Consider the following 143590-nt stretch of genomic DNA (forward strand, 5'->3'; position numbering starts at 1 on the left):
AGAAGAGAAAGAGAGAGCCTGAGCTCTCCCTGTGGCACGTGGCTCCAGTGGTTCAGATGAATAACTCAAGGCTGCCCTGAACATAATGAGTGGGGGCAGCTTCACTTGCCCTCATTGGGGCATCAGCTGTCATTTCAGTTGGCCAAAGAAAATTCCCAGCAGCCTCTAAGAGGATTCCCCCAGATGCTGGCCTGTCTCTACGAACGGCTCCATTAGAGCTTGCAGTTGCCTGCACAGATCTTTGACCACTCCTGACACCTTCAATATCAGCAGGCGTTGTGTCTGAACAGCCCAGTCCTGCCCTCCATCCCCATTAATCAGCATGGGAACTGAGGCAAGGAGCTCCCATGCAGGTGCCTATTTTGTGCCCACCTGAACACCTGATGCAAGAGGAATCCCACCTCCTGTTGGTTTGTGTTGTGCATGGGAGGGAGCTAAGTCCCCTTCTAGCCCCAGGACTGCAAACCCACAAATGAGATGTGTCTATTGACTCATCTGCATCCCTTCCCTCAGCAGGGGTAACGCAGATCCCTCCTTGTCACTGTCTGCTTGTCCTGTCTCGTGATGGGACAAGGTAAGCTGATTCTCCTGCCCAAATCTTTTCCTGATAGGAGAAATGACAGTGCTGGGAATAATTGTGTCTCCGCAGCTGAGGGAGGGAACATCAGTGATGAGTTCAGCCTGTTTCAGAGCAGGTTCCCCTGGAGCCCCAGGGACACCTGGAGGGAGCCCAGAGGGGCAGAGAAAGTGGTGCCTTGGGCTGGGCCTCTGCTGCTGAGCTGGGCTGGGCTCCTGGGACAGAGGGAGCTGCTGGCAAGTGGGCAGCACTGCAGAGAGACAGCTCTGCCCAGGAGCAGCTCCTCTGCACAGCGCAACAGGGCTGAGGGCACTGCCTGCAGGCAGCGAGGGGAGAGGAGCGAGGCAGAGAGAGGTTAAAGGCATTTGGGAGTGGGAAGATGCTGAGAGCTCACCGGGAGAGAAATCTTCACAGACAGTAAGTCTGTGGCTGTGGAGCATTGCATCTGCAGATCCTGGTGGGATTTCCTAAAGCTGGTGTGTGGCGCAGGCTGCGAGATATGTAAGTACCATTCTCAGAGATACTCTGGTGTAGAGGCGGAGGACGTGCTCCAGAGCAGGGACTCCCTGCTGCACCATCAGAGGGACAGAACAGGATGGCAGTCTTCTCCCAGGGATGGATGCAGGGCTGTGAAGGTGGGTGTGCAGCCAGGGGTGCCCAGGGCTGTCCTTCCGAGCAGGGTCCCTGCACCGCAGGGGGCTGTGTGCTGGGGCAGGGACTCTGCCGCCTGCCAGGGTCAGCACTCAGCCTGTCTGAGGAACTCACCATGGTGCTGTGGGGCAAAACTGTGGGTGGAAGGAGCAGCCCCCAGCAAGGCAAGGTCCTTCTGCTGTTGAGAGAGTGCTGCATGGGTCAGGGCTGCTCACAGCTCCACATCACCCCCAGAATATTTCCAAGGGGATGTCTCAAGGAGAAGATCACGGCAGGGATTAGTAGAACGATAAGGAGATTTCCTGAGTTTGTCTTTTGAGTTTCCTATTCCAGGGGTGTAGGGAAGGGGAGAGAAAAAGATCAATGGAAAAGGAGCTCTGAAGTTCTAATAAGTCACTGAGACTCCTGAGCTGCAACACTGGGTGATCAATAGGTCTGTCAGAAGCCACGTAACATGCCCTCAGCCACTGCTCTGCCTATGGACAGCACCAGCATCACCTCTGCTGGACCCATCAGGGTTCTTCTGACCTGCCCTTTTCCACCTGCAAACAGGAACACACACCCAGCCAGTGCCCTGCAAACAGGCAGGTTTTTGTAAGTCCAAGGTGAGTGCACAGAGGTTGGGATGGGGTCTGTGAGCGCTGACAGGGAAAAGATATGGGACAGGGAAACACCTCCCAGCAGGAAAATCTCCAGGCAGCAGGGATATGATCTGGGAATGAGAGGAAACTAAAAGCAGAAATGTTGTGGGAGGGAGAATTCAGAAACCTCCGTATGATCCCCTCCTATGCAGACCCCTGCCTCTGAGCAAGCCCCCTTGCCTCCTCTCCCACCCACCAAAGCCTCTGCCCTCAGGGCTGGGGGCTCCAAGGCGTGAACCACCTCCTCTGCAGCCAGAGCTCCAGCAGAGCCGTGGTGCAGCTCTGCAGCCACGGGCCCACTTCCCTCTGCAGAGCACAGGGGCTGAGAGCAGCTGCCCGGCAATGGTGGTGTCTGGGAGGTGGCGTGCACAGCTGGGGAAGGGGAACGCTGTCTGAGTGCCCCAATGCCTCTGCCCTGGCCTCTCTCAGCCACACCCTCACTGTGTTTTGCCTTGTTTCTCCATTGTTACTTTGTTCTTGCTGCCAGGCACTCTAGGAATGAGAGTTTAAGCTGACTAGTCACAGGCGGATCTTGTGGGTCCTTTCATGCAGGTGTGTCCATGGGAACAAGTGTCCCAGCTTTCCTCTAACCTGTGGGGCTGTGTGCAATTCAATCTCTGGGGCTGAAGAATAAGCTGGTTTTCCCTTAATCAGATGCCATCATTAGGACACTTGGCTATCTCCTTGAGGATTCCTTTCAAGCTGTGAGCTTCCCTCCAGGATGCAAAGCTGTCCTACAGAGCCTTTGTCTTATCTGAAAACCCCATGGAGAAGTGCAGAGATGCATAGAGAACGTCTTTTTGGGTTTGTGAAATGAGCCCTGTGTGTGTTCTGGGCTAAAAGTGGGGACCTGAGACCTTGAGAAAGGGTGAGACATTTAGTGATCTGAGGTGGATCCCTCTGCTCACAGCAGTGCCTGGTGGCTTTTCAGGGTAACACAAGAGTGTGATCACCCTCCATCTCAGAAAGGTGAAAGCCCAGGGAAACTGGGAGCCAGACGGAGGGACAGTCCTCCTCCCCTCACTCCTTTTGCCTGACAGGACTCCCTCTGTTCTCCCTGAGTGCAGCACAAATGCTGAGGGTTTCTTATATACAAAAACACACCGCAGGGTGGGACGGGAGGAGGAGCTGTAAAAAACCCAAACCTCTCAAACTGCCTTCTGCCACCTCAGTTCCTTATCACTGGGAGTGCAGATGCTGACAGCCCCTTCTGCACTAGGAGCGGTTTCATGAGACAAGGTCAAACACCAGGACTGGCCCCTGCCCCGACTCTTCCCATGAACCCACTGCTGCAGAGCAGGGCTGACACCTAAGCAGCCAGTGGGAAAAGCCCCTGCTCCTCATGGCACATTCAGCCAGCACCAACCAGGGCTGCAGCCACAGAGCTGAAGGAAGGTCTCCTAGAAAAGGAAAAGGGTGTCTGTGTGTATGAGAGATGGCTTTGATTTTGCTCAGAGAAATCTCCCTAACTTGTCACTATCTTTTCCTTCTTGAACAGATCCCCATGCCCAGAGACAGCAGATGTCCAACAGCAGCTCCATCACCCAGTTCCTTCTCCTGGCATTTGCAGACACACGGGAGCTGCAGCTCTTGCACTTCTGGCTCTTCTTGGGTATCTACGTGGCTGCCCTCCTGGGCAACGGCCTCATCATCACTGCCATAGTCTGCAACCGCCACTTCCACACCCCCATGTACTTCTTCCTCCTCAACCTCTCCCTCCTCGACCTGGGCTCCATCTCCACCACTGTCCCCAAAGCCACGGCCAATTCCCTCTGGGACACCAGGGCCATCTCCTACGCAGGATGTGTTGCTCAGGTCTTCTTTGTATTCTTCTTGGTTGGTGCACAGTATTCTCTTCTCACCATCATGGCTTACGACCGCTACGTTGCCATCTGCAAACCCCTGCAGTATGGGACCCTCCTGGGCAGCAGAGCTTGTGTCCACATGGCAGCAGCTTCCTGGGGCAGTGGCTTCCTCTATGCTGTGCTGCACACTGCCAATACATTTTCACTCCCCCTCTGCCACGGCAATGCCTTGGACCAGTTCTTCTGTGAAGTCCCCCAGATCCTCAAGCTCTCCTGCTCAGATGCCTACTATGGGGAAGCCGGGCTTATTGTGGTCATTGTCTGTTTAGCACTTGGGTGTTTTGTTTTCATTGTGGTGTCCTATGTGCAGATCTTCAGGGCCGTGCTGAGGATCCCCTCTGAGCAGGGACGCCACAAAGCCTTTTCCACGTGCCTCCCTCACCTGGCTGTGGTCTCCCTGTTTCTCAGCACTGGCACATTTGCCTACCTAAAGCCCCCCTCCATCTCCTCCCCATCGCTGGATCTGGTGGTGGCAGTTCTGTACTCGGTGGTGCCTCCAGCAGTGAACCCCCTCATCTACAGCATGAGGAACCAGCAGCTCAAGGATGCAGTTGTGAAGCTGATAACTGCATGTTTTTCTGAAGCAATAAACTGCCCATCATCTTCTGCATAGCAGGTATAATGTAACTCATTACAGGTCCAGCCTGTCTTCTGTATTTTGTTGTTGGTGGTGGTTTTTTGCCTTGTGATAATGTTGTCATCCCCTTCCTAATTCACTCGCTGCCTTTATTTTCTGACTGAGTGGCTGTGTAAATGAGGACCTGTGCTCCCTGTGTTTTTAAACAAAATAAAGTCCTTTCTGTGACTTCTTCTTTCCTGAGATCCTTCCTCCAAGGGCTTTTGGAGCTGCAGGGACAGTTCCTGTGTGCATGGGTGGAGGGGAAAAGAGTCCCGGCATGGCAGCACTGCCAGGGAGCACCATCACTTGGTCTTCCAGGGCTGTTCTCTTTCCACTTCCACACTCTCTTTCTGATCCCTTGCGTTGGTGTCAGCCCTGAGTGCTCTGGCAGCTTGGTCACAATTGTGCTACGTGGTTGTCTTGTATCCACAGGGAGGGACAGGCAATGGGCACTTCTGTGACAGAGCTGACCTCCATAAGAGCATTTCCATAAAGAAAGGTGATTTCCTCAGGGCAGTGCCTGAAGGCTTACGTCTTCTTCCAAAGTTTTTCTCAAGACCATGCCCAAGAATATGGCCTGTACAGGGTAACACCACTATACAGCTAAAGAATGTGAGTGTGCAGGGTTGGGGCCCGCAGCAGCATCCTCGCACAGCCAGGACCCCTGCGAGAGACCTGAAGGACCAGCAGAGCTGGGTCTGGTCTGTGCCCAGTTTCGCTGCACACCCTGGGGAAGCTGCCCCAGGGCAATCATCCTACGCTAGCCCCTCACAACCACCATTCCCAGCACTGGCCTCTCACCCCAGCCTGAAGAGGTTCTTTGTCCCTCCGTGGAAGGTCACCAAAGGAGTAGGTCAGAAGTCCATGTTTGCCTTGTACAGAGGAGATGTAAGCATGCACATCACGTACGTGAGCTGAGATGAACCTGAGTGAGCACAAATGCCATCAGCTATTCCTTGGGGTTCCATGGAGGCCTGTGGGACAGACACTGCCTCGAGGTCACTTCACATTGGGAGTAACATCCCAGGGGAAACCACCTGAATGCAGCACTGGGATGTGATTCCTTGAGCCGAGGTCCCCGTGCCCATTCCTCATGATGAGGGGCACCTCAGATGAGTGCAGAGCAGGGCGATACACCACAGAGCTGAGGTGCCTCCCAGCCTCTGGCAGTGGCAGCAGGAGGCCAGAGAGTCCCTATGACTCCTGCAGTGCCCTGCCTCTGCGTGTAAGAGGGAAAGACTATGTCTCTGAACACCCCTGGGTGCATAAGGAGTCCACGAGGCCAGCTCAGATGTAGACGCCCGACAGAACCCTGCCCTTTCTGTGTGTGACTCCAGGAACAAACCCAGGGCTCAGGGAGATTCATCTCAGCTTCCTGGGACAGGCTCCTTGCAAGGGCTCCTGTCTGCCAAGTCACCCTTGCCCGTGATTCTGGATTGTGCTCTCAAAGGTGTCAGAGCCATCAGAGAGGTTCTGAGGTCCTTGGAAAAGGCAGAGGTCAATCCCATCTTCAAGAAGGGCAGGAATGGGAACTGGGAGAATTACAGACTGGTCAGCCTACCTCTGTCCCTGGGAAGGGGATGGGACATGGCCTCCTGCAGCCATTTCCAGGCACTTGAAGGACAAGAAAGGAATTGCTGAACCAAAAAGGGCAGGGGAAAGAAAGGCGTGTTGTGTACATGGAATTTTGCAAGGCCTTGGTCTCCTGTGGTGTCCTTATAGCCAGATTAGTGCTATCTGGGCTGAAGAAGTGGACATTGGGTGGGAAGCTGGCTGGACGATCAAGCCCAAATGTCACCAGTGGTACAAAGTCCTCTGTGCAGCCAGCTACTGGCGGCATCCCTCAGTGACCAGCACTTGGGCCAACACTGTTAAAGGTCTTTATTATCGCCCTGGATGATGTGATGGAGCGCACTTTCAGCTCCTTTCTGGATGATGTAAAGCTGGCGGAGGCCTTGAACAACCTCATCTGGCTCACCCTGCCTTGAGCAGCAGAGTGAGGCAAGATGATGTTCAGGGCTCTCTTCAGACATGATTTCTTCTATGACTCACTGAATCTTTCCCTTGGAGAGGTTTTTGAAGACAGAATAGGTGGAGGTCTGTGGTGATCGCCCTGGGGCAGCTTGCTCGTGGTGTGCAGGGACTATGGCACAGACCAGGTCCTGCTCTGCTGGCCCTTCAGGTCTCTGCCAGGCCTGGCTGTGTGAGGACACTGCTGCGTGCCCCCACCCTCCACACTCACACAGCTGAGCTGTACGCTGGTGTTTTTGTTTCCTGGGAACTTTCCAGCCCAGCCCCTCCCCAGCTCTCCCCACCTCCTCTGCCCTCTCCCCAGCCCAGCCCAGCCCAGGAGAGCAGCCCAGTCTGGGCTGGCTCCATGGCACTGCCCAGCGCAGGCTGCTGCAGAGCTCTGGGCACTCACCCCACAGCCCCAGCCCCTCTGAAGGCCACAGCAGCTGCTGGGGGGCAGACAGCGGGGTTCAGGCTCCCCATCAGCCCCAGGGCTGGTGCTGGCCACAAGGGCATGGGGAAACAGAGGCTAGGCACTCTCTGGCTCTCCTCAATTCATCTTGTAGGTGAGCCCCAACCCTGACTGACTTTGCCCCCTCCTCTGCTGCCACCAGCCCCACTCCCCAGGACAGCACCAGAGTCCTGGCCCTGGGGGTCCTCAGGTAGCTCCTGCAGCTCTCCACTCTCCCTTCCCTGTGCCTGCTGGGTTCCCAGTGACCGCCATGAAATTGCAGAGTCCTTCTTCATGGATACCTCCATTTAGTGCTTCACTTTTGGGGGAATTCACCTTTGACAGTGTTTCTCCTTCTGGGTCTCCATTTATTCCAACCTCAGGGCATGTGGGGAGTCCCCATCCTCTCCTGACCCCTCCAAATTCATTTCCAGAGAGTCTGGTACATGCTATCAGTCCTGTCATATAGGAAGCAACCTGAGGAGATAATGGGGAGCTCATGGACCATCACCACTGCCATTGGACACAGAAAAGAGAGCCTATAAAACCAGAACCAGATCGAATGGAATCCAGTGTTACCTTGAGCTTAATCACAAAACTACTGAGAACCACAAGAGAACAGAAACATTGCAAGACTTATTCCTTGGACATTTTCTTGGCACTGAACCCAAGAGATCCACTTTTATTGAAGAGCTGCTATCTGACAGGCCACATGTGACACAGTGTTGTGCAAGGGTCAGACACGATAGGATCGAACATCCACAGAATGAGAATAAACCAGGATCAAATGTCCACAGAAGCAGTATAAACCCAGAAAATTATCTCTAAGTAGAATTATGACAAGAGAAAAAATCAGACTCGTGGCCCAAGATAAACTCTGGAAAACGCGCAGAGGAGGGGAGGCAGGTTATTGTCAGTGAAACAGCACCCATTGGATCAGTTTCCATATGGAATCTTTAAGCTCCTGGTTCCTCATGCTGTAGATGAGGGGGTTCACTGCTGGAGGCACCACCGAGTACAGAACTGCCACCACCAGGTCCAGGGATGGGGAGAAGATGGAGGGAGGCTTCAGACAGGCAAACATGACAGTGATCAAAACCAGGGAGACCACAGTCAGGTGAGGGAGGCACGTGGAAAAGGCTTTGTGGCGTCCCTGCTCAGAGGAGATCCTCAGCACGGCCCTGAAGATCTGCACATAGGACAGCACAATGAACACAAAACACACAAAGATCAGAAAGAGACTAACAACAATAAGGCCAACTTCCCTGAGGCAGGCATCGGAGCAGGAGAGCTTGAGGATGTGTGGGATTTCACAGAAGAAATGGTCCACAGCATTGCCTTGGCAGAGGGGTAATGAAAATGTATTGGCAGTGTGCAGGAGAAAATTGAAAAAAGAACTGCCCCAGGCAGCTGCTGCCATGTGGACACAAGCTCTGCTGCCCAGGAGGGTCCCGTAGTGCAGGGGTTTGCAGATGGCAATGTAGCGGTCATAGGCCATGATGGTGAGAAGACAGTACTCTGCTCCTTATCCTCTCCTTATGGACTTATCCTCAGTTCAATGAAACAGGCATTTCTTTCTGCGTCTTTAGACCTGGGGCTAGGAAGACATGCAGCTCCCTTTTGCCCACACCATGTCTCTGCTTTTGCACACATGAGGCCTTGGACACTTGGTACCAGGGTTCCTTATGGCAAATATGAGCTTGCCTGGTCTCACAGCTCCAGTGCTTCAGCGCAAATGTGCAGCAGTGCCCTCAGCCAGGGGCACAGGCAGGAGGAGCTGGAGCTGTTCCTGAGCAGACAGAGCTGTGACATGGTGGCAGAGCTCAGGACAGCTGCTCTTCAAGGACAGCATCCTCCAAGCTCAGCAAGCGTCCAGACCAAAACTCGGTCTAAACCTGAAAGGCAATGGAAGGGCACCATAAGGAGTGTTTACAGCTTCAGCAACAGTTAAAGAAGAAACAAAAATCCTGTGTGGTCAGTGCTGAACTTAATAAGAGCAGGTGCAGATAGATCTGAGAATCTGTTTCCTCTTTGCCTCAGACTTCCCCAGCAAGGTCTCCCAGGCCTTTGTGCATTGAGGTAGAACTCTGGAGGAGATCAGGCAGCAGTGTGCAGACACATGCACCCAGCCAGTGCCCTGCAAACAGGCAGGTTTTTGTAAGTCCAAGGTGAGTGCACAGAGGTTGGGATGGGGTATGTGAGCGCTGACAGGGAAAAGACATGGGACAGGGAAACGCCTCCCAGCAGGAAAATCTCCAGGCAGCAGGGATGTGATCAGGGAACGAGAGGAAACTAAAAGCAGAAATGTTGTGGGAGGGAGAATTCAGAAACCTCCATATGATCCCCTCCAATGCAGACCCCTGCCTCTGAGCAAGGAACAAACCATCTTTTACCAGTCTATGGGACAGGAGGGGCAGCAGGAGATGGAGGGGGTCTTCAGGTATGCAAACATGCCAGTGCTGACAAACAGGGAGACCACGGCCAGGTGAGGGAGGCACGTGGAAAAGGCTTTGTGGCGTCCCTGCTCAGAGGGGATCCTCAGTACGTCCCCGAAGATCTGCACATAGGACAGCACAATGAAAACAAAGCAGCTGAATACTACTAAGAGACTAACCACAATAAGCCAAACTTCCCTGAGGTAGGAGTGTGAGCAGGAGAGCTTGAGGATCTGGGGGATTTCACAGAAGAACTGGTCCACAGCATTGCCTTGGCAGAGTGGTAGTGACAATGTATTGGCAGCGTGCAGCACAGCATAGAACAAGCAACTGCCCCAGGCAGCTGCTGCCATGTGGACACAAGCTATGCTGCCCAGGCGGGTCCCGTAGTGCAGGGGTTTGCAGATGGCAACATAGCGGTCATAGGCCGTAACAGTGAGAAGACAATACTCTGCTGAAACAAAAAATGAAAACAGAAAGACTTGTGCAGCACATCCCGAGAAGGAGATGGCCCTGGTGTCCTAGAGGGAATTGGCCATGGCTTTGGGGACTGTCGTAGAGATGGAGCCCAGGTCAAGTAGAGAGAGTTTGAGGAGGAAGAAGTACATGGGAGTGCGGAGGCGGTGCTTGCAGGCTACGGTGGTGATGATGATGCTGTTGCCCGGGAGGGCAGCCAGGTAGATGCCCAGGAAGAGCTAGAAGTGCAAGAGACGCAGTTCCTGTGTGTCTGTGAACGCCAGCAGGAGGAAATCAGTGATGGAGCTGCTGTTGGACATCTGCCCCCGTGTCAATTAACATTGACAGTGCTAAAGATTGTCCATTAGGATGTCTTAATGTTACCCTTTCTTCAGGTTTTCCCTTGGCAATATCTATTGCTAATAACACATTTGGTACTCCTGTGGATCCAAAACCTCCATGCCCACGTACAATTGAATGCGCTTTAGGGACACACGCATGAAATGGTATTAATTGAGCTATTTTTAGACTGTGCTGGTATCGTAAGTGGTGGCGTTAAGGTATATACCATGCTCTTTATGGTTCCGCAGAAATCCGCATCGATGAGTCCTGGTACTATAAATATACCTTTTCGTGATATCGAAGAACGGCCTATGAGCAATGCGCTCAACCCATGCCCTAGAGGTCCTTGTTGATCTGAAGCAATTAATTTAACCTCAGACGTCATTAAGGTTATGTCTACTGCTGTTGCCAGGTCCACTCCGGCGCTACCGGCTGTGGCGGCTGCGCAGCGGTCCAAGCACCCTGCACTTGTGTCTTCACGCGTGGGTGTGGCGCGCTCCGCGCCGTGTTTCCCGGTTTCCGACACTCTTGGGTGTCGTGATTATCTTTTTTACAATTCGTACACCATTTTTCTTTCCGACCCTCAGTATTAATTGGACTCCTACCTTCTTTTTTAAAATGGCCTAGTTTTCCACAATTAAAGCACTTCTTGTCCTTTTTTCCCCCTTGCTCACGCGGAAGTCACGGACACAGCACACGATCAATATGATCAAGCAAAATGTCAGTTTATCACATACACAGCTTAGTTGATACAGTTTCTTGCCTTCCTAATCATGCATAAACTTATCGTTACTTGGTTAACTATGTTTGGCAATGTGCTGTTCATGCGCTACTAGCGATATTCTGATTCGTCCGTAACAACAGCTCACACGCACCGCCCGCTTCTCCCATATCTTGCTTTCAACATTGCAAGCCAATAGTTTCTTCCTCTTAATCTGCTTCTTTCATGTCTTCCAAACCGCAGTCGACCTTCGCAGCATCCTTGAATTCCTCTTGCGTTAAATGCAGATTAAGTCCACATAGTCTGAGTCTGGGTTGCTCACTCCATGTCCTTGGCTTTTCAGATATCCCACAGCCAGAAGGTAAAGGAGGAGGAGGCAAGCAAAAGCGCAAAAGGAGGAGAGGCGAGGATGCGAGCTGAGGGAGCAGGAGGCAATAGGAGGCGGAGGAGGAGGCAATGGGCGAGAAGGCCAAAGAAGGAGGAGGCAAGCAAAAGCGGAAAAGGAGGAGGCGCGAGGAGGGCAGAAGAGGCGCGAGGAGGCGGAGGCAATAGGAGGCAATGGGAGGCGCGAGGAGGAGGAGGAGGAGGCAAAGAGAGCAGGCTTAGAGAGGAGCCAAGAGGAGGAAGAGGCAAGGGAGGCTGAGTAGGAAAAGGCAAGAGGAAGAAGAGAAGTAGGCCCTAGGCTGGAAGAGGAGGCTTGAGGAGGGTGTGGAGGAAGAGAAGGCCAAAGGCCGGTGAGGCAAGGAGAGGTGCGAGGAGGAGGAGGCGAGAGAGAGCAAGAAGGCGTCAGAAGAGGAGTGGGAGGCAAAGAAGGAGAAGGAGAGAAGTGGAGGCAGCGGGAGGCAAGAGGAAGAGGAAGCAGAGGAGGCGCGAGGAGGCGAGAGGCGGAGAGAGGAGGTGAAGGAGGAGGAGAGAAGAAGAGGCAAGAAGAAAAGCAGGAGGAGGAGGCAAGAAGAGGGCAGAGGAGGCAAGAGGAGGAGGAGTATGGAAGAGGAGGCAATGGGAGAAAGCAGGAGGAGGCAACGGCAAGAGGCGGTAAGAGGAAGGAGTAGGAGGAAGAGGAAGAGAAGGAGGCAAAGGAGAAGGCAAAAGGGTGTGAGGTGAAGCAAAGAGGAGGAGGAGGAGGAGACTGAGGCAAGAGGAGGCAAGGTGTGGGAAGAGGAGGCGGTGGGAGGCTGCAGAAGAAGAGAAGGGAAAGGCAAGAGGAGGCAAGGTGAGGCACACATATGTTTTACAACATGTTTGGCTGTTTCCCCTGTTTGAGCAGTGGCCCAGATTGCATGCGAATAAGTATCAATGCTAACGTGTACATATTTTTGCCGTCCAAACTCTGTGATGTGGGTGACATCCATTTGCCATAATTGTAGGGCTCCCAGACCTCGAGGGCTGACCCCAAGACCTAAACCGAATCCTGATTTTTGGCAGGCAGGACAGGATTGGACGATGCCTCGGGCATCTGATAGTTTTAAATCAAATTGTTTCGCCAATACTTTTGCAGATTGATGTAAAAATTCATGAGATAAACGGGCCTGCTCAAACAGGTTAATGTTTTGATTTTTCCAGATGGTAGCAACCAACTTGTCGGCTATGTTGTTTCCAATCGACAAGCCTTGATCAAATTGATGGCCACGAATATGTGTCACAAAATAGCGTTTAGTGCGTTGATTCAATAAAAATAAAAGTTGCATTAATAACATATATAAGGTGTTATTCTTCAGTGATTTGATCATAGCGCCTTCCAGGCGCTGTACCGTTCCTACTACGTAGAGCGAATCTGAAATTACATTTAGAGGTTTGTCGGGCCAGCGTTGAAAGGCCCATAACACCGCTCTCAGCTCGAGGGTTTGTAAAGAGTCGGCGGTATGACCTGTAAGAAGTTGATGATTCCATTGATTATTGTCATACCAAGCAATAGCAGCTCGTTTTGGTTTTCTTCCAGCATCAGTAAATACCGTACGCCCTTCAACTGGTACTTCTGATCTATAAGGGATGTCTTCAAAGTCCTGATTTTGTAAAAGCGGCAAAATTTTCGTGGAAGGATAGTTATTGGTTACAGTACCTGGACATTCGGCTAAAGCGATTTGGAACATTTCTGATGTTGCTAAAAGCCAATCTAAATAATTCTGTGCTATAGGTGCAAACAGGGTTTCAGGTCCTTGTCCTGTCAGATCACAAATCCTTCTTCTACCTTTGATGATCATATTAGCTAATAGTTCAATCCGTGTACAGACGGTATTTTTTGGCTGATAGGATCAAAATACCCCCTCTAAAATGTTGATGCGTGGGCTATCTATTTGGATTATCAGTCCTATTAAGTGTTTTCGGCTGGGTGATGAGTTAACAATGAAAAATTGCAAAGGCAAATCACTAATTTTTCTTTGAACAACTGTTGTCAAAACCTTTTTTAGAATGTGATCCAATGCCTGCTCTTGTTCCTTCGTCAGGCTTCGTCGTTCATCGGCTCTGGTTGAGGTTCCCAACAGAGGCATCAAGGGAGCTAGATCATCATTAGTTATTCCACTAACTGACCTTACCCACTGTAAGTCTCCCATTAGTTTTTGAACATCTGAGAGCGTCTTAATGTCTGTTTTGAGTATGATCTTCTGTGGTCTGACTGTGCTCCCAGTAATTGTCCATCCTAAAGATTGCCATGGATTTTGTCGTTGTACCTTTTCTGGAGCAATTTTAAGACCTTTCGGTTCTAAGGTTTCTATTAACCTTTGTAAAGTTCCTTCCACGTCCATTTTTTCTCCAGCAATTAAGATATCATCCATACAGTGAAAAACTAGTAAAAATGGATGTTTCATTCGGAATGGTTGTAAGGCCCATGCTACAGAATTTTGACGCAGAGTAGGTGAGTTTTTCATTCCTTGAGGTAGTACCACCCAATGGTATCTTTTTGCCGGTTCCTGTTTATTGATTGATGGTACTGTAAATGCAATTTTTTCTGCATCTTCAGGATGCAAAGGAATAGTAAAAAACCAATCCTTCAAATCCATGATAAGTCCCAATTTTCTGGGATCATCACAGGGGAGGGTAATCCTGGCTGTAATGCCCCCATATTTTGCATTACAGCATTCACCGCTCGTAAATCACGCAACAATCGCCATTTTCCAGATTTTTTCGGGATGGTAAAAACGGGTGTGTTCCAAGGGCTTGCGGAAGGCACAATGTGGCCTGCTTCTAGTTGTTCTTTAACTAAATTTTGTAAAATATGCAGCCTCTCCTGTTTCAGCGGCCACTGGTCTACCCACACTGGCATTGTCGTAGTCCAGGTGAGTTTTAAGATGGGCGGCTCAACCATGGCCGCTCCTCAAAATGCTGGGTTACAAGTTTGGCTCCCGTTTGGGATAATAGATCCCGACCCGTAAGAGCTACAGGCAAGTGCATTACATATGGCCTTGTGGTAACAGTGGTACCGTCTTCAAAATTGGATGCTATCAGGAATTTGCTAATCATCGTGCATTGTGCCCCCCCGACTCCCACAACACTGCTAGCTGCAGGTACCAGTGGCCAATGACGAGGCCATTTTGTGATAGGGACAATAGGTACATCTGCCCCCGTGTCAATTAACATTGACAGTACTAAAGATTGTCCATTAGGATGTCTTAATGTTACCCTTTCTTCAGGTTTTCCCTTGGCAATATCTATTGCTAATAACACATTTGGTACTCCTGTGGATCCAAAACCTCCATGCCCACGTACAATTGAATGCGCTTTAGGGACACACGCATGAAATGGTATTAATTGAGCTATTTTTAGACTGTGCTGGTATCGTAAGTGGTGGCGTTAAGGTATATACCATGCTCTTTATGGTTCCGCAGAAATCCGCATCGATGAGTCCTGGTACTATAAATATACCTTTTCGTGATATCGAAGAACGGCCTATGAGCAATGCGCTCAACCCATGCCCTAGAGGTCCTTGTTGATCTGAAGCAATTAATTTAACCTCAGACGTCGTTAAGGTTATGTCTACTGCTGTTGCCAGGTCCACTCCGGCGCTACCGGCTGTGGCGGCTGCGCAGCGGTCCAAGCACCCTGCACTTGTGTCTTCACGCGTGGGTGTGGCGCGCTCCGCGCCGTGTTTCCCGGTTTCCGACACTCTTGGGTGTCGTGATTATCTTTTTTACAATTCGTACACCATTTTTCTTTCCGACCCTCAGTATTAATTGGACTCCTACCTTCTTTTTTAAAATGGCCTAGTTTTCCACAATTAAAGCACTTCTTGTCCTTTTTTCCCCCTTGCTCACGCGGAAGTCACGGACACAGCACACGATCAATATGATCAAGCAAAATGTCAGTTTATCACATACACAGCTTAGTTGATACAGTTTCTTGCCTTCCTAATCATGCATAAACTTATCGTTACTTGGTTAACTATGTTTGGCAATGTGCTGTTCATGCGCTACTAGCGATATTCTGATTCGTCCGTAACAACAGTTCACACGCACCGCCCGCTTCTCCCATATCTTGCTTTCAACATTGCAAGCCAATAGTTTCTTCCTCTTAATCTGCTTCTTTCATGTCTTCCAAACCGCAGTCGACCTTCGCAGCATCCTTGAATTCCTCTTGCGTTAAATGCAGATTAAGTCCACATAGTCTGAGTCTGGGTTGCTCACTCCATGTCCTTGGCTTTTCAGATATCCCACAGCCAGAAGGTAAAGGAGGAGGAGGCAAGCAAAAGCGCAAAAGGAGGAGAGGCGAGGATGCGAGCTGAGGGAGCAGGAGGCAATAGGAGGCGGAGGAGGAGGCAATGGGCGAGAAGGCCAAAGAAGGAGGAGGCAAGCAAAAGCGGAAAAGGAGGAGGCGCGAGGAGGGCAGAAGAGGCGCGAGGAGGCGGAGGCAATAGGAGGCAATGGGAGGCGCGAGGAGGAGGAGGAGGAGGCAAAGAGAGCAGGCTTAGAGAGGAGCCAAGAGGAGGAAGAGGCAAGGGAGGCTGAGTAGGAAAAGGCAAGAGGAAGAAGAGAAGTAGGCCCTAGGCTGGAAGAGGAGGCTTGAGGAGGGTGTGGAGGAAGAGAAGGCCAAAGGCCGGTGAGGCAAGGAGAGGTGCGAGGAGGAGGAGGCGAGAGAGAGCAAGAAGGCGTCAGAAGAGGAGTGGGAGGCAAAGAAGGAGAAGGAGAGAAGTGGAGGCAGCGGGAGGCAAGAGGAAGAGGAAGCAGAGGAGGCGCGAGGAGGCGAGAGGCGGAGAGAGGAGGTGAAGGAGGAGGAGAGAAGAAGAGGCAAGAAGAAAAGCAGGAGGAGGAGGCAAGAAGAGGGCAGAGGAGGCAAGAGGAGGAGGAGTATGGAAGAGGAGGCAATGGGAGAAAGCAGGAGGAGGCAACGGCAAGAGGCGGTAAGAGGAAGGAGTAGGAGGAAGAGGAAGAGAAGGAGGCAAAGGAGAAGGCAAAAGGGTGTGAGGTGAAGCAAAGAGGAGGAGGAGGAGGAGACTGAGGCAAGAGGAGGCAAGGTGTGGGAAGAGGAGGCGGTGGGAGGCTGCAGAAGAAGAGAAGGGAAAGGCAAGAGGAGGCAAGGTGAGGCACACATATGTTTTACAACATGTGTGGCTGTTTCCCCTGTTTGAGCAGTGGCCCAGATTGCATGCGAATAAGTATCAATGCTAACGTGTACATATTTTTGCCGTCCAAACTCTGTGATGTGGGTGACATCCATTTGCCATAATTGTAGGGCTCCCAGACCTCGAGGGCTGACCCCAAGACCTAAACCGAATCCTGATTTTTGGCAGGCAGGACAGGATTGGACGATGCCTCGGGCATCTGATAGTTTTAAATCAAATTGTTTCGCCAATACTTTTGCAGATTGATGTAAAAATTCATGAGATAAACGGGCCTGCTCAAACAGGTTAATGTTTTGATTTTTCCAGATGGTAGCAACCAACTTGTCGGCTATGTTGTTTCCAATCGACAAGCCTTGATCAAATTGATGGCCACGAATATGTGTCACAAAATAGCGTTTAGTGCGTTGATTCAATAAAAATAAAAGTTGCATTAATAACATATATAAGGTGTTATTCTTCAGTGATTTGATCATAGCGCCTTCCAGGCGCTGTACCGTTCCTACTACGTAGAGCGAATCTGAAATTACATTTAGAGGTTTGTCGGGCCAGCGTTGAAAGGCCCATAACACCGCTCTCAGCTCGAGGGTTTGTAAAGAGTCGGCGGTATGACCTGTAAGAAGTTGATGATTCCATTGATTATTGTCATACCAAGCAATAGCAGCTCGTTTTGGTTTTCTTCCAGCATCAGTAAATACCGTACGCCCTTCAACTGGTACTTCTGATCTATAAGGGATGTCTTCAAAGTCCTGATTTTGTAAAAGCGGCAAAATTTTCGTGGAAGGATAGTTATTGGTTACAGTACCTGGACATTCGGCTAAAGCGATTTGGAACATTTCTGACGTTGCTAAAAGCCAATCTAAATAATTCTGTGCTATAGGTGCAAACAGGGTTTCAGGTCCTTGTCCTGTCAGATCACAAATCCTTCTTCTACCTTTGATGATCATATTAGCTAATAGTTCAATCCGTGTACAGACGGTATTTTTTGGCTGATAGGATCAAAATACCCCCTCTAAAATGTTGATGCGTGGGCTATCTATTTGGATTATCAGTCCTATTAAGTGTTTTCGGCGGGGTGATGAGTTAACAATGAAAAATTGCAAAGGCAAATCACTAATTTTTCTTTGAACAACTGTTGTCAAAACCTTTTTTAGAATGTGATCCAATGCCTGCTCTTGTTCCTTCGTCAGGCTTCGTCGTTCATCGGCTCTGGTTGAGGTTCCCAACAGAGGCATCAAGGGAGCTAGATCATCATTAGTTATTCCACTAACTGACCTTACCCACTGTAAGTCTCCCATTAGTTTTTGAACATCTGAGAGCGTCTTAATGTCTGTTTTGAGTATGATCTTCTGTGGTCTGACTGTGCTCCCAGTAATTGTCCATCCTAAAGATTGCCATGGATTTTGTCGTTGTACCTTTTCTGGAGCAATTTTAAGACCTTTCGGTTCTAAGGTTTCTATTAACCTTTGTAAAGTTCCTTCCACGTCCATTTTTTCTCCAGCAATTAAGATATCATCCATACAGTGAAAAACTAGTAAAAATGGATGTTTCATTCGGAATGGTTGTAAGGCCCATGCTACAGAATTTTGACGCAGAGTAGGTGAGTTTTTCATTCCTTGAGGTAGTACCACCCAATGGTATCTTTTTGCCGGTTCCTGTTTATTGATTGATGGTACTGTAAATGCAATTTTTTCTGCATCTTCAGGATGCAAAGGAATAGTAAAAAACCAATCCTTCAAATCCATGATAAGTCCCAATTTTCTGGGATCATCACAGGGGAGGGTAATCCTGGCTGTAATGCCCCCATATTTTGCATTACAGCATTCACCGCTCGTAAATCACGCAACAATCGCCATTTTCCAGATTTTTTCGGGATGGTAAAAACGGGTGTGTTCCAAGGGCTTGCGGAAGGCACAATGTGGCCTGCTTCTAGTTGTTCTTTAACTAAATTTTGTAAAATATGCAGCCTCTCCTGTTTCAGCGGCCACTGGTCTACCCACACTGGCATTGTCGTAGTCCAGGTGAGTTTTAAGATGGGCTGCTCAACCATGGCCGCTCCTCAAAATGCTGGGTTACAAGTTTGGCTCCCGTTTGGGATAATAGATCCCGACCCGTAAGAGCTACAGGCAAGTGCATTACATATGGCCTTGTGGTAACAGTGGTACCGTCTTCAAAATTGGATGCTATCAGGAATTTGCTAATCATCGTGCATTGTGCCCCCCCGACTCCCACACCACTGCTAGCTGCAGGTACCAGTGGCCAATGACGAGGCCATTTTGTGATAGGGACAATAGGTACATCTGCCCCCGTGTCAATTAACATTGACAGTACTAAAGATTGTCCATTAGGATGTCTTAATGTTACCCTTTCTTCAGGTTTTCCCTTGGCAATATCTATTGCTAATAACACATTTGGTACTCCTGTGGATCCAAAACCTCCATGCCCACGTACAATTGAATGCGCTTTAGGGACACACGCATGAAATGGTATTAATTGAGCTATTTTTAGACTGTGCTGGTATCGTAAGTGGTGGCGTTAAGGTATATACCATGCTCTTTATGGTTCCGCAGAAATCCGCATCGATGAGTCCTGGTACTATAAATATACCTTTTCGTGATATCGAAGAACGGCCTATGAGCAATGCGCTCAACCCATGCCCTAGAGGTCCTTGTTGATCTGAAGCAATTAATTTAACCTCAGACGTCGTTAAGGTTATGTCTACTGCTGTTGCCAGGTCCACTCCGGCGCTACCGGCTGTGGCGGCTGCGCAGCGGTCCAAGCACCCTGCACTTGTGTCTTCACGCGTGGGTGTGGCGCGCTCCGCGCCGTGTTTCCCGGTTTCCGACACTCTTGGGTGTCGTGATTATCTTTTTTACAATTCGTACACCATTTTTCTTTCCGACCCTCAGTATTAATTGGACTCCTACCTTCTTTTTTAAAATGGCCTAGTTTTCCACAATTAAAGCACTTCTTGTCCTTTTTTCCCCCTTGCTCACGCGGAAGTCACGGACACAGCACACGATCAATATGATCAAGCAAAATGTCAGTTTATCACATACACAGCTTAGTTGATACAGTTTCTTGCCTTCCTAATCATGCATAAACTTATCGTTACTTGGTTAACTATGTTTGGCAATGTGCTGTTCATGCGCTACTAGCGATATTCTGATTCGTCCGTAACAACAGTTCACACGCACCGCCCGCTTCTCCCATATCTTGCTTTCAACATTGCAAGCCAATAGTTTCTTCCTCTTAATCTGCTTCTTTCATGTCTTCCAAACCGCAGTCGACCTTCGCAGCATCCTTGAATTCCTCTTGCGTTAAATGCAGATTAAGTCCACATAGTCTGAGTCTGGGTTGCTCACTCCATGTCCTTGGCTTTTCAGATATCCCACAGCCAGAAGGTAAAGGAGGAGGAGGCAAGCAAAAGCGCAAAAGGAGGAGAGGCGAGGATGCGAGCTGAGGGAGCAGGAGGCAATAGGAGGCGGAGGAGGAGGCAATGGGCGAGAAGGCCAAAGAAGGAGGAGGCAAGCAAAAGCGGAAAAGGAGGAGGCGCGAGGAGGGCAGAAGAGGCGCGAGGAGGCGGAGGCAATAGGAGGCAATGGGAGGCGCGAGGAGGAGGAGGAGGAGGCAAAGAGAGCAGGCTTAGAGAGGAGCCAAGAGGAGGAAGAGGCAAGGGAGGCTGAGTAGGAAAAGGCAAGAGGAAGAAGAGAAGTAGGCCCTAGGCTGGAAGAGGAGGCTTGAGGAGGGTGTGGAGGAAGAGAAGGCCAAAGGCCGGTGAGGCAAGGAGAGGTGCGAGGAGGAGGAGGCGAGAGAGAGCAAGAAGGCGTCAGAAGAGGAGTGGGAGGCAAAGAAGGAGAAGGAGAGAAGTGGAGGCAGCGGGAGGCAAGAGGAAGAGGAAGCAGAGGAGGCGCGAGGAGGCGAGAGGCGGAGAGAGGAGGTGAAGGAGGAGGAGAGAAGAAGAGGCAAGAAGAAAAGCAGGAGGAGGAGGCAAGAAGAGGGCAGAGGAGGCAAGAGGAGGAGGAGTATGGAAGAGGAGGCAATGGGAGAAAGCAGGAGGAGGCAACGGCAAGAGGCGGTAAGAGGAAGGAGTAGGAGGAAGAGGAAGAGAAGGAGGCAAAGGAGAAGGCAAAAGGGTGTGAGGTGAAGCAAAGAGGAGGAGGAGGAGGAGACTGAGGCAAGAGGAGGCAAGGTGTGGGAAGAGGAGGCGGTGGGAGGCTGCAGAAGAAGAGAAGGGAAAGGCAAGAGGAGGCAAGGTGAGGCACACATATGTTTTACAACATGTGTGGCTGTTTCCCCTGTTTGAGCAGTGGCCCAGATTGCATGCGAATAAGTATCAATGCTAACGTGTACATATTTTTGCCGTCCAAACTCTGTGATGTGGGTGACATCCATTTGCCATAATTGTAGGGCTCCCAGACCTCGAGGGCTGACCCCAAGACCTAAACCGAATCCTGATTTTTGGCAGGCAGGACAGGATTGGACGATGCCTCGGGCATCTGATAGTTTTAAATCAAATTGTTTCGCCAATACTTTTGCAGATTGATGTAAAAATTCATGAGATAAACGGGCCTGCTCAAACAGGTTAATGTTTTGATTTTTCCAGATGGTAGCAACCAACTTGTCGGCTATGTTGTTTCCAATCGACAAGCCTTGATCAAATTGATGGCCACGAATATGTGTCACAAAATAGCGTTTAGTGCGTTGATTCAATAAAAATAAAAGTTGCATTAATAACATATATAAGGTGTTATTCTTCAGTGATTTGATCATAGCGCCTTCCAGGCGCTGTACCGTTCCTACTACGTAGAGCGAATCTGAAATTACATTTAGAGGTTTGTCGGGCCAGCGTTGAAAGGCCCATAACACCGCTCTCAGCTCGAGGGTTTGTAAAGAGTCGGCGGTATGACCTGTAAGAAGTTGATGATTCCATTGATTATTGTCATACCAAGCAATAGCAGCTCGTTTTGGTTTTCTTCCAGCATCAGTAAATACCGTACGCCCTTCAACTGGTACTTCTGATCTATAAGGGATGTCTTCAAAGTCCTGATTTTGTAAAAGCGGCAAAATTTTCGTGGAAGGATAGTTATTGGTTACAGTACCTGGACATTCGGCTAAAGCGATTTGGAACATTTCTGACGTTGCTAAAAGCCAATCTAAATAATTCTGTGCTATAGGTGCAAACAGGGTTTCAGGTCCTTGTCCTGTCAGATCACAAATCCTTCTTCTACCTTTGATGATCATATTAGCTAATAGTTCAATCCGTGTACAGACGGTATTTTTTGGCTGATAGGATCAAAATACCCCCTCTAAAATGTTGATGCGTGGGCTATCTATTTGGATTATCAGTCCTATTAAGTGTTTTCGGCGGGGTGATGAGTTAACAATGAAAAATTGCAAAGGCAAATCACTAATTTTTCTTTGAACAACTGTTGTCAAAACCTTTTTTAGAATGTGATCCAATGCCTGCTCTTGTTCCTTCGTCAGGCTTCGTCGTTCATCGGCTCTGGTTGAGGTTCCCAACAGAGGCATCAAGGGAGCTAGATCATCATTAGTTATTCCACTAACTGACCTTACCCACTGTAAGTCTCCCATTAGTTTTTGAACATCTGAGAGCGTCTTAATGTCTGTTTTGAGTATGATCTTCTGTGGTCTGACTGTGCTCCCAGTAATTGTCCATCCTAAAGATTGCCATGGATTTTGTCGTTGTACCTTTTCTGGAGCAATTTTAAGACCTTTCGGTTCTAAGGTTTCTATTAACCTTTGTAAAGTTCCTTCCACGTCCATTTTTTCTCCAGCAATTAAGATATCATCCATACAGTGAAAAACTAGTAAAAATGGATGTTTCATTCGGAATGGTTGTAAGGCCCATGCTACAGAATTTTGACGCAGAGTAGGTGAGTTTTTCATTCCTTGAGGTAGTACCACCCAATGGTATCTTTTTGCCGGTTCCTGTTTATTGATTGATGGTACTGTAAATGCAATTTTTTCTGCATCTTCAGGATGCAAAGGAATAGTAAAAAACCAATCCTTCAAATCCATGATAAGTCCCAATTTTCTGGGATCATCACAGGGGAGGGTAATCCTGGCTGTAATGCCCCCATATTTTGCATTACAGCATTCACCGCTCGTAAATCACGCAACAATCGCCATTTTCCAGATTTTTTCGGGATGGTAAAAACGGGTGTGTTCCAAGGGCTTGCGGAAGGCACAATGTGGCCTGCTTCTAGTTGTTCTTTAACTAAATTTTGTAAAATATGCAGCCTCTCCTGTTTCAGCGGCCACTGGTCTACCCACACTGGCATTGTCGTAGTCCAGGTGAGTTTTAAGATGGGCTGCTCAACCATGGCCGCTCCTCAAAATGCTGGGTTACAAGTTTGGCTCCCGTTTGGGATAATAGATCCCGACCCGTAAGAGCTACAGGCAAGTGCATTACATATGGCCTTGTGGTAACAGTGGTACCGTCTTCAAAATTGGATGCTATCAGGAATTTGCTAATCATCGTGCATTGTGCCCCCCCGACTCCCACACCACTGCTAGCTGCAGGTACCAGTGGCCAATGACGAGGCCATTTTGTGATAGGGACAATAGGTACATCTGCCCCCGTGTCAATTAACATTGACAGTACTAAAGATTGTCCATTAGGATGTCTTAATGTTACCCTTTCTTCAGGTTTTCCCTTGGCAATATCTATTGCTAATAACACATTTGGTACTCCTGTGGATCCAAAACCTCCATGCCCACGTACAATTGAATGCGCTTTAGGGACACACGCATGAAATGGTATTAATTGAGCTATTTTTAGACTGTGCTGGTATCGTAAGTGGTGGCGTTAAGGTATATACCATGCTCTTTATGGTTCCGCAGAAATCCGCATCGATGAGTCCTGGTACTATAAATATACCTTTTCGTGATATCGAAGAACGGCCTATGAGCAATGCGCTCAACCCATGCCCTAGAGGTCCTTGTTGATCTGAAGCAATTAATTTAACCTCAGACGTCGTTAAGGTTATGTCTACTGCTGTTGCCAGGTCCACTCCGGCGCTACCGGCTGTGGCGGCTGCGCAGCGGTCCAAGCACCCTGCACTTGTGTCTTCACGCGTGGGTGTGGCGCGCTCCGCGCCGTGTTTCCCGGTTTCCGACACTCTTGGGTGTCGTGATTATCTTTTTTACAATTCGTACACCATTTTTCTTTCCGACCCTCAGTATTAATTGGACTCCTACCTTCTTTTTTAAAATGGCCTAGTTTTCCACAATTAAAGCACTTCTTGTCCTTTTTTCCCCCTTGCTCACGCGGAAGTCACGGACACAGCACACGATCAATATGATCAAGCAAAATGTCAGTTTATCACATACACAGCTTAGTTGATACAGTTTCTTGCCTTCCTAATCATGCATAAACTTATCGTTACTTGGTTAACTATGTTTGGCAATGTGCTGTTCATGCGCTACTAGCGATATTCTGATTCGTCCGTAACAACAGTTCACACGCACCGCCCGCTTCTCCCATATCTTGCTTTCAACATTGCAAGCCAATAGTTTCTTCCTCTTAATCTGCTTCTTTCATGTCTTCCAAACCGCAGTCGACCTTCGCAGCATCCTTGAATTCCTCTTGCGTTAAATGCAGATTAAGTCCACATAGTCTGAGTCTGGGTTGCTCACTCCATGTCCTTGGCTTTTCAGATATCCCACAGCCAGAAGGTAAAGGAGGAGGAGGCAAGCAAAAGCGCAAAAGGAGGAGAGGCGAGGATGCGAGCTGAGGGAGCAGGAGGCAATAGGAGGCGGAGGAGGAGGCAATGGGCGAGAAGGCCAAAGAAGGAGGAGGCAAGCAAAAGCGGAAAAGGAGGAGGCGCGAGGAGGGCAGAAGAGGCGCGAGGAGGCGGAGGCAATAGGAGGCAATGGGAGGCGCGAGGAGGAGGAGGAGGAGGCAAAGAGAGCAGGCTTAGAGAGGAGCCAAGAGGAGGAAGAGGCAAGGGAGGCTGAGTAGGAAAAGGCAAGAGGAAGAAGAGAAGTAGGCCCTAGGCTGGAAGAGGAGGCTTGAGGAGGATGTGGAGGAAGAGAAGGCCAAAGGCCGGTGAGGCAAGGAGAGGTGCGAGGAGGAGGAGGCGAGAGAGAGCAAGAAGGCGTCAGAAGAGGAGTGGGAGGCAAAGAAGGAGAAGGAGAGAAGTGGAAGCAGCGGGAGGCAAGAGGAAGAGGAAGCAGAGGAGGCGCGAGGAGGCGAGAGGCGGAGAGAGGAGGTGAAGGAGGAGGAGAGAAGAAGAGGCAAGAAGAAAAGCAGGAGGAGGAGGCAAGAAGAGGGCAGAGGAGGCAAGAGGAGGAGGAGTATGGAAGAGGAGGCAATGGGAGAAAGCAGGAGGAGGCAACGGCAAGAGGCGGTAAGAGGAAGGAGTAGGAGGAAGAGGAAGAGAAGGAGGCAAAGGAGAAGGCAAAAGGGTGTGAGGTGAAGCAAAGAGGAGGAGGAGGAGGAGACTGAGGCAAGAGGAGGCAAGGTGTGGGAAGAGGAGGCGGTGGGAGGCTGCAGAAGAAGAGAAGGGAAAGGCAAGAGGAGGCAAGGTGAGGCACACATATGTTTTACAACATGTTTGGCTGTTTCCCCTGTTTGAGCAGTGGCCCAGATTGCATGCGAATAAGTATCAATGCTAACGTGTACATATTTTTGCCGTCCAAACTCTGTGATGTGGGTGACATCCATTTGCCATAATTGTAGGGCTCCCAGACCTCGAGGGCTGACCCCAAGACCTAAACCGAATCCTGATTTTTGGCAGGCAGGACAGGATTGGACGATGCCTCGGGCATCTGATAGTTTTAAATCAAATTGTTTCGCCAGTACTTTTGCAGATTGATGTAAAAAGTCATGAGATAAACGGGCCTGCTCAAACAGGTTACGATTTTGATTTTTCCAGATGGTAGCAACCAACTTGTCGGCTATGTTGTTTCCAATCGACAAGCCTTGATCAAATTGATGGCCACGAATATGTGTCACAAAATAGCGTTTAGTGCGTTGATTCAATAAAAATAAAAGTTGCATTAATAACATATATAAGGTGTTATTCTTCAGTGATTTGATCATAGCGCCTTCCAGGCGCTGTACCGTTCCTACTACGTAGAGCGAATCTGAAATTACATTTAGAGGTTTGTCGGGCCAGCGTTGAAAGGCCCATAACACCGCTCTCAGCTCGAGGGTTTGTAAAGAGTCGGCGGTATGACCTGTAAGAAGTTGATGATTCCATTGATTATTGTCATACCAAGCAATAGCAGCTCGTTTTGGTTTTCTTCCAGCATCAGTAAATACCGTACGCCCTTCAACTGGTACTTCTGATCTATAAGGGATGTCTTCAAAGTCCTGATTTTGTAAAAGCGGCAAAATTTTCGTGGAAGGATAGTTATTGGTTACAGTACCTGGACATTCGGCTAAAGCGATTTGGAACATTTCTGATGTTGCTAAAAGCCAATCTAAATAATTCTGTGCTATAGGTGCAAACAGGGTTTCAGGTCCTTGTCCTGTCAGATCACAAATCCTTCTTCTACCTTTGATGATCATATTAGCTAATAGTTCAATCCGTGTACAGACGGTATTTTTTGGCTGATAGGATCAAAATACCCCCTCTAAAATGTTGATGCGTGGGCTATCTATTTGGATTATCAGTCCTATTAAGTGTTTTCGGCGGGGTGATGAGTTAACAATTAAAAATTGCAAAGGCAAATCACTAATTTTTCTTTGAACAACTGTTGTCAAAACCTTTTTTAGAATGTGATCCAATGCCTGCTCTTGTTCCTTCGTCAGGCTTCGTCGTTCATCGGCTCTGGTTGAGGTTCCCAACAGAGGCATCAAGGGAGCTAGATCATCATTAGTTATTCCACTAACTGACCTTACCCACTATAAGTCTCCCATTAGTTTTTGAACATCTGAGAGCGTCTTAATGTCTGTTTTGAGTATGATCTTCTGTGGTCTGACTGTGCTCCCAGTAATTGTCCATCCTAAAGATTGCCATGGATTTTGTCGTTGTACCTTTTCTGGAGCAATTTTAAGACCTTTCGGTTCTAAGGTTTCTATTAACCTTTGTAAAGTTCCTTCCACGTCCATTTTTTCTCCAGCAATTAAGATATCATCCATACAGTGAAAAACTAGTAAAAATGGATGTTTCATTCGGAATGGTTGTAAGGCCCATGCTACAGAATTTTGACGCAGAGTAGGTGAGTTTTTCATTCCTTGAGGTAGTACCACCCAATGGTATCTTTTTGCCGGTTCCTGTTTATTGATTGATGGTACTGTAAATGCAATTTTTTCTGCATCTTCAGGATGCAAAGGAATAGTAAAAAACCAATCCTTCAAATCCATGATAAGTCCCAATTTTCTGGGATCAACACAGGGGAGGGTAATCCTGGCTGTAATGCCCCCATATTTTGCATTACAGCATTCACCGCTCGTAAATCCTGCAACAATCGCCATTTTCCAGATTTTTTCGGGATGGTAAAAACGGGTGTGTTCCAAGGGCTTGTGGAAGGCACAATGTGGCCTGCTTCTAGTTGTTCTTTAACTAAATTTTGTAAAATATGCAGCCTCTCCTGTTTCAGCGGCCACTGGTCTACCCACACTGGCATTGTCGTAGTCCAGGTGAGTTTTAAGATGGGCTGCTCAACCATGGCCGCTCCTCAAAATGCTGGGTTACAAGTTTGGCTCCCGTTTGGGATAATAGATCCCGACCCGTAAGAGCTACAGGCAAGTGCATTACATATGGCCTTGTGGTAACAGTGGTACCGTCTTCAAAATTGGATGCTATCAGGAATTTGCTAATCATCGTGCATTGTGCCCCCCCGACTCCCACAACACTGGTAGCTGCAGGTACCAGTGGCCAATGACGAGGCCATTTTGTGATAGGGACAATAGGTACATCTGCCCCCGTGTCAATTAACATTGACAGTACTAAAGATTGTCCATTAGGATGTCTTAATGTTGCCCTTTCTTCAGGTTTTCCCTTGGCAATATCTATTGCTAATAACACGTTTGGTACTCCTGTGGATCCAAAACCTCCATGTCCACGTACAATTGAATGCGCTTTAGGGATACACGCATGAAATGGTATTAATTGAGCTATTTTTAGACTGTGCTGGTATCGTAAGTGGTGGCGTTAAGGTATATACCATGCTCTTTATGGTTCCGCAGAAATCCGCATCGATGAGTCCTGGTACTATAAATATACCTTTTCGTGATATCGAAGAACGGCCTATGAGCAATGCGCTCAACCCATGCCCTAGAGGTCCTTGTTGATCTGAAGCAATTAATTTAACCTCAGACGTCGTTAAGGTTATGTCTACTGCTGTTGCCAGGTCCACTCCGGCGCTACCGGCTGTGGCGGCTGCGCAGCGGTCCAAGCACCCTGCACTTGTGTCTTCACGCGTGGGTGTGGCGCGCTCCGCGCCGTGTTTCCCGGTTTCCGACACTCTTGGGTGTCGTGATTATCTTTTTTACAATTCGTACACCATTTTTCTTTCCGACCCTCAGTATTAATTGGACTCCTACCTTCTTTTTTAAAATGGCCTAGTTTTCCACAATTAAAGCACTTCTTGTCCTTTTTTCCCCCTTGCTCACGCGGAAGTCACGGACACAGCACACGATCAATATGATCAAGCAAAATGTCAGTTTATTACATACACAGCTTAGTTGATACAGTTTCTTGCCTTCCTAATCATGCATAAACTTATCGTTACTTGGTTAACTATGTTTGGCAATGTGCTGTTCATGCGCTACTAGCGATATTCTGATTCGTCCGTAACAACAGTTCACACGCACCGCCCGCTTCTCCCATATCTTGCTTTCAACATTGCAAGCCAATAGTTTCTTCCTCTTAATCTGCTTCTTTCATGTCTTCCAAACCGCAGTCGACCTTCGCAGCATCCTTGAATTCCTCTTGCGTTAAATGCAGATTAAGTCCACATAGTCTGAGTCTGGGTTGCTCACTCCATGTCCTTGGCTTTTCAGATATCCCACAGCCAGAAGGTAAAGGAGGAGGAGGCAAGCAAAAGCGCAAAAGGAGGAGAGGCGAGGATGCGAGCTGAGGGAGCAGGAGGCAATAGGAGGCGGAGGAGGAGGCAATGGGCGAGAAGGCCAAAGAAGGAGGAGGCAAGCAAAAGCGGAAAAGGAGGAGGCGCGAGGAGGGCAGAAGAGGCGCGAGGAGGCGGAGGCAATAGGAGGCAATGGGAGGCGCGAGGAGGAGGAGGAGGCAAAGAGAGCAGGCTTAGAGAGGAGCCAAGAGGAGGAAGAGGCAAGGGAGGCTGAGTAGGAAAAGGCAAGAGGAAGAAGAGAAGTAGGCCCTAGGCTGGAAGAGGAGGCTTGAGGAGGGTGTGGAGGAAGAGAAGGCCAAAGGCCGGTGAGGCAAGGAGAGGTGCGAGGAGGAGGAGGCGAGAGAGAGCAAGAAGGCGTCAGAAGAGGAGTGGGAGGCAAAGAAGGAGAAGGAGAGAAGTGGAGGCAGCGGGAGGCAAGAGGAAGAGGAAGCAGAGGAGGCGCGAGGAGGCGAGAGGCGGAGAGAGGAGGTGAAGGAGGAGGAGAGAAGAAGAGGCAAGAAGAAAAGCAGGAGGAGGAGGCAAGAAGAGGGCAGAGGAGGCAAGAGGAGGAGGAGTATGGAAGAGGAGGCAATGGGAGAAAGCAGGAGGAGGCAACGGCAAGAGGCGGTAAGAGGAAGGAGTAGGAGGAAGAGGAAGAGAAGGAGGCAAAGGAGAAGGCAAAAGGGTGTGAGGTGAAGCAAAGAGGAGGAGGAGGAGGAGAGTGAGGCAAGAGGAGGCAAGGTGTGGGAAGAGGAGGCGGTGGGAGGCTGCAGAAGAAGAGAAGGGAAAGGCAAGAGGAGGCAAGGTGAGGCACACATATGTTTTACAACATGTTTGGCTGTTTCCCCTGTTTGAGCAGTGGCCCAGATTGCATGCGAATAAGTATCAATGCTAACGTGTACATATTTTTGCCGTCCAAACTCTGTGATGTGGGTGACATCCATTTACCATAATTGTAGGGCTCCCAGACCTCGAGGGCTGACCCCAAGACCTAAACCGAATCCTGATTTTTGGCAGGCAGGACAGGATTGGACGATGCCTCGGGCATCTGATAGTTTTAAATCAAATGGTTTCGCCAGTACTTTTGCAGATTGATGTAAAAATTCATGAGATAAACGGGCCTGCTCAAACAGGTTACGATTTTGATTTTTCCAGATGGTAGCAACCAACTTGTCGGCTATGTTGTTTCCAATTGACAAGCCTTGATCAAATTGATGGCCACGAATATGTGTCACAAAATAGCGTTTAGTGCGTTGATTCAATAAAAATAAAAGTTGCATTAATAACATATATAAGGTGTTATTCTTCAGTGATTTGATCATAGCGCCTTCCAGGCGCTGTACCGTTCCTACTACGTAGAGCGAATCTGAAATTACATTTAGAGGTTTGTCGGGCCAGCGTTGAAAGGCCCATAACACCGCTCTCAGCTCGAGGGTTTGTAAAGAGTCGGCGGTATGACCTGTAAGAAGTTGATGATTCCATTGATTATTGTCATACCAAGCAATAGCAGCTCGTTTTGGTTTTCTTCCAGCATCAGTAAATACCGTACGCCCTTCAACTGGTACTTCTGATCTATAAGGGATGTCTTCAAAGTCCTGATTTTGTAAAAGCGGCAAAATTTTCGTGGAAGGATAGTTATTGGTTACAGTACCTGGACATTCGGCTAAAGCGATTTGGAACATTTCTGACGTTGCTAAAAGCCAATCTAAATAATTCTGTGCTATAGGTGCAAACAGGGTTTCAGGTCCTTGTCCTGTCAGATCACAAATCCTTCTTCTACCTTTGATGATCATATTAGCTAATAGTTCAATCCGTGTACAGACGGTATTTTTTGGCTGATAGGATCAAAATACCCCCTCTAAAATGTTGATGCGTGGGCTATCTATTTGGATTATCAGTCCTATTAAGTGTTTTCGGCGGGGTGATGAGTTAACAATTAAAAATTGCAAAGGCAAATCACTAATTTTTCTTTGTACAACTGTTGTCAAAACCTTTTTTAGAATGTGATCCAATGCCTGCTCTTGTTCCTTCGTCAGGCTTCGTCGTTCATCGGCTCTGGTTGAGGTTCCCAACAGAGGCATCAAGGGAGCTAGATCATCATTAGTTATTCCACTAACTGACCTTACCCACTGTAAGTCTCCCATTAGTTTTTGAACATCTGAGAGCGTCTTAATGTCTGTTTTGAGTATGATCTTCTGTGGTCTGACTGTGCTCCCAGTAATTGTCCATCCTAAAGATTGCCATGGATTTTGTCGTTGTACCTTTTCTGGAGCAATTTTAAGACCTTTCGGTTCTAAGGTTTCTATTAACCTTTGTAAAGTTCCTTCCACGTCCATTTTTTCTCCAGCAATTAAGATATCATCCATACAGTGAAAAACTAGTAAAAATGGATGTTTCATTCGGAATGGTTGTAAGGCCCATGCTACAGAATTTTGACGCAGAGTAGGTGAGTTTTTCATTCCTTGAGGTAGTACCACCCAATGGTATCTTTTTGCCGGTTCCTGTTTATTGATTGATGGTACTGTAAATGCAATTTTTTCTGCATCTTCAGGATGCAAAGGAATAGTAAAAAACCAATCCTTCAAATCCATGATAAGTCCCAATTTTCTGGGATCAACACAGGGGAGGGTAATCCTGGCTGTAATGCCCCCATATTTTGCATTACAGCATTCACCGCTCGTAAATCCTGCAACAATCGCCATTTTCCAGATTTTTTCGGGATGGTAAAAACGGGTGTGTTCCAAGGGCTTGTGGAAGGCACAATGTGGCCTGCTTCTAGTTGTTCTTTAACTAAATTTTGTAAAATATGCAGCCTCTCCTGTTTCAGCGGCCACTGGTCTACCCACACTGGCATTGTCGTAGTCCAGGTGAGTTTTAAGATGGGCTGCTCAACCATGGCCGCTCCTCAAAATGCTGGGTTACAAGTTTGGCTCCCGTTTGGGATAATAGATCCCGACCCGTAAGAGCTACAGGCAAGTGCATTACATATGGCCTTGTGGTAACAGTGGTACCGTCTTCAAAATTGGATGCTATCAGGAATTTGCTAATCATCGTGCATTGTGCCCCCCCGACTCCCACACCACTGGTAGCTGCAGGTACCAGTGGCCAATGACGAGGCCATTTTGTGATAGGGACAATAGGTACATCTGCCCCCGTGTCAATTAGCATTGACAGTACTAAAGATTGTCCATTAGGATGTCTTAATGTTACCCTTTCTTCAGGTTTTCCCTTGGCAATATCTATTGCTAATAACACATTTGGTACTCCTGTGGATCCAAAACCTCCATGCCCACGTACAATTGAATGCGCTTTAGGGATACACGCATGAAATGGTATTAATTGAGCTATTTTTAGACTGTGCTGGTATCGTAAGTGGTGGCGTTAAGGTATATACCATGCTCTTTATGGTTCCGCAGAAATCCGCATCGATGAGTCCTGGTACTATAAATATACCTTTTCGTGATATCGAAGAACGGCCTATGAGCAATGCGCTCAACCCATGCCCTAGAGGTCCTTGTTGATCTGAAGCAATTAATTTAACCTCAGACGTCGTTAAGGTTATGTCTACTGCTGTTGCCAGGTCCACTCCGGCGCTACCGGCTGTGGCGGCTGCGCAGCGGTCCAAGCACCCTGCACTTGTGTCTTCACGCGTGGGTGTGGCGCGCTCCGCGCCGTGTTTCCCGGTTTCCGACACTCTTGGGTGTCGTGATTATCTTTTTTACAATTCGTACACCATTTTTCTTTCCGACCCTCAGTATTAATTGGACTCCTACCTTCTTTTTTAAAATGGCCTAGTTTTCCACAATTAAAGCACTTCTTGTCCTTTTTTCCCCCTTGCTCACGCGGAAGTCACGGACACAGCACACGATCAATATGATCAAGCAAAATGTCAGTTTATTACATACACAGCTTAGTTGATACAGTTTCTTGCCTTCCTAATCATGCATAAACTTATCGTTACTTGGTTAACTATGTTTGGCAATGTGCTGTTCATGCGCTACTAGCGATATTCTGATTCGTCCGTAACAACAGTTCACACGCACCGCCCGCTTCTCCCATATCTTGCTTTCAACATTGCAAGCCAATAGTTTCTTCCTCTTAATCTGCTTCTTTCATGTCTTCCAAACCGCAGTCGACCTTCGCAGCATCCTTGAATTCCTCTTGCGTTAAATGCAGATTAAGTCCACATAGTCTGAGTCTGGGTTGCTCACTCCATGTCCTTGGCTTTTCAGATATCCCACAGCCAGAAGGTAAAGGAGGAGGAGGCAAGCAAAAGTGCAAAAGGAGGAGAGGCGAGGATGCGAGCTGAGGGAGCAGGAGGCAATAGGAGGCGGAGGAGGAGGCAATGGGCGAGAAGGCCAAAGAAGGAGGAGGCAAGCAAAAGCGGAAAAGGAGGAGGCGCGAGGAGGGCAGAAGAGGCGCGAGGAGGCGGAGGCAATAGGAGGCAATGGGAGGCGCGAGGAGGAGGAGGAGGAGGCAAAGAGAGCAGGCTTAGAGAGGAGCCAAGAGGAGGAAGAGGCAAGGGAGGCTGAGTAGGAAAAGGCAAGAGGAAGAAGAGAAGTAGGCCCTAGGCTGGAAGAGGAGGCTTGAGGAGGGTGTGGAGGAAGAGAAGGCCAAAGGCCGGTGAGGCAAGGAGAGGTGCGAGGAGGAGGAGGCGAGAGAGAGCAAGAAGGCGTCAGAAGAGGAGTGGGAGGCAAAGAAGGAGAAGGAGAGAAGTGGAGGCAGCGGGAGGCAAGAGGAAGAGGAAGCAGAGGAGGCGCGAGGAGGCGAGAGGCGGAGAGAGGAGGTGAAGGAGGAGGAGAGAAGAAGAGGCAAGAAGAAAAGCAGGAGGAGGAGGCAAGAAGAGGGCAGAGGAGGCAAGAGGAGGAGGAGTATGGAAGAGGAGGCAATGGGAGAAAGCAGGAGGAGGCAACGGCAAGAGGCGGTAAGAGGAAGGAGTAGGAGGAAGAGGAAGAGAAGGAGGCAAAGGAGAAGGCAAAAGGGTGTGAGGTGAAGCAAAGAGGAGGAGGAGGAGGAGACTGAGGCAAGAGGAGGCAAGGTGTGGGAAGAGGAGGCGGTGGGAGGCTGCAGAAGAAGAGAAGGGAAAGGCAAGAGGAGGCAAGGTGAGGCACACATATGTTTTACAACATGTTTGGCTGTTTCCCCTGTTTGAGCAGTGGCCCAGATTGCATGCGAATAAGTATCAATGCTAACGTGTACATATTTTTGCCGTCCAAACTCTGTGATGTGGGTGACATCCATTTGCCATAATTGTAGGGCTCCCAGACCTCGAGGGCTGACCCCAAGACCTAAACCGAATCCTGATTTTTGGCAGGCAGGACAGGATTGGACGATGCCTCGGGCATCTGATAGTTTTAAATCAAATTGTTTCGCCAATACTTTTGCAGATTGATGTAAAAATTCATGAGATAAACGGGCCTGCTCAAACAGGTTAATGTTTTGATTTTTCCAGATGGTAGCAACCAACTTGTCGGCTATGTTGTTTCCAATCGACAAGCCTTGATCAAATTGATGGCCACGAATATGTGTCACAAAATAGCGTTTAGTGCGTTGATTCAATAAAAATAAAAGTTGCATTAATAACATATATAAGGTGTTATTCTTCAGTGATTTGATCATAGCGCCTTCCAGGCGCTGTACCGTTCCTACTACGTAGAGCGAATCTGAAATTACATTTAGAGGTTTGTCGGGCCAGCGTTGAAAGGCCCATAACACCGCTCTCAGCTCGAGGGTTTGTAAAGAGTCGGCGGTATGACCTGTAAGAAGTTGATGATTCCATTGATTATTGTCATACCAAGCAATAGCAGCTCGTTTTGGTTTTCTTCCAGCATCAGTAAATACCGTACGCCCTTCAACTGGTACTTCTGATCTATAAGGGATGTCTTCAAAGTCCTGATTTTGTAAAAGCGGCAAAATTTTCGTGGAAGGATAGTTATTGGTTACAGTACCTGGACATTCGGCTAAAGCGATTTGGAACATTTCTGACGTTGCTAAAAGCCAATCTAAATAATTCTGTGCTATAGGTGCAAACAGGGTTTCAGGTCCTTGTCCTGTCAGATCACAAATCCTTCTTCTACCTTTGATGATCATATTAGCTAATAGTTCAATCCGTGTACAGACGGTATTTTTTGGCTGATAGGATCAAAATACCCCCTCTAAAATGTTGATGCGTGGGCTATCTATTTGGATTATCAGTCCTATTAAGTGTTTTCGGCTGGGTGATGAGTTAACAATGAAAAATTGCAAAGGCAAATCACTAATTTTTCTTTGAACAACTGTTGTCAAAACCTTTTTTAGAATGTGATCCAATGCCTGCTCTTGTTCCTTCGTCAGGCTTCGTCGTTCATCGGCTCTGGTTGAGGTTCCCAACAGAGGCATCAAGGGAGCTAGATCATCATTAGTTATTCCACTAACTGACCTTACCCACTGTAAGTCTCCCATCAGTTTTTGAACATCTGAGAGCGTCTTAATGTCTGTTTTGAGTATGATCTTCTGTGGTCTGACTGTGCTCCCAGTAATTGTCCATCCTAAAGATTGCCATGGATTTTGTCGTTGTACCTTTTCTGGAGCAATTTTAAGACCTTTCGGTTCTAAGGTTTCTATTAACCTTTGTAAAGTTCCTTCCACGTCCATTTTTTCTCCAGCAATTAAGATATCATCCATACAGTGAAAAACTAGTAAAAATGGATGTTTCATTCGGAATGGTTGTAAGGCTCATGCTACAGAATTTTGACGCAGAGTAGGTGAGTTTTTCATTCCTTGAGGTAGTACCACCCAATGGTATCTTTTTGCCGGTTCCTGTTTATTGATTGATGGTACTGTAAATGCAATTTTTTCTGCATCTTCAGGATGCAAAGGAATAGTAAAAAACCAATCCTTCAAATCCATGATAAGTCCCAATTTTCTGGGATCAACACAGGGGAGGGTAATCCTGGCTGTAATGCCCCCATATTTTGCATTACAGCATTCACCGCTCGTAAATCCTGCAACAATCGCCATTTTCCAGATTTTTTCGGGATGGTAAAAACGGGTGTGTTCCAAGGGCTTGTGGAAGGCACAATGTGGCCTGCTTCTAGTTGTTCTTTAACTAAATTTTGTAAAATATGCAGCCTCTCCTGTTTCAGCGGCCACTGGTCTACCCACACTGGCATTGTCGTAGTCCAGGTGAGTTTTAAGATGGGCTGCTCAACCATGGCCGCTCCTCAAAATGCTGGGTTACAAGTTTGGCTCCCGTTTGGGATAATAGATCCCGACCCGTAAGAGCTACAGGCAAGTGCATTACATATGGCCTTGTGGTAACAGTGGTACCGTCTTCAAAATTGAATGCTATCAGGAATTTGCTAATCATCGTGCATTGTGCCCCCCCGACTCCCACACCACTGGTAGCTGCAGGTACCAGTGGCCAATGACGAGGCCATTTTGTGATAGGGACAATAGGTACATCTGCCCCCGTGTCAATTAACATTGACAGTACTAAAGATTGTCCATTAGGATGTCTTAATGTTACCCTTTCTTCAGGTTTTCCCTTGGCAATATCTATTGCTAATAACACGTTTGGTACTCCTGTGGATCCAAAACCTCCATGCCCACGTACAATTGAATGCGCTTTAGGGACACACGCATGAAATGGTATTAATTGAGCTATTTTTAGACTGTGCTGGTATCGTAAGTGGTGGCGTTAAGGTATATACCATGCTCTTTATGGTTCCGCAGAAATCCGCATCGATGAGTCCTGGTACTATAAATATACCTTTTCGTGATATCGAAGAACGGCCTATGAGCAATGCGCTCAACCCATGCCCTAGAGGTCCTTGTTGATCTGAAGCAATTAATTTAACCTCAGACGTCGTTAAGGTTATGTCTACTGCTGTTGCCAGGTCCACTCCGGCGCTACCGGCTGTGGCGGCTGCGCAGCGGTCCAAGCACCCTGCACTTGTGTCTTCACGCGTGGGTGTGGCGCGCTCCGCGCCGTGTTTCCCGATTTCCGACACTCTTGGGTGTCGTGATTATCTTTTTTACAATTCGTACACCATTTTTCTTTCCGACCCTCAGTATTAATTGGACTCCTACCTTCTTTTTTAAAATGGCCTAGTTTTCCACAATTAAAGCACTTCTTGTCCTTTTTTCCCCCTTGCTCACGCGGAAGTCACGGACACAGCACACGATCAATATGATCAAGCAAAATGTCAGTTTATTACATACACAGCTTAGTTGATACAGTTTCTTGCCTTCCTAATCATGCATAAACTTATCGTTACTTGGTTAACTATGTTTGGCAATGTGCTGTTCATGCGCTACTAGCGATATTCTGATTCGTCCGTAACAACAGTTCACACGCACCGCCCGCTTCTCCCATATCTTGCTTTCAACATTGCAAGCCAATAGTTTCTTCCTCTTAATCTGCTTGTTTCATGTCTTCCAAACCGCAGTCGACCTTCGCAGCATCCTTGAATTCCTCTTGCGTTAAATGCAGATTAAGTCCACATAGTCTGAGTCTGGGTTGCTCACTCCATGTCCTTGGCTTTTCAGATATCCCACAGCCAGAAGGTAAAGGAGGAGGAGGCAAGCAAAAGCGCAAAAGGAGGAGAGGCGAGGATGCGAGCTGAGGGAGCAGGAGGCAATAGGAGGCGGAGGAGGAGGCAATGGGCGAGAAGGCCAAAGAAGGAGGAGGCAAGCAAAAGCGGAAAAGGAGGAGGCGCGAGGAGGGCAGAAGAGGCGCGAGGAGGCGGAGGCAATAGGAGGCAATGGGAGGCGCGAGGAGGAGGAGGAGGAGGCAAAGAGAGCAGGCTTAGAGAGGAGCCAAGAGGAGGAAGAGGCAAGGGAGGCTGAGTAGGAAAAGGCAAGAGGAAGAAGAGAAGTAGGCCCTAGGCTGGAAGAGGAGGCTTGAGGAGGGTGTGGAGGAAGAGAAGGCCAAAGGCCGGTGAGGCAAGGAGAGGTGCGAGGAGGAGGAGGCGAGAGAGAGCAAGAAGGCGTCAGAAGAGGAGTGGGAGGCAAAGAAGGAGAAGGAGAGAAGTGGAGGCAGCGGGAGGCAAGAGGAAGAGGAAGCAGAGGAGGCGCGAGGAGGCGAGAGGCGGAGAGAGGAGGTGAAGGAGGAGGAGAGAAGAAGAGGCAAGAAGAAAAGCAGGAGGAGGAGGCAAGAAGAGGGCAGAGGAGGCAAGAGGAGGAGGAGTATGGAAGAGGAGGCAATGGGAGAAAGCAGGAGGAGGCAACGGCAAGAGGCGGTAAGAGGAAGGAGTAGGAGGAAGAGGAAGAGAAGGAGGCAAAGGAGAAGGCAAAAGGGTGTGAGGTGAAGCAAAGAGGAGGAGGAGGAGGAGACTGAGGCAAGAGGAGGCAAGGTGTGGGAAGAGGAGGCGGTGGGAGGCTGCAGAAGAAGAGAAGGGAAAGGCAAGAGGAGGCAAGGTGAGGCACACATATGTTTTACAACATGTTTGGCTGTTTCCCCTGTTTGAGCAGTGGCCCAGATTGCATGCGAATAAGTATCAATGCTAACGTGTACATATTTTTGCCGTCCAAACTCTGTGATGTGGGTGACATCCATTTACCATAATTGTAGGGCTCCCAGACCTCGAGGGCTGACCCCAAGACCTAAACCGAATCCTGATTTTTGGCAGGCAGGACAGGATTGGACGATGCCTCGGGCATCTGATAGTTTTAAATCAAATTGTTTCGCCAATACTTTTGCAGATTGATGTAAAAATTCATGAGATAAACGGGCCTGCTCAAACAGGTTACGATTTTGATTTTTCCAGATGGTAGCAACCAACTTGTCGGCTATGTTGTTTCCAATCGACAAGCCTTGATCAAATTGATGGCCACGAATATGTGTCACAAAATAGCGTTTAGTGCGTTGATTCAATAAAAATAAAAGTTGCATTAATAACATATATAAGGTGTTATTCTTCAGTGATTTGATCATAGCGCCTTCCAGGCGCTGTACCGTTCCTACTACGTAGAGCGAATCTGAAATTACATTTAGAGGTTTGTCGGGCCAGCGTTGAAAGGCCCATAACACCGCTCTCAGCTCGAGGGTTTGTAAAGAGTCGGCGGTATGACCTGTAAGAAGTTGATGATTCCATTGATTATTGTCATACCAAGCAATAGCAGCTCGTTTTGGTTTTCTTCCAGCATCAGTAAATACCGTACGCCCTTCAACTGGTACTTCTGATCTATAAGGGATGTCTTCAAAGTCCTGATTTTGTAAAAGCGGCAAAATTTTCGTGGAAGGATAGTTATTGGTTACAGTACCTGGACATTCGGCTAAAGCGATTTGGAACATTTCTGACGTTGCTAAAAGCCAATCTAAATAATTCTGTGCTATAGGTGCAAACAGGGTTTCAGGTCCTTGTCCTGTCAGATCACAAATCCTTCTTCTACCTTTGATGATCATATTAGCTAATAGTTCAATCCGTGTACAGACGGTATTTTTTGGCTGATAGGATCAAAATACCCCCTCTAAAATGTTGATGCGTGGGCTATCTATTTGGATTATCAGTCCTATTAAGTGTTTTCGGCGGGGTGATGAGTTAACAATTAAAAATTGCAAAGGCAAATCACTAATTTTTCTTTGAACAACTGTTGTCAAAACCTTTTTTAGAATGTGATCCAATGCCTGCTCTTGTTCCTTCGTCAGGCTTCGTCGTTCATCGGCTCTGGTTGAGGTTCCCAACAGAGGCATCAAGGGAGCTAGATCATCATTAGTTATTCCACTAACTGACCTTACCCACTATAAGTCTCCCATTAGTTTTTGAACATCTGAGAGCGTCTTAATGTCTGTTTTGAGTATGATCTTCTGTGGTCTGACTGTGCTCCCAGTAATTGTCCATCCTAAAGATTGCCATGGATTTTGTCGTTGTACCTTTTCTGGAGCAATTTTAAGACCTTTCGGTTCTAAGGTTTCTATTAACCTTTGTAAAGTTCCTTCCACGTCCATTTTTTCTCCAGCAATTAAGATATCATCCATACAGTGAAAAACTAGTAAAAATGGATGTTTCATTCGGAATGGTTGTAAGGCCCATGCTACAGAATTTTGACGCAGAGTAGGTGAGTTTTTCATTCCTTGAGGTAGTACCACCCAATGGTATCTTTTTGCCGGTTCCTGTTTATTGATTGATGGTACTGTAAATGCAATTTTTTCTGCATCTTCAGGATGCAAAGGAATAGTAAAAAACCAATCCTTCAAATCCATGATAAGTCCCAATTTTCTGGGATCAACACAGGGGAGGGTAATCCTGGCTGTAATGCCCCCATATTTTGCATTACAGCATTCACCGCTCGTAAATCCTGCAACAATCGCCATTTTCCAGATTTTTTCGGGATGGTAAAAACGGGTGTGTTCCAAGGGCTTGTGGAAGGCACAATGTGGCCTGCTTCTAGTTGTTCTTTAACTAAATTTTGTAAAATATGCAGCCTCTCCTGTTTCAGCGGCCACTGGTCTACCCACACTGGCATTGTCGTAGTCCAGGTGAGTTTTAAGATGGGCTGCTCAACCATGGCCGCTCCTCAAAATGCTGGGTTACAAGTTTGGCTCCCGTTTGGGATAATAGATCCCGACCCGTAAGAGCTACAGGCAAGTGCATTACATATGGCCTTGTGGTAACAGTGGTACCGTCTTCAAAATTGAATGCTATCAGGAATTTGCTAATCATCGTGCATTGTGCCCCCCCGACTCCCACACCACTGCTAGCTGCAGGTACCAGTGGCCAATGACGAGGCCATTTTGTGATAGGGACAATAGGTACATCTGCCCCCGTGTCAATTAACATTGACAGTACTAAAGATTGTCCATTAGGATGTCTTCATGTTACCCTTTCTTCAGGTTTTCCCTTGGCAATATCTATTGCTAATAACACATTTGGTACTCCTGTGGATCCAAAACCTCCATGCCCACGTACAATTGAATGCGCTTTAGGGACACACGCATGAAATGGTATTAATTGAGCTATTTTTAGACTGTGCTGGTATCGTAAGTGGTGGCGTTAAGGTATATACCATGCTCTTTATGGTTCCGCAGAAATCCGCATCGATGAGTCCTGGTACTATAAATATACTTTTTCGTGATATCGAAGAACGGCCTATGAGCAATGCGCTCAACCCATGCCCTAGAGGTCCTTGTTGATCTGAAGCAATTAATTTAACCTCAGACGTCGTTAAGGTTATGTCTACTGCTGTTGCCAGGTCCACTCCGGCGCTACCGGCTGTGGCGGCTGCGCAGCGGTCCAAGCACCCTGCACTTGTGTCTTCACGCGTGGGTGTGGCGCGCTCCGCGCCGTGTTTCCCGGTTTCCGACACTCTTGGGTGTCGTGATTATCTTTTTTACAATTCGTACACCATTTTTCTTTCCGACCCTCAGTATTAATTGGACTCCTACCTTCTTTTTTAAAATGGCCTAGTTTTCCACAATTAAAGCACTTCTTGTCCTTTTTTCCCCCTTGCTCACGCGGAAGTCACGGACACAGCACACGATCAATATGATCAAGCAAAATGTCAGTTTATCACATACACAGCTTAGTTGATACAGTTTCTTGCCTTCCTAATCATGCATAAACTTATCGTTACTTGGTTAACTATGTTTGGCAATGTGCTGTTCATGCGCTACTAGCGATATTCTGATTCGTCCGTAACAACAGTTCACACGCACCGCCCGCTTCTCCCATATCTTGCTTTCAACATTGCAAGCCAATAGTTTCTTCCTCTTAATCTGCTTCTTTCATGTCTTCCAAACCGCAGTCGACCTTCGCAGCATCCTTGAATTCCTCTTGCGTTAAATGCAGATTAAGTCCACATAGTCTGAGTCTGGGTTGCTCACTCCATGTCCTTGGCTTTTCAGATATCCCACAGCCAGAAGGTAAAGGAGGAGGAGGCAAGCAAAAGCGCAAAAGGAGGAGAGGCGAGGATGCGAGCTGAGGGAGCAGGAGGCAATAGGAGGCGGAGGAGGAGGCAATGGGCGAGAAGGCCAAAGAAGGAGGAGGCAAGCAAAAGCGGAAAAGGAGGAGGCGCGAGGAGGGCAGAAGAGGCGCGAGGAGGCGGAGGCAATAGGAGGCAATGGGAGGCGCGAGGAGGAGGAGGAGGAGGCAAAGAGAGCAGGCTTAGAGAGGAGCCAAGAGGAGGAAGAGGCAAGGGAGGCTGAGTAGGAAAAGGCAAGAGGAAGAAGAGAAGTAGGCCCTAGGCTGGAAGAGGAGGCTTGAGGAGGGTGTGGAGGAAGAGAAGGCCAAAGGCCGGTGAGGCAAGGAGAGGTGCGAGGAGGAGGAGGCGAGAGAGAGCAAGAAGGCGTCAGAAGAGGAGTGGGAGGCAAAGAAGGAGAAGGAGAGAAGTGGAGGCAGCGGGAGGCAAGAGGAAGAGGAAGCAGAGGAGGCGCGAGGAGGCGAGAGGCGGAGAGAGGAGGTGAAGGAGGAGGAGAGAAGAAGAGGCAAGAAGAAAAGCAGAAGGAGGAGGCAAGAAGAGGGCAGAGGAGGCAAGAGGAGGAGGAGTATGGAAGAGGAGGCAATGGGAGAAAGCAGGAGGAGGCAACGGCAAGAGGCGGTAAGAGGAAGGAGTAGGAGGAAGAGGAAGAGAAGGAGGCAAAGGAGAAGGCAAAAGGGTGTGAGGTGAAGCAAAGAGGAGGAGGAGGAGGAGACTGAGGCAAGAGGAGGCAAGGTGTGGGAAGAGGAGGCGGTGGGAGGCTGCAGAAGAAGAGAAGGGAAAGGCAAGAGGAGGCAAGGTGAGGCACACATATGTTTTACAACATGTTTGGCTGTTTCCCCTGTTTGAGCAGTGGCCCAGATTGCATGCGAATAAGTATCAATGCTAACGTGTACATATTTTTGCCGTCCAAACTCTGTGATGTGGGTGACATCCATTTGCCATAATTGTAGGGCTCCCAGACCTCGAGGGCTGACCCCAAGACCTAAACCGAATCCTGATTTTTGGCAGGCAGGACAGGATTGGACGATGCCTCGGGCATCTGATAGTTTTAAATCAAATTGTTTCGCCAATACTTTTGCAGATTGATGTAAAAATTCATGAGATAAACGGGCCTGCTCAAACAGGTTAATGTTTTGATTTTTCCAGATGGTAGCAACCAACTTGTCGGCTATGTTGTTTCCAATCGACAAGCCTTGATCAAATTGATGGCCACGAATATGTGTCACAAAATAGCGTTTAGTGCGTTGATTCAATAAAAATAAAAGTTGCATTAATAACATATATAAGGTGTTATTCTTCAGTGATTTGATCATAGCGCCTTCCAGGCGCTGTACCGTTCCTACTACGTAGAGCGAATCTGAAATTACATTTAGAGGTTTGTCGGGCCAGCGTTGAAAGGCCCATAACACCGCTCTCAGCTCGAGGGTTTGTAAAGAGTCGGCGGTATGACCTGTAAGAAGTTGATGATTCCATTGATTATTGTCATACCAAGCAATAGCAGCTCGTTTTGGTTTTCTTCCAGCATCAGTAAATACCGTACGCCCTTCAACTGGTACTTCTGATCTATAAGGGATGTCTTCAAAGTCCTGATTTTGTAAAAGCGGCAAAATTTTCGTGGAAGGATAGTTATTGGTTACAGTACCTGGACATTCGGCTAAAGCGATTTGGAACATTTCTGACGTTGCTAAAAGCCAATCTAAATAATTCTGTGCTATAGGTGCAAACAGGGTTTCAGGTCCTTGTCCTGTCAGATCACAAATCCTTCTTCTACCTTTGATGATCATATTAGCTAATAGTTCAATCCGTGTACAGACGGTATTTTTTGGCTGATAGGATCAAAATACCCCCTCTAAAATGTTGATGCGTGGGCTATCTATTTGGATTATCAGTCCTATTAAGTGTTTTCGGCGGGGTGATGAGTTAACAATTAAAAATTGCAAAGGCAAATCACTAATTTTTCTTTGTACAACTGTTGTCAAAACCTTTTTTAGAATGTGATCCAATGCCTGCTCTTGTTCCTTCGTCAGGCTTCGTCGTTCATCGGCTCTGGTTGAGGTTCCCAACAGAGGCATCAAGGGAGCTAGATCATCATTAGTTATTCCACTAACTGACCTTACCCACTGTAAGTCTCCCATCAGTTTTTGAACATCTGAGAGCGTCTTAATGTCTGTTTTGAGTATGATCTTCTGTGGTCTGACTGTGCTCCCAGTAATTGTCCATCCTAAAGATTGCCATGGATTTTGTCGTTGTACCTTTTCTGGAGCAATTTTAAGACCTTTCGGTTCTAAGGTTTCTATTAACCTTTGTAAAGTTCCTTCCACGTCCATTTTTTCTCCAGCAATTAAGATATCATCCATACAGTGAAAAACTAGTAAAAATGGATGTTTCATTCGGAATGGTTGTAAGGCCCATGCTACAGAATTTTGACGCAGAGTAGGTGAGTTTTTCATTCCTTGAGGTAGTACCACCCAATGGTATCTTTTTGCCGGTTCCTGTTTATTGATTGATGGTACTGTAAATGCAATTTTTTCTGCATCTTCAGGATGCAAAGGAATAGTAAAAAACCAATCCTTCAAATCCATGATAAGTCCCAATTTTCTGGGATCATCACAGGGGAGGGTAATCCTGGCTGTAATGCCCCCATATTTTGCATTACAGCATTCACCGCTCGTAAATCCTGCAACAATCGCCATTTTCCAGATTTTTTCGGGATGGTAAAAACGGGTGTGTTCCAAGGGCTTGTGGAAGGCACAATGTGGCCTGCTTCTAGTTGTTCTTTAACTAAATTCTGCAAAATATGCAGCCTCTCCTGTTTCAGCGGCCACTGGTCTACCCACACTGGCATTGTCGTAGTCCAGGTGAGTTTTAAGATGGGCGGCTCAACCATGGCCGCTCCTCAAAATGCTGGGTTACAAGTTTGGCTCCCGTTTGGGATAATAGATCCCGACCCGTAAGAGCTACAGGCAAGTGCATTACATATGGCCTTGTGGTAACAGTGGTACCGTCTTCAAAATTGGATGCTATCAGGAATTTGCTAATCATCGTGCATTGTGCCCCCCCGACTCCCACACCACTGGTAGCTGCAGGTACCAGTGGCCAATGACGAGGCCATTTTGTGATAGGGACAATAGGTACATCTGCCCCCGTGTCAATTAACATTGACAGTACTAAAGATTGTCCATTAGGATGTCTTCATGTTGCCCTTTCTTCAGGTTTTCCCTTGGCAATATCTATTGCTAATAACACATTTGGTACTCCTGTGGATCCAAAACCTCCATGCCCACGTACAATTGAATGCGCTTTAGGGACACACGCATGAAATGGTATTAATTGAGCTATTTTTAGACTGTGCTGGTATCGTAAGTGGTGGCGTTAAGGTATATACCATGCTCTTTATGGTTCCGCAGAAATCCGCATCGATGAGTCCTGGTACTATAAATATACTTTTTCGTGATATCGAAGAACGGCCTATGAGCAATGCGCTCAACCCATGCCCTAGAGGTCCTTGTTGATCTGAAGCAATTAATTTAACCTCAGACGTCGTTAAGGTTATGTCTACTGCTGTTGCCAGGTCCACTCCGGCGCTACCGGCTGTGGCGGCTGCGCAGCGGTCCAAGCACCCTGCACTTGTGTCTTCACGCGTGGGTGTGGCGCGCTCCGCGCCGTGTTTCCCGGTTTCCGACACTCTTGGGTGTCGTGATTATCTTTTTTACAATTCGTACACCATTTTTCTTTCCGACCCTCAGTATTAATTGGACTCCTACCTTCTTTTTTAAAATGGCCTAGTTTTCCACAATTAAAGCACTTCTTGTCCTTTTTTCCCCCTTGCTCACGCGGAAGTCACGGACACAGCACACGATCAATATGATCAAGCAAAATGTCAGTTTATTACATACACAGCTTAGTTGATACAGTTTCTTGCCTTCCTAATCATGCATAAACTTATCGTTACTTGGTTAACTATGTTTGGCAATGTGCTGTTCATGCGCTACTAGCGATATTCTGATTCGTCCGTAACAACAGTTCACACGCACCGCCCGCTTCTCCCATATCTTGCTTTCAACATTGCAAGCCAATAGTTTCTTCCTCTTAATCTGCTTCTTTCATGTCTTCCAAACCGCAGTCGACCTTCGCAGCATCCTTGAATTCCTCTTGCGTTAAATGCAGATTAAGTCCACATAGTCTGAGTCTGGGTTGCTCACTCCATGTCCTTGGCTTTTCAGATATCCCACAGCCAGAAGGTAAAGGAGGAGGAGGCAAGCAAAAGCGCAAAAGGAGGAGAGGCGAGGATGCGAGCTGAGGGAGCAGGAGGCAATAGGAGGCGGAGGAGGAGGCAATGGGCGAGAAGGCCAAAGAAGGAGGAGGCAAGCAAAAGCGGAAAAGGAGGAGGCGCGAGGAGGGCAGAAGAGGCGCGAGGAGGCGGAGGCAATAGGAGGCAATGGGAGGCGCGAGGAGGAGGAGGAGGCAAAGAGAGCAGGCTTAGAGAGGAGCCAAGAGGAGGAAGAGGCAAGGGAGGCTGAGTAGGAAAAGGCAAGAGGAAGAAGAGAAGTAGGCCCTAGGCTGGAAGAGGAGGCTTGAGGAGGGTGTGGAGGAAGAGAAGGCCAAAGGCCGGTGAGGCAAGGAGAGGTGCGAGGAGGAGGAGGCGAGAGAGAGCAAGAAGGCGTCAGAAGAGGAGTGGGAGGCAAAGAAGGAGAAGGAGAGAAGTGGAGGCAGCGGGAGGCAAGAGGAAGAGGAAGCAGAGGAGGCGCGAGGAGGCGAGAGGCGGAGAGAGGAGGTGAAGGAGGAGGAGAGAAGAAGAGGCAAGAAGAAAAGCAGGAGGAGGAGGCAAGAAGAGGGCAGAGGAGGCAAGAGGAGGAGAAGTATGGAAGAGGAGGCAATGGGAGAAAGCAGGAGGAGGCAACGGCAAGAGGCGGTAAGAGGAAGGAGTAGGAGGAAGAGGAAGAGAAGGAGGCAAAGGAGAAGGCAAAAGGGTGTGAGGTGAAGCAAAGAGGAGGAGGAGGAGGAGACTGAGGCAAGAGGAGGCAAGGTGTGGGAAGAGGAGGCGGTGGGAGGCTGCAGAAGAAGAGAAGGGAAAGGCAAGAGGAGGCAAGGTGAGGCACACATATGTTTTACAACGTTTGGCTGTTTCCCCTGTTTGAGCAGTGGCCCAGATTGCATGCGAATAAGTATCAATGCTAACGTGTACATATTTTTGCCGTCCAAACTCTGTGATGTGGGTGACATCCATTTGCCATAATTGTAGGGCTCCCAGACCTCGAGGGCTGACCCCAAGACCTAAACCGAATCCTGATTTTTGGCAGGCAGGACAGGATTGGACGATGCCTCGGGCATCTGATAGTTTTAAATCAAATGGTTTCGCCAGTACTTTTGCAGATTGATGTAAAAATTCATGAGATAAACGGGCCTGCTCAAACAGGTTAATGTTTTGATTTTTCCAGATGGTAGCAACCAACTTGTCGGCTATGTTGTTTCCAATCGACAAGCCTTGATCAAATTGATGGCCACGAATATGTGTCACAAAATAGCGTTTAGTGCGTTGATTCAATAAAAATAAAAGTTGCATTAATAACATATATAAGGTGTTATTCTTCAGTGATTTGATCATAGCGCCTTCCAGGCGCTGTACCGTTCCTACTACGTAGAGCGAATCTGAAATTACATTTAGAGGTTTGTCGGGCCAGCGTTGAAAGGCCCATAACACCGCTCTCAGCTCGAGGGTTTGTAAAGAGTCGGCGGTATGACCTGTAAGAAGTTGATGATTCCATTGATTATTGTCATACCAAGCAATAGCAGCTCGTTTTGGTTTTCTTCCAGCATCAGTAAATACCGTACGCCCTTCAACTGGTACTTCTGATCTATAAGGGATGTCTTCAAAGTCCTGATTTTGTAAAAGTGGCAAAATTTTCGTGGAAGGATAGTTATTGGTTACAGTACCTGGACATTCGGCTAAAGCGATTTGGAACATTTCTGACGTTGCTAAAAGCCAATCTAAATAATTCTGTGCTATAGGTGCAAACAGGGTTTCAGGTCCTTGTCCTGTCAGATCACAAATCCTTCTTCTACCTTTGATGATCATATTAGCTAATAGTTCAATCCGTGTACAGACGGTATTTTTTGGCTGATAGGATCAAAATACCCCCTCTAAAATGTTGATGCGTGGGCTATCTATTTGGATTATCAGTCCTATTAAGTGTTTTCGGCGGGGTGATGAGTTAACAATTAAAAATTGCAAAGGCAAATCACTAATTTTTCTTTGTACAACTGTTGTCAAAACCTTTTTTAGAATGTGATCCAATGCCTGCTCTTGTTCCTTCGTCAGGCTTCGTCGTTCATCGGCTCTGGTTGAGGTTCCCAACAGAGGCATCAAGGGAGCTAGATCATCATTAGTTATTCCACTAACTGACCTTACCCACTGTAAGTCTCCCATTAGTTTTTGAACATCTGAGAGCGTCTTAATGTCTGTTTTGAGTATGATCTTCTGTGGTCTGACTGTGCTCCCAGTAATTGTCCATCCTAAAGATTGCCATGGATTTTGTCGTTGTACCTTTTCTGGAGCAATTTTAAGACCTTTCGGTTCTAAGGTTTCTATTAACCTTTGTAAAGTTCCTTCCACGTCCATTTTTTCTCCAGCAATTAAGATATCATCCATACAGTGAAAAACTAGTAAAAATGGATGTTTCATTCGGAATGGTTGTAAGGCCCATGCTACAGAATTTTGACGCAGAGTAGGTGAGTTTTTCATTCCTTGAGGTAGTACCACCCAATGGTATCTTTTTGCCGGTTCCTGTTTATTGATTGATGGTACTGTAAATGCAATTTTTTCTGCATCTTCAGGATGCAAAGGAATAGTAAAAAACCAATCCTTCAAATCCATGATAAGTCCCAATTTTCTGGGATCATCACAGGGGAGGGTAATCCTGGCTGTAATGCCCCCATATTTTGCATTACAGCATTCACCGCTCGTAAATCCTGCAACAATCGCCATTTTCCAGATTTTTTCGGGATGGTAAAAACGGGTGTGTTCCAAGGGCTTGTGGAAGGCACAATGTGGCCTGCTTCTAGTTGTTCTTTAACTAAATTCTGCAAAATATGCAGCCTCTCCTGTTTCAGCGGCCACTGGTCTACCCACACTGGCATTGTCGTAGTCCAGGTGAGTTTTAAGATGGGCGGCTCAACCATGGCCGCTCCTCAAAATGCTGGGTTACAAGTTTGGCTCCCGTTTGGGATAATAGATCCCGACCCGTAAGAGCTACAGGCAAGTGCATTACATATGGCCTTGTGGTAACAGTGGTACCGTCTTCAAAATTGGATGCTATCAGGAATTTGCTAATCATCGTGCATTGTGCCCCCCCGACTCCCACACCACTGGTAGCTGCAGGTACCAGTGGCCAATGACGAGGCCATTTTGTGATAGGGACAATAGGTACATCTGCCCCCGTGTCAATTAACATTGACAGTACTAAAGATTGTCCATTAGGATGTCTTCATGTTGCCCTTTCTTCAGGTTTTCCCTTGGCAATATCTATTGCTAATAACACATTTGGTACTCCTGTGGATCCAAAACCTCCATGCCCACGTACAATTGAATGCGCTTTAGGGACACACGCATGAAATGGTATTAATTGAGCTATTTTTAGACTGTGCTGGTATCGTAAGTGGTGGCGTTAAGGTATATACCATGCTCTTTATGGTTCCGCAGAAATCCGCATCGATGAGTCCTGGTACTATAAATATACTTTTTCGTGATATCGAAGAACGGCCTATGAGCAATGCGCTCAACCCATGCCCTAGAGGTCCTTGTTGATCTGAAGCAATTAATTTAACCTCAGACGTCGTTAAGGTTATGTCTACTGCTGTTGCCAGGTCCACTCCGGCGCTACCGGCTGTGGCGGCTGCGCAGCGGTCCAAGCACCCTGCACTTGTGTCTTCACGCGTGGGTGTGGCGCGCTCCGCGCCGTGTTTCCCGGTTTCCGACACTCTTGGGTGTCGTGATTATCTTTTTTACAATTCGTACACCATTTTTCTTTCCGACCCTCAGTATTAATTGGACTCCTACCTTCTTTTTTAAAATGGCCTAGTTTTCCACAATTAAAGCACTTCTTGTCCTTTTTTCCCCCTTGCTCACGCGGAAGTCACGGACACAGCACACGATCAATATGATCAAGCAAAATGTCAGTTTATTACATACACAGCTTAGTTGATACAGTTTCTTGCCTTCCTAATCATGCATAAACTTATCGTTACTTGGTTAACTATGTTTGGCAATGTGCTGTTCATGCGCTACTAGCGATATTCTGATTCGTCCGTAACAACAGTTCACACGCACCGCCCGCTTCTCCCATATCTTGCTTTCAACATTGCAAGCCAATAGTTTCTTCCTCTTAATCTGCTTCTTTCATGTCTTCCAAACCGCAGTCGACCTTCGCAGCATCCTTGAATTCCTCTTGCGTTAAATGCAGATTAAGTCCACATAGTCTGAGTCTGGGTTGCTCACTCCATGTCCTTGGCTTTTCAGATATCCCACAGCCAGAAGGTAAAGGAGGAGGAGGCAAGCAAAAGCGCAAAAGGAGGAGAGGCGAGGATGCGAGCTGAGGGAGCAGGAGGCAATAGGAGGCGGAGGAGGAGGCAATGGGCGAGAAGGCCAAAGAAGGAGGAGGCAAGCAAAAGCGGAAAAGGAGGAGGCGCGAGGAGGGCAGAAGAGGCGCGAGGAGGCGGAGGCAATAGGAGGCAATGGGAGGCGCGAGGAGGAGGAGGAGGCAAAGAGAGCAGGCTTAGAGAGGAGCCAAGAGGAGGAAGAGGCAAGGGAGGCTGAGTAGGAAAAGGCAAGAGGAAGAAGAGAAGTAGGCCCTAGGCTGGAAGAGGAGGCTTGAGGAGGGTGTGGAGGAAGAGAAGGCCAAAGGCCGGTGAGGCAAGGAGAGGTGCGAGGAGGAGGAGGCGAGAGAGAGCAAGAAGGCGTCAGAAGAGGAGTGGGAGGCAAAGAAGGAGAAGGAGAGAAGTGGAGGCAGCGGGAGGCAAGAGGAAGAGGAAGCAGAGGAGGCGCGAGGAGGCGAGAGGCGGAGAGAGGAGGTGAAGGAGGAGGAGAGAAGAAGAGGCAAGAAGAAAAGCAGGAGGAGGAGGCAAGAAGAGGGCAGAGGAGGCAAGAGGAGGAGAAGTATGGAAGAGGAGGCAATGGGAGAAAGCAGGAGGAGGCAACGGCAAGAGGCGGTAAGAGGAAGGAGTAGGAGGAAGAGGAAGAGAAGGAGGCAAAGGAGAAGGCAAAAGGGTGTGAGGTGAAGCAAAGAGGAGGAGGAGGAGGAGACTGAGGCAAGAGGAGGCAAGGTGTGGGAAGAGGAGGCGGTGGGAGGCTGCAGAAGAAGAGAAGGGAAAGGCAAGAGGAGGCAAGGTGAGGCACACATATGTTTTACAACGTTTGGCTGTTTCCCCTGTTTGAGCAGTGGCCCAGATTGCATGCGAATAAGTATCAATGCTAACGTGTACATATTTTTGCCGTCCAAACTCTGTGATGTGGGTGACATCCATTTGCCATAATTGTAGGGCTCCCAGACCTCGAGGGCTGACCCCAAGACCTAAACCGAATCCTGATTTTTGGCAGGCAGGACAGGATTGGACGATGCCTCGGGCATCTGATAGTTTTAAATCAAATGGTTTCGCCAGTACTTTTGCAGATTGATGTAAAAATTCATGAGATAAACGGGCCTGCTCAAACAGGTTACGATTTTGATTTTTCCAGATGGTAGCAACCAACTTGTCGGCTATGTTGTTTCCAATCGACAAGCCTTGATCAAATTGATGGCCACGAATATGTGTCACAAAATAGCGTTTAGTGCGTTGATTCAATAAAAATAAAAGTTGCATTAATAACATATATAAGGTGTTATTCTTCAGTGATTTGATCATAGCGCCTTCCAGGCGCTGTACCGTTCCTACTACGTAGAGCGAATCTGAAATTACATTTAGAGGTTTGTCGGGCCAGCGTTGAAAGGCCCATAACACCGCTCTCAGCTCGAGGGTTTGTAAAGAGTCGGCGGTATGACCTGTAAGAAGTTGATGATTCCATTGATTATTGTCATACCAAGCAATAGCAGCTCGTTTTGGTTTTCTTCCAGCATCAGTAAATACCGTACGCCCTTCAACTGGTACTTCTGATCTATAAGGGATGTCTTCAAAGTCCTGATTTTGTAAAAGCGGCAAAATTTTCGTGGAAGGATAGTTATTGGTTACAGTACCTGGACATTCGGCTAAAGCGATTTGGAACATTTCTGACGTTGCTAAAAGCCAATCTAAATAATTCTGTGCTATAGGTGCAAACAGGGTTTCAGGTCCTTGTCCTGTCAGATCACAAATCCTTCTTCTACCTTTGATGATCATATTAGCTAATAGTTCAATCCGTGTACAGACGGTATTTTTTGGCTGATAGGATCAAAATACCCCCTCTAAAATGTTGATGCGTGGGCTATCTATTTGGATTATCAGTCCTATTAAGTGTTTTCGGCGGGGTGATGAGTTAACAATTAAAAATTGCAAAGGCAAATCACTAATTTTTCTTTGAACAACTGTTGTCAAAACCTTTTTTAGAATGTGATCCAATGCCTGCTCTTGTTCCTTCGTCAGGCTTCGTCGTTCATCGGCTCTGGTTGAGGTTCCCAACAGAGGCATCAAGGGAGCTAGATCATCATTAGTTATTCCACTAACTGACCTTACCCACTGTAAGTCTCCCATCAGTTTTTGAACATCTGAGAGCATCTTAATGTCTGTTTTGAGTATGATCTTCTGTGGTCTGACTGTGCTCCCAGTAATTGTCCATCCTAAAGATTGCCATGGATTTTGTCGTTGTACCTTTTCTGGAGCAATTTTAAGACCTTTCGGTTCTAAGGTTTCTATTAACCTTTGTAAAGTTCCTTCCACGTCCATTTTTTCTCCAGCAATTAAGATATCATCCATACAGTGAAAAACTAGTAAAAATGGATGTTTCATTCGGAATGGTTGTAAGGCCCATGCTACAGAATTTTGACGCAGAGTAGGTGAGTTTTTCATTCCTTGAGGTAGTACCACCCAATGGTATCTTTTTGCCGGTTCCTGTTTATTGATTGATGGTACTGTAAATGCAATTTTTTCTGCATCTTCAGGATGCAAAGGAATAGTAAAAAACCAATCCTTCAAATCCATGATAAGTCCCAATTTTCTGGGATCAACACAGGGGAGGGTAATCCTGGCTGTAATGCCCCCATATTTTGCATTACAGCATTCACCGCTCGTAAATCCTGCAACAATCGCCATTTTCCAGATTTTTTCGGGATGGTAAAAACGGGTGTGTTCCAAGGGCTTGTGGAAGGCACAATGTGGCCTGCTTCTAGTTGTTCTTTAACTAAATTTTGTAAAATATGCAGCCTCTCCTGTTTCAGCGGCCACTGGTCTACCCACACTGGCATTGTCGTAGTCCAGGTGAGTTTTAAGATGGGCTGCTCAACCATGGCCGCTCCTCAAAATGCTGGGTTACAAGTTTGGCTCCCGTTTGGGATAATAGATCCCGACCCGTAAGAGCTACAGGCAAGTGCATTACATATGGCCTTGTGGTAACAGTGGTACCGTCTTCAAAATTGAATGCTATCAGGAATTTGCTAATCATCGTGCATTGTGCCCCCCCGACTCCCACAACACTGCTAGCTGCAGGTACCAGTGGCCAATGACGAGGCCATTTTGTGATAGGGACAATAGGTACATCTGCCCCCGTGTCAATTAACATTGACAGTACTAAAGATTGTCCATTAGGATGTCTTCATGTTACCCTTTCTTCAGGTTTTCCCTTGGCAATATCTATTGCTAATAACACATTTGGTACTCCTGTGGATCCAAAACCTCCATGCCCACGTACAATTGAATGCGCTTTAGGGACACACGCATGAAATGGTATTAATTGAGCTATTTTTAGACTGTGCTGGTATCGTAAGTGGTGGCGTTAAGGTATATACCATGCTCTTTATGGTTCCGCAGAAATCCGCATCGATGAGTCCTGGTACTATAAATATACTTTTTCGTGATATCGAAGAACGGCCTATGAGCAATGCGCTCAACCCATGCCCTAGAGGTCCTTGTTGATCTGAAGCAATTAATTTAACCTCAGACGTCGTTAAGGTTATGTCTACTGCTGTTGCCAGGTCCACTCCGGCGCTACCGGCTGTGGCGGCTGCGCAGCGGTCCAAGCACCCTGCACTTGTGTCTTCACGCGTGGGTGTGGCGCGCTCCGAGCCGTGTTTCCCGGTTTCCGACACTCTTGGGTGTCGTGATTATCTTTTTTACAATTCGTACACCATTTTTCTTTCCGACCCTCAGTATTAATTGGACTCTACCTTCTTTTTTAAAATGGCCTAGTTTTCCACAATTAAAGCACTTCTTGTCCTTTTTTCCCCCTTGCTCACGCGGAAGTCACGGACACAGCACACGATCAATATGATCAAGCAAAATGTCAGTTTATTACATACACAGCTTAGTTGATACAGTTTCTTGCCTTCCTAATCATGCATAAACTTATCGTTACTTGGTTAACTATGTTTGGCAATGTGCTGTTCATGCGCTACTAGCGATATTCTGATTCGTCCGTAACAACAGTTCACACGCACCGCCCGCTTCTCCCATATCTTGCTTTCAACATTGCAAGCCAATAGTTTCTTCCTCTTAATCTGCTTCTTTCATGTCTTCCAAACCGCAGTCGACCTTCGCAGCATCCTTGAATTCCTCTTGCGTTAAATGCAGATTAAGTCCACATAGTCTGAGTCTGGGTTGCTCACTCCATGTCCTTGGCTTTTCAGATATCCCACAGCCAGAAGGTAAAGGAGGAGGAGGCAAGCAAAAGCGCAAAAGGAGGAGAGGCGAGGATGCGAGCTGAGGGAGCAGGAGGCAATAGGAGGCGGAGGAGGAGGCAATGGGCGAGAAGGCCAAAGAAGGAGGAGGCAAGCAAAAGCGGAAAAGGAGGAGGCGCGAGGAGGGCAGAAGAGGCGCGAGGAGGCGGAGGCAATAGGAGGCAATGGGAGGCGCGAGGAGGAGGAGGAGGCAAAGAGAGCAGGCTTAGAGAGGAGCCAAGAGGAGGAAGAGGCAAGGGAGGCTGAGTAGGAAAAGGCAAGAGGAAGAAGAGAAGTAGGCCCTAGGCTGGAAGAGGAGGCTTGAGGAGGGTGTGGAGGAAGAGAAGGCCAAAGGCCGGTGAGGCAAGGAGAGGTGCGAGGAGGAGGAGGCGAGAGAGAGCAAGAAGGCGTCAGAAGAGGAGTGGGAGGCAAAGAAGGAGAAGGAGAGAAGTGGAGGCAGCGGGAGGCAAGAGGAAGAGGAAGCAGAGGAGGCGCGAGGAGGCGAGAGGCGGAGAGAGGAGGTGAAGGAGGAGGAGAGAAGAAGAGGCAAGAAGAAAAGCAGGAGGAGGAGGCAAGAAGAGGGCAGAGGAGGCAAGAGGAGGAGGAGTATGGAAGAGGAGGCAATGGGAGAAAGCAGGAGGAGGCAATGGCAAGAGGCGGTAAGAGGAAGGAGTAGGAGGAAGAGGAAGAGAAGGAGGCAAAGGAGAAGGCAAAAGGGTGTGAGGTGAAGCAAAGAGGAGGAGGAGGAGGAGACTGAGGCAAGAGGAGGCAAGGTGTGGGAAGAGGAGGCGGTGGGAGGCTGCAGAAGAAGAGAAGGGAAAGGCAAGAGGAGGCAAGGTGAGGCACACATATGTTTTACAACGTTTGGCTGTTTCCCCTGTTTGAGCAGTGGCCCAGATTGCATGCGAATAAGTATCAATGCTAACGTGTACATATTTTTGCCGTCCAAACTCTGTGATGTGGGTGACATCCATTTGCCATAATTGTAGGGCTCCCAGACCTCGAGGGCTGACCCCAAGACCTAAACCGAATCCTGATTTTTGGCAGGCAGGACAGGATTGGACGATGCCTCGGGCATCTGATAGTTTTAAATCAAATGGTTTCGCCAGTACTTTTGCAGATTGATGTAAAAATTCATGAGATAAACGGGCCTGCTCAAACAGGTTACGATTTTGATTTTTCCAGATGGTAGCAACCAACTTGTCGGCTATGTTGTTTCCAATCGACAAGCCTTGATCAAATTGATGGCCACGAATATGTGTCACAAAATAGCGTTTAGTGCGTTGATTCAATAAAAATAAAAGTTGCATTAATAACATATATAAGGTGTTATTCTTCAGTGATTTGATCATAGCGCCTTCCAGGCGCTGTACCGTTCCTACTACGTAGAGCGAATCTGAAATTACATTTAGAGGTTTGTCGGGCCAGCGTTGAAAGGCCCATAACACCGCTCTCAGCTCGAGGGTTTGTAAAGAGTCGGCGGTATGACCTGTAAGAAGTTGATGATTCCATTGATTATTGTCATACCAAGCAATAGCAGCTCGTTTTGGTTTTCTTCCAGCATCAGTAAATACCGTACGCCCTTCAACTGGTACTTCTGATCTATAAGGGATGTCTTCAAAGTCCTGATTTTGTAAAAGCGGCAAAATTTTCGTGGAAGGATAGTTATTGGTTACAGTACCTGGACATTCGGCTAAAGCGATTTGGAACATTTCTGACGTTGCTAAAAGCCAATCTAAATAATTCTGTGCTATAGGTGCAAACAGGGTTTCAGGTCCTTGTCCTGTCAGATCACAAATCCTTCTTCTACCTTTGATGATCATATTAGCTAATAGTTCAATCCGTGTACAGACGGTATTTTTTGGCTGATAGGATCAAAATACCCCCTCTAAAATGTTGATGCGTGGGCTATCTATTTGGATTATCAGTCCTATTAAGTGTTTTCGGCTGGGTGATGAGTTAACAATGAAAAATTGCAAAGGCAAATCACTAATTTTTCTTTGAACAACTGTTGTCAAAACCTTTTTTAGAATGTGATCCAATGCCTGCTCTTGTTCCTTCGTCAGGCTTCGTCGTTCATCGGCTCTGGTTGAGGTTCCCAACAGAGGCATCAAGGGAGCTAGATCATCATTAGTTATTCCACTAACTGACCTTACCCACTGTAAGTCTCCCATTAGTTTTTGAACATCTGAGAGCATCTTAATGTCTGTTTTGAGTATGATCTTCTGTGGTCTGACTGTGCTCCCAGTAATTGTCCATCCTAAAGATTGCCATGGATTTTGTCGTTGTACCTTTTCTGGAGCAATTTTAAGACCTTTCGGTTCTAAGGTTTCTATTAACCTTTGTAAAGTTCCTTCCACGTCCATTTTTTCTCCAGCAATTAAGATATCATCCATACAGTGAAAAACTAGTAAAAATGGATGTTTCATTCGGAATGGTTGTAAGGCCCATGCTACAGAATTTTGACGCAGAGTAGGTGAGTTTTTCATTCCTTGAGGTAGTACCACCCAATGGTATCTTTTTGCCGGTTCCTGTTTATTGATTGATGGTACTGTAAATGCAATTTTTTCTGCATCTTCAGGATGCAAAGGAATAGTAAAAAACCAATCCTTCAAATCCATGATAAGTCCCAATTTTCTGGGATCATCACAGGGGAGGGTAATCCTGGCTGTAATGCCCCCATATTTTGCATTACAGCATTCACCGCTCGTAAATCCTGCAACAATCGCCATTTTCCAGATTTTTTCAGGATGGTAAAAACGGGTGTGTTCCAAGGGCTTGTGGAAGGCACAATGTGGCCTGCTTCTAGTTGTTCTTTAACTAAATTTTGTAAAATATGCAGCCTCTCCTGTTTCAGCGGCCACTGGTCTACCCACACTGGCATTGTCGTAGTCCAGGTGAGTTTTAAGATGGGCTGCTCAACCATGGCCGCTCCTCAAAATGCTGGGTTACAAGTTTGGCTCCCGTTTGGGATAATAGATCCCGACCCGTAAGAGCTACAGGCAAGTGCATTACATATGGCCTTGTGGTAACAGTGGTACCGTCTTCAAAATTGGATGCTATCAGGAATTTGCTAATCATCGTGCATTGTGCCCCCCCGACTCCCACAACACTGCTAGCTGCAGGTACCAGTGGCCAATGACGAGGCCATTTTGTGATAGGGACAATAGGTACATCTGCCCCCGTGTCAATTAACATTGACAGTACTAAAGATTGTCCATTAGGATGTCTTAATGTTGCCCTTTCTTCAGGTTTTCCCTTGGCAATATCTATTGCTAATAACACATTTGGTACTCCTGTGGATCCAAAACCTCCATGCCCACGTACAATTGAATGCGCTTTAGGGACACACGCATGAAATGGTATTAATTGAGCTATTTTTAGACTGTGCTGGTATCGTAAGTGGTGGCGTTAAGGTATATACCATGCTCTTTATGGTTCCGCAGAAATCCGCATCGATGAGTCCTGGTACTATAAATATACCTTTTCGTGATATCGAAGAACGGCCTATGAGCAATGCGCTCAACCCATGCCCTAGAGGTCCTTGTTGATCTGAAGCAATTAATTTAACCTCAGACGTCGTTAAGGTTATGTCTACTGCTGTTGCCAGGTCCACTCCGGCGCTACCGGCTGTGGCGGCTGCGCAGCGGTCCAAGCACCCTGCACTTGTGTCTTCACGCGTGGGTGTGGCGCGCTCCGCGCCGTGTTTCCCGGTTTCCGACACTCTTGGGTGTCGTGATTATCTTTTTTACAATTCGTACACCATTTTTCTTTCCGACCCTCAGTATTAATTGGACTCCTACCTTCTTTTTTAAAATGGCCTAGTTTTCCACAATTAAAGCACTTCTTGTCCTTTTTTCCCCCTTGCTCACGCGGAAGTCACGGACACAGCACACGATCAATATGATCAAGCAAAATGTCAGTTTATCACATACACAGCTTAGTTGATACAGTTTCTTGCCTTCCTAATCATGCATAAACTTATCGTTACTTGGTTAACTATGTTTGGCAATGTGCTGTTCATGCGCTACTAGCGATATTCTGATTCGTCCGTAACAACAGTTCACACGCACCGCCCGCTTCTCCCATATCTTGCTTTCAACATTGCAAGCCAATAGTTTCTTCCTCTTAATCTGCTTCTTTCATGTCTTCCAAACCGCAGTCGACCTTCGCAGCATCCTTGAATTCCTCTTGCGTTAAATGCAGATTAAGTCCACATAGTCTGAGTCTGGGTTGCTCACTCCATGTCCTTGGCTTTTCAGATATCCCACAGCCAGAAGGTAAAGGAGGAGGAGGCAAGCAAAAGCGCAAAAGGAGGAGAGGCGAGGATGCGAGCTGAGGGAGCAGGAGGCAATAGGAGGCGGAGGAGGAGGCAATGGGCGAGAAGGCCAAAGAAGGAGGAGGCAAGCAAAAGCGGAAAAGGAGGAGGCGCGAGGAGGGCAGAAGAGGCGCGAGGAGGCGGAGGCAATAGGAGGCAATGGGAGGCGCGAGGAGGAGGAGGAGGCAAAGAGAGCAGGCTTAGAGAGGAGCCAAGAGGAGGAAGAGGCAAGGGAGGCTGAGTAGGAAAAGGCAAGAGGAAGAAGAGAAGTAGGCCCTAGGCTGGAAGAGGAGGCTTGAGGAGGGTGTGGAGGAAGAGAAGGCCAAAGGCCGGTGAGGCAAGGAGAGGTGCGAGGAGGAGGAGGCGAGAGAGAGCAAGAAGGCGTCAGAAGAGGAGTGGGAGGCAAAGAAGGAGAAGGAGAGAAGTGGAGGCAGCGGGAGGCAAGAGGAAGAGGAAGCAGAGGAGGCGCGAGGAGGCGAGAGGCGGAGAGAGGAGGTGAAGGAGGAGGAGAGAAGAAGAGGCAAGAAGAAAAGCAGGAGGAGGAGGCAAGAAGAGGGCAGAGGAGGCAAGAGGAGGAGGAGTATGGAAGAGGAGGCAATGGGAGAAAGCAGGAGGAGGCAACGGCAAGAGGCGGTAAGAGGAAGGAGTAGGAGGAAGAGGAAGAGAAGGAGGCAAAGGAGAAGGCAAAAGGGTGTGAGGTGAAGCAAAGAGGAGGAGGAGGAGGAGACTGAGGCAAGAGGAGGCAAGGTGTGGGAAGAGGAGGCGGTGGGAGGCTGCAGAAGAAGAGAAGGGAAAGGCAAGAGGAGGCAAGGTGAGGCACACATATGTTTTACAACGTTTGGCTGTTTCCCCTGTTTGAGCAGTGGCCCAGATTGCATGCGAATAAGTATCAATGCTAACGTGTACATATTTTTGCCGTCCAAACTCTGTGATGTGGGTGACATCCATTTGCCATAATTGTAGGGCTCCCAGACCTCGAGGGCTGACCCCAAGACCTAAACCGAATCCTGATTTTTGGCAGGCAGGACAGGATTGGACGATGCCTCGGGCATCTGATAGTTTTAAATCAAATGGTTTCGCCAGTACTTTTGCAGATTGATGTAAAAATTCATGAGATAAACGGGCCTGCTCAAACAGGTTAATGTTTTGATTTTTCCAGATGGTAGCAACCAACTTGTCGGCTATGTTGTTTCCAATCGACAAGCCTTGATCAAATTGATGGCCACGAATATGTGTCACAAAATAGCGTTTAGTGCGTTGATTCAATAAAAATAAAAGTTGCATTAATAACATATATAAGGTGTTATTCTTCAGTGATTTGATCATAGCGCCTTCCAGGCGCTGTACCGTTCCTACTACGTAGAGCGAATCTGAAATTACATTTAGAGGTTTGTCGGGCCAGCGTTGAAAGGCCCATAACACCGCTCTCAGCTCGAGGGTTTGTAAAGAGTCGGCGGTATGACCTGTAAGAAGTTGATGATTCCATTGATTATTGTCATACCAAGCAATAGCAGCTCGTTTTGGTTTTCTTCCAGCATCAGTAAATACCGTACGCCCTTCAACTGGTACTTCTGATCTATAAGGGATGTCTTCAAAGTCCTGATTTTGTAAAAGCGGCAAAATTTTCGTGGAAGGATAGTTATTGGTTACAGTACCTGGACATTCGGCTAAAGCGATTTGGAACATTTCTGACGTTGCTAAAAGCCAATCTAAATAATTCTGTGCTATAGGTGCAAACAGGGTTTCAGGTCCTTGTCCTGTCAGATCACAAATCCTTCTTCTACCTTTGATGATCATATTAGCTAATAGTTCAATCCGTGTACAGACGGTATTTTTTGGCTGATAGGATCAAAATACCCCCTCTAAAATGTTGATGCGTGGGCTATCTATTTGGATTATCAGTCCTATTAAGTGTTTTCGGCGGGGTGATGAGTTAACAATTAAAAATTGCAAAGGCAAATCACTAATTTTTCTTTGTACAACTGTTGTCAAAACCTTTTTTAGAATGTGATCCAATGCCTGCTCTTGTTCCTTCGTCAGGCTTCGTCGTTCATCGGCTCTGGTTGAGGTTCCCAACAGAGGCATCAAGGGAGCTAGATCATCATTAGTTATTCCACTAACTGACCTTACCCACTGTAAGTCTCCCATCAGTTTTTGAACATCTGAGAGCGTCTTAATGTCTGTTTTGAGTATGATCTTCTGTGGTCTGACTGTGCTCCCAGTAATTGTCCATCCTAAAGATTGCCATGGATTTTGTCGTTGTACCTTTTCTGGAGCAATTTTAAGACCTTTCGGTTCTAAGGTTTCTATTAACCTTTGTAAAGTTCCTTCCACGTCCATTTTTTCTCCAGCAATTAAGATATCATCCATACAGTGAAAAACTAGTAAAAATGGATGTTTCATTCGGAATGGTTGTAAGGCCCATGCTACAGAATTTTGACGCAGAGTAGGTGAGTTTTTCATTCCTTGAGGTAGTACCACCCAATGGTATCTTTTTGCCGGTTCCTGTTTATTGATTGATGGTACTGTAAATGCAATTTTTTCTGCATCTTCAGGATGCAAAGGAATAGTAAAAAACCAATCCTTCAAATCCATGATAAGTCCCAATTTTCTGGGATCATCACAGGGGAGGGTAATCCTGGCTGTAATGCCCCCATATTTTGCATTACAGCATTCACCGCTCGTAAATCCTGCAACAATCGCCATTTTCCAGATTTTTTCGGGATGGTAAAAACGGGTGTGTTCCAAGGGCTTGTGGAAGGCACAATGTGGCCTGCTTCTAGTTGTTCTTTAACTAAATTTTGTAAAATATGCAGCCTCTCCTGTTTCAGCGGCCACTGGTCTACCCACACTGGCATTGTCGTAGTCCAGGTGAGTTTTAAGATGGGCTGCTCAACCATGGCCGCTCCTCAAAATGCTGGGTTACAAGTTTGGCTCCCGTTTGGGATAATAGATCCCGACCCGTAAGAGCTACAGGCAAGTGCATTACATATGGCCTTGTGGTAACAGTGGTACCGTCTTCAAAATTGGATGCTATCAGGAATTTGCTAATCATCGTGCATTGTGCCCCCCCGACTCCCACACCACTGGTAGCTGCGGGTACCAGTGGCCAATGACGAGGCCATTTTGTGATAGGGACAATAGGTACATCTGCCCCCGTGTCAATTAACATTGACAGTACTAAAGATTGTCCATTAGGATGTCTTAATGTTGCCCTTTCTTCAGGTTTTCCCTTGGCAATATCTATTGCTAATAACACATTTGGTACTCCTGTGGATCCAAAACCTCCATGCCCACGTACAATTGAATGCGCTTTAGGGACACACGCATGAAATGGTATTAATTGAGCTATTTTTAGACTGTGCTGGTATCGTAAGTGGTGGCGTTAAGGTATATACCATGCTCTTTATGGTTCCGCAGAAATCCGCATCGATGAGTCCTGGTACTATAAATATACTTTTTCGTGATATCGAAGAACGGCCTATGAGCAATGCGCTCAACCCATGCCCTAGAGGTCCTTGTTGATCTGAAGCAATTAATTTAACCTCAGACGTCGTTAAGGTTATGTCTACTGCTGTTGCCAGGTCCACTCCGGCGCTACCGGCTGTGGCGGCTGCGCAGCGGTCCAAGCACCCTGCACTTGTGTCTTCACGCGTGGGTGTGGCGCGCTCCGCGCCGTGTTTCCCGGTTTCCGACACTCTTGGGTGTCGTGATTATCTTTTTTACAATTCGTACACCATTTTTCTTTCCGACCCTCAGTATTAATTGGACTCCTACCTTCTTTTTTAAAATGGCCTAGTTTTCCACAATTAAAGCACTTCTTGTCCTTTTTTCCCCCTTGCTCACGCGGAAGTCACGGACACAGCACACGATCAATATGATCAAGCAAAATGTCAGTTTATTACATACACAGCTTAGTTGATACAGTTTCTTGCCTTCCTAATCATGCATAAACTTATCGTTACTTGGTTAACTATGTTTGGCAATGTGCTGTTCATGCGCTACTAGCGATATTCTGATTCGTCCGTAACAACAGTTCACACGCACCGCCCGCTTCTCCCATATCTTGCTTTCAACATTGCAAGCCAATAGTTTCTTCCTCTTAATCTGCTTCTTTCATGTCTTCCAAACCGCAGTCGACCTTCGCAGCATCCTTGAATTCCTCTTGCGTTAAATGCAGATTAAGTCCACATAGTCTGAGTCTGGGTTGCTCACTCCATGTCCTTGGCTTTTCAGATATCCCACAGCCAGAAGGTAAAGGAGGAGGAGGCAAGCAAAAGCGCAAAAGGAGGAGAGGCGAGGATGCGAGCTGAGGGAGCAGGAGGCAATAGGAGGCGGAGGAGGAGGCAATGGGCGAGAAGGCCAAAGAAGGAGGAGGCAAGCAAAAGCGGAAAAGGAGGAGGCGCGAGGAGGGCAGAAGAGGCGCGAGGAGGCGGAGGCAATAGGAGGCAATGGGAGGCGCGAGGAGGAGGAGGAGGCAAAGAGAGCAGGCTTAGAGAGGAGCCAAGAGGAGGAAGAGGCAAGGGAGGCTGAGTAGGAAAAGGCAAGAGGAAGAAGAGAAGTAGGCCCTAGGCTGGAAGAGGAGGCTTGAGGAGGGTGTGGAGGAAGAGAAGGCCAAAGGCCGGTGAGGCAAGGAGAGGTGCGAGGAGGAGGAGGCGAGAGAGAGCAAGAAGGCGTCAGAAGAGGAGTGGGAGGCAAAGAAGGAGAAGGAGAGAAGTGGAGGCAGCGGGAGGCAAGAGGAAGAGGAAGCAGAGGAGGCGCGAGGAGGCGAGAGGCGGAGAGAGGAGGTGAAGGAGGAGGAGAGAAGAAGAGGCAAGAAGAAAAGCAGGAGGAGGAGGCAAGAAGAGGGCAGAGGAGGCAAGAGGAGGAGGAGTATGGAAGAGGAGGCAATGGGAGAAAGCAGGAGGAGGCAACGGCAAGAGGCGGTAAGAGGAAGGAGTAGGAGGAAGAGGAAGAGAAGGAGGCAAAGGAGAAGGCAAAAGGGTGTGAGGTGAAGCAAAGAGGAGGAGGAGGAGGAGACTGAGGCAAGAGGAGGCAAGGTGTGGGAAGAGGAGGCGGTGGGAGGCTGCAGAAGAAGAGAAGGGAAAGGCAAGAGGAGGCAAGGTGAGGCACACATATGTTTTACAACGTTTGGCTGTTTCCCCTGTTTGAGCAGTGGCCCAGATTGCATGCGAATAAGTATCAATGCTAACGTGTACATATTTTTGCCGTCCAAACTCTGTGATGTGGGTGACATCCATTTACCATAATTGTAGGGCTCCCAGACCTCGAGGGCTGACCCCAAGACCTAAACCGAATCCTGATTTTTGGCAGGCAGGACAGGATTGGACGATGCCTCGGGCATCTGATAGTTTTAAATCAAATTGTTTCGCCAATACTTTTGCAGATTGATGTAAAAATTCATGAGATAAACGGGCCTGCTCAAACAGGTTACGATTTTGATTTTTCCAGATGGTAGCAACCAACTTGTCGGCTATGTTGTTTCCAATCGACAAGCCTTGATCAAATTGATGGCCACGAATATGTGTCACAAAATAGCGTTTAGTGCGTTGATTCAATAAAAATAAAAGTTGCATTAATAACATATATAAGGTGTTATTCTTCAGTGATTTGATCATAGCGCCTTCCAGGCGCTGTACCGTTCCTACTACGTAGAGCGAATCTGAAATTACATTTAGAGGTTTGTCGGGCCAGCGTTGAAAGGCCCATAACACCGCTCTCAGCTCGAGGGTTTGTAAAGAGTCGGCGGTATGACCTGTAAGAAGTTGATGATTCCATTGATTATTGTCATACCAAGCAATAGCAGCTCGTTTTGGTTTTCTTCCAGCATCAGTAAATACCGTACGCCCTTCAACTGGTACTTCTGATCTATAAGGGATGTCTTCAAAGTCCTGATTTTGTAAAAGCGGCAAAATTTTCGTGGAAGGATAGTTATTGGTTACAGTACCTGGACATTCGGCTAAAGCGATTTGGAACATTTCTGACGTTGCTAAAAGCCAATCTAAATAATTCTGTGCTATAGGTGCAAACAGGGTTTCAGGTCCTTGTCCTGTCAGATCACAAATCCTTCTTCTACCTTTGATGATCATATTAGCTAATAGTTCAATCCGTGTACAGACGGTATTTTTTGGCTGATAGGATCAAAATACCCCCTCTAAAATGTTGATGCGTGGGCTATCTATTTGGATTATCAGTCCTATTAAGTGTTTTCGGCGGGGTGATGAGTTAACAATGAAAAATTGCAAAGGCAAATCACTAATTTTTCTTTGTACAACTGTTGTCAAAACCTTTTTTAGAATGTGATCCAATGCCTGCTCTTGTTCCTTCGTCAGGCTTCGTCGTTCATCGGCTCTGGTTGAGGTTCCCAACAGAGGCATCAAGGGAGCTAGATCATCATTAGTTATTCCACTAACTGACCTTACCCACTGTAAGTCTCCCATTAGTTTTTGAACATCTGAGAGCGTCTTAATGTCTGTTTTGAGTATGATCTTCTGTGGTCTGACTGTGCTCCCAGTAATTGTCCATCCTAAAGATTGCCATGGATTTTGTCGTTGTACCTTTTCTGGAGCAATTTTAAGACCTTTCGGTTCTAAGGTTTCTATTAACCTTTGTAAAGTTCCTTCCACGTCCATTTTTTCTCCAGCAATTAAGATATCATCCATACAGTGAAAAACTAGTAAAAATGGATGTTTCATTCGGAATGGTTGTAAGGCCCATGCTACAGAATTTTGACGCAGAGTAGGTGAGTTTTTCATTCCTTGAGGTAGTACCACCCAATGGTATCTTTTTGCCGGTTCCTGTTTATTGATTGATGGTACTGTAAATGCAATTTTTTCTGCATCTTCAGGATGCAAAGGAATAGTAAAAAACCAATCCTTCAAATCCATGATAAGTCCCAATTTTCTGGGATCAACACAGGGGAGGGTAATCCTGGCTGTAATGCCCCCATATTTTGCATTACAGCATTCACCGCTCGTAAATCCTGCAACAATCGCCATTTTCCAGATTTTTTCGGGATGGTAAAAACGGGTGTGTTCCAAGGGCTTGTGGAAGGCACAATGTGGCCTGCTTCTAGTTGTTCTTTAACTAAATTTTGTAAAATATGCAGCCTCTCCTGTTTCAGCGGCCACTGGTCTACCCACACTGGCATTGTCGTAGTCCAGGTGAGTTTTAAGATGGGCTGCTCAACCATGGCCGCTCCTCAAAATGCTGGGTTACAAGTTTGGCTCCCGTTTGGGATAATAGATCCCGACCCGTAAGAGCTACAGGCAAGTGCATTACATATGGCCTTGTGGTAACAGTGGTACCGTCTTCAAAATTGAATGCTATCAGGAATTTGCTAATCATCGTGCATTGTGCCCCCCCGACTCCCACACCACTGCTAGCTGCGGGTACCAGTGGCCAATGACGAGGCCATTTTGTGATAGGGACAATAGGTACATCTGCCCCCGTGTCAATTAACATTGACAGTACTAAAGATTGTCCATTAGGATGTCTTCATGTTACCCTTTCTTCAGGTTTTCCCTTGGCAATATCTATTGCTAATAACACATTTGGTACTCCTGTGGATCCAAAACCTCCATGCCCACGTACAATTGAATGCGCTTTAGGGACACACGCATGAAATGGTATTAATTGAGCTATTTTTAGACTGTGCTGGTATCGTAAGTGGTGGCGTTAAGGTATATACCATGCTCTTTATGGTTCCGCAGAAATCCGCATCGATGAGTCCTGGTACTATAAATATACTTTTTCGTGATATTGAAGAACGGCCTATGAGCAATGCGCTCAACCCATGCCCTAGAGGTCCTTGTTGATCTGAAGCAATTAATTTAACCTCAGACGTCGTTAAGGTTATGTCTACTGCTGTTGCCAGGTCCACTCCGGCGCTACCGGCTGTGGCGGCTGCGCAGCGGTCCAAGCACCCTGCACTTGTGTCTTCACGCGTGGGTGTGGCGCGCTCCGCGCCGTGTTTCCCGGTTTCCGACACTCTTGGGTGTCGTGATTATCTTTTTTACAATTCGTACACCATTTTTCTTTCCGACCCTCAGTATTAATTGGACTCCTACCTTCTTTTTTAAAATGGCCTAGTTTTCCACAATTAAAGCACTTCTTGTCCTTTTTTCCCCCTTGCTCACGCGGAAGTCACGGACACAGCACACGATCAATATGATCAAGCAAAATGTCAGTTTATTACATACACAGCTTAGTTGATACAGTTTCTTGCCTTCCTAATCATGCATAAACTTATCGTTACTTGGTTAACTATGTTTGGCAATGTGCTGTTCATGCGCTACTAGCGATATTCTGATTCGTCCGTAACAACAGTTCACACGCACCGCCCGCTTCTCCCATATCTTGCTTTCAACATTGCAAGCCAATAGTTTCTTCCTCTTAATCTGCTTCTTTCATGTCTTCCAAACCGCAGTCGACCTTCGCAGCATCCTTGAATTCCTCTTGCGTTAAATGCAGATTAAGTCCACATAGTCTGAGTCTGGGTTGCTCACTCCATGTCCTTGGCTTTTCAGATATCCCACAGCCAGAAGGTAAAGGAGGAGGAGGCAAGCAAAAGCGCAAAAGGAGGAGAGGCGAGGATGCGAGCTGAGGGAGCAGGAGGCAATAGGAGGCGGAGGAGGAGGCAATGGGCGAGAAGGCCAAAGAAGGAGGAGGCAAGCAAAAGCGGAAAAGGAGGAGGCGCGAGGAGGGCAGAAGAGGCGCGAGGAGGCGGAGGCAATAGGAGGCAATGGGAGGCGCGAGGAGGAGGAGGAGGCAAAGAGAGCAGGCTTAGAGAGGAGCCAAGAGGAGGAAGAGGCAAGGGAGGCTGAGTAGGAAAAGGCAAGAGGAAGAAGAGAAGTAGGCCCTAGGCTGGAAGAGGAGGCTTGAGGAGGGTGTGGAGGAAGAGAAGGCCAAAGGCCGGTGAGGCAAGGAGAGGTGCGAGGAGGAGGAGGCGAGAGAGAGCAAGAAGGCGTCAGAAGAGGAGTGGGAGGCAAAGAAGGAGAAGGAGAGAAGTGGAGGCAGCGGGAGGCAAGAGGAAGAGGAAGCAGAGGAGGCGCGAGGAGGCGAGAGGCGGAGAGAGGAGGTGAAGGAGGAGGAGAGAAGAAGAGGCAAGAAGAAAAGCAGGAGGAGGAGGCAAGAAGAGGGCAGAGGAGGCAAGAGGAGGAGGAGTATGGAAGAGGAGGCAATGGGAGAAAGCAGGAGGAGGCAACGGCAAGAGGCGGTAAGAGGAAGGAGTAGGAGGAAGAGGAAGAGAAGGAGGCAAAGGAGAAGGCAAAAGGGTGTGAGGTGAAGCAAAGAGGAGGAGGAGGAGGAGACTGAGGCAAGAGGAGGCAAGGTGTGGGAAGAGGAGGCGGTGGGAGGCTGCAGAAGAAGAGAAGGGAAAGGCAAGAGGAGGCAAGGTGAGGCACACATATGTTTTACAACATGTTTGGCTGTTTCCCCTGTTTGAGCAGTGGCCCAGATTGCATGCGAATAAGTATCAATGCTAACGTGTACATATTTTTGCCGTCCAAACTCTGTGATGTGGGTGACATCCATTTACCATAATTGTAGGGCTCCCAGACCTCGAGGGCTGACCCCAAGACCTAAACCGAATCCTGATTTTTGGCAGGCAGGACAGGATTAGACGATGCCTCGGGCATCTGATAGTTTTAAATCAAATTGTTTCGCCAATACTTTTGCAGATTGATGTAAAAATTCATGAGATAAACGGGCCTGCTCAAACAGGTTACGATTTTGATTTTTCCAGATGGTAGCAACCAACTTGTCGGCTATGTTGTTTCCAATCGACAAGCCTTGATCAAATTGATGGCCACGAATATGTGTCACAAAATAGCGTTTAGTGCGTTGATTCAATAAAAATAAAAGTTGCATTAATAACATATATAAGGTGTTATTCTTCAGTGATTTGATCATAGCGCCTTCCAGGCGCTGTACCGTTCCTGCTACGTAGAGCGAATCTGAAATTACATTTAGAGGTTTGTCGGGCCAGCGTTGAAAGGCCCATAACACCGCTCTCAGCTCGAGGGTTTGTAAAGAGTCGGCGGTATGACCTGTAAGAAGTTGATGATTCCATTGATTATTGTCATACCAAGCAATAGCAGCTCGTTTTGGTTTTCTTCCAGCATCAGTAAATACCGTACGCCCTTCAACTGGTACTTCTGATCTATAAGGGATGTCTTCAAAGTCCTGATTTTGTAAAAGCGGCAAAATTTTCGTGGAAGGATAGTTATTGGTTACAGTACCTGGACATTCGGCTAAAGCGATTTGGAACATTTCTGACGTTGCTAAAAGCCAATCTAAATAATTCTGTGCTATAGGTGCAAACAGGGTTTCAGGTCCTTGTCCTGTCAGATCACAAATCCTTCTTCTACCTTTGATGATCATATTAGCTAATAGTTCAATCCGTGTACAGACGGTATTTTTTGGCTGATAGGATCAAAATACCCCCTCTAAAATGTTGATGCGTGGGCTATCTATTTGGATTATCAGTCCTATTAAGTGTTTTCGGCGGGGTGATGAGTTAACAATTAAAAATTGCAAAGGCAAATCACTAATTTTTCTTTGTACAACTGTTGTCAAAACCTTTTTTAGAATGTGATCCAATGCCTGCTCTTGTTCCTTCGTCAGGCTTCGTCGTTCATCGGCTCTGGTTGAGGTTCCCAACAGAGGCATCAAGGGAGCTAGATCATCATTAGTTATTCCACTAACTGACCTTACCCACTGTAAGTCTCCCATTAGTTTTTGAACATCTGAGAGCGTCTTAATGTCTGTTTTGAGTATGATCTTCTGTGGTCTGACTGTGCTCCCAGTAATTGTCCATCCTAAAGATTGCCATGGATTTTGTCGTTGTACCTTTTCTGGAGCAATTTTAAGACCTTTCGGTTCTAAGGTTTCTATTAACCTTTGTAAAGTTCCTTCCACGTCCATTTTTTCTCCAGCAATTAAGATATCATCCATACAGTGAAAAACTAGTAAAAATGGATGTTTCATTCGGAATGGTTGTAAGGCCCATGCTACAGAATTTTGACGCAGAGTAGGTGAGTTTTTCATTCCTTGAGGTAGTACCACCCAATGGTATCTTTTTGCCGGTTCCTGTTTATTGATTGATGGTACTGTAAATGCAATTTTTTCTGCATCTTCAGGATGCAAAGGAATAGTAAAAAACCAATCCTTCAAATCCATGATAAGTCCCAATTTTCTGGGATCATCACAGGGGAGGGTAATCCTGGCTGTAATGCCCCCATATTTTGCATTACAGCATTCACCGCTCGTAAATCACGCAACAATCGCCATTTTCCAGATTTTTTCGGGATGGTAAAAACGGGTGTGTTCCAAGGGCTTGTGGAAGGCACAATGTGGCCTGCTTCTAGTTGTTCTTTAACTAAATTTTGTAAAATATGCAGCCTCTCCTGTTTCAGCGGCCACTGGTCTACCCACACTGGCATTGTCGTAGTCCAGGTGAGTTTTAAGATGGGCTGCTCAACCATGGCCGCTCCTCAAAATGCTGGGTTACAAGTTTGGCTCCCGTTTGGGATAATAGATCCCGACCCGTAAGAGCTACAGGCAAGTGCATTACATATGGCCTTGTGGTAACAGTGGTACCGTCTTCAAAATTGGATGCTATCAGGAATTTGCTAATCATCGTGCATTGTGCCCCCCCGACTCCCACACCACTGGTAGCTGCGGGTACCAGTGGCCAATGACGAGGCCATTTTGTGATAGGGACAATAGGTACATCTGCCCCCGTGTCAATTAACATTGACAGTACTAAAGATTGTCCATTAGGATGTCTTAATGTTGCCCTTTCTTCAGGTTTTCCCTTGGCAATATCTATTGCTAATAACACATTTGGTACTCCTGTGGATCCAAAACCTCCATGCCCACGTACAATTGAATGCGCTTTAGGGACACACGCATGAAATGGTATTAATTGAGCTATTTTTAGACTGTGCTGGTATCGTAAGTGGTGGCGTTAAGGTATATACCATGCTCTTTATGGTTCCGCAGAAATCCGCATCGATGAGTCCTGGTACTATAAATATACCTTTTCGTGATATCGAAGAACGGCCTATGAGCAATGCGCTCAACCCATGCCCTAGAGGTCCTTGTTGATCTGAAGCAATTAATTTAACCTCAGACGTCGTTAAGGTTATGTCTACTGCTGTTGCCAGGTCCACTCCGGCGCTACCGGCTGTGGCGGCTGCGCAGCGGTCCAAGCACCCTGCACTTGTGTCTTCACGCGTGGGTGTGGCGCGCTCCGCGCCGTGTTTCCCGGTTTCCGACACTCTTGGGTGTCGTGATTATCTTTTTTACAATTCGTACACCATTTTTCTTTCCGACCCTCAGTATTAATTGGACTCCTACCTTCTTTTTTAAAATGGCCTAGTTTTCCACAATTAAAGCACTTCTTGTCCTTTTTTCCCCCTTGCTCACGCGGAAGTCACGGACACAGCACACGATCAATATGATCAAGCAAAATGTCAGTTTATTACATACACAGCTTAGTTGATACAGTTTCTTGCCTTCCTAATCATGCATAAACTTATCGTTACTTGGTTAACTATGTTTGGCAATGTGCTGTTCATGCGCTACTAGCGATATTCTGATTCGTCCGTAACAACAGTTCACACGCACCGCCCGCTTCTCCCATATCTTGCTTTCAACATTGCAAGCCAATAGTTTCTTCCTCTTAATCTGCTTCTTTCATGTCTTCCAAACCGCAGTCGACCTTCGCAGCATCCTTGAATTCCTCTTGCGTTAAATGCAGATTAAGTCCACATAGTCTGAGTCTGGGTTGCTCACTCCATGTCCTTGGCTTTTCAGATATCCCACAGCCAGAAGGTAAAGGAGGAGGAGGCAAGCAAAAGCGCAAAAGGAGGAGAGGCGAGGATGCGAGCTGAGGGAGCAGGAGGCAATAGGAGGCGGAGGAGGAGGCAATGGGCGAGAAGGCCAAAGAAGGAGGAGGCAAGCAAAAGCGGAAAAGGAGGAGGCGCGAGGAGGGCAGAAGAGGCGCGAGGAGGCGGAGGCAATAGGAGGCAATGGGAGGCGCGAGGAGGAGGAGGAGGCAAAGAGAGCAGGCTTAGAGAGGAGCCAAGAGGAGGAAGAGGCAAGGGAGGCTGAGTAGGAAAAGGGAAGAGGAAGAAGAGAAGTAGGCCCTAGGCTGGAAGAGGAGGCTTGAGGAGGGTGTGGAGGAAGAGAAGGCCAAAGGCCGGTGAGGCAAGGAGAGGTGCGAGGAGGAGGAGGCGAGAGAGAGCAAGAAGGCGTCAGAAGAGGAGTGGGAGGCAAAGAAGGAGAAGGAGAGAAGTGGAGGCAGCGGGAGGCAAGAGGAAGAGGAAGCAGAGGAGGCGCGAGGAGGCGAGAGGCGGAGAGAGGAGGTGAAGGAGGAGGAGAGAAGAAGAGGCAAGAAGAAAAGCAGGAGGAGGAGGCAAGAAGAGGGCAGAGGAGGCAAGAGGAGGAGGAGTATGGAAGAGGAGGCAATGGGAGAAAGCAGGAGGAGGCAACGGCAAGAGGCGGTAAGAGGAAGGAGTAGGAGGAAGAGGAAGAGAAGGAGGCAAAGGAGAAGGCAAAAGGGTGTGAGGTGAAGCAAAGAGGAGGAGGAGGAGGAGACTGAGGCAAGAGGAGGCAAGGTGTGGGAAGAGGAGGCGGTGGGAGGCTGCAGAAGAAGAGAAGGGAAAGGCAAGAGGAGGCAAGGTGAGGCACACATATGTTTTACAACATGTTTGGCTGTTTCCCCTGTTTGAGCAGTGGCCCAGATTGCATGCGAATAAGTATCAATGCTAACGTGTACATATTTTTGCCGTCCAAACTCTGTGATGTGGGTGACATCCATTTACCATAATTGTAGGGCTCCCAGACCTCGAGGGCTGACCCCAAGACCTAAACCGAATCCTGATTTTTGGCAGGCAGGACAGGATTAGACGATGCCTCGGGCATCTGATAGTTTTAAATCAAATTGTTTCGCCAATACTTTTGCAGATTGATGTAAAAATTCATGAGATAAACGGGCCTGCTCAAACAGGTTACGATTTTGATTTTTCCAGATGGTAGCAACCAACTTGTCGGCTATGTTGTTTCCAATCGACAAGCCTTGATCAAATTGATGGCCACGAATATGTGTCACAAAATAGCGTTTAGTGCGTTGATTCAATAAAAATAAAAGTTGCATTAATAACATATATAAGGTGTTATTCTTCAGTGATTTGATCATAGCGCCTTCCAGGCGCTGTACCGTTCCTACTACGTAGAGCGAATCTGAAATTACATTTAGAGGTTTGTCGGGCCAGCGTTGAAAGGCCCATAACACCGCTCTCAGCTCGAGGGTTTGTAAAGAGTCGGCGGTATGACCTGTAAGAAGTTGATGATTCCATTGATTATTGTCATACCAAGCAATAGCAGCTCGTTTTGGTTTTCTTCCAGCATCAGTAAATACCGTACGCCCTTCAACTGGTACTTCTGATCTATAAGGGATGTCTTCAAAGTCCTGATTTTGTAAAAGCGGCAAAATTTTCGTGGAAGGATAGTTATTGGTTACAGTACCTGGACATTCGGCTAAAGCGATTTGGAACATTTCTGACGTTGCTAAAAGCCAATCTAAATAATTCTGTGCTATAGGTGCAAACAGGGTTTCAGGTCCTTGTCCTGTCAGATCACAAATCCTTCTTCTACCTTTGATGATCATATTAGCTAATAGTTCAATCCGTGTACAGACGGTATTTTTTGGCTGATAGGATCAAAATACCCCCTCTAAAATGTTGATGCGTGGGCTATCTATTTGGATTATCAGTCCTATTAAGTGTTTTCGGCGGGGTGATGAGTTAACAATGAAAAATTGCAAAGGCAAATCACTAATTTTTCTTTGTACAACTGTTGTCAAAACCTTTTTTAGAATGTGATCCAATGCCTGCTCTTGTTCCTTCGTCAGGCTTCGTCGTTCATCGGCTCTGGTTGAGGTTCCCAACAGAGGCATCAAGGGAGCTAGATCATCATTAGTTATTCCACTAACTGACCTTACCCACTGTAAGTCTCCCATCAGTTTTTGAACATCTGAGAGCGTCTTAATGTCTGTTTTGAGTATGATCTTCTGTGGTCTGACTGTGCTCCCAGTAATTGTCCATCCTAAAGATTGCCATGGATTTTGTCGTTGTACCTTTTCTGGAGCAATTTTAAGACCTTTCGGTTCTAAGGTTTCTATTAACCTTTGTAAAGTTCCTTCCACGTCCATTTTTTCTCCAGCAATTAAGATATCATCCATACAGTGAAAAACTAGTAAAAATGGATGTTTCATTCGGAATGGTTGTAAGGCCCATGCTACAGAATTTTGACGCAGAGTAGGTGAGTTTTTCATTCCTTGAGGTAGTACCACCCAATGGTATCTTTTTGCCGGTTCCTGTTTATTGATTGATGGTACTGTAAATGCAATTTTTTCTGCATCTTCAGGATGCAAAGGAATAGTAAAAAACCAATCCTTCAAATCCATGATAAGTCCCAGTTTTCTGGGATCAACACAGGGGAGGGTAATCCTGGCTGTAATGCCCCCATATTTTGCATTACAGCATTCACCGCTCGTAAATCCTGCAACAATCGCCATTTTCCAGATTTTTTCGGGATGGTAAAAACGGGTGTGTTCCAAGGGCTTGTGGAAGGCACAATGTGGCCTGCTTCTAGTTGTTCTTTAACTAAATTTTGTAAAATATGCAGCCTCTCCTGTTTCAGCGGCCACTGGTCTACCCACACTGGCATTGTCGTAGTCCAGGTGAGTTTTAAGATGGGCTGCTCAACCATGGCCGCTCCTCAAAATGCTGGGTTACAAGTTTGGCTCCCGTTTGGGATAATAGATCCCGACCCGTAAGAGCTACAGGCAAGTGCATTACATATGGCCTTGTGGTAACAGTGGTACCGTCTTCAAAATTGGATGCTATCAGGAATTTGCTAATCATCGTGCATTGTGCCCCCCCGACTCCCACACCACTGGTAGCTGCGGGTACCAGTGGCCAATGACGAGGCCATTTTGTGATAGGGACAATAGGTACATCTGCCCCCGTGTCAATTAACATTGACAGTACTAAAGATTGTCCATTAGGATGTCTTCATGTTGCCCTTTCTTCAGGTTTTCCCTTGGCAATATCTATTGCTAATAACACATTTGGTACTCCTGTGGATCCAAAACCTCCATGCCCACGTACAATTGAATGCGCTTTAGGGACACACGCATGAAATGGTATTAATTGAGCTATTTTTAGACTGTGCTGGTATCGTAAGTGGTGGCGTTAAGGTATATACCATGCTCTTTATGGTTCCGCAGAAATCCGCATCGATGAGTCCTGGTACTATAAATATACTTTTTCGTGATATCGAAGAACGGCCTATGAGCAATGCGCTCAACCCATGCCCTAGAGGTCCTTGTTGATCTGAAGCAATTAATTTAACCTCAGACGTCGTTAAGGTTATGTCTACTGCTGTTGCCAGGTCCACTCCGGCGCTACCGGCTGTGGCGGCTGCGCAGCGGTCCAAGCACCCTGCACTTGTGTCTTCACGCGTGGGTGTGGCGCGCTCCGCGCCGTGTTTCCCGGTTTCCGACACTCTTGGGTGTCGTGATTATCTTTTTTACAATTCGTACACCATTTTTCTTTCCGACCCTCAGTATTAATTGGACTCCTACCTTCTTTTTTAAAATGGCCTAGTTTTCCACAATTAAAGCACTTCTTGTCCTTTTTTCCCCCTTGCTCACGCGGAAGTCACGGACACAGCACACGATCAATATGATCAAGCAAAATGTCAGTTTATCACATACACAGCTTAGTTGATACAGTTTCTTGCCTTCCTAATCATGCATAAACTTATCGTTACTTGGTTAACTATGTTTGGCAATGTGCTGTTCATGCGCTACTAGCGATATTCTGATTCGTCCGTAACAACAGTTCACACGCACCGCCCGCTTCTCCCATATCTTGCTTTCAACATTGCAAGCCAATAGTTTCTTCCTCTTAATCTGCTTCTTTCATGTCTTCCAAACCGCAGTCGACCTTCGCAGCATCCTTGAATTCCTCTTGCGTTAAATGCAGATTAAGTCCACATAGTCTGAGTCTGGGTTGCTCACTCCATGTCCTTGGCTTTTCAGATATCCCACAGCCAGAAGGTAAAGGAGGAGGAGGCAAGCAAAAGCGCAAAAGGAGGAGAGGCGAGGATGCGAGCTGAGGGAGCAGGAGGCAATAGGAGGCGGAGGAGGAGGCAATGGGCGAGAAGGCCAAAGAAGGAGGAGGCAAGCAAAAGCGGAAAAGGAGGAGGCGCGAGGAGGGCAGAAGAGGCGCGAGGAGGCGGAGGCAATAGGAGGCAATGGGAGGCGCGAGGAGGAGGAGGAGGAGGCAAAGAGAGCAGGCTTAGAGAGGAGCCAAGAGGAGGAAGAGGCAAGGGAGGCTGAGTAGGAAAAGGCAAGAGGAAGAAGAGAAGTAGGCCCTAGGCTGGAAGAGGAGGCTTGAGGAGGGTGTGGAGGAAGAGAAGGCCAAAGGCCGGTGAGGCAAGGAGAGGTGCGAGGAGGAGGAGGCGAGAGAGAGCAAGAAGGCGTCAGAAGAGGAGTGGGAGGCAAAGAAGGAGAAGGAGAGAAGTGGAGGCAGCGGGAGGCAAGAGGAAGAGGAAGCAGAGGAGGCGCGAGGAGGCGAGAGGCGGAGAGAGGAGGTGAAGGAGGAGGAGAGAAGAAGAGGCAAGAAGAAAAGCAGGAGGAGGAGGCAAGAAGAGGGCAGAGGAGGCAAGAGGAGGAGGAGTATGGAAGAGGAGGCAATGGGAGAAAGCAGGAGGAGGCAACGGCAAGAGGCGGTAAGAGGAAGGAGTAGGAGGAAGAGGAAGAGAAGGAGGCAAAGGAGAAGGCAAAAGGGTGTGAGGTGAAGCAAAGAGGAGGAGGAGGAGGAGACTGAGGCAAGAGGAGGCAAGGTGTGGGAAGAGGAGGCGGTGGGAGGCTGCAGAAGAAGAGAAGGGAAAGGCAAGAGGAGGCAAGGTGAGGCACACATATGTTTTACAACATGTTTGGCTGTTTCCCCTGTTTGAGCAGTGGCCCAGATTGCATGCGAATAAGTATCAATGCTAACGTGTACATATTTTTGCCGTCCAAACTCTGTGATGTGGGTGACATCCATTTACCATAATTGTAGGGCTCCCAGACCTCGAGGGCTGACCCCAAGACCTAAACCGAATCCTGATTTTTGGCAGGCAGGACAGGATTGGACGATGCCTCGGGCATCTGATAGTTTTAAATCAAATTGTTTCGCCAATACTTTTGCAGATTGATGTAAAAATTCATGAGATAAACGGGCCTGCTCAAACAGGTTACGATTTTGATTTTTCCAGATGGTAGCAACCAACTTGTCGGCTATGTTGTTTCCAATCGACAAGCCTTGATCAAATTGATGGCCACGAATATGTGTCACAAAATAGCGTTTAGTGCGTTGATTCAATAAAAATAAAAGTTGCATTAATAACATATATAAGGTGTTATTCTTCAGTGATTTGATCATAGCGCCTTCCAGGCGCTGTACCGTTCCTACTACGTAGAGCGAATCTGAAATTACATTTAGAGGTTTGTCGGGCCAGCGTTGAAAGGCCCATAACACCGCTCTCAGCTCGAGGGTTTGTAAAGAGTCGGCGGTATGACCTGTAAGAAGTTGATGATTCCATTGATTATTGTCATACCAAGCAATAGCAGCTCGTTTTGGTTTTCTTCCAGCATCAGTAAATACCGTACGCCCTTCAACTGGTACTTCTGATCTATAAGGGATGTCTTCAAAGTCCTGATTTTGTAAAAGCGGCAAAATTTTCGTGGAAGGATAGTTATTGGTTACAGTACCTGGACATTCGGCTAAAGCGATTTGGAACATTTCTGACGTTGCTAAAAGCCAATCTAAATAATTCTGTGCTATAGGTGCAAACAGGGTTTCAGGTCCTTGTCCTGTCAGATCACAAATCCTTCTTCTACCTTTGATGATCATATTAGCTAATAGTTCAATCCGTGTACAGACGGTATTTTTTGGCTGATAGGATCAAAATACCCCCTCTAAAATGTTGATGCGTGGGCTATCTATTTGGATTATCAGTCCTATTAAGTGTTTTCGGCGGGGTGATGAGTTAACAATTAAAAATTGCAAAGGCAAATCACTAATTTTTCTTTGTACAACTGTTGTCAAAACCTTTTTTAGAATGTGATCCAATGCCTGCTCTTGTTCCTTCGTCAGGCTTCGTCGTTCATCGGCTCTGGTTGAGGTTCCCAACAGAGGCATCAAGGGAGCTAGATCATCATTAGTTATTCCACTAACTGACCTTACCCACTGTAAGTCTCCCATTAGTTTTTGAACATCTGAGAGCGTCTTAATGTCTGTTTTGAGTATGATCTTCTGTGGTCTGACTGTGCTCCCAGTAATTGTCCATCCTAAAGATTGCCATGGATTTTGTCGTTGTACCTTTTCTGGAGCAATTTTAAGACCTTTCGGTTCTAAGGTTTCTATTAACCTTTGTAAAGTTCCTTCCACGTTCATTTTTTCTCCAGCAATTAAGATATCATCCATACAGTGAAAAACTAGTAAAAATGGATGTTTCATTCGGAATGGTTGTAAGGCCCATGCTACAGAATTTTGACGCAGAGTAGGTGAGTTTTTCATTCCTTGAGGTAGTACCACCCAATGGTATCTTTTTGCCGGTTCCTGTTTATTGATTGATGGTACTGTAAATGCAATTTTTTCTGCATCTTCAGGATGCAAAGGAATAGTAAAAAACCAATCCTTCAAATCCATGATAAGTCCCAATTTTCTGGGATCAACACAGGGGAGGGTAATCCTGGCTGTAATGCCCCCATATTTTGCATTACAGCATTCACCGCTCGTAAATCCTGCAACAATCGCCATTTTCCAGATTTTTTCGGGATGGTAAAAACGGGTGTGTTCCAAGGGCTTGTGGAAGGCACAATGTGGCCTGCTTCTAGTTGTTCTTTAACTAAATTTTGTAAAATATGCAGCCTCTCCTGTTTCAGCGGCCACTGGTCTACCCACACTGGCATTGTCGTAGTCCAGGTGAGTTTTAAGATGGGCTGCTCAACCATGGCCGCTCCTCAAAATGCTGGGTTACAAGTTTGGCTCCCGTTTGGGATAATAGATCCCGACCCGTAAGAGCTACAGGCAAGTGCATTACATATGGCCTTGTGGTAACAGTGGTACCGTCTTCAAAATTGGATGCTATCAGGAATTTGCTAATCATCGTGCATTGTGCCCCCCCGACTCCCACACCACTGGTAGCTGCGGGTACCAGTGGCCAATGACGAGGCCATTTTGTGATAGGGACAATAGGTACATCTGCCCCCGTGTCAATTAACATTGACAGTACTAAAGATTGTCCATTAGGATGTCTTCATGTTGCCCTTTCTTCAGGTTTTCCCTTGGCAATATCTATTGCTAATAACACATTTGGTACTCCTGTGGATCCAAAACCTCCATGCCCACGTACAATTGAATGCGCTTTAGGGACACACGCATGAAATGGTATTAATTGAGCTATTTTTAGACTGTGCTGGTATCGTAAGTGGTGGCGTTAAGGTATATACCATGCTCTTTATGGTTCCGCAGAAATCCGCATCGATGAGTCCTGGTACTATAAATATACCTTTTCGTGATATCGAAGAACGGCCTATGAGCAATGCGCTCAACCCATGCCCTAGAGGTCCTTGTTGATCTGAAGCAATTAATTTAACCTCAGACGTCGTTAAGGTTATGTCTACTGCTGTTGCCAGGTCCACTCCGGCGCTACCGGCTGTGGCGGCTGCGCAGCGGTCCAAGCACCCTGCACTTGTGTCTTCACGCGTGGGTGTGGCGCGCTCCGCGCCGTGTTTCCCGGTTTCCGACACTCTTGGGTGTCGTGATTATCTTTTTTACAATTCGTACACCATTTTTCTTTCCGACCCTCAGTATTAATTGGACTCCTACCTTCTTTTTTAAAATGGCCTAGTTTTCCACAATTAAAGCACTTCTTGTCCTTTTTTCCCCCTTGCTCACGCGGAAGTCACGGACACAGCACACGATCAATATGATCAAGCAAAATGTCAGTTTATCACATACACAGCTTAGTTGATACAGTTTCTTGCCTTCCTAATCATGCATAAACTTATCGTTACTTGGTTAACTATGTTTGGCAATGTGCTGTTCATGCGCTACTAGCGATATTCTGATTCGTCCGTAACAACAGTTCACACGCACCGCCCGCTTCTCCCATATCTTGCTTTCAACATTGCAAGCCAATAGTTTCTTCCTCTTAATCTGCTTCTTTCATGTCTTCCAAACCGCAGTCGACCTTCGCAGCATCCTTGAATTCCTCTTGCGTTAAATGCAGATTAAGTCCACATAGTCTGAGTCTGGGTTGCTCACTCCATGTCCTTGGCTTTTCAGATATCCCACAGCCAGAAGGTAAAGGAGGAGGAGGCAAGCAAAAGCGCAAAAGGAGGAGAGGCGAGGATGCGAGCTGAGGGAGCAGGAGGCAATAGGAGGCGGAGGAGGAGGCAATGGGCGAGAAGGCCAAAGAAGGAGGAGGCAAGCAAAAGCGGAAAAGGAGGAGGCGCGAGGAGGGCAGAAGAGGCGCGAGGAGGCGGAGGCAATAGGAGGCAATGGGAGGCGCGAGGAGGAGGAGGAGGAGGCAAAGAGAGCAGGCTTAGAGAGGAGCCAAGAGGAGGAAGAGGCAAGGGAGGCTGAGTAGGAAAAGGCAAGAGGAAGAAGAGAAGTAGGCCCTAGGCTGGAAGAGGAGGCTTGAGGAGGGTGTGGAGGAAGAGAAGGCCAAAGGCCGGTGAGGCAAGGAGAGGTGCGAGGAGGAGGAGGCGAGAGAGAGCAAGAAGGCGTCAGAAGAGGAGTGGGAGGCAAAGAAGGAGAAGGAGAGAAGTGGAGGCAGCGGGAGGCAAGAGGAAGAGGAAGCAGAGGAGGCGCGAGGAGGCGAGAGGCGGAGAGAGGAGGTGAAGGAGGAGGAGAGAAGAAGAGGCAAGAAGAAAAGCAGGAGGAGGAGGCAAGAAGAGGGCAGAGGAGGCAAGAGGAGGAGGAGTATGGAAGAGGAGGCAATGGGAGAAAGCAGGAGGAGGCAACGGCAAGAGGCGGTAAGAGGAAGGAGTAGGAGGAAGAGGAAGAGAAGGAGGCAAAGGAGAAGGCAAAAGGGTGTGAGGTGAAGCAAAGAGGAGGAGGAGGAGGAGACTGAGGCAAGAGGAGGCAAGGTGTGGGAAGAGGAGGCGGTGGGAGGCTGCAGAAGAAGAGAAGGGAAAGGCAAGAGGAGGCAAGGTGAGGCACACATATGTTTTACAACATGTTTGGCTGTTTCCCCTGTTTGAGCAGTGGCCCAGATTGCATGCGAATAAGTATCAATGCTAACGTGTACATATTTTTGCCGTCCAAACTCTGTGATGTGGGTGACATCCATTTACCATAATTGTAGGGCTCCCAGACCTCGAGGGCTGACCCCAAGACCTAAACCGAATCCTGATTTTTGGCAGGCAGGACAGGATTGGACGATGCCTCGGGCATCTGATAGTTTTAAATCAAATTGTTTCGCCAATACTTTTGCAGATTGATGTAAAAATTCATGAGATAAACGGGCCTGCTCAAACAGGTTACGATTTTGATTTTTCCAGATGGTAGCAACCAACTTGTCGGCTATGTTGTTTCCAATCGACAAGCCTTGATCAAATTGATGGCCACGAATATGTGTCACAAAATAGCGTTTAGTGCGTTGATTCAATAAAAATAAAAGTTGCATTAATAACATATATAAGGTGTTATTCTTCAGTGATTTGATCATAGCGCCTTCCAGGCGCTGTACCGTTCCTACTACGTAGAGCGAATCTGAAATTACATTTAGAGGTTTGTCGGGCCAGCGTTGAAAGGCCCATAACACCGCTCTCAGCTCGAGGGTTTGTAAAGAGTCGGCGGTATGACCTGTAAGAAGTTGATGATTCCATTGATTATTGTCATACCAAGCAATAGCAGCTCGTTTTGGTTTTCTTCCAGCATCAGTAAATACCGTACGCCCTTCAACTGGTACTTCTGATCTATAAGGGATGTCTTCAAAGTCCTGATTTTGTAAAAGCGGCAAAATTTTCGTGGAAGGATAGTTATTGGTTACAGTACCTGGACATTCGGCTAAAGCGATTTGGAACATTTCTGACGTTGCTAAAAGCCAATCTAAATAATTCTGTGCTATAGGTGCAAACAGGGTTTCAGGTCCTTGTCCTGTCAGATCACAAATCCTTCTTCTACCTTTGATGATCATATTAGCTAATAGTTCAATCCGTGTACAGACGGTATTTTTTGGCTGATAGGATCAAAATACCCCCTCTAAAATGTTGATGCGTGGGCTATCTATTTGGATTATCAGTCCTATTAAGTGTTTTCGGCGGGGTGATGAGTTAACAATTAAAAATTGCAAAGGCAAATCACTAATTTTTCTTTGTACAACTGTTGTCAAAACCTTTTTTAGAATGTGATCCAATGCCTGCTCTTGTTCCTTCGTCAGGCTTCGTCGTTCATCGGCTCTGGTTGAGGTTCCCAACAGAGGCATCAAGGGAGCTAGATCATCATTAGTTATTCCACTAACTGACCTTACCCACTGTAAGTCTCCCATTAGTTTTTGAACATCTGAGAGCGTCTTAATGTCTGTTTTGAGTATGATCTTCTGTGGTCTGACTGTGCTCCCAGTAATTGTCCATCCTAAAGATTGCCATGGATTTTGTCGTTGTACCTTTTCTGGAGCAATTTTAAGACCTTTCGGTTCTAAGGTTTCTATTAACCTTTGTAAAGTTCCTTCCACGTTCATTTTTTCTCCAGCAATTAAGATATCATCCATACAGTGAAAAACTAGTAAAAATGGATGTTTCATTCGGAATGGTTGTAAGGCCCATGCTACAGAATTTTGACGCAGAGTAGGTGAGTTTTTCATTCCTTGAGGTAGTACCACCCAATGGTATCTTTTTGCCGGTTCCTGTTTATTGATTGATGGTACTGTAAATGCAATTTTTTCTGCATCTTCAGGATGCAAAGGAATAGTAAAAAACCAATCCTTCAAATCCATGATAAGTCCCAATTTTCTGGGATCAACACAGGGGAGGGTAATCCTGGCTGTAATGCCCCCATATTTTGCATTACAGCATTCACCGCTCGTAAATCCTGCAACAATCGCCATTTTCCAGATTTTTTCGGGATGGTAAAAACGGGTGTGTTCCAAGGGCTTGTGGAAGGCACAATGTGGCCTGCTTCTAGTTGTTCTTTAACTAAATTTTGTAAAATATGCAGCCTCTCCTGTTTCAGCGGCCACTGGTCTACCCACACTGGCATTGTCGTAGTCCAGGTGAGTTTTAAGATGGGCTGCTCAACCATGGCCGCTCCTCAAAATGCTGGGTTACAAGTTTGGCTCCCGTTTGGGATAATAGATCCCGACCCGTAAGAGCTACAGGCAAGTGCATTACATATGGCCTTGTGGTAACAGTGGTACCGTCTTCAAAATTGGATGCTATCAGGAATTTGCTAATCATCGTGCATTGTGCCCCCCCGACTCCCACACCACTGGTAGCTGCGGGTACCAGTGGCCAATGACGAGGCCATTTTGTGATAGGGACAATAGGTACATCTGCCCCCGTGTCAATTAACATTGACAGTACTAAAGATTGTCCATTAGGATGTCTTCATGTTGCCCTTTCTTCAGGTTTTCCCTTGGCAATATCTATTGCTAATAACACATTTGGTACTCCTGTGGATCCAAAACCTCCATGCCCACGTACAATTGAATGCGCTTTAGGGACACACGCATGAAATGGTATTAATTGAGCTATTTTTAGACTGTGCTGGTATCGTAAGTGGTGGCGTTAAGGTATATACCATGCTCTTTATGGTTCCGCAGAAATCCGCATCGATGAGTCCTGGTACTATAAATATACCTTTTCGTGATATCGAAGAACGGCCTATGAGCAATGCGCTCAACCCATGCCCTAGAGGTCCTTGTTGATCTGAAGCAATTAATTTAACCTCAGACGTCGTTAAGGTTATGTCTACTGCTGTTGCCAGGTCCACTCCGGCGCTACCGGCTGTGGCGGCTGCGCAGCGGTCCAAGCACCCTGCACTTGTGTCTTCACGCGTGGGTGTGGCGCGCTCCGCGCCGTGTTTCCCGGTTTCCGACACTCTTGGGTGTCGTGATTATCTTTTTTACAATTCGTACACCATTTTTCTTTCCGACCCTCAGTATTAATTGGACTCCTACCTTCTTTTTTAAAATGGCCTAGTTTTCCACAATTAAAGCACTTCTTGTCCTTTTTTCCCCCTTGCTCACGCGGAAGTCACGGACACAGCACACGATCAATATGATCAAGCAAAATGTCAGTTTATCACATACACAGCTTAGTTGATACAGTTTCTTGCCTTCCTAATCATGCATAAACTTATCGTTACTTGGTTAACTATGTTTGGCAATGTGCTGTTCATGCGCTACTAGCGATATTCTGATTCGTCCGTAACAACAGTTCACACGCACCGCCCGCTTCTCCCATATCTTGCTTTCAACATTGCAAGCCAATAGTTTCTTCCTCTTAATCTGCTTCTTTCATGTCTTCCAAACCGCAGTCGACCTTCGCAGCATCCTTGAATTCCTCTTGCGTTAAATGCAGATTAAGTCCACATAGTCTGAGTCTGGGTTGCTCACTCCATGTCCTTGGCTTTTCAGATATCCCACAGCCAGAAGGTAAAGGAGGAGGAGGCAAGCAAAAGCGCAAAAGGAGGAGAGGCGAGGATGCGAGCTGAGGGAGCAGGAGGCAATAGGAGGCGGAGGAGGAGGCAATGGGCGAGAAGGCCAAAGAAGGAGGAGGCAAGCAAAAGCGGAAAAGGAGGAGGCGCGAGGAGGGCAGAAGAGGCGCGAGGAGGCGGAGGCAATAGGAGGCAATGGGAGGCGCGAGGAGGAGGAGGAGGAGGCAAAGAGAGCAGGCTTAGAGAGGAGCCAAGAGGAGGAAGAGGCAAGGGAGGCTGAGTAGGAAAAGGCAAGAGGAAGAAGAGAAGTAGGCCCTAGGCTGGAAGAGGAGGCTTGAGGAGGGTGTGGAGGAAGAGAAGGCCAAAGGCCGGTGAGGCAAGGAGAGGTGCGAGGAGGAGGAGGCGAGAGAGAGCAAGAAGGCGTCAGAAGAGGAGTGGGAGGCAAAGAAGGAGAAGGAGAGAAGTGGAGGCAGCGGGAGGCAAGAGGAAGAGGAAGCAGAGGAGGCGCGAGGAGGCGAGAGGCGGAGAGAGGAGGTGAAGGAGGAGGAGAGAAGAAGAGGCAAGAAGAAAAGCAGGAGGAGGAGGCAAGAAGAGGGCAGAGGAGGCAAGAGGAGGAGGAGTATGGAAGAGGAGGCAATGGGAGAAAGCAGGAGGAGGCAACGGCAAGAGGCGGTAAGAGGAAGGAGTAGGAGGAAGAGGAAGAGAAGGAGGCAAAGGAGAAGGCAAAAGGGTGTGAGGTGAAGCAAAGAGGAGGAGGAGGAGGAGACTGAGGCAAGAGGAGGCAAGGTGTGGGAAGAGGAGGCGGTGGGAGGCTGCAGAAGAAGAGAAGGGAAAGGCAAGAGGAGGCAAGGTGAGGCACACATATGTTTTACAACATGTTTGGCTGTTTCCCCTGTTTGAGCAGTGGCCCAGATTGCATGCGAATAAGTATCAATGCTAACGTGTACATATTTTTGCCGTCCAAACTCTGTGATGTGGGTGACATCCATTTACCATAATTGTAGGGCTCCCAGACCTCGAGGGCTGACCCCAAGACCTAAACCGAATCCTGATTTTTGGCAGGCAGGACAGGATTGGACGATGCCTCGGGCATCTGATAGTTTTAAATCAAATTGTTTCGCCAATACTTTTGCAGATTGATGTAAAAATTCATGAGATAAACGGGCCTGCTCAAACAGGTTAATGTTTTGATTTTTCCAGATGGTAGCAACCAACTTGTCGGCTATGTTGTTTCCAATCGACAAGCCTTGATCAAATTGATGGCCACGAATATGTGTCACAAAATAGCGTTTAGTGCGTTGATTCAATAAAAATAAAAGTTGCATTAATAACATATATAAGGTGTTATTCTTCAGTGATTTGATCATAGCGCCTTCCAGGCGCTGTACCGTTCCTACTACGTAGAGCGAATCTGAAATTACATTTAGAGGTTTGTCGGGCCAGCGTTGAAAGGCCCATAACACCGCTCTCAGCTCGAGGGTTTGTAAAGAGTCGGCGGTATGACCTGTAAGAAGTTGATGATTCCATTGATTATTGTCATACCAAGCAATAGCAGCTCGTTTTGGTTTTCTTCCAGCATCAGTAAATACCGTACGCCCTTCAACTGGTACTTCTGATCTATAAGGGATGTCTTCAAAGTCCTGATTTTGTAAAAGCGGCAAAATTTTCGTGGAAGGATAGTTATTGGTTACAGTACCTGGACATTCGGCTAAAGCGATTTGGAACATTTCTGACGTTGCTAAAAGCCAATCTAAATAATTCTGTGCTATAGGTGCAAACAGGGTTTCAGGTCCTTGTCCTGTCAGATCACAAATCCTTCTTCTACCTTTGATGATCATATTAGCTAATAGTTCAATCCGTGTACAGACGGTATTTTTTGGCTGATAGGATCAAAATACCCCCTCTAAAATGTTGATGCGTGGGCTATCTATTTGGATTATCAGTCCTATTAAGTGTTTTCGGCGGGGTGATGAGTTAACAATTAAAAATTGCAAAGGCAAATCACTAATTTTTCTTTGTACAACTGTTGTCAAAACCTTTTTTAGAATGTGATCCAATGCCTGCTCTTGTTCCTTCGTCAGGCTTCGTCGTTCATCGGCTCTGGTTGAGGTTCCCAACAGAGGCATCAAGGGAGCTAGATCATCATTAGTTATTCCACTAACTGACCTTACCCACTGTAAGTCTCCCATTAGTTTTTGAACATCTGAGAGCGTCTTAATGTCTGTTTTGAGTATGATCTTCTGTGGTCTGACTGTGCTCCCAGTAATTGTCCATCCTAAAGATTGCCATGGATTTTGTCGTTGTACCTTTTCTGGAGCAATTTTAAGACCTTTCGGTTCTAAGGTTTCTATTAACCTTTGTAAAGTTCCTTCCACGTTCATTTTTTCTCCAGCAATTAAGATATCATCCATACAGTGAAAAACTAGTAAAAATGGATGTTTCATTCGGAATGGTTGTAAGGCCCATGCTACAGAATTTTGACGCAGAGTAGGTGAGTTTTTCATTCCTTGAGGTAGTACCACCCAATGGTATCTTTTTGCCGGTTCCTGTTTATTGATTGATGGTACTGTAAATGCAATTTTTTCTGCATCTTCAGGATGCAAAGGAATAGTAAAAAACCAATCCTTCAAATCCATGATAAGTCCCAATTTTCTGGGATCAACACAGGGGAGGGTAATCCTGGCTGTAATGCCCCCATATTTTGCATTACAGCATTCACCGCTCGTAAATCCTGCAACAATCGCCATTTTCCAGATTTTTTCGGGATGGTAAAAACGGGTGTGTTCCAAGGGCTTGTGGAAGGCACAATGTGGCCTGCTTCTAGTTGTTCTTTAACTAAATTTTGTAAAATATGCAGCCTCTCCTGTTTCAGCGGCCACTGGTCTACCCACACTGGCATTGTCGTAGTCCAGGTGAGTTTTAAGATGGGCTGCTCAACCATGGCCGCTCCTCAAAATGCTGGGTTACAAGTTTGGCTCCCGTTTGGGATAATAGATCCCGACCCGTAAGAGCTACAGGCAAGTGCATTACATATGGCCTTGTGGTAACAGTGGTACCGTCTTCAAAATTGGATGCTATCAGGAATTTGCTAATCATCGTGCATTGTGCCCCCCCGACTCCCACACCACTGGTAGCTGCGGGTACCAGTGGCCAATGACGAGGCCATTTTGTGATAGGGACAATAGGTACATCTGCCCCCGTGTCAATTAACATTGACAGTACTAAAGATTGTCCATTAGGATGTCTTCATGTTGCCCTTTCTTCAGGTTTTCCCTTGGCAATATCTATTGCTAATAACACATTTGGTACTCCTGTGGATCCAAAACCTCCATGCCCACGTACAATTGAATGCGCTTTAGGGACACACGCATGAAATGGTATTAATTGAGCTATTTTTAGACTGTGCTGGTATCGTAAGTGGTGGCGTTAAGGTATATACCATGCTCTTTATGGTTCCGCAGAAATCCGCATCGATGAGTCCTGGTACTATAAATATACTTTTTCGTGATATCGAAGAACGGCCTATGAGCAATGCGCTCAACCCATGCCCTAGAGGTCCTTGTTGATCTGAAGCAATTAATTTAACCTCAGACGTCGTTAAGGTTATGTCTACTGCTGTTGCCAGGTCCACTCCGGCGCTACCGGCTGTGGCGACTGCGCAGCGGTCCAAGCACCCTGCACTTGTGTCTTCACGCGTGGGTGTGGCGCGCTCCGCGCCGTGTTTCCCGGTTTCCGACACTCTTGGGTGTCGTGATTATCTTTTTTACAATTCGTACACCATTTTTCTTTCCGACCCTCAGTATTAATTGGACTCCTACCTTCTTTTTTAAAATGGCCTAGTTTTCCACAATTAAAGCACTTCTTGTCCTTTTTTCCCCCTTGCTCACGCGGAAGTCACGGACACAGCACACGATCAATATGATCAAGCAAAATGTCAGTTTATCACATACACAGCTTAGTTGATACAGTTTCTTGCCTTCCTAATCATGCATAAACTTATCGTTACTTGGTTAACTATGTTTGGCAATGTGCTGTTCATGCGCTACTAGCGATATTCTGATTCGTCCGTAACAACAGTTCACACGCACCGCCCGCTTCTCCCATATCTTGCTTTCAACATTGCAAGCCAATAGTTTCTTCCTCTTAATCTGCTTCTTTCATGTCTTCCAAACCGCAGTCGACCTTCGCAGCATCCTTGAATTCCTCTTGCGTTAAATGCAGATTAAGTCCACATAGTCTGAGTCTGGGTTGCTCACTCCATGTCCTTGGCTTTTCAGATATCCCACAGCCAGAAGGTAAAGGAGGAGGAGGCAAGCAAAAGCGCAAAAGGAGGAGAGGCGAGGATGCGAGCTGAGGGAGCAGGAGGCAATAGGAGGCGGAGGAGGAGGCAATGGGCGAGAAGGCCAAAGAAGGAGGAGGCAAGCAAAAGCGGAAAAGGAGGAGGCGCGAGGAGGGCAGAAGAGGCGCGAGGAGGCGGAGGCAATAGGAGGCAATGGGAGGCGCGAGGAGGAGGAGGAGGAGGCAAAGAGAGCAGGCTTAGAGAGGAGCCAAGAGGAGGAAGAGGCAAGGGAGGCTGAGTAGGAAAAGGCAAGAGGAAGAAGAGAAGTAGGCCCTAGGCTGGAAGAGGAGGCTTGAGGAGGGTGTGGAGGAAGAGAAGGCCAAAGGCCGGTGAGGCAAGGAGAGGTGCGAGGAGGAGGAGGCGAGAGAGAGCAAGAAGGCGTCAGAAGAGGAGTGGGAGGCAAAGAAGGAGAAGGAGAGAAGTGGAGGCAGCGGGAGGCAAGAGGAAGAGGAAGCAGAGGAGGCGCGAGGAGGCGAGAGGCGGAGAGAGGAGGTGAAGGAGGAGGAGAGAAGAAGAGGCAAGAAGAAAAGCAGGAGGAGGAGGCAAGAAGAGGGCAGAGGAGGCAAGAGGAGGAGGAGTATGGAAGAGGAGGCAATGGGAGAAAGCAGGAGGAGGCAACGGCAAGAGGCGGTAAGAGGAAGGAGTAGGAGGAAGAGGAAGAGAAGGAGGCAAAGGAGAAGGCAAAAGGGTGTGAGGTGAAGCAAAGAGGAGGAGGAGGAGGAGAGTGAGGCAAGAGGAGGCAAGGTGTGGGAAGAGGAGGCGGTGGGAGGCTGCAGAAGAAGAGAAGGGAAAGGCAAGAGGAGGCAAGGTGAGGCACACATATGTTTTACAACGTTTGGCTGTTTCCCCTGTTTGAGCAGTGGCCCAGATTGCATGCGAATAAGTATCAATGCTAACGTGTACATATTTTTGCCGTCCAAACTCTGTGATGTGGGTGACATCCATTTGCCATAATTGTAGGGCTCCCAGACCTCGAGGGCTGACCCCAAGACCTAAACCGAATCCTGATTTTTGGCAGGCAGGACAGGATTGGACGATGCCTCGGGCATCTGATAGTTTTAAATCAAATGGTTTCGCCAGTACTTTTGCAGATTGATGTAAAAATTCATGAGATAAACGGGCCTGCTCAAACAGGTTAATGTTTTGATTTTTCCAGATGGTAGCAACCAACTTGTCGGCTATGTTGTTTCCAATCGACAAGCCTTGATCAAATTGATGGCCACGAATATGTGTCACAAAATAGCGTTTAGTGCGTTGATTCAATAAAAATAAAAGTTGCATTAATAACATATATAAGGTGTTATTCTTCAGTGATTTGATCATAGCGCCTTCCAGGCGCTGTACCGTTCCTACTACGTAGAGCGAATCTGAAATTACATTTAGAGGTTTGTCGGGCCAGCGTTGAAAGGCCCATAACACCGCTCTCAGCTCGAGGGTTTGTAAAGAGTCGGCGGTATGACCTGTAAGAAGTTGATGATTCCATTGATTATTGTCATACCAAGCAATAGCAGCTCGTTTTGGTTTTCTTCCAGCATCAGTAAATACCGTACGCCCTTCAACTGGTACTTCTGATCTATAAGGGATGTCTTCAAAGTCCTGATTTTGTAAAAGCGGCAAAATTTTCGTGGAAGGATAGTTATTGGTTACAGTACCTGGACATTCGGCTAAAGCGATTTGGAACATTTCTGACGTTGCTAAAAGCCAATCTAAATAATTCTGTGCTATAGGTGCAAACAGGGTTTCAGGTCCTTGTCCTGTCAGATCACAAATCCTTCTTCTACCTTTGATGATCATATTAGCTAATAGTTCAATCCGTGTACAGACGGTATTTTTTGGCTGATAGGATCAAAATACCCCCTCTAAAATGTTGATGCGTGGGCTATCTATTTGGATTATCAGTCCTATTAAGTGTTTTCGGCGGGGTGATGAGTTAACAATTAAAAATTGCAAAGGCAAATCACTAATTTTTCTTTGTACAACTGTTGTCAAAACCTTTTTTAGAATGTGATCCAATGCCTGCTCTTGTTCCTTCGTCAGGCTTCGTCGTTCATCGGCTCTGGTTGAGGTTCCCAACAGAGGCATCAAGGGAGCTAGATCATCATTAGTTATTCCACTAACTGACCTTACCCACTGTAAGTCTCCCATTAGTTTTTGAACATCTGAGAGCGTCTTAATGTCTGTTTTGAGTATGATCTTCTGTGGTCTGACTGTGCTCCCAGTAATTGTCCATCCTAAAGATTGCCATGGATTTTGTCGTTGTACCTTTTCTGGAGCAATTTTAAGACCTTTCGGTTCTAAGGTTTCTATTAACCTTTGTAAAGTTCCTTCCACGTTCATTTTTTCTCCAGCAATTAAGATATCATCCATACAGTGAAAAACTAGTAAAAATGGATGTTTCATTCGGAATGGTTGTAAGGCCCATGCTACAGAATTTTGACGCAGAGTAGGTGAGTTTTTCATTCCTTGAGGTAGTACCACCCAATGGTATCTTTTTGCCGGTTCCTGTTTATTGATTGATGGTACTGTAAATGCAATTTTTTCTGCATCTTCAGGATGCAAAGGAATAGTAAAAAACCAATCCTTCAAATCCATGATAAGTCCCAATTTTCTGGGATCAACACAGGGGAGGGTAATCCTGGCTGTAATGCCCCCATATTTTGCATTACAGCATTCACCGCTCGTAAATCCTGCAACAATCGCCATTTTCCAGATTTTTTCGGGATGGTAAAAACGGGTGTGTTCCAAGGGCTTGTGGAAGGCACAATGTGGCCTGCTTCTAGTTGTTCTTTAACTAAATTTTGTAAAATATGCAGCCTCTCCTGTTTCAGCGGCCACTGGTCTACCCACACTGGCATTGTCGTAGTCCAGGTGAGTTTTAAGATGGGCTGCTCAACCATGGCCGCTCCTCAAAATGCTGGGTTACAAGTTTGGCTCCCGTTTGGGATAATAGATCCCGACCCGTAAGAGCTACAGGCAAGTGCATTACATATGGCCTTGTGGTAACAGTGGTACCGTCTTCAAAATTGGATGCTATCAGGAATTTGCTAATCATCGTGCATTGTGCCCCCCCGACTCCCACACCACTGGTAGCTGCGGGTACCAGTGGCCAATGACGAGGCCATTTTGTGATAGGGACAATAGGTACATCTGCCCCCGTGTCAATTAACATTGACAGTACTAAAGATTGTCCATTAGGATGTCTTCATGTTGCCCTTTCTTCAGGTTTTCCCTTGGCAATATCTATTGCTAATAACACATTTGGTACTCCTGTGGATCCAAAACCTCCATGCCCACGTACAATTGAATGCGCTTTAGGGACACACGCATGAAATGGTATTAATTGAGCTATTTTTAGACTGTGCTGGTATCGTAAGTGGTGGCGTTAAGGTATATACCATGCTCTTTATGGTTCCGCAGAAATCCGCATCGATGAGTCCTGGTACTATAAATATACCTTTTCGTGATATCGAAGAACGGCCTATGAGCAATGCGCTCAACCCATGCCCTAGAGGTCCTTGTTGATCTGAAGCAATTAATTTAACCTCAGACGTCGTTAAGGTTATGTCTACTGCTGTTGCCAGGTCCACTCCGGCGCTACCGGCTGTGGCGGCTGCGCAGCGGTCCAAGCACCCTGCACTTGTGTCTTCACGCGTGGGTGTGGCGCGCTCCGCGCCGTGTTTCCCGGTTTCCGACACTCTTGGGTGTCGTGATTATCTTTTTTACAATTCGTACACCATTTTTCTTTCCGACCCTCAGTATTAATTGGACTCCTACCTTCTTTTTTAAAATGGCCTAGTTTTCCACAATTAAAGCACTTCTTGTCCTTTTTTCCCCCTTGCTCACGCGGAAGTCACGGACACAGCACACGATCAATATGATCAAGCAAAATGTCAGTTTATCACATACACAGCTTAGTTGATACAGTTTCTTGCCTTCCTAATCATGCATAAACTTATCGTTACTTGGTTAACTATGTTTGGCAATGTGCTGTTCATGCGCTACTAGCGATATTCTGATTCGTCCGTAACAACAGTTCACACGCACCGCCCGCTTCTCCCATATCTTGCTTTCAACATTGCAAGCCAATAGTTTCTTCCTCTTAATCTGCTTCTTTCATGTCTTCCAAACCGCAGTCGACCTTCGCAGCATCCTTGAATTCCTCTTGCGTTAAATGCAGATTAAGTCCACATAGTCTGAGTCTGGGTTGCTCACTCCATGTCCTTGGCTTTTCAGATATCCCACAGCCAGAAGGTAAAGGAGGAGGAGGCAAGCAAAAGCGCAAAAGGAGGAGAGGCGAGGATGCGAGCTGAGGGAGCAGGAGGCAATAGGAGGCGGAGGAGGAGGCAATGGGCGAGAAGGCCAAAGAAGGAGGAGGCAAGCAAAAGCGGAAAAGGAGGAGGCGCGAGGAGGGCAGAAGAGGCGCGAGGAGGCGGAGGCAATAGGAGGCAATGGGAGGCGCGAGGAGGAGGAGGAGGCAAAGAGAGCAGGCTTAGAGAGGAGCCAAGAGGAGGAAGAGGCAAGGGAGGCTGAGTAGGAAAAGGCAAGAGGAAGAAGAGAAGTAGGCCCTAGGCTGGAAGAGGAGGCTTGAGGAGGGTGTGGAGGAAGAGAAGGCCAAAGGCCGGTGAGGCAAGGAGAGGTGCGAGGAGGAGGAGGCGAGAGAGAGCAAGAAGGCGTCAGAAGAGGAGTGGGAGGCAAAGAAGGAGAAGGAGAGAAGTGGAGGCAGCGGGAGGCAAGAGGAAGAGGAAGCAGAGGAGGCGCGAGGAGGCGAGAGGCGGAGAGAGGAGGTGAAGGAGGAGGAGAGAAGAAGAGGCAAGAAGAAAAGCAGGAGGAGGAGGCAAGAAGAGGGCAGAGGAGGCAAGAGGAGGAGGAGTATGGAAGAGGAGGCAATGGGAGAAAGCAGGAGGAGGCAACGGCAAGAGGCGGTAAGAGGAAGGAGTAGGAGGAAGAGGAAGAGAAGGAGGCAAAGGAGAAGGCAAAAGGGTGTGAGGTGAAGCAAAGAGGAGGAGGAGGAGGAGACTGAGGCAAGAGGAGGCAAGGTGTGGGAAGAGGAGGCGGTGGGAGGCTGCAGAAGAAGAGAAGGGAAAGGCAAGAGGAGGCAAGGTGAGGCACACATATGTTTTACAACATGTTTGGCTGTTTCCCCTGTTTGAGCAGTGGCCCAGATTGCATGCGAATAAGTATCAATGCTAACGTGTACATATTTTTGCCGTCCAAACTCTGTGATGTGGGTGACATCCATTTACCATAATTGTAGGGCTCCCAGACCTCGAGGGCTGACCCCAAGACCTAAACCGAATCCTGATTTTTGGCAGGCAGGACAGGATTGGACGATGCCTCGGGCATCTGATAGTTTTAAATCAAATTGTTTCGCCAATACTTTTGCAGATTGATGTAAAAATTCATGAGATAAACGGGCCTGCTCAAACAGGTTACGATTTTGATTTTTCCAGATGGTAGCAACCAACTTGTCGGCTATGTTGTTTCCAATCGACAAGCCTTGATCAAATTGATGGCCACGAATATGTGTCACAAAATAGCGTTTAGTGCGTTGATTCAATAAAAATAAAAGTTGCATTAATAACATATATAAGGTGTTATTCTTCAGTGATTTGATCATAGCGCCTTCCAGGCGCTGTACCGTTCCTACTACGTAGAGCGAATCTGAAATTACATTTAGAGGTTTGTCGGGCCAGCGTTGAAAGGCCCATAACACCGCTCTCAGCTCGAGGGTTTGTAAAGAGTCGGCGGTATGACCTGTAAGAAGTTGATGATTCCATTGATTATTGTCATACCAAGCAATAGCAGCTCGTTTTGGTTTTCTTCCAGCATCAGTAAATACCGTACGCCCTTCAACTGGTACTTCTGATCTATAAGGGATGTCTTCAAAGTCCTGATTTTGTAAAAGCGGCAAAATTTTCGTGGAAGGATAGTTATTGGTTACAGTACCTGGACATTCGGCTAAAGCGATTTGGAACATTTCTGACGTTGCTAAAAGCCAATCTAAATAATTCTGTGCTATAGGTGCAAACAGGGTTTCAGGTCCTTGTCCTGTCAGATCACAAATCCTTCTTCTACCTTTGATGATCATATTAGCTAATAGTTCAATCCGTGTACAGACGGTATTTTTTGGCTGATAGGATCAAAATACCCCCTCTAAAATGTTGATGCGTGGGCTATCTATTTGGATTATCAGTCCTATTAAGTGTTTTCGGCGGGGTGATGAGTTAACAATTAAAAATTGCAAAGGCAAATCACTAATTTTTCTTTGTACAACTGTTGTCAAAACCTTTTTTAGAATGTGATCCAATGCCTGCTCTTGTTCCTTCGTCAGGCTTCGTCGTTCATCGGCTCTGGTTGAGGTTCCCAACAGAGGCATCAAGGGAGCTAGATCATCATTAGTTATTCCACTAACTGACCTTACCCACTGTAAGTCTCCCATTAGTTTTTGAACATCTGAGAGCGTCTTAATGTCTGTTTTGAGTATGATCTTCTGTGGTCTGACTGTGCTCCCAGTAATTGTCCATCCTAAAGATTGCCATGGATTTTGTCGTTGTACCTTTTCTGGAGCAATTTTAAGACCTTTCGGTTCTAAGGTTTCTATTAACCTTTGTAAAGTTCCTTCCACGTTCATTTTTTCTCCAGCAATTAAGATATCATCCATACAGTGAAAAACTAGTAAAAATGGATGTTTCATTCGGAATGGTTGTAAGGCCCATGCTACAGAATTTTGACGCAGAGTAGGTGAGTTTTTCATTCCTTGAGGTAGTACCACCCAATGGTATCTTTTTGCCGGTTCCTGTTTATTGATTGATGGTACTGTAAATGCAATTTTTTCTGCATCTTCAGGATGCAAAGGAATAGTAAAAAACCAATCCTTCAAATCCATGATAAGTCCCAATTTTCTGGGATCAACACAGGGGAGGGTAATCCTGGCTGTAATGCCCCCATATTTTGCATTACAGCATTCACCGCTCGTAAATCCTGCAACAATCGCCATTTTCCAGATTTTTTCGGGATGGTAAAAACGGGTGTGTTCCAAGGGCTTGTGGAAGGCACAATGTGGCCTGCTTCTAGTTGTTCTTTAACTAAATTTTGTAAAATATGCAGCCTCTCCTGTTTCAGCGGCCACTGGTCTACCCACACTGGCATTGTCGTAGTCCAGGTGAGTTTTAAGATGGGCTGCTCAACCATGGCCGCTCCTCAAAATGCTGGGTTACAAGTTTGGCTCCCGTTTGGGATAATAGATCCCGACCCGTAAGAGCTACAGGCAAGTGCATTACATATGGCCTTGTGGTAACAGTGGTACCGTCTTCAAAATTGGATGCTATCAGGAATTTGCTAATCATCGTGCATTGTGCCCCCCCGACTCCCACACCACTGGTAGCTGCGGGTACCAGTGGCCAATGACGAGGCCATTTTGTGATAGGGACAATAGGTACATCTGCCCCCGTGTCAATTAACATTGACAGTACTAAAGATTGTCCATTAGGATGTCTTCATGTTGCCCTTTCTTCAGGTTTTCCCTTGGCAATATCTATTGCTAATAACACATTTGGTACTCCTGTGGATCCAAAACCTCCATGCCCACGTACAATTGAATGCGCTTTAGGGACACACGCATGAAATGGTATTAATTGAGCTATTTTTAGACTGTGCTGGTATCGTAAGTGGTGGCGTTAAGGTATATACCATGCTCTTTATGGTTCCGCAGAAATCCGCATCGATGAGTCCTGGTACTATAAATATACCTTTTCGTGATATCGAAGAACGGCCTATGAGCAATGCACTCAACCCATGCCCTAGAGGTCCTTGTTGATCTGAAGCAATTAATTTAACCTCAGACGTCGTTAAGGTTATGTCTACTGCTGTTGCCAGGTCCACTCCGGCGCTACCGGCTGTGGCGGCTGCGCAGCGGTCCAAGCACCCTGCACTTGTGTCTTCACGCGTGGGTGTGGCGCGCTCCGCGCCGTGTTTCCCGGTTTCCGACACTCTTGGGTGTCGTGATTATCTTTTTTACAATTCGTACACCATTTTTCTTTCCGACCCTCAGTATTAATTGGACTCCTACCTTCTTTTTTAAAATGGCCTAGTTTTCCACAATTAAAGCACTTCTTGTCCTTTTTTCCCCCTTGCTCACGCGGAAGTCACGGACACAGCACACGATCAATATGATCAAGCAAAATGTCAGTTTATCACATACACAGCTTAGTTGATACAGTTTCTTGCCTTCCTAATCATGCATAAACTTATCGTTACTTGGTTAACTATGTTTGGCAATGTGCTGTTCATGCGCTACTAGCGATATTCTGATTCGTCCGTAACAACAGTTCACACGCACCGCCCGCTTCTCCCATATCTTGCTTTCAACATTGCAAGCCAATAGTTTCTTCCTCTTAATCTGCTTCTTTCATGTCTTCCAAACCGCAGTCGACCTTCGCAGCATCCTTGAATTCCTCTTGCGTTAAATGCAGATTAAGTCCACATAGTCTGAGTCTGGGTTGCTCACTCCATGTCCTTGGCTTTTCAGATATCCCACAGCCAGAAGGTAAAGGAGGAGGAGGCAAGCAAAAGCGCAAAAGGAGGAGAGGCGAGGATGCGAGCTGAGGGAGCAGGAGGCAATAGGAGGCGGAGGAGGAGGCAATGGGCGAGAAGGCCAAAGAAGGAGGAGGCAAGCAAAAGCGGAAAAGGAGGAGGCGCGAGGAGGGCAGAAGAGGCGCGAGGAGGCGGAGGCAATAGGAGGCAATGGGAGGCGCGAGGAGGAGGAGGAGGAGGCAAAGAGAGCAGGCTTAGAGAGGAGCCAAGAGGAGGAAGAGGCAAGGGAGGCTGAGTAGGAAAAGGCAAGAGGAAGAAGAGAAGTAGGCCCTAGGCTGGAAGAGGAGGCTTGAGGAGGGTGTGGAGGAAGAGAAGGCCAAAGGCCGGTGAGGCAAGGAGAGGTGCGAGGAGGAGGAGGCGAGAGAGAGCAAGAAGGCGTCAGAAGAGGAGTGGGAGGCAAAGAAGGAGAAGGAGAGAAGTGGAGGCAGCGGGAGGCAAGAGGAAGAGGAAGCAGAGGAGGCGCGAGGAGGCGAGAGGCGGAGAGAGGAGGTGAAGGAGGAGGAGAGAAGAAGAGGCAAGAAGAAAAGCAGGAGGAGGAGGCAAGAAGAGGGCAGAGGAGGCAAGAGGAGGAGGAGTATGGAAGAGGAGGCAATGGGAGAAAGCAGGAGGAGGCAACGGCAAGAGGCGGTAAGAGGAAGGAGTAGGAGGAAGAGGAAGAGAAGGAGGCAAAGGAGAAGGCAAAAGGGTGTGAGGTGAAGCAAAGAGGAGGAGGAGGAGGAGACTGAGGCAAGAGGAGGCAAGGTGTGGGAAGAGGAGGCGGTGGGAGGCTGCAGAAGAAGAGAAGGGAAAGGCAAGAGGAGGCAAGGTGAGGCACACATATGTTTTACAACATGTTTGGCTGTTTCCCCTGTTTGAGCAGTGGCCCAGATTGCATGCGAATAAGTATCAATGCTAACGTGTACATATTTTTGCCGTCCAAACTCTGTGATGTGGGTGACATCCATTTACCATAATTGTAGGGCTCCCAGACCTCGAGGGCTGACCCCAAGACCTAAACCGAATCCTGATTTTTGGCAGGCAGGACAGGATTGGACGATGCCTCGGGCATCTGATAGTTTTAAATCAAATTGTTTCGCCAGTACTTTTGCAGATTGATGTAAAAATTCATGAGATAAACGGGCCTGCTCAAACAGGTTACGATTTTGATTTTTCCAGATGGTAGCAACCAACTTGTCGGCTATGTTGTTTCCAATCGACAAGCCTTGATCAAATTGATGGCCACGAATATGTGTCACAAAATAGCGTTTAGTGCGTTGATTCAATAAAAATAAAAGTTGCATTAATAACATATATAAGGTGTTATTCTTCAGTGATTTGATCATAGCGCCTTCCAGGCGCTGTACCGTTCCTACTACGTAGAGCGAATCTGAAATTACATTTAGAGGTTTGTCGGGCCAGCGTTGAAAGGCCCATAACACCGCTCTCAGCTCGAGGGTTTGTAAAGAGTCGGCGGTATGACCTGTAAGAAGTTGATGATTCCATTGATTATTGTCATACCAAGCAATAGCAGCTCGTTTTGGTTTTCTTCCAGCATCAGTAAATACCGTACGCCCTTCAACTGGTACTTCTGATCTATAAGGGATGTCTTCAAAGTCCTGATTTTGTAAAAGCGGCAAAATTTTCGTGGAAGGATAGTTATTGGTTACAGTACCTGGACATTCGGCTAAAGCGATTTGGAACATTTCTGATGTTGCTAAAAGCCAATCTAAATAATTCTGTGCTATAGGTGCAAACAGGGTTTCAGGTCCTTGTCCTGTCAGATCACAAATCCTTCTTCTACCTTTGATGATCATATTAGCTAATAGTTCAATCCGTGTACAGACGGTATTTTTTGGCTGATAGGATCAAAATACCCCCTCTAAAATGTTGATGCGTGGGCTATCTATTTGGATTATCAGTCCTATTAAGTGTTTTCGGCGGGGTGATGAGTTAACAATTAAAAATTGCAAAGGCAAATCACTAATTTTTCTTTGTACAACTGTTGTCAAAACCTTTTTTAGAATGTGATCCAATGCCTGCTCTTGTTCCTTCGTCAGGCTTCGTCGTTCATCGGCTCTGGTTGAGGTTCCCAACAGAGGCATCAAGGGAGCTAGATCATCATTAGTTATTCCACTAACTGACCTTACCCACTGTAAGTCTCCCATCAGTTTTTGAACATCTGAGAGCGTCTTAATGTCTGTTTTGAGTATGATCTTCTGTGGTCTGACTGTGCTCCCAGTAATTGTCCATCCTAAAGATTGCCATGGATTTTGTCGTTGTACCTTTTCTGGAGCAATTTTAAGACCTTTCGGTTCTAAGGTTTCTATTAACCTTTGTAAAGTTCCTTCCACGTCCATTTTTTCTCCAGCAATTAAGATATCATCCATACAGTGAAAAACTAGTAAAAATGGATGTTTCATTCGGAATGGTTGTAAGGCCCATGCTACAGAATTTTGACGCAGAGTAGGTGAGATTTTCATTCCTTGAGGTAGTACCACCCAATGGTATCTTTTTGCCGGTTCCTGTTTATTGATTGATGGTACTGTAAATGCAATTTTTTCTGCATCTTCAGGATGCAAAGGAATAGTAAAAAAACAATCCTTCAAATCCATGATAAGTCCCAATTTTCTGGGATCAACACAGGGGAGGGTAATCCTGGCTGTAATGCCCCCATATTTTGCATTACAGCATTCACCGCTCGTAAATCCTGCAACAATCGCCATTTTCCAGATTTTTTCGGGATGGTAAAAACGGGTGTGTTCCAAGGGCTTGTGGAAGGCACAATGTGGCCTGCTTCTAGTTGTTCTTTAACTAAATTTTGTAAAATATGCAGCCTCTCCTGTTTCAGCGGCCACTGGTCTACCCACACTGGCATTGTCGTAGTCCAGGTGAGTTTTAAGATGGGCTGCTCAACCATGGCCGCTCCTCAAAATGCTGGGTTACAAGTTTGGCTCCCGTTTGGGATAATAGATCCCGACCCGTAAGAGCTACAGGCAAGTGCATTACATATGGCCTTGTGGTAACAGTGGTACCGTCTTCAAAATTGGATGCTATCAGGAATTTGCTAATCATCGTGCATTGTGCCCCCCCGACTCCCACACCACTGGTAGCTGCGGGTACCAGTGGCCAATGACGAGGCCATTTTGTGATAGGGACAATAGGTACATCTGCCCCCGTGTCAATTAACATTGACAGTACTAAAGATTGTCCATTAGGATGTCTTAATGTTGCCCTTTCTTCAGGTTTTCCCTTGGCAATATCTATTGCTAATAACACATTTGGTACTCCTGTGGATCCAAAACCTCCATGCCCACGTACAATTGAATGCGCTTTAGGGACACACGCATGAAATGGTATTAATTGAGCTATTTTTAGACTGTGCTGGTATCGTAAGTGGTGGCGTTAAGGTATATACCATGCTCTTTATGGTTCCGCAGAAATCCGCATCGATGAGTCCTGGTACTATAAATATACTTTTTCGTGATATCGAAGAACGGCCTATGAGCAATGCGCTCAACCCATGCCCTAGAGGTCCTTGTTGATCTGAAGCAATTAATTTAACCTCAGACGTCGTTAAGGTTATGTCTACTGCTGTTGCCAGGTCCACTCCGGCGCTACCGGCTGTGGCGGCTGCGCAGCGGTCCAAGCACCCTGCACTTGTGTCTTCACGCGTGGGTGTGGCGCGCTCCGCGCCGTGTTTCCCGGTTTCCGACACTCTTGGGTGTCGTGATTATCTTTTTTACAATTCGTACACCATTTTTCTTTCCGACCCTCAGTATTAATTGGACTCCTACCTTCTTTTTTAAAATGGCCTAGTTTTCCACAATTAAAGCACTTCTTGTCCTTTTTTCCCCCTTGCTCACGCGGAAGTCACGGACACAGCACACGATCAATATGATCAAGCAAAATGTCAGTTTATCACATACACAGCTTAGTTGATACAGTTTCTTGCCTTCCTAATCATGCATAAACTTATCGTTACTTGGTTAACTATGTTTGGCAATGTGCTGTTCATGCGCTACTAGCGATATTCTGATTCGTCCGTAACAACAGTTCACACGCACCGCCCGCTTCTCCCATATCTTGCTTTCAACATTGCAAGCCAATAGTTTCTTCCTCTTAATCTGCTTCTTTCATGTCTTCCAAACCGCAGTCGACCTTCGCAGCATCCTTGAATTCCTCTTGCGTTAAATGCAGATTAAGTCCACATAGTCTGAGTCTGGGTTGCTCACTCCATGTCCTTGGCTTTTCAGATATCCCACAGCCAGAAGGTAAAGGAGGAGGAGGCAAGCAAAAGCGCAAAAGGAGGAGAGGCGAGGATGTGAGCTGAGGGAGCAGGAGGCAATAGGAGGCGGAGGAGGAGGCAATGGGCGAGAGCAGGAGGAGGGCAAAAGAGGAGGCGCGAGGAGGTGAGAGCAGGCGAGAAGGCCAAAGAAGGAGGAGGCAAGCAAAAGCGGAAAAGGAGGAGGCGCGAGGAGGGCAGAAGAGGCGCGAGGAGGCGGAGGCAATAGGAGGCAATGGGAGGCGCGAGGAGGAGGAGGAGGCAAAGAGAGCAGGCTTAGAGAGGAGCCAAGAGGAGGAAGAGGCAAGGGAGGCTGAGTAGGAAAAGGGAAGAGGAAGAAGAGAAGTAGGCCCTAGGCTGGAAGAGGAGGCTTGAGGAGGGTGTGGAGGAAGAGAAGGCCAAAGGCCGGTGAGGCAAGGAGAGGTGCGAGGAGGAGGAGGCGAGAGAGGGCAAGAAGGCGTCAGAAGAGGAGTGGGAGGCAAAGAAGGAGAAGGAGAGAAGTGGAGGCAGCGGGAGGCAAGAGGAAGAGGAAGCAGAGGAGGCGCGAGGAGGCGAGAGGCGGAGAGAGGAGGTGAAGGAGGAGGAGAGAAGAAGAGGCAAGAAGAAAAGCAGGAGGAGGAGGCAAGAAGAGGGCAGAGGAGGCAAGAGGAGGAGGAGTATGGAAGAGGAGGCAATGGGAGAAAGCAGGAGGAGGCAACGGCAAGAGGCGGTAAGAGGAAGGAGTAGGAGGAAGAGGAAGAGAAGGAGGCAAAGGAGAAGGCAAAAGGGTGTGAGGTGAAGCAAAGAGGAGGAGGAGGAGGAGACTGAGGCAAGAGGAGGCAAGGTGTGGGAAGAGGAGGCGGTGGGAGGCTGCAGAAGAAGAGAAGGGAAAGGCAAGAGGAGGCAAGGTGAGGCACACATATGTTTTACAACGTTTGGCTGTTTCCCCTGTTTGAGCAGTGGCCCAGATTGCATGCGAATAAGTATCAATGCTAACGTGTACATATTTTTGCCGTCCAAACTCTGTGATGTGGGTGACATCCATTTACCATAATTGTAGGGCTCCCAGACCTCGAGGGCTGACCCCAAGACCTAAACCGAATCCTGATTTTTGGCAGGCAGGACAGGATTGGACGATGCCTCGGGCATCTGATAGTTTTAAATCAAATGGTTTCGCCAGTACTTTTGCAGATTGATGTAAAAATTCATGAGATAAACGGGCCTGCTCAAACAGGTTACGATTTTGATTTTTCCAGATGGTAGCAACCAACTTGTCGGCTATGTTGTTTCCAATCGACAAGCCTTGATCAAATTGATGGCCACGAATATGTGTCACAAAATAGCGTTTAGTGCGTTGATTCAATAAAAATAAAAGTTGCATTAATAACATATATAAGGTGTTATTCTTCAGTGATTTGATCATAGCGCCTTCCAGGCGCTGTACCGTTCCTACTACGTAGAGCGAATCTGAAATTACATTTAGAGGTTTGTCGGGCCAGCGTTGAAAGGCCCATAACACCGCTCTCAGCTCGAGGGTTTGTAAAGAGTCGGCGGTATGACCTGTAAGAAGTTGATGATTCCATTGATTATTGTCATACCAAGCAATAGCAGCTCGTTTTGGTTTTCTTCCAGCATCAGTAAATACCGTACGCCCTTCAACTGGTACTTCTGATCTATAAGGGATGTCTTCAAAGTCCTGATTTTGTAAAAGCGGCAAAATTTTCGTGGAAGGATAGTTATTGGTTACAGTACCTGGACATTCGGCTAAAGCGATTTGGAACATTTCTGACGTTGCTAAAAGCCAATCTAAATAATTCTGTGCTATAGGTGCAAACAGGGTTTCAGGTCCTTGTCCTGTCAGATCACAAATCCTTCTTCTACCTTTGATGATCATATTAGCTAATAGTTCAATCCGTGTACAGACGGTATTTTTTGGCTGATAGGATCAAAATACCCCCTCTAAAATGTTGATGCGTGGGCTATCTATTTGGATTATCAGTCCTATTAAGTGTTTTCGGCGGGGTGATGAGTTAACAATTAAAAATTGCAAAGGCAAATCACTAATTTTTCTTTGTACAACTGTTGTCAAAACCTTTTTTAGAATGTGATCCAATGCCTGCTCTTGTTCCTTCGTCAGGCTTCGTCGTTCATCGGCTCTGGTTGAGGTTCCCAACAGAGGCATCAAGGGAGCTAGATCATCATTAGTTATTCCACTAACTGACCTTACCCACTGTAAGTCTCCCATCAGTTTTTGAACATCTGAGAGCGTCTTAATGTCTGTTTTGAGTATGATCTTCTGTGGTCTGACTGTGCTCCCAGTAATTGTCCATCCTAAAGATTGCCATGGATTTTGTCGTTGTACCTTTTCTGGAGCAATTTTAAGACCTTTCGGTTCTAAGGTTTCTATTAACCTTTGTAAAGTTCCTTCCACGTCCATTTTTTCTCCAGCAATTAAGATATCATCCATACAGTGAAAAACTAGTAAAAATGGATGTTTCATTCGGAATGGTTGTAAGGCCCATGCTACAGAATTTTGACGCAGAGTAGGTGAGATTTTCATTCCTTGAGGTAGTACCACCCAATGGTATCTTTTTGCCGGTTCCTGTTTATTGATTGATGGTACTGTAAATGCAATTTTTTCTGCATCTTCAGGATGCAAAGGAATAGTAAAAAAACAATCCTTCAAATCCATGATAAGTCCCAATTTTCTGGGATCAACACAGGGGAGGGTAATCCTGGCTGTAATGCCCCCATATTTTGCATTACAGCATTCACCGCTCGTAAATCCTGCAACAATCGCCATTTTCCAGATTTTTTCGGGATGGTAAAAACGGGTGTGTTCCAAGGGCTTGTGGAAGGCACAATGTGGCCTGCTTCTAGTTGTTCTTTAACTAAATTTTGTAAAATATGCAGCCTCTCCTGTTTCAGCGGCCACTGGTCTACCCACACTGGCATTGTCGTAGTCCAGGTGAGTTTTAAGATGGGCTGCTCAACCATGGCCGCTCCTCAAAATGCTGGGTTACAAGTTTGGCTCCCGTTTGGGATAATAGATCCCGACCCGTAAGAGCTACAGGCAAGTGCATTACATATGGCCTTGTGGTAACAGTGGTACCGTCTTCAAAATTGGATGCTATCAGGAATTTGCTAATCATCGTGCATTGTGCCCCCCCGACTCCCACACCACTGGTAGCTGCGGGTACCAGTGGCCAATGACGAGGCCATTTTGTGATAGGGACAATAGGTACATCTGCCCCCGTGTCAATTAACATTGACAGTACTAAAGATTGTCCATTAGGATGTCTTCATGTTGCCCTTTCTTCAGGTTTTCCCTTGGCAATATCTATTGCTAATAACACATTTGGTACTCCTGTGGATCCAAAACCTCCATGCCCACGTACAATTGAATGCGCTTTAGGGACACACGCATGAAATGGTATTAATTGAGCTATTTTTAGACTGTGCTGGTATCGTAAGTGGTGGCGTTAAGGTATATACCATGCTCTTTATGGTTCCGCACAAATCCGCATCGATGAGTCCTGGTACTATAAATATACTTTTTCGTGATATCGAAGAACGGCCTATGAGCAATGCGCTCAACCCATGCCCTAGAGGTCCTTGTTGATCTGAAGCAATTAATTTAACCTCAGACGTCGTTAAGGTTATGTCTACTGCTGTTGCCAGGTCCACTCCGGCGCTACCGGCTGTGGCGGCTGCGCAGCGGTCCAAGCACCCTGCACTTGTGTCTTCACGCGTGGGTGTGGCGCGCTCCGCGCCGTGTTTCCCGGTTTCCGACACTCTTGGGTGTCGTGATTATCTTTTTTACAATTCGTACACCATTTTTCTTTCCGACCCTCAGTATTAATTGGACTCCTACCTTCTTTTTTAAAATGGCCTAGTTTTCCACAATTAAAGCACTTCTTGTCCTTTTTTCCCCCTTGCTCACGCGGAAGTCACGGACACAGCACACGATCAATATGATCAAGCAAAATGTCAGTTTATCACATACACAGCTTAGTTGATACAGTTTCTTGCCTTCCTAATCATGCATAAACTTATCGTTACTTGGTTAACTATGTTTGGCAATGTGCTGTTCATGCGCTACTAGCGATATTCTGATTCGTCCGTAACAACAGTTCACACGCACCGCCCGCTTCTCCCATATCTTGCTTTCAACATTGCAAGCCAATAGTTTCTTCCTCTTAATCTGCTTCTTTCATGTCTTCCAAACCGCAGTCGACCTTCGCAGCATCCTTGAATTCCTCTTGCGTTAAATGCAGATTAAGTCCACATAGTCTGAGTCTGGGTTGCTCACTCCATGTCCTTGGCTTTTCAGATATCCCACAGCCAGAAGGTAAAGGAGGAGGAGGCAAGCAAAAGCGCAAAAGGAGGAGAGGCGAGGATGTGAGCTGAGGGAGCAGGAGGCAATAGGAGGCGGAGGAGGAGGCAATGGGCGAGAGCAGGAGGAGGGCAAAAGAGGAGGCGCGAGGAGGTGAGAGCAGGCGAGAAGGCCAAAGAAGGAGGAGGCAAGCAAAAGCGGAAAAGGAGGAGGCGCGAGGAGGGCAGAAGAGGCGCGAGGAGGCGGAGGCAATAGGAGGCAATGGGAGGCGCGAGGAGGAGGAGGAGGCAAAGAGAGCAGGCTTAGAGAGGAGCCAAGAGGAGGAAGAGGCAAGGGAGGCTGAGTAGGAAAAGGGAAGAGGAAGAAGAGAAGTAGGCCCTAGGCTGGAAGAGGAGGCTTGAGGAGGGTGTGGAGGAAGAGAAGGCCAAAGGCCGGTGAGGCAAGGAGAGGTGCGAGGAGGAGGAGGCGAGAGAGGGCAAGAAGGCGTCAGAAGAGGAGTGGGAGGCAAAGAAGGAGAAGGAGAGAAGTGGAGGCAGCGGGAGGCAAGAGGAAGAGGAAGCAGAGGAGGCGCGAGGAGGCGAGAGGCGGAGAGAGGAGGTGAAGGAGGAGGAGAGAAGAAGAGGCAAGAAGAAACTCAGGAGGAGGAGGCAAGAAGAGGGCAGAGGAGGCAAGAGGAGGAGGAGTATGGAAGAGGAGGCAATGGGAGAAAGCAGGAGGAGGCAACGGCAAGAGGCGGTAAGAGGAAGGAGTAGGAGGAAGAGGAAGAGAAGGAGGCAAAGGAGAAGGCAAAAGGGTGTGAGGTGAAGCAAAGAGGAGGAGGAGGAGGAGACTGAGGCAAGAGGAGGCAAGGTGTGGGAAGAGGAGGCGGTGGGAGGCTGCAGAAGAAGAGAAGGGAAAGGCAAGAGGAGGCAAGGTGAGGCACACATATGTTTTACAACGTTTGGCTGTTTCCTCTGTTTGAGCAGTGGCCCAGACTGCATGCGAATAAGTATCAATGCTAACGTGTACATATTTTTGCCGTCCAAACTCTGTGATGTGGGTGACATCCATTTACCATAATTGTAGGGCTCCCAGACCTCGAGGGCTGACCCCAAGACCTAAACCGAATCCTGATTTTTGGCAGGCAGGACAGGATTGGACGATGCCTCGGGCATCTGATAGTTTTAAATCAAATTGTTTCGCCAGTACTTTTGCAGATTGATGTAAAAATTCATGAGATAAACGGGCCTGCTCAAACAGGTTACGATTTTGATTTTTCCAGATGGTAGCAACCAACTTGTCGGCTATGTTGTTTCCAATCGACAAGCCTTGATCAAATTGATGGCCACGAATATGTGTCACAAAATAGCGTTTAGTGCGTTGATTCAATAAAAATAAAAGTTGCATTAATAACATATATAAGGTGTTATTCTTCAGTGATTTGATCATAGCGCCTTCCAGGCGCTGTACCGTTCCTACTACGTAGAGCGAATCTGAAATTACATTTAGAGGTTTGTCGGGCCAGCGTTGAAAGGCCCATAACACCGCTCTCAGCTCGAGGGTTTGTAAAGAGTCGGCGGTATGACCTGTAAGAAGTTGATGATTCCATTGATTATTGTCATACCAAGCAATAGCAGCTCGTTTTGGTTTTCTTCCAGCATCAGTAAATACCGTACGCCCTTCAACTGGTACTTCTGATCTATAAGGGATGTCTTCAAAGTCCTGATTTTGTAAAAGCGGCAAAATTTTCGTGGAAGGATAGTTATTGGTTACAGTACCTGGACATTCGGCTAAAGCGATTTGGAACATTTCTGACGTTGCTAAAAGCCAATCTAAATAATTCTGTGCTATAGGTGCAAACAGGGTTTCAGGTCCTTGTCCTGTCAGATCACAAATCCTTCTTCTACCTTTGATGATCATATTAGCTAATAGTTCAATCCGTGTACAGACGGTATTTTTTGGCTGATAGGATCAAAATACCCCCTCTAAAATGTTGATGCGTGGGCTATCTATTTGGATTATCAGTCCTATTAAGTGTTTTCGGCGGGGTGATGAGTTAACAATTAAAAATTGCAAAGGCAAATCACTAATTTTTCTTTGTACAACTGTTGTCAAAACCTTTTTTAGAATGTGATCCAATGCCTGCTCTTGTTCCTTCGTCAGGCTTCGTCGTTCATCGGCTCTGGTTGAGGTTCCCAACAGAGGCATCAAGGGAGCTAGATCATCATTAGTTATTCCACTAACTGACCTTACCCACTGTAAGTCTCCCATCAGTTTTTGAACATCTGAGAGCGTCTTAATGTCTGTTTTGAGTATGATCTTCTGTGGTCTGACTGTGCTCCCAGTAATTGTCCATCCTAAAGATTGCCATGGATTTTGTCGTTGTACCTTTTCTGGAGCAATTTTAAGACCTTTCGGTTCTAAGGTTTCTATTAACCTTTGTAAAGTTCCTTCCACGTCCATTTTTTCTCCAGCAATTAAGATATCATCCATACAGTGAAAAACTAGTAAAAATGGATGTTTCATTCGGAATGGTTGTAAGGCCCATGCTACAGAATTTTGACGCAGAGTAGGTGAGTTTTTCATTCCTTGAGGTAGTACCACCCAATGGTATCTTTTTGCCGGTTCCTGTTTATTGATTGATGGTACTGTAAATGCAATTTTTTCTGCATCTTCAGGATGCAAAGGAATAGTAAAAAACCAATCCTTCAAATCCATGATAAGTCCCAATTTTCTGGGATCAACACAGGGGAGGGTAATCCTGGCTGTAATGCCCCCATATTTTGCATTACAGCATTCACCGCTCGTAAATCCTGCAACAATCGCCATTTTCCAGATTTTTTCGGGATGGTAAAAACGGGTGTGTTCCAAGGGCTTGTGGAAGGCACAATGTGGCCTGCTTCTAGTTGTTCTTTAACTAAATTTTGTAAAATATGCAGCCTCTCCTGTTTCAGCGGCCACTGGTCTACCCACACTGGCATTGTCGTAGTCCAGGTGAGTTTTAAGATGGGCTGCTCAACCATGGCCGCTCCTCAAAATGCTGGGTTACAAGTTTGGCTCCCGTTTGGGATAATAGATCCCGACCCGTAAGAGCTACAGGCAAGTGCATTACATATGGCCTTGTGGTAACAGTGGTACCGTCTTCAAAATTGAATGCTATCAGGAATTTGCTAATCATCGTGCATTGTGCCCCCCCGACTCCCACACCACTGGTAGCTGCGGGTACCAGTGGCCAATGACGAGGCCATTTTGTGATAGGGACAATAGGTACATCTGCCCCCGTGTCAATTAACATTGACAGTACTAAAGATTGTCCATTAGGATGTCTTCATGTTGCCCTTTCTTCAGGTTTTCCCTTGGCAATATCTATTGCTAATAACACATTTGGTACTCCTGTGGATCCAAAACCTCCATGCCCACGTACAATTGAATGCGCTTTAGGGACACACGCATGAAATGGTATTAATTGAGCTATTTTTAGACTGTGCTGGTATCGTAAGTGGTGGCGTTAAGGTATATACCATGCTCTTTATGGTTCCGCAGAAATCCGCATCGATGAGTCCTGGTACTATAAATATACTTTTTCGTGATATCGAAGAACGGCCTATGAGCAATGCGCTCAACCCATGCCCTAGAGGTCCTTGTTGATCTGAAGCAATTAATTTAACCTCAGACGTCGTTAAGGTTATGTCTACTGCTGTTGCCAGGTCCACTCCGGCGCTACCGGCTGTGGCGGCTGCGCAGCGGTCCAAGCACCCTGCACTTGTGTCTTCACGCGTGGGTGTGGCGCGCTCCGCGCCGTGTTTCCCGGTTTCCGACACTCTTGGGTGTCGTGATTATCTTTTTTACAATTCGTACACCATTTTTCTTTCCGACCCTCAGTATTAATTGGACTCCTACCTTCTTTTTTAAAATGGCCTAGTTTTCCACAATTAAAGCACTTCTTGTCCTTTTTTCCCCCTTGCTCACACGGAAGTCACGGACACAGCACACGATCAATATGATCAAGCAAAATGTCAGTTTATTACATACACAGCTTAGTTGATACAGTTTCTTGCCTTCCTAATCATGCATAAACTTATCGTTACTTGGTTAACTATGGCAATGTGCTGTTCATGCGCTACTAGCGATATTCTGATTCGTCCGTAACAACAGCTCACACGCACCGCCCGCTTCTCCCATATCTTGCTTTCAACATTGCAAGCCAATAGTTTCTTCCTCTTAATCTGCTTCTTTCATGTCTTCCAAACCGCAGTCGACCTTCGCAGCATCCTTGAATTCCTCTTGCGTTAAATGCAGATTAAGTCCACATAGTCTGAGTCTGGGTTGCTCACTCCATGTCCTTGGCTTTTCAGATATCCCACAGCCAGAAGGTAAAGGAGGAGGAGGCAAGCAAAAGCGCAAAAGGAGGAGAGGCGAGGATGCGAGCTGAGGGAGCAGGAGGCAATAGGAGGCGGAGGAGGAGGCAATGGGCGAGAGCAGGAGGAGGGCAAAAGAGGAGGCGCGAGGAGGTGAGAGCAGGCGAGAAGGCCAAAGAAGGAGGAGGCAAGCAAAAGCGGAAAAGGAGGAGGCGCGAGGAGGGCAGAAGAGGCGCGAGGAGGCGGAGGCAATAGGAGGCAATGGGAGGCGCGAGGAGGAGGAGGAGGCAAAGAGAGCAGGCTTAGAGAGGAGCCAAGAGGAGGAAGAGGCAAGGGAGGCTGAGTAGGAAAAGGCAAGAGGAAGAAGAGAAGTAGGCCCTAGGCTGGAAGAGGAGGCTTGAGGAGGGTGTGGAGGAAGAGAAGGCCAAAGGCCGGTGAGGCAAGGAGAGGTGCGAGGAGGAGGAGGCGAGAGAGGGCAAGAAGGCGTCAGAAGAGGAGTGGGAGGCAAAGAAGGAGAAGGAGAGAAGTGGAGGCAGCGGGAGGCAAGAGGAAGAGGAAGCAGAGGAGGCGCGAGGAGGCGAGAGGCGGAGAGAGGAGGTGAAGGAGGAGGAGAGAAGAAGAGGCAAGAAGAAAAGCAGGAGGAGGAGGCAAGAAGAGGGCAGAGGAGGCAAGAGGAGGAGGAGTATGGAAGAGGAGGCAATGGGAGAAAGCAGGAGGAGGCAACGGCAAGAGGCGGTAAGAGGAAGGAGTAGGAGGAAGAGGAAGAGAAGGAGGCAAAGGAGAAGGCAAAAGGGTGTGAGGTGAAGCAAAGAGGAGGAGGAGGAGGAGACTGAGGCAAGAGGAGGCAAGGTGTGGGAAGAGGAGGCGGTGGGAGGCTGCAGAAGAAGAGAAGGGAAAGGCAAGAGGAGGCAAGGTGAGGCACACATATGTTTTACAACATGTTTGGCTGTTTCCCCTGTTTGAGCAGTGGCCCAGATTGCATGCGAATAAGTATCAATGCTAACGTGTACATATTTTTGCCGTCCAAACTCTGTGATGTGGGTGACATCCATTTACCATAATTGTAGGGCTCCCAGACCTCGAGGGCTGACCCCAAGACCTAAACCGAATCCTGATTTTTGGCAGGCAGGACAGGATTGGACGATGCCTCGGGCATCTGATAGTTTTAAATCAAATTGTTTCGCCAATACTTTTGCAGATTGATGTAAAAATTCATGAGATAAACGGGCCTGCTCAAACAGGTTAATGTTTTGATTTTTCCAGATGGTAGCAACCAACTTGTCGGCTATGTTGTTTCCAATCGACAAGCCTTGATCAAATTGATGGCCACGAATATGTGTCACAAAATAGCGTTTAGTGCGTTGATTCAATAAAAATAAAAGTTGCATTAATAACATATATAAGGTGTTATTCTTCAGTGATTTGATCATAGCGCCTTCCAGGCGCTGTACCGTTCCTACTACGTAGAGCGAATCTGAAATTACATTTAGAGGTTTGTCGGGCCAGCGTTGAAAGGCCCATAACACCGCTCTCAGCTCGAGGGTTTGTAAAGAGTCGGCGGTATGACCTGTAAGAAGTTGATGATTCCATTGATTATTGTCATACCAAGCAATAGCAGCTCGTTTTGGTTTTCTTCCAGCATCAGTAAATACCGTACGCCCTTCAACTGGTACTTCTGATCTATAAGGGATGTCTTCAAAGTCCTGATTTTGTAAAAGCGGCAAAATTTTCGTGGAAGGATAGTTATTGGTTACAGTACCTGGACATTCGGCTAAAGCGATTTGGAACATTTCTGACGTTGCTAAAAGCCAATCTAAATAATTCTGTGCTATAGGTGCAAACAGGGTTTCAGGTCCTTGTCCTGTCAGATCACAAATCCTTCTTCTACCTTTGATGATCATATTAGCTAATAGTTCAATCCGTGTACAGACGGTATTTTTTGGCTGATAGGATCAAAATACCCCCTCTAAAATGTTGATGCGTGGGCTATCTATTTGGATTATCAGTCCTATTAAGTGTTTTCGGCGGGGTGATGAGTTAACAATTAAAAATTGCAAAGGCAAATCACTAATTTTTCTTTGTACAACTGTTGTCAAAACCTTTTTTAGAATGTGATCCAATGCCTGCTCTTGTTCCTTCGTCAGGCTTCGTCGTTCATCGGCTCTGGTTGAGGTTCCCAACAGAGGCATCAAGGGAGCTAGATCATCATTAGTTATTCCACTAACTGACCTTACCCACTGTAAGTCTCCCATCAGTTTTTGAACATCTGAGAGCGTCTTAATGTCTGTTTTGAGTATGATCTTCTGTGGTCTGACTGTGCTCCCAGTAATTGTCCATCCTAAAGATTGCCATGGATTTTGTCGTTGTACCTTTTCTGGAGCAATTTTAAGACCTTTCGGTTCTAAGGTTTCTATTAACCTTTGTAAAGTTCCTTCCACGTCCATTTTTTCTCCAGCAATTAAGATATCATCCATACAGTGAAAAACTAGTAAAAATGGATGTTTCATTCGGAATGGTTGTAAGGCCCATGCTACAGAATTTTGACGCAGAGTAGGTGAGATTTTCATTCCTTGAGGTAGTACCACCCAATGGTATCTTTTTGCCGGTTCCTGTTTATTGATTGATGGTACTGTAAATGCAATTTTTTCTGCATCTTCAGGATGCAAAGGAATAGTAAAAAACCAATCCTTCAAATCCATGATAAGTCCCAATTTTCTGGGATCAACACAGGGGAGGGTAATCCTGGCTGTAATGCCCCCATATTTTGCATTACAGCATTCACCGCTCGTAAATCCTGCAACAATCGCCATTTTCCAGATTTTTTCGGGATGGTAAAAACGGGTGTGTTCCAAGGGCTTGTGGAAGGCACAATGTGGCCTGCTTCTAGTTGTTCTTTAACTAAATTTTGTAAAATATGCAGCCTCTCCTGTTTCAGCGGCCACTGGTCTACCCACACTGGCATTGTCGTAGTCCAGGTGAGTTTTAAGATGGGCTGCTCAACCATGGCCGCTCCTCAAAATGCTGGGTTACAAGTTTGGCTCCCGTTTGGGATAATAGATCCCGACCCGTAAGAGCTACAGGCAAGTGCATTACATATGGCCTTGTGGTAACAGTGGTACCGTCTTCAAAATTGGATGCTATCAGGAATTTGCTAATCATCGTGCATTGTGCCCCCCCGACTCCCACACCACTGCTAGCTGCGGGTACCAGTGGCCAATGACGAGGCCATTTTGTGATAGGGACAATAGGTACATCTGCCCCCGTGTCAATTAACATTGACAGTACTAAAGATTGTCCATTAGGATGTCTTCATGTTGCCCTTTCTTCAGGTTTTCCCTTGGCAATATCTATTGCTAATAACACATTTGGTACTCCTGTGGATCCAAAACCTCCATGCCCACGTACAATTGAATGCGCTTTAGGGACACACGCATGAAATGGTATTAATTGAGCTATTTTTAGACTGTGCTGGTATCGTAAGTGGTGGCGTTAAGGTATATACCATGCTCTTTATGGTTCCGCAGAAATCCGCATCGATGAGTCCTGGTACTATAAATATACTTTTTCGTGATATCGAAGAACGGCCTATGAGCAATGCGCTCAACCCATGCCCTAGAGGTCCTTGTTGATCTGAAGCAATTAATTTAACCTCAGACGTCGTTAAGGTTATGTCTACTGCTGTTGCCAGGTCCACTCCGGCGCTACCGGCTGTGGCGGCTGCGCAGCGGTCCAAGCACCCTGCACTTGTGTCTTCACGCGTGGGTGTGGCGCGCTCCGCGCCGTGTTTCCCGGTTTCCGACACTCTTGGGTGTCGTGATTATCTTTTTTACAATTCGTACACCATTTTTCTTTCCGACCCTCAGTATTAATTGGACTCCTACCTTCTTTTTTAAAATGGCCTAGTTTTCCACAATTAAAGCACTTCTTGTCCTTTTTTCCCCCTTGCTCACGCGGAAGTCACGGACACAGCACACGATCAATATGATCAAGCAAAATGTCAGTTTATTACATACACAGCTTAGTTGATACAGTTTCTTGCCTTCCTAATCATGCATAAACTTATCGTTACTTGGTTAACTATGTTTGGCAATGTGCTGTTCATGCGCTACTAGCGATATTCTGATTCGTCCGTAACAACAGCTCACACGCACCGCCCGCTTCTCCCATATCTTGCTTTCAACATTGCAAGCCAATAGTTTCTTCCTCTTAATCTGCTTCTTTCATGTCTTCCAAACCGCAGTCGACCTTCGCAGCATCCTTGAATTCCTCTTGCGTTAAATGCAGATTAAGTCCACATAGTCTGAGTCTGGGTTGCTCACTCCATGTCCTTGGCTTTTCAGATATCCCACAGCCAGAAGGTAAAGGAGGAGGAGGCAAGCAAAAGCGCAAAAGGAGGAGAGGCGAGGATGCGAGCTGAGGGAGCAGGAGGCAATAGGAGGCGGAGGAGGAGGCAATGGGCGAGAAGGCCAAAGAAGGAGGAGGCAAGCAAAAGCGGAAAAGGAGGAGGCGCGAGGAGGGCAGAAGAGGCGCGAGGAGGCGGAGGCAATAGGAGGCAATGGGAGGCGCGAGGAGGAGGAGGAGGAGGCAAAGAGAGCAGGCTTAGAGAGGAGCCAAGAGGAGGAAGAGGCAAGGGAGGCTGAGTAGGAAAAGGCAAGAGGAAGAAGAGAAGTAGGCCCTAGGCTGGAAGAGGAGGCTTGAGGAGGGTGTGGAGGAAGAGAAGGCCAAAGGCCGGTGAGGCAAGGAGAGGTGCGAGGAGGAGGAGGCGAGAGAGAGCAAGAAGGCGTCAGAAGAGGAGTGGGAGGCAAAGAAGGAGAAGGAGAGAAGTGGAGGCAGCGGGAGGCAAGAGGAAGAGGAAGCAGAGGAGGCGCGAGGAGGCGAGAGGCGGAGAGAGGAGGTGAAGGAGGAGGAGAGAAGAAGAGGCAAGAAGAAACTCAGGAGGAGGAGGCAAGAAGAGGGCAGAGGAGGCAAGAGGAGGAGGAGTATGGAAGAGGAGGCAATGGGAGAAAGCAGGAGGAGGCAACGGCAAGAGGCGGTAAGAGGAAGGAGTAGGAGGAAGAGGAAGAGAAGGAGGCAAAGGAGAAGGCAAAAGGGTGTGAGGTGAAGCAAAGAGGAGGAGGAGGAGGAGACTGAGGCAAGAGGAGGCAAGGTGTGGGAAGAGGAGGCGGTGGGAGGCTGCAGAAGAAGAGAAGGGAAAGGCAAGAGGAGGCAAGGTGAGGCACACATATGTTTTACAACGTTTGGCTGTTTCCCCTGTTTGAGCAGTGGCCCAGATTGCATGCGAATAAGTATCAATGCTAACGTGTACATATTTTTGCCGTCCAAACTCTGTGATGTGGGTGACATCCATTTACCATAATTGTAGGGCTCCCAGACCTCGAGGGCTGACCCCAAGACCTAAACCGAATCCTGATTTTTGGCAGGCAGGACAGGATTGGACGATGCCTCGGGCATCTGATAGTTTTAAATCAAATTGTTTCGCCAGTACTTTTGCAGATTGATGTAAAAATTCATGAGATAAACGGGCCTGCTCAAACAGGTTACGATTTTGATTTTTCCAGATGGTAGCAACCAACTTGTCGGCTATGTTGTTTCCAATCGACAAGCCTTGATCAAATTGATGGCCACGAATATGTGTCACAAAATAGCGTTTAGTGCGTTGATTCAATAAAAATAAAAGTTGCATTAATAACATATATAAGGTGTTATTCTTCAGTGATTTGATCATAGCGCCTTCCAGGCGCTGTACCGTTCCTACTACGTAGAGCGAATCTGAAATTACATTTAGAGGTTTGTCGGGCCAGCGTTGAAAGGCCCATAACACCGCTCTCAGCTCGAGGGTTTGTAAAGAGTCGGCGGTATGACCTGTAAGAAGTTGATGATTCCATTGATTATTGTCATACCAAGCAATAGCAGCTCGTTTTGGTTTTCTTCCAGCATCAGTAAATACCGTACGCCCTTCAACTGGTACTTCTGATCTATAAGGGATGTCTTCAAAGTCCTGATTTTGTAAAAGCGGCAAAATTTTCGTGGAAGGATAGTTATTGGTTACAGTACCTGGACATTCGGCTAAAGCGATTTGGAACATTTCTGACGTTGCTAAAAGCCAATCTAAATAATTCTGTGCTATAGCTGCAAACAGGGTTTCAGGTCCTTGTCCTGTCAGATCACAAATCCTTCTTCTACCTTTGATGATCATATTAGCTAATAGTTCAATCCGTGTACAGACGGTATTTTTTGGCTGATAGGATCAAAATACCCCCTCTAAAATGTTGATGCGTGGGCTATCTATTTGGATTATCAGTCCTATTAAGTGTTTTCGGCGGGGTGATGAGTTAACAATTAAAAATTGCAAAGGCAAATCACTAATTTTTCTTTGTACAACTGTTGTCAAAACCTTTTTTAGAATGTGATCCAATGCCTGCTCTTGTTCCTTCGTCAGGCTTCGTCGTTCATCGGCTCTGGTTGAGGTTCCCAACAGAGGCATCAAGGGAGCTAGATCATCATTAGTTATTCCACTAACTGACCTTACCCACTGTAAGTCTCCCATCAGTTTTTGAACATCTGAGAGCGTCGTAATGTCTGTTTTGAGTATGATCTTCTGTGGTCTGACTGTGCTCCCAGTAATTGTCCATCCTAAAGATTGCCATGGATTTTGTCGTTGTACCTTTTCTGGAGCAATTTTAAGACCTTTCGGTTCTAAGGTTTCTATTAACCTTTGTAAAGTTCCTTCCACGTCCATTTTTTCTCCAGCAATTAAGATATCATCCATACAGTGAAAAACTAGTAAAAATGGATGTTTCATTCGGAATGGTTGTAAGGCCCATGCTACAGAATTTTGACGCAGAGTAGGTGAGATTTTCATTCCTTGAGGTAGTACCACCCAATGGTATCTTTTTGCCGGTTCCTGTTTATTGATTGATGGTACTGTAAATGCAATTTTTTCTGCATCTTCAGGATGCAAAGGAATAGTAAAAAACCAATCCTTCAAATCCATGATAAGTCCCAATTTTCTGGGATCAACACAGGGGAGGGTAATCCTGGCTGTAATGCCCCCATATTTTGCATTACAGCATTCACCGCTCGTAAATCCTGCAACAATCGCCATTTTCCAGATTTTTTCGGGATGGTAAAAACGGGTGTGTTCCAAGGGCTTGTGGAAGGCACAATGTGGCCTGCTTCTAGTTGTTCTTTAACTAAATTTTGTAAAATATGCAGCCTCTCCTGTTTCAGCGGCCACTGGTCTACCCACACTGGCATTGTCGTAGTCCAGGTGAGTTTTAAGATGGGCTGCTCAACCATGGCCGCTCCTCAAAATGCTGGGTTACAAGTTTGGCTCCCGTTTGGGATAATAGATCCCGACCCGTAAGAGCTACAGGCAAGTGCATTACATATGGCCTTGTGGTAACAGTGGTACCGTCTTCAAAATTGAATGCTATCAGGAATTTGCTAATCATCGTGCATTGTGCCCCCCCGACTCCCACACCACTGCTAGCTGCAGGTACCAGTGGCCAATGACGAGGCCATTTTGTGATAGGGACAATAGGTACATCTGCCCCCGTGTCAATTAACATTGACAGTACTAAAGATTGTCCATTAGGATGTCTTAATGTTACCCTTTCTTCAGGTTTTCCCTTGGCAATATCTATTGCTAATAACACATTTGGTACTCCTGTGGATCCAAAACCTCCATGCCCACGTACAATTGAATGCGCTTTAGGGACACACGCATGAAATGGTATTAATTGAGCTATTTTTAGACTGTGCTGGTATCGTAAGTGGTGGCGTTAAGGTATATACCATGCTCTTTATGGTTCCGCAGAAATCCGCATCGATGAGTCCTGGTACTATAAATATACCTTTTCGTGATATCGAAGAACGGCCTATGAGCAATGCGCTCAACCCATGCCCTAGAGGTCCTTGTTGATCTGAAGCAATTAATTTAACCTCAGACGTCGTTAAGGTTATGTCTACTGCTGTTGCCAGGTCCACTCCGGCGCTACCGGCTGTGGCGGCTGCGCAGCGGTCCAAGCACCCTGCACTTGTGTCTTCACGCGTGGGTGTGGCGCGCTCCGCGCCGTGTTTCCCGGTTTCCGACACTCTTGGGTGTCGTGATTATCTTTTTTACAATTCGTACACCATTTTTCTTTCCGACCCTCAGTATTAATTGGACTCCTACCTTCTTTTTTAAAATGGCCTAGTTTTCCACAATTAAAGCACTTCTTGTCCTTTTTTCCCCCTTGCTCACGCGGAAGTCACGGACACAGCACACGATCAATATGATCAAGCAAAATGTCAGTTTATCACATACACAGCTTAGTTGATACAGTTTCTTGCCTTCCTAATCATGCATAAACTTATCGTTACTTGGTTAACTATGTTTGGCAATGTGCTGTTCATGCGCTACTAGCGATATTCTGATTCGTCCGTAACAACAGTTCACACGCACCGCCCGCTTCTCCCATATCTTGCTTTCAACATTGCAAGCCAATAGTTTCTTCCTCTTAATCTGCTTCTTTCATGTCTTCCAAACCGCAGTCGACCTTCGCAGCATCCTTGAATTCCTCTTGCGTTAAATGCAGATTAAGTCCACATAGTCTGAGTCTGGGTTGCTCACTCCATGTCCTTGGCTTTTCAGATATCCCACAGCCAGAAGGTAAAGGAGGAGGAGGCAAGCAAAAGCGCAAAAGGAGGAGAGGCGAGGATGCGAGCTGAGGGAGCAGGAGGCAATAGGAGGCGGAGGAGGAGGCAATGGGCGAGAAGGCCAAAGAAGGAGGAGGCAAGCAAAAGCGGAAAAGGAGGAGGCGCGAGGAGGGCAGAAGAGGCGCGAGGAGGCGGAGGCAATAGGAGGCAATGGGAGGCGCGAGGAGGAGGAGGAGGAGGCAAAGAGAGCAGGCTTAGAGAGGAGCCAAGAGGAGGAAGAGGCAAGGGAGGCTGAGTAGGAAAAGGCAAGAGGAAGAAGAGAAGTAGGCCCTAGGCTGGAAGAGGAGGCTTGAGGAGGGTGTGGAGGAAGAGAAGGCCAAAGGCCGGTGAGGCAAGGAGAGGTGCGAGGAGGAGGAGGCGAGAGAGGGCAAGAAGGCGTCAGAAGAGGAGTGGGAGGCAAAGAAGGAGAAGGAGAGAAGTGGAGGCAGCGGGAGGCAAGAGGAAGAGGAAGCAGAGGAGGCGCGAGGAGGCGAGAGGCGGAGAGAGGAGGTGAAGGAGGAGGAGAGAAGAAGAGGCAAGAAGAAAAGCAGGAGGAGGAGGCAAGAAGAGGGCAGAGGAGGCAAGAGGAGGAGGAGTATGGAAGAGGAGGCAATGGGAGAAAGCAGGAGGAGGCAACGGCAAGAGGCGGTAAGAGGAAGGAGTAGGAGGAAGAGGAAGAGAAGGAGGCAAAGGAGAAGGCAAAAGGGTGTGAGGTGAAGCAAAGAGGAGGAGGAGGAGGAGACTGAGGCAAGAGGAGGCAAGGTGTGGGAAGAGGAGGCGGTGGGAGGCTGCAGAAGAAGAGAAGGGAAAGGCAAGAGGAGGCAAGGTGAGGCACACATATGTTTTACAACATGTTTGGCTGTTTCCCCTGTTTGAGCAGTGGCCCAGATTGCATGCGAATAAGTATCAATGCTAACGTGTACATATTTTTGCCGTCCAAACTCTGTGATGTGGGTGACATCCATTTGCCATAATTGTAGGGCTCCCAGACCTCGAGGGCTGACCCCAAGACCTAAACCGAATCCTGATTTTTGGCAGGCAGGACAGGATTGGACGATGCCTCGGGCATCTGATAGTTTTAAATCAAATTGTTTCGCCAATACTTTTGCAGATTGATGTAAAAATTCATGAGATAAACGGGCCTGCTCAAACAGGTTAATGTTTTGATTTTTCCAGATGGTAGCAACCAACTTGTCGGCTATGTTGTTTCCAATCGACAAGCCTTGATCAAATTGATGGCCACGAATATGTGTCACAAAATAGCGTTTAGTGCGTTGATTCAATAAAAATAAAAGTTGCATTAATAACATATATAAGGTGTTATTCTTCAGTGATTTGATCATAGCGCCTTCCAGGCGCTGTACCGTTCCTACTACGTAGAGCGAATCTGAAATTACATTTAGAGGTTTGTCGGGCCAGCGTTGAAAGGCCCATAACACCGCTCTCAGCTCGAGGGTTTGTAAAGAGTCGGCGGTATGACCTGTAAGAAGTTGATGATTCCATTGATTATTGTCATACCAAGCAATAGCAGCTCGTTTTGGTTTTCTTCCAGCATCAGTAAATACCGTACGCCCTTCAACTGGTACTTCTGATCTATAAGGGATGTCTTCAAAGTCCTGATTTTGTAAAAGCGGCAAAATTTTCGTGGAAGGATAGTTATTGGTTACAGTACCTGGACATTCGGCTAAAGCGATTTGGAACATTTCTGACGTTGCTAAAAGCCAATCTAAATAATTCTGTGCTATAGGTGCAAACAGGGTTTCAGGTCCTTGTCCTGTCAGATCACAAATCCTTCTTCTACCTTTGATGATCATATTAGCTAATAGTTCAATCCGTGTACAGACGGTATTTTTTGGCTGATAGGATCAAAATACCCCCTCTAAAATGTTGATGCGTGGGCTATCTATTTGGATTATCAGTCCTATTAAGTGTTTTCGGCGGGGTGATGAGTTAACAATTAAAAATTGCAAAGGCAAATCACTAATTTTTCTTTGTACAACTGTTGTCAAAACCTTTTTTAGAATGTGATCCAATGCCTGCTCTTGTTCCTTCGTCAGGCTTCGTCGTTCATCGGCTCTGGTTGAGGTTCCCAACAGAGGCATCAAGGGAGCTAGATCATCATTAGTTATTCCACTAACTGACCTTACCCACTGTAAGTCTCCCATCAGTTTTTGAACATCTGAGAGCGTCTTAATGTCTGTTTTGAGTATGATCTTCTGTGGTCTGACTGTGCTCCCAGTAATTGTCCATCCTAAAGATTGCCATGGATTTTGTCGTTGTACCTTTTCTGGAGCAATTTTAAGACCTTTCGGTTCTAAGGTTTCTATTAACCTTTGTAAAGTTCCTTCCACGTCCATTTTTTCTCCAGCAATTAAGATATCATCCATACAGTGAAAAACTAGTAAAAATGGATGTTTCATTCGGAATGGTTGTAAGGCCCATGCTACAGAATTTTGACGCAGAGTAGGTGAGATTTTCATTCCTTGAGGTAGTACCACCCAATGGTATCTTTTTGCCGGTTCCTGTTTATTGATTGATGGTACTGTAAATGCAATTTTTTCTGCATCTTCAGGATGCAAAGGAATAGTAAAAAACCAATCCTTCAAATCCATGATAAGTCCCAATTTTCTGGGATCAACACAGGGGAGGGTAATCCTGGCTGTAATGCCCCCATATTTTGCATTACAGCATTCACCGCTCGTAAATCCTGCAACAATCGCCATTTTCCAGATTTTTTCGGGATGGTAAAAACGGGTGTGTTCCAAGGGCTTGTGGAAGGCACAATGTGGCCTGCTTCTAGTTGTTCTTTAACTAAATTTTGTAAAATATGCAGCCTCTCCTGTTTCAGCGGCCACTGGTCTACCCACACTGGCATTGTCGTAGTCCAGGTGAGTTTTAAGATGGGCTGCTCAACCATGGCCGCTCCTCAAAATGCTGGGTTACAAGTTTGGCTCCCGTTTGGGATAATAGATCCCGACCCGTAAGAGCTACAGGCAAGTGCATTACATATGGCCTTGTGGTAACAGTGGTACCGTCTTCAAAATTGGATGCTATCAGGAATTTGCTAATCATCGTGCATTGTGCCCCCCCGACTCCCACACCACTGGTAGCTGCGGGTACCAGTGGCCAATGACGAGGCCATTTTGTGATAGGGACAATAGGTACATCTGCCCCCGTGTCAATTAACATTGACAGTACTAAAGATTGTCCATTAGGATGTCTTCATGTTGCCCTTTCTTCAGGTTTTCCCTCGGCAATATCTATTGCTAATAACACATTTGGTACTCCTGTGGATCCAAAACCTCCATGCCCACGTACAATTGAATGCGCTTTAGGGACACACGCATGAAATGGTATTAATTGAGCTATTTTTAGACTGTGCTGGTATCGTAAGTGGTGGCGTTAAGGTATATACCATGCTCTTTATGGTTCCGCAGAAATCCGCATCGATGAGTCCTGGTACTATAAATATACCTTTTCGTGATATCGAAGAACGGCCTATGAGCAATGCGCTCAACCCATGCCCTAGAGGTCCTTGTTGATCTGAAGCAATTAATTTAACCTCAGACGTCGTTAAGGTTATGTCTACTGCTGTTGCCAGGTCCACTCCGGCGCTACCGGCTGTGGCGGCTGCGCAGCGGTCCAAGCACCCTGCACTTGTGTCTTCACGCGTGGGTGTGGCGCGCTCCGCGCCGTGTTTCCCGATTTCCGACACTCTTGGGTGTCGTGATTATCTTTTTTACAATTCGTACACCATTTTTCTTTCCGACCCTCAGTATTAATTGGACTCCTACCTTCTTTTTTAAAATGGCCTAGTTTTCCACAATTAAAGCACTTCTTGTCCTTTTTTCCCCCTTGCTCACGCGGAAGTCACGGACACAGCACACGATCAATATGATCAAGCAAAATGTCAGTTTATTACATACACAGCTTAGTTGATACAGTTTCTTGCCTTCCTAATCATGCATAAACTTATCGTTACTTGGTTAACTATGTTTGGCAATGTGCTGTTCATGCGCTACTAGCGATATTCTGATTCGTCCGTAACAACAGCTCACACGCACCGCCCGCTTCTCCCATATCTTGCTTTCAACATTGCAAGCCAATAGTTTCTTCCTCTTAATCTGCTTCTTTCATGTCTTCCAAACCGCAGTCGACCTTCGCAGCATCCTTGAATTCCTCTTGCGTTAAATGCAGATTAAGTCCACATAGTCTGAGTCTGGGTTGCTCACTCCATGTCCTTGGCTTTTCAGATATCCCACAGCCAGAAGGTAAAGGAGGAGGAGGCAAGCAAAAGCGCAAAAGGAGGAGAGGCGAGGATGCGAGCTGAGGGAGCAGGAGGCAATAGGAGGCGGAGGAGGAGGCAATGGGCGAGAAGGCCAAAGAAGGAGGAGGCAAGCAAAAGCGGAAAAGGAGGAGGCGCGAGGAGGGCAGAAGAGGCGCGAGGAGGCGGAGGCAATAGGAGGCAATGGGAGGCGCGAGGAGGAGGAGGAGGCAAAGAGAGCAGGCTTAGAGAGGAGCCAAGAGGAGGAAGAGGCAAGGGAGGCTGAGTAGGAAAAGGCAAGAGGAAGAAGAGAAGTAGGCCCTAGGCTGGAAGAGGAGGCTTGAGGAGGGTGTGGAGGAAGAGAAGGCCAAAGGCCGGTGAGGCAAGGAGAGGTGCGAGGAGGAGGAGGCGAGAGAGAGCAAGAAGGCGTCAGAAGAGGAGTGGGAGGCAAAGAAGGAGAAGGAGAGAAGTGGAGGCAGCGGGAGGCAAGAGGAAGAGGAAGCAGAGGAGGCGCGAGGAGGCGAGAGGCGGAGAGAGGAGGTGAAGGAGGAGGAGAGAAGAAGAGGCAAGAAGAAAAGCAGGAGGAGGAGGCAAGAAGAGGGCAGAGGAGGCAAGAGGAGGAGGAGTATGGAAGAGGAGGCAATGGGAGAAAGCAGGAGGAGGCAACGGCAAGAGGCGGTAAGAGGAAGGAGTAGGAGGAAGAGGAAGAGAAGGAGGCAAAGGAGAAGGCAAAAGGGTGTGAGGTGAAGCAAAGAGGAGGAGGAGGAGGAGACTGAGGCAAGAGGAGGCAAGGTGTGGGAAGAGGAGGCGGTGGGAGGCTGCAGAAGAAGAGAAGGGAAAGGCAAGAGGAGGCAAGGTGAGGCACACATATGTTTTACAACATGTTTGGCTGTTTCCCCTGTTTGAGCAGTGGCCCAGATTGCATGCGAATAAGTATCAATGCTAACGTGTACATATTTTTGCCGTCCAAACTCTGTGATGTGGGTGACATCCATTTGCCATAATTGTAGGGCTCCCAGACCTCGAGGGCTGACCCCAAGACCTAAACCGAATCCTGATTTTTGGCAGGCAGGACAGGATTGGACGATGCCTCGGGCATCTGATAGTTTTAAATCAAATGGTTTCGCCAGTACTTTTGCAGATTGATGTAAAAATTCATGAGATAAACGGGCCTGCTCAAACAGGTTAATGTTTTGATTTTTCCAGATGGTAGCAACCAACTTGTCGGCTATGTTGTTTCCAATCGACAAGCCTTGATCAAATTGATGGCCACGAATATGTGTCACAAAATAGCGTTTAGTGCGTTGATTCAATAAAAATAAAAGTTGCATTAATAACATATATAAGGTGTTATTCTTCAGTGATTTGATCATAGCGCCTTCCAGGCGCTGTACCGTTCCTACTACGTAGAGCGAATCTGAAATTACATTTAGAGGTTTGTCGGGCCAGCGTTGAAAGGCCCATAACACCGCTCTCAGCTCGAGGGTTTGTAAAGAGTCGGCGGTATGACCTGTAAGAAGTTGATGATTCCATTGATTATTGTCATACCAAGCAATAGCAGCTCGTTTTGGTTTTCTTCCAGCATCAGTAAATACCGTACGCCCTTCAACTGGTACTTCTGATCTATAAGGGATGTCTTCAAAGTCCTGATTTTGTAAAAGCGGCAAAATTTTCGTGGAAGGATAGTTATTGGTTACAGTACCTGGACATTCGGCTAAAGCGATTTGGAACATTTCTGACGTTGCTAAAAGCCAATCTAAATAATTCTGTGCTATAGGTGCAAACAGGGTTTCAGGTCCTTGTCCTGTCAGATCACAAATCCTTCTTCTACCTTTGATGATCATATTAGCTAATAGTTCAATCCGTGTACAGACGATATTTTTTGGCTGATAGGATCAAAATACCCCCTCTAAAATGTTGATGCGTGGGCTATCTATTTGGATTATCAGTCCTATTAAGTGTTTTCGGCGGGGTGATGAGTTAACAATGAAAAATTGCAAAGGCAAATCACTAATTTTTCTTTGTACAACTGTTGTCAAAACCTTTTTTAGAATGTGATCCAATGCCTGCTCTTGTTCCTTCGTCAGGCTTCGTCGTTCATCGGCTCTGGTTGAGGTTCCCAACAGAGGCATCAAGGGAGCTAGATCATCATTAGTTATTCCACTAACTGACCTTACCCACTGTAAGTCTCCCATTAGTTTTTGAACATCTGAGAGCGTCTTAATGTCTGTTTTGAGTATGATCTTCTGTGGTCTGACTGTGCTCCCAGTAATTGTCCATCCTAAAGATTGCCATGGATTTTGTCGTTGTACCTTTTCTGGAGCAATTTTAAGACCTTTCGGTTCTAAGGTTTCTATTAACCTTTGTAAAGTTCCTTCCACGTCCATTTTTTCTCCAGCAATTAAGATATCATCCATACAGTGAAAAACTAGTAAAAATGGATGTTTCATTCGGAATGGTTGTAAGGCCCATGCTACAGAATTTTGACGCAGAGTAGGTGAGTTTTTCATTCCTTGAGGTAGTACCACCCAATGGTATCTTTTTGCCGGTTCCTGTTTATTGATTGATGGTACTGTAAATGCAATTTTTTCTGCATCTTCAGGATGCAAAGGAATAGTAAAAAACCAATCCTTCAAATCCATGATAAGTCCCAATTTTCTGGGATCATCACAGGGGAGGGTAATCCTGGCTGTAATGCCCCCATATTTTGCATTACAGCATTCACCGCTCGTAAATCCTGCAACAATCGCCATTTTCCAGATTTTTTCGGGATGGTAAAAACGGGTGTGTTCCAAGGGCTTGTGGAAGGCACAATGTGGCCTGCTTCTAGTTGTTCTTTAACTAAATTTTGTAAAATATGCAGCCTCTCCTGTTTCAGCGGCCACTGGTCTACCCACACTGGCATTGTCGTAGTCCAGGTGAGTTTTAAGATGGGCTGCTCAACCATGGCCGCTCCTCAAAATGCTGGGTTACAAGTTTGGCTCCCGTTTGGGATAATAGATCCCGACCCGTAAGAGCTACAGGCAAGTGCATTACATATGGCCTTGTGGTAACAGTGGTACCGTCTTCAAAATTGGATGCTATCAGGAATTTGCTAATCATCGTGCATTGTGCCCCCCCGACTCCCACACCACTGGTAGCTGCGGGTACCAGTGGCCAATGACGAGGCCATTTTGTGATAGGGACAATAGGTACATCTGCCCCCGTGTCAATTAACATTGACAGTACTAAAGATTGTCCATTAGGATGTCTTCATGTTGCCCTTTCTTCAGGTTTTCCCTCGGCAATATCTATTGCTAATAACACATTTGGTACTCCTGTGGATCCAAAACCTCCATGCCCACGTACAATTGAATGCGCTTTAGGGACACACGCATGAAATGGTATTAATTGAGCTATTTTTAGACTGTGCTGGTATCGTAAGTGGTGGCGTTAAGGTATATACCATGCTCTTTATGGTTCCGCAGAAATCCGCATCGATGAGTCCTGGTACTATAAATATACCTTTTCGTGATATCGAAGAACGGCCTATGAGCAATGCGCTCAACCCATGCCCTAGAGGTCCTTGTTGATCTGAAGCAATTAATTTAACCTCAGACGTCGTTAAGGTTATGTCTACTGCTGTTGCCAGGTCCACTCCGGCGCTACCGGCTGTGGCGGCTGCGCAGCGGTCCAAGCACCCTGCACTTGTGTCTTCACGCGTGGGTGTGGCGCGCTCCGCGCCGTGTTTCCCGGTTTCCGACACTCTTGGGTGTCGTGATTATCTTTTTTACAATTCGTACACCATTTTTCTTTCCGACCCTCAGTATTAATTGGACTCCTACCTTCTTTTTTAAAATGGCCTAGTTTTCCACAATTAAAGCACTTCTTGTCCTTTTTTCCCCCTTGCTCACGCGGAAGTCACGGACACAGCACACGATCAATATGATCAAGCAAAATGTCAGTTTATTACATACACAGCTTAGTTGATACAGTTTCTTGCCTTCCTAATCATGCATAAACTTATCGTTACTTGGTTAACTATGTTTGGCAATGTGCTGTTCATGCGCTACTAGCGATATTCTGATTCGTCCGTAACAACAGCTCACACGCACCGCCCGCTTCTCCCATATCTTGCTTTCAACATTGCAAGCCAATAGTTTCTTCCTCTTAATCTGCTTCTTTCATGTCTTCCAAACCGCAGTCGACCTTCGCAGCATCCTTGAATTCCTCTTGCGTTAAATGCAGATTAAGTCCACATAGTCTGAGTCTGGGTTGCTCACTCCATGTCCTTGGCTTTTCAGATATCCCACAGCCAGAAGGTAAAGGAGGAGGAGGCAAGCAAAAGCGCAAAAGGAGGAGAGGCGAGGATGCGAGCTGAGGGAGCAGGAGGCAATAGGAGGCGGAGGAGGAGGCAATGGGCGAGAAGGCCAAAGAAGGAGGAGGCAAGCAAAAGCGGAAAAGGAGGAGGCGCGAGGAGGGCAGAAGAGGCGCGAGGAGGCGGAGGCAATAGGAGGCAATGGGAGGCGCGAGGAGGAGGAGGAGGCAAAGAGAGCAGGCTTAGAGAGGAGCCAAGAGGAGGAAGAGGCAAGGGAGGCTGAGTAGGAAAAGGCAAGAGGAAGAAGAGAAGTAGGCCCTAGGCTGGAAGAGGAGGCTTGAGGAGGGTGTGGAGGAAGAGAAGGCCAAAGGCCGGTGAGGCAAGGAGAGGTGCGAGGAGGAGGAGGCGAGAGAGAGCAAGAAGGCGTCAGAAGAGGAGTGGGAGGCAAAGAAGGAGAAGGAGAGAAGTGGAGGCAGCGGGAGGCAAGAGGAAGAGGAAGCAGAGGAGGCGCGAGGAGGCGAGAGGCGGAGAGAGGAGGTGAAGGAGGAGGAGAGAAGAAGAGGCAAGAAGAAAAGCAGGAGGAGGAGGCAAGAAGAGGGCAGAGGAGGCAAGAGGAGGAGGAGTATGGAAGAGGAGGCAATGGGAGAAAGCAGGAGGAGGCAACGGCAAGAGGCGGTAAGAGGAAGGAGTAGGAGGAAGAGGAAGAGAAGGAGGCAAAGGAGAAGGCAAAAGGGTGTGAGGTGAAGCAAAGAGGAGGAGGAGGAGGAGACTGAGGCAAGAGGAGGCAAGGTGTGGGAAGAGGAGGCGGTGGGAGGCTGCAGAAGAAGAGAAGGGAAAGGCAAGAGGAGGCAAGGTGAGGCACACATATGTTTTACAACGTTTGGCTGTTTCCCCTGTTTGAGCAGTGGCCCAGATTGCATGCGAATAAGTATCAATGCTAACGTGTACATATTTTTGCCGTCCAAACTCTGTGATGTGGGTGACATCCATTTGCCATAATTGTAGGGCTCCCAGACCTCGAGGGCTGACCCCAAGACCTAAACCGAATCCTGATTTTTGGCAGGCAGGACAGGATTGGACGATGCCTCGGGCATCTGATAGTTTTAAATCAAATGGTTTCGCCAGTACTTTTGCAGATTGATGTAAAAATTCATGAGATAAACGGGCCTGCTCAAACAGGTTACGATTTTGATTTTTCCAGATGGTAGCAACCAACTTGTCGGCTATGTTGTTTCCAATCGACAAGCCTTGATCAAATTGATGGCCACGAATATGTGTCACAAAATAGCGTTTAGTGCGTTGATTCAATAAAAATAAAAGTTGCATTAATAACATATATAAGGTGTTATTCTTCAGTGATTTGATCATAGCGCCTTCCAGGCGCTGTACCGTTCCTACTACGTAGAGCGAATCTGAAATTACATTTAGAGGTTTGTCGGGCCAGCGTTGAAAGGCCCATAACACCGCTCTCAGCTCGAGGGTTTGTAAAGAGTCGGCGGTATGACCTGTAAGAAGTTGATGATTCCATTGATTATTGTCATACCAAGCAATAGCAGCTCGTTTTGGTTTTCTTCCAGCATCAGTAAATACCGTACGCCCTTCAACTGGTACTTCTGATCTATAAGGGATGTCTTCAAAGTCCTGATTTTGTAAAAGCGGCAAAATTTTCGTGGAAGGATAGTTATTGGTTACAGTACCTGGACATTCGGCTAAAGCGATTTGGAACATTTCTGACGTTGCTAAAAGCCAATCTAAATAATTCTGTGCTATAGGTGCAAACAGGGTTTCAGGTCCTTGTCCTGTCAGATCACAAATCCTTCTTCTACCTTTGATGATCATATTAGCTAATAGTTCAATCCGTGTACAGACGGTATTTTTTGGCTGATAGGATCAAAATACCCCCTCTAAAATGTTGATGCGTGGGCTATCTATTTGGATTATCAGTCCTATTAAGTGTTTTCGGCGGGGTGATGAGTTAACAATTAAAAATTGCAAAGGCAAATCACTAATTTTTCTTTGTACAACTGTTGTCAAAACCTTTTTTAGAATGTGATCCAATGCCTGCTCTTGTTCCTTCGTCAGGCTTCGTCGTTCATCGGCTCTGGTTGAGGTTCCCAACAGAGGCATCAAGGGAGCTAGATCATCATTAGTTATTCCACTAACTGACCTTACCCACTGTAAGTCTCCCATCAGTTTTTGAACATCTGAGAGCGTCTTAATGTCTGTTTTGAGTATGATCTTCTGTGGTCTGACTGTGCTCCCAGTAATTGTCCATCCTAAAGATTGCCATGGATTTTGTCGTTGTACCTTTTCTGGAGCAATTTTAAGACCTTTCGGTTCTAAGGTTTCTATTAACCTTTGTAAAGTTCCTTCCACGTCCATTTTTTCTCCAGCAATTAAGATATCATCCATACAGTGAAAAACTAGTAAAAATGGATGTTTCATTCGGAATGGTTGTAAGGCCCATGCTACAGAATTTTGACGCAGAGTAGGTGAGATTTTCATTCCTTGAGGTAGTACCACCCAATGGTATCTTTTTGCCGGTTCCTGTTTATTGATTGATGGTACTGTAAATGCAATTTTTTCTGCATCTTCAGGATGCAAAGGAATAGTAAAAAACCAATCCTTCAAATCCATGATAAGTCCCAATTTTCTGGGATCATCACAGGGGAGGGTAATCCTGGCTGTAATGCCCCCATATTTTGCATTACAGCATTCACCGCTCGTAAATCCTGCAACAATCGCCATTTTCCAGATTTTTTCGGGATGGTAAAAACGGGTGTGTTCCAAGGGCTTGTGGAAGGCACAATGTGGCCTGCTTCTAGTTGTTCTTTAACTAAATTTTGTAAAATATGCAGCCTCTCCTGTTTCAGCGGCCACTGGTCTACCCACACTGGCATTGTCGTAGTCCAGGTGAGTTTTAAGATGGGCTGCTCAACCATGGCCGCTCCTCAAAATGCTGGGTTACAAGTTTGGCTCCCGTTTGGGATAATAGATCCCGACCCATAAGAGCTACAGGCAAGTGCATTACATATGGCCTTGTGGTAACAGTGGTACCGTCTTCAAAATTGGATGCTATCAGGAATTTGCTAATCATCGTGCATTGTGCCCCCCCGACTCCCACACCACTGCTAGCTGCAGGTACCAGTGGCCAATGACGAGGCCATTTTGTGATAGGGACAATAGGTACATCTGCCCCCGTGTCAATTAACATTGACAGTACTAAAGATTGTCCATTAGGATGTCTTCATGTTGCCCTTTCTTCAGGTTTTCCCTCGGCAATATCTATTGCTAATAACACATTTGGTACTCCTGTGGATCCAAAACCTCCATGCCCACGTACAATTGAATGCGCTTTAGGGACACACGCATGAAATGGTATTAATTGAGCTATTTTTAGACTGTGCTGGTATCGTAAGTGGTGGCGTTAAGGTATATACCATGCTCTTTATGGTTCCGCAGAAATCCGCATCGATGAGTCCTGGTACTATAAATATACCTTTTCGTGATATCGAAGAACGGCCTATGAGCAATGCGCTCAACCCATGCCCTAGAGGTCCTTGTTGATCTGAAGCAATTAATTTAACCTCAGACGTCGTTAAGGTTATGTCTACTGCTGTTGCCAGGTCCACTCCGGCGCTACCGGCTGTGGCGGCTGCGCAGCGGTCCAAGCACCCTGCACTTGTGTCTTCACGCGTGGGTGTGGCGCGCTCCGCGCCGTGTTTCCCGGTTTCCGACACTCTTGGGTGTCGTGATTATCTTTTTTACAATTCGTACACCATTTTTCTTTCCGACCCTCAGTATTAATTGGACTCCTACCTTCTTTTTTAAAATGGCCTAGTTTTCCACAATTAAAGCACTTCTTGTCCTTTTTTCCCCCTTGCTCACGCGGAAGTCACGGACACAGCACACGATCAATATGATCAAGCAAAATGTCAGTTTATTACATACACAGCTTAGTTGATACAGTTTCTTGCCTTCCTAATCATGCATAAACTTATCGTTACTTGGTTAACTATGTTTGGCAATGTGCTGTTCATGCGCTACTAGCGATATTCTGATTCGTCCGTAACAACAGCTCACACGCACCGCCCGCTTCTCCCATATCTTGCTTTCAACATTGCAAGCCAATAGTTTCTTCCTCTTAATCTGCTTCTTTCATGTCTTCCAAACCGCAGTCGACCTTCGCAGCATCCTTGAATTCCTCTTGCGTTAAATGCAGATTAAGTCCACATAGTCTGAGTCTGGGTTGCTCACTCCATGTCCTTGGCTTTTCAGATATCCCACAGCCAGAAGGTAAAGGAGGAGGAGGCAAGCAAAAGCGCAAAAGGAGGAGAGGCGAGGATGCGAGCTGAGGGAGCAGGAGGCAATAGGAGGCAGAGGAGGAGGCAATGGGCGAGAAGGCCAAAGAAGGAGGAGGCAAGCAAAAGCGGAAAAGGAGGAGGCGCGAGGAGGGCAGAAGAGGCGCGAGGAGGCGGAGGCAATAGGAGGCAATGGGAGGCGCGAGGAGGAGGAGGAGGCAAAGAGAGCAGGCTTAGAGAGGAGCCAAGAGGAGGAAGAGGCAAGGGAGGCTGAGTAGGAAAAGGCAAGAGGAAGAAGAGAAGTAGGCCCTAGGCTGGAAGAGGAGGCTTGAGGAGGGTGTGGAGGAAGAGAAGGCCAAAGGCCGGTGAGGCAAGGAGAGGTGCGAGGAGGAGGAGGCGAGAGAGAGCAAGAAGGCGTCAGAAGAGGAGTGGGAGGCAAAGAAGGAGAAGGAGAGAAGTGGAGGCAGCGGGAGGCAAGAGGAAGAGGAAGCAGAGGAGGCGCGAGGAGGCGAGAGGCGGAGAGAGGAGGTGAAGGAGGAGGAGAGAAGAAGAGGCAAGAAGAAAAGCAGGAGGAGGAGGCAAGAAGAGGGCAGAGGAGGCAAGAGGAGGAGGAGTATGGAAGAGGAGGCAATGGGAGAAAGCAGGAGGAGGCAACGGCAAGAGGCGGTAAGAGGAAGGAGTAGGAGGAAGAGGAAGAGAAGGAGGCAAAGGAGAAGGCAAAAGGGTGTGAGGTGAAGCAAAGAGGAGGAGGAGGAGGAGAGTGAGGCAAGAGGAGGCAAGGTGTGGGAAGAGGAGGCGGTGGGAGGCTGCAGAAGAAGAGAAGGGAAAGGCAAGAGGAGGCAAGGTGAGGCACACATATGTTTTACAACGTTTGGCTGTTTCCCCTGTTTGAGCAGTGGCCCAGATTGCATGCGAATAAGTATCAATGCTAACGTGTACATATTTTTGCCGTCCAAACTCTGTGATGTGGGTGACATCCATTTGCCATAATTGTAGGGCTCCCAGACCTCAAGGGCTGACCCCAAGACCTAAACCGAATCCTGATTTTTGGCAGGCAGGACAGGATTGGACGATGCCTCGGGCATCTGATAGTTTTAAATCAAATGGTTTCGCCAGTACTTTTGCAGATTGATGTAAAAATTCATGAGATAAACGGGCCTGCTCAAACAGGTTAATGTTTTGATTTTTCCAGATGGTAGCAACCAACTTGTCGGCTATGTTGTTTCCAATCGACAAGCCTTGATCAAATTGATGGCCACGAATATGTGTCACAAAATAGCGTTTAGTGCGTTGATTCAATAAAAATAAAAGTTGCATTAATAACATATATAAGGTGTTATTCTTCAGTGATTTGATCATAGCGCCTTCCAGGCGCTGTACCGTTCCTACTACGTAGAGCGAATCTGAAATTACATTTAGAGGTTTGTCGGGCCAGCGTTGAAAGGCCCATAACACCGCTCTCAGCTCGAGGGTTTGTAAAGAGTCGGCGGTATGACCTGTAAGAAGTTGATGATTCCATTGATTATTGTCATACCAAGCAATAGCAGCTCGTTTTGGTTTTCTTCCAGCATCAGTAAATACCGTACGCCCTTCAACTGGTACTTCTGATCTATAAGGGATGTCTTCAAAGTCCTGATTTTGTAAAAGCGGCAAAATTTTCGTGGAAGGATAGTTATTGGTTACAGTACCTGGACATTCGGCTAAAGCGATTTGGAACATTTCTGACGTTGCTAAAAGCCAATCTAAATAATTCTGTGCTATAGGTGCAAACAGGGTTTCAGGTCCTTGTCCTGTCAGATCACAAATCCTTCTTCTACCTTTGATGATCATATTAGCTAATAGTTCAATCCGTGTACAGACGGTATTTTTTGGCTGATAGGATCAAAATACCCCCTCTAAAATGTTGATGCGTGGGCTATCTATTTGGATTATCAGTCCTATTAAGTGTTTTCGGCGGGGTGATGAGTTAACAATTAAAAATTGCAAAGGCAAATCACTAATTTTTCTTTGTACAACTGTTGTCAAAACCTTTTTTAGAATGTGATCCAATGCCTGCTCTTGTTCCTTCGTCAGGCTTCGTCGTTCATCGGCTCTGGTTGAGGTTCCCAACAGAGGCATCAAGGGAGCTAGATCATCATTAGTTATTCCACTAACTGACCTTACCCACTGTAAGTCTCCCATCAGTTTTTGAACATCTGAGAGCGTCGTAATGTCTGTTTTGAGTATGATCTTCTGTGGTCTGACTGTGCTCCCAGTAATTGTCCATCCTAAAGATTGCCATGGATTTTGTCGTTGTACCTTTTCTGGAGCAATTTTAAGACCTTTCGGTTCTAAGGTTTCTATTAACCTTTGTAAAGTTCCTTCCACGTCCATTTTTTCTCCAGCAATTAAGATATCATCCATACAGTGAAAAACTAGTAAAAATGGATGTTTCATTCGGAATGGTTGTAAGGCCCATGCTACAGAATTTTGACGCAGAGTAGGTGAGATTTTCATTCCTTGAGGTAGTACCACCCAATGGTATCTTTTTGCCGGTTCCTGTTTATTGATTGATGGTACTGTAAATGCAATTTTTTCTGCATCTTCAGGATGCAAAGGAATAGTAAAAAAACAATCCTTCAAATCCATGATAAGTCCCAATTTTCTGGGATCAACACAGGGGAGGGTAATCCTGGCTGTAATGCCCCCATATTTTGCATTACAGCATTCACCGCTCGTAAATCCTGCAGCAATCGCCATTTTCCAGATTTTTTCGGGATGGTAAAAACGGGTGTGTTCCAAGGGCTTGTGGAAGGCACAATGTGGCCTGCTTCTAGTTGTTCTTTAACTAAATTTTGTAAAATATGCAGCCTCTCCTGTTTCAGCGGCCACTGGTCTACCCACACTGGCATTGTCGTAGTCCAGGTGAGTTTTAAGATGGGCTGCTCAACCATGGCCGCTCCTCAAAATGCTGGGTTACAAGTTTGGCTCCCGTTTGGGATAATAGATCCCGACCCGTAAGAGCTACAGGCAAGTGCATTACATATGGCCTTGTGGTAACAGTGGTACCGTCTTCAAAATTGGATGCTATCAGGAATTTGCTAATCATCGTGCATTGTGCCCCCCCGACTCCCACACCACTGGTAGCTGCGGGTACCAGTGGCCAATGACGAGGCCATTTTGTGATAGGGACAATAGGTACATCTGCCCCCGTGTCAATTAACATTGACAGTACTAAAGATTGTCCATTAGGATGTCTTCATGTTGCCCTTTCTTCAGGTTTTCCCTCGGCAATATCTATTGCTAATAACACATTTGGTACTCCTGTGGATCCAAAACCTCCATGCCCACGTACAATTGAATGCGCTTTAGGGACACACGCATGAAATGGTATTAATTGAGCTATTTTTAGACTGTGCTGGTATCGTAAGTGGTGGCGTTAAGGTATATACCATGCTCTTTATGGTTCCGCAGAAATCCGCATCGATGAGTCCTGGTACTATAAATATACCTTTTCGTGATATCGAAGAACGGCCTATGAGCAATGCGCTCAACCCATGCCCTAGAGGTCCTTGTTGATCTGAAGCAATTAATTTAACCTCAGACGTCGTTAAGGTTATGTCTACTGCTGTTGCCAGGTCCACTCCGGCGCTACCGGCTGTGGCGGCTGCGCAGCGGTCCAAGCACCCTGCACTTGTGTCTTCACGCGTGGGTGTGGCGCGCTCCGCGCCGTGTTTCCCGGTTTCCGACACTCTTGGGTGTCGTGATTATCTTTTTTACAATTCGTACACCATTTTTCTTTCCGACCCTCAGTATTAATTGGACTCCTACCTTCTTTTTTAAAATGGCCTAGTTTTCCACAATTAAAGCACTTCTTGTCCTTTTTTCCCCCTTGCTCACGCGGAAGTCACGGACACAGCACACGATCAATATGATCAAGCAAAATGTCAGTTTATTACATACACAGCTTAGTTGATACAGTTTCTTGCCTTCCTAATCATGCATAAACTTATCGTTACTTGGTTAACTATGTTTGGCAATGTGCTGTTCATGCGCTACTAGCGATATTCTGATTCGTCCGTAACAACAGCTCACACGCACCGCCCGCTTCTCCCATATCTTGCTTTCAACATTGCAAGCCAATAGTTTCTTCCTCTTAATCTGCTTCTTTCATGTCTTCCAAACCGCAGTCGACCTTCGCAGCATCCTTGAATTCCTCTTGCGTTAAATGCAGATTAAGTCCACATAGTCTGAGTCTGGGTTGCTCACTCCATGTCCTTGGCTTTTCAGATATCCCACAGCCAGAAGGTAAAGGAGGAGGAGGCAAGCAAAAGCGCAAAAGGAGGAGAGGCGAGGATGCGAGCTGAGGGAGCAGGAGGCAATAGGAGGCGGAGGAGGAGGCAATGGGCGAGAAGGCCAAAGAAGGAGGAGGCAAGCAAAAGCGGAAAAGGAGGAGGCGCGAGGAGGGCAGAAGAGGCGCGAGGAGGCGGAGGCAATAGGAGGCAATGGGAGGCGCGAGGAGGAGGAGGAGGCAAAGAGAGCAGGCTTAGAGAGGAGCCAAGAGGAGGAAGAGGCAAGGGAGGCTGAGTAGGAAAAGGCAAGAGGAAGAAGAGAAGTAGGCCCTAGGCTGGAAGAGGAGGCTTGAGGAGGGTGTGGAGGAAGAGAAGGCCAAAGGCCGGTGAGGCAAGGAGAGGTGCGAGGAGGAGGAGGCGAGAGAGAGCAAGAAGGCGTCAGAAGAGGAGTGGGAGGCAAAGAAGGAGAAGGAGAGAAGTGGAGGCAGCGGGAGGCAAGAGGAAGAGGAAGCAGAGGAGGCGCGAGGAGGCGAGAGGCGGAGAGAGGAGGTGAAGGAGGAGGAGAGAAGAAGAGGCAAGAAGAAAAGCAGGAGGAGGAGGCAAGAAGAGGGCAGAGGAGGCAAGAGGAGGAGGAGTATGGAAGAGGAGGCAATGGGAGAAAGCAGGAGGAGGCAACGGCAAGAGGCGGTAAGAGGAAGGAGTAGGAGGAAGAGGAAGAGAAGGAGGCAAAGGAGAAGGCAAAAGGGTGTGAGGTGAAGCAAAGAGGAGGAGGAGGAGGAGACTGAGGCAAGAGGAGGCAAGGTGTGGGAAGAGGAGGCGGTGGGAGGCTGCAGAAGAAGAGAAGGGAAAGGCAAGAGGAGGCAAGGTGAGGCACACATATGTTTTACAACGTTTGGCTGTTTCCCCTGTTTGAGCAGTGGCCCAGATTGCATGCGAATAAGTATCAATGCTAACGTGTACATATTTTTGCCGTCCAAACTCTGTGATGTGGGTGACATCCATTTGCCATAATTGTAGGGCTCCCAGACCTCGAGGGCTGACCCCAAGACCTAAACCGAATCCTGATTTTTGGCAGGCAGGACAGGATTGGACGATGCCTCGGGCATCTGATAGTTTTAAATCAAATGGTTTCGCCAGTACTTTTGCAGATTGATGTAAAAATTCATGAGATAAACGGGCCTGCTCAAACAGGTTAATGTTTTGATTTTTCCAGATGGTAGCAACCAACTTGTCGGCTATGTTGTTTCCAATCGACAAGCCTTGATCAAATTGATGGCCACGAATATGTGTCACAAAATAGCGTTTAGTGCGTTGATTCAATAAAAATAAAAGTTGCATTAATAACATATATAAGGTGTTATTCTTCAGTGATTTGATCATAGCGCCTTCCAGGCGCTGTACCGTTCCTACTACGTAGAGCGAATCTGAAATTACATTTAGAGGTTTGTCGGGCCAGCGTTGAAAGGCCCATAACACCGCTCTCAGCTCGAGGGTTTGTAAAGAGTCGGCGGTATGACCTGTAAGAAGTTGATGATTCCATTGATTATTGTCATACCAAGCAATAGCAGCTCGTTTTGGTTTTCTTCCAGCATCAGTAAATACCGTACGCCCTTCAACTGGTACTTCTGATCTATAAGGGATGTCTTCAAAGTCCTGATTTTGTAAAAGCGGCAAAATTTTCGTGGAAGGATAGTTATTGGTTACAGTACCTGGACATTCGGCTAAAGCGATTTGGAACATTTCTGACGTTGCTAAAAGCCAATCTAAATAATTCTGTGCTATAGGTGCAAACAGGGTTTCAGGTCCTTGTCCTGTCAGATCACAAATCCTTCTTCTACCTTTGATGATCATATTAGCTAATAGTTCAATCCGTGTACAGACGGTATTTTTTGGCTGATAGGATCAAAATACCCCCTCTAAAATGTTGATGCGTGGGCTATCTATTTGGATTATCAGTCCTATTAAGTGTTTTCGGCGGGGTGATGAGTTAACAATTAAAAATTGCAAAGGCAAATCACTAATTTTTCTTTGTACAACTGTTGTCAAAACCTTTTTTAGAATGTGATCCAATGCCTGCTCTTGTTCCTTCGTCAGGCTTCGTCGTTCATCGGCTCTGGTTGAGGTTCCCAACAGAGGCATCAAGGGAGCTAGATCATCATTAGTTATTCCACTAACTGACCTTACCCACTGTAAGTCTCCCATCAGTTTTTGAACATCTGAGAGCGTCTTAATGTCTGTTTTGAGTATGATCTTCTGTGGTCTGACTGTGCTCCCAGTAATTGTCCATCCTAAAGATTGCCATGGATTTTGTCGTTGTACCTTTTCTGGAGCAATTTTAAGACCTTTCGGTTCTAAGGTTTCTATTAACCTTTGTAAAGTTCCTTCCACGTCCATTTTTTCTCCAGCAATTAAGATATCATCCATACAGTGAAAAACTAGTAAAAATGGATGTTTCATTCGGAATGGTTGTAAGGCCCATGCTACAGAATTTTGACGCAGAGTAGGTGAGTTTTTCATTCCTTGAGGTAGTACCACCCAATGGTATCTTTTTGCCGGTTCCTGTTTATTGATTGATGGTACTGTAAATGCAATTTTTTCTGCATCTTCAGGATGCAAAGGAATAGTAAAAAACCAATCCTTCAAATCCATGATAAGTCCCAATTTTCTGGGATCATCACAGGGGAGGGTAATCCTGGCTGTAATGCCCCCATATTTTGCATTACAGCATTCACCGCTCGTAAATCCTGCAACAATCGCCATTTTCCAGATTTTTTCGGGATGGTAAAAACGGGTGTGTTCCAAGGGCTTGTGGAAGGCACAATGTGGCCTGCTTCTAGTTGTTCTTTAACTAAATTTTGTAAAATATGCAGCCTCTCCTGTTTCAGCGGCCACTGGTCTACCCACACTGGCATTGTCGTAGTCCAGGTGAGTTTTAAGATGGGCTGCTCAACCATGGCCGCTCCTCAAAATGCTGGGTTACAAGTTTGGCTCCCGTTTGGGATAATAGATCCCGACCCGTAAGAGCTACAGGCAAGTGCATTACATATGGCCTTGTGGTAACAGTGGTACCGTCTTCAAAATTGGATGCTATCAGGAATTTGCTAATCATCGTGCATTGTGCCCCCCCGACTCCCACACCACTGGTAGCTGCGGGTACCAGTGGCCAATGACGAGGCCATTTTGTGATAGGGACAATAGGTACATCTGCCCCCGTGTCAATTAACATTGACAGTACTAAAGATTGTCCATTAGGATGTCTTCATGTTGCCCTTTCTTCAGGTTTTCCCTCGGCAATATCTATTGCTAATAACACATTTGGTACTCCTGTGGATCCAAAACCTCCATGCCCACGTACAATTGAATGCGCTTTAGGGACACACGCATGAAATGGTATTAATTGAGCTATTTTTAGACTGTGCTGGTATCGTAAGTGGTGGCGTTAAGGTATATACCATGCTCTTTATGGTTCCGCAGAAATCCGCATCGATGAGTCCTGGTACTATAAATATACCTTTTCGTGATATCGAAGAACGGCCTATGAGCAATGCGCTCAACCCATGCCCTAGAGGTCCTTGTTGATCTGAAGCAATTAATTTAACCTCAGACGTCGTTAAGGTTATGTCTACTGCTGTTGCCAGGTCCACTCCGGCGCTACCGGCTGTGGCGGCTGCGCAGCGGTCCAAGCACCCTGCACTTGTGTCTTCACGCGTGGGTGTGGCGCGCTCCGCGCCGTGTTTCCCGGTTTCCGACACTCTTGGGTGTCGTGATTATCTTTTTTACAATTCGTACACCATTTTTCTTTCCGACCCTCAGTATTAATTGGACTCCTACCTTCTTTTTTAAAATGGCCTAGTTTTCCACAATTAAAGCACTTCTTGTCCTTTTTTCCCCCTTGCTCACGCGGAAGTCACGGACACAGCACACGATCAATATGATCAAGCAAAATGTCAGTTTATTACATACACAGCTTAGTTGATACAGTTTCTTGCCTTCCTAATCATGCATAAACTTATCGTTACTTGGTTAACTATGTTTGGCAATGTGCTGTTCATGCGCTACTAGCGATATTCTGATTCGTCCGTAACAACAGCTCACACGCACCGCCCGCTTCTCCCATATCTTGCTTTCAACATTGCAAGCCAATAGTTTCTTCCTCTTAATCTGCTTCTTTCATGTCTTCCAAACCGCAGTCGACCTTCGCAGCATCCTTGAATTCCTCTTGCGTTAAATGCAGATTAAGTCCACATAGTCTGAGTCTGGGTTGCTCACTCCATGTCCTTGGCTTTTCAGATATCCCACAGCCAGAAGGTAAAGGAGGAGGAGGCAAGCAAAAGCGCAAAAGGAGGAGAGGCGAGGATGCGAGCTGAGGGAGCAGGAGGCAATAGGAGGCGGAGGAGGAGGCAATGGGCGAGAAGGCCAAAGAAGGAGGAGGCAAGCAAAAGCGGAAAAGGAGGAGGCAAGCAAAAGCGGAAAAGGAGGAGGCGCGAGGAGGGCAGAAGAGGCGCGAGGAGGCGGAGGCAATAGGAGGCAATGGGAGGCGCGAGGAGGAGGAGGAGGCAAAGAGAGCAGGCTTAGAGAGGAGCCAAGAGGAGGAAGAGGCAAGGGAGGCTGAGTAGGAAAAGGCAAGAGGAAGAAGAGAAGTAGGCCCTAGGCTGGAAGAGGAGGCTTGAGGAGGGTGTGGAGGAAGAGAAGGCCAAAGGCCGGTGAGGCAAGGAGAGGTGCGAGGAGGAGGAGGCGAGAGAGAGCAAGAAGGCGTCAGAAGAGGAGTGGGAGGCAAAGAAGGAGAAGGAGAGAAGTGGAGGCAGCGGGAGGCAAGAGGAAGAGGAAGCAGAGGAGGCGCGAGGAGGCGAGAGGCGGAGAGAGGAGGTGAAGGAGGAGGAGAGAAGAAGAGGCAAGAAGAAAAGCAGGAGGAGGAGGCAAGAAGAGGGCAGAGGAGGCAAGAGGAGGAGGAGTATGGAAGAGGAGGCAATGGGAGAAAGCAGGAGGAGGCAACGGCAAGAGGCGGTAAGAGGAAGGAGTAGGAGGAAGAGGAAGAGAAGGAGGCAAAGGAGAAGGCAAAAGGGTGTGAGGTGAAGCAAAGAGGAGGAGGAGGAGGAGACTGAGGCAAGAGGAGGCAAGGTGTGGGAAGAGGAGGCGGTGGGAGGCTGCAGAAGAAGAGAAGGGAAAGGCAAGAGGAGGCAAGGTGAGGCACACATATGTTTTACAACGTTTGGCTGTTTCCCCTGTTTGAGCAGTGGCCCAGATTGCATGCGAATAAGTATCAATGCTAACGTGTACATATTTTTGCCGTCCAAACTCTGTGATGTGGGTGACATCCATTTGCCATAATTGTAGGGCTCCCAGACCTCGAGGGCTGACCCCAAGACCTAAACCGAATCCTGATTTTTGGCAGGCAGGACAGGATTGGACGATGCCTCGGGCATCTGATAGTTTTAAATCAAATGGTTTCGCCAGTACTTTTGCAGATTGATGTAAAAATTCATGAGATAAACGGGCCTGCTCAAACAGGTTAATGTTTTGATTTTTCCAGATGGTAGCAACCAACTTGTCGGCTATGTTGTTTCCAATCGACAAGCCTTGATCAAATTGATGGCCACGAATATGTGTCACAAAATAGCGTTTAGTGCGTTGATTCAATAAAAATAAAAGTTGCATTAATAACATATATAAGGTGTTATTCTTCAGTGATTTGATCATAGCGCCTTCCAGGCGCTGTACCGTTCCTACTACGTAGAGCGAATCTGAAATTACATTTAGAGGTTTGTCGGGCCAGCGTTGAAAGGCCCATAACACCGCTCTCAGCTCGAGGGTTTGTAAAGAGTCAGCGGTATGACCTGTAAGAAGTTGATGATTCCATTGATTATTGTCATACCAAGCAATAGCAGCTCGTTTTGGTTTTCTTCCAGCATCAGTAAATACCGTACGCCCTTCAACTGGTACTTCTGATCTATAAGGGATGTCTTCAAAGTCCTGATTTTGTAAAAGCGGCAAAATTTTCGTGGAAGGATAGTTATTGGTTACAGTACCTGGACATTCGGCTAAAGCGATTTGGAACATTTCTGACGTTGCTAAAAGCCAATCTAAATAATTCTGTGCTATAGGTGCAAACAGGGTTTCAGGTCCTTGTCCTGTCAGATCACAAATCCTTCTTCTACCTTTGATGATCATATTAGCTAATAGTTCAATCCGTGTACAGACGGTATTTTTTGGCTGATAGGATCAAAATACCCCCTCTAAAATGTTGATGCGTGGGCTATCTATTTGGATTATCAGTCCTATTAAGTGTTTTCGGCGGGGTGATGAGTTAACAATTAAAAATTGCAAAGGCAAATCACTAATTTTTCTTTGTACAACTGTTGTCAAAACCTTTTTTAGAATGTGATCCAATGCCTGCTCTTGTTCCTTCGTCAGGCTTCGTCGTTCATCGGCTCTGGTTGAGGTTCCCAACAGAGGCATCAAGGGAGCTAGATCATCATTAGTTATTCCACTAACTGACCTTACCCACTGTAAGTCTCCCATCAGTTTTTGAACATCTGAGAGCGTCTTAATGTCTGTTTTGAGTATGATCTTCTGTGGTCTGACTGTGCTCCCAGTAATTGTCCATCCTAAAGATTGCCATGGATTTTGTCGTTGTACCTTTTCTGGAGCAATTTTAAGACCTTTCGGTTCTAAGGTTTCTATTAACCTTTGTAAAGTTCCTTCCACGTCCATTTTTTCTCCAGCAATTAAGATATCATCCATACAGTGAAAAACTAGTAAAAATGGATGTTTCATTCGGAATGGTTGTAAGGCCCATGCTACAGAATTTTGACGCAGAGTAGGTGAGTTTTTCATTCCTTGAGGTAGTACCACCCAATGGTATCTTTTTGCCGGTTCCTGTTTATTGATTGATGGTACTGTAAATGCAATTTTTTCTGCATCTTCAGGATGCAAAGGAATAGTAAAAAACCAATCCTTCAAATCCATGATAAGTCCCAATTTTCTGGGATCAACACAGGGGAGGGTAATCCTGGCTGTAATGCCCCCATATTTTGCATTACAGCATTCACCGCTCGTAAATCCTGCAACAATCGCCATTTTCCAGATTTTTTCGGGATGGTAAAAACGGGTGTGTTCCAAGGGCTTGTGGAAGGCACAATGTGGCCTGCTTCTAGTTGTTCTTTAACTAAATTTTGTAAAATATGCAGCCTCTCCTGTTTCAGCGGCCACTGGTCTACCCACACTGGCATTGTCGTAGTCCAGGTGAGTTTTAAGATGGGCTGCTCAACCATGGCCGCTCCTCAAAATGCTGGGTTACAAGTTTGGCTCCCGTTTGGGATAATAGATCCCGACCCGTAAGAGCTACAGGCAAGTGCATTACATATGGCCTTGTGGTAACAGTGGTACCGTCTTCAAAATTGGATGCTATCAGGAATTTGCTAATCATCGTGCATTGTGCCCCCCCGACTCCCACACCACTGGTAGCTGCGGGTACCAGTGGCCAATGACGAGGCCATTTTGTGATAGGGACAATAGGTACATCTGCCCCCGTGTCAATTAACATTGACAGTACTAAAGATTGTCCATTAGGATGTCTTCATGTTGCCCTTTCTTCAGGTTTTCCCTCGGCAATATCTATTGCTAATAACACATTTGGTACTCCTGTGGATCCAAAACCTCCATGCCCACGTACAATTGAATGCGCTTTAGGGACACACGCATGAAATGGTATTAATTGAGCTATTTTTAGACTGTGCTGGTATCGTAAGTGGTGGCGTTAAGGTATATACCATGCTCTTTATGGTTCCGC

At 46.9% G+C, this 143590-nt stretch overlaps 1 protein-coding gene across 1 annotated transcript; it reads left to right on the forward strand.

Moving 5' to 3' along the window:
* Window positions 1–3390: 3390 nt before the first annotated feature.
* Window positions 3391–4347, forward strand: LOC309603435 (olfactory receptor 14C36-like; the record flags this gene model as incomplete). Its single annotated transcript, XM_082338288.1, has 1 exon — window positions 3391–4347. One exon carries the CDS (start codon window positions 3391–3393, stop codon window positions 4345–4347), a length of 957 nt encoding a protein of 318 aa, XP_082194414.1.
* Between the last annotated feature and the right edge of the window lie 139243 nt (window positions 4348–143590).

This window comes from Platalea leucorodia (genome assembly GCF_965183815.1).
Source record: "Platalea leucorodia genome assembly, contig: HAP1_HAP1_SCAFFOLD_84, whole genome shotgun sequence".
Taxonomy (NCBI): Eukaryota; Metazoa; Chordata; class Aves; order Pelecaniformes; family Threskiornithidae; genus Platalea; species Platalea leucorodia.